This window comes from Rhinopithecus roxellana, chromosome 12 (genome assembly GCF_007565055.1).
Source record: "Rhinopithecus roxellana isolate Shanxi Qingling chromosome 12, ASM756505v1, whole genome shotgun sequence".
Classification (NCBI taxonomy): domain Eukaryota; kingdom Metazoa; phylum Chordata; class Mammalia; order Primates; family Cercopithecidae; genus Rhinopithecus; species Rhinopithecus roxellana.
Window position 1 is genome coordinate 1936491 of NC_044560.1, and position 111164 is coordinate 2047654.

Below are 111164 nucleotides of genomic sequence, written 5' to 3' on the forward strand. Positions count from 1 at the left end.
AAAACACAGGAAAACCTGGGCTTGACCTAGCTAGCACTCCTACACTCCCAGGAGAATCTCTTTGGGACTCCCATTTGGGACTGGCAGCACTCTCCTGGTTTACTAAAACTTAGGTAAACCTGAGCTTAAGCCACCACCTGAAGACAAGAAGAAAGCAGCAATCTAGTGGTGAAGATTCACCAAGGGAATGTATTCAGTCCAAATCAAAACAAGCCAGACAGAAAACTGGAGCAAATCATTCTTCCTTCAGTGCAAAAATATAGATCTGTATCTACAACAAACTAGAGCAAACAGGAAACCGTGACCTCCCCAAAATGACAAAGCCAAAATCTAGTCGGTGACTCTAAAGAGATGGTGATTTGTCAGCTCTCTAACCAATTACTGAAAATCACAGATTTTCACACTTGTATTTTAGTTTCAGAAAGACAGATGCAGGTTTGTTCTATAGATCATAGACAAATTATCAGATAATTTTGGTATTTGTTTGTTTGTTTGTTTGTTTTTTGTTTTTTGAGGCAGCATCTTACTCTGTCACCCAGGCTGGAGTGTAGTGCCTTTCTTGGCTTCCCAAAGTGCTGGGATTAGAGGCCTGAAATTGGTTTCTTTCTTTCTTTCTTGTTTGATTGCTTGCTTTTTCTTTCGTCCTTTTTTGAGACAGTGTCACGCTGTCACCCAGGGTGGAGGACAGTGGCGCCATCTCAGCTCACCGCAACTTCCACATCCCAGGTTCAAGCGATTCTCCTTTCTCAGCCTTCTGAGTAGCTGGGAGTGCCGGCACCTGCCACTATGCTCAGCGAATTTTTTGTATTTTTAGTAGAGATGGAGTTTCACCGTATTAGCCAGAATCATCTCTATCTCCTGACCTCGTGGTCCGCCTACCTTGGCGTCCCAAAGTGCTGACGTTACAGGCATGAGCCACTGTGCCTAGTCCTGAGTTTTCTGTGTAGGCCTAATGGTGACACCCTGATAAGAATCTCTATGTTCAATATTAGGGACAGGAAAGGACTCTAAGAAGGAGGAAACATGAATTATCAAATTAGACTAGAAAGGGTGTCGGTGAGATTAAGATTTGGATGCAGGTCCTGGAAAATGACTGGGGCTGACATTTCTCTGGGAAATGTTCCACTGTGGGAAGATTCCAGAGTCTAAAGGAAACGTTTCCAGATGACAGCGCCATGACAGGGACATACGAACCCTCATTCATTTCTCTCTCACATCCTGTAGAGCCCACAGTTTCTTCCTCCGTGGCTTCCAGCTTGGGAAAGTCTCCCTTCCCAGGTCTGGTTACACTGCTTCTCTCTGGCCTCTGCCCCAGCTCACATTCTCAGATTCCATCTTCACAAGCTGGTTTTCTGAGAGGAGCACATCATTTTTGTGAATAAACACACTTTACCTTCTAGTAGGGCCAAGACTGTGCCTGCCCCGTGTCCTCAAAGTCAATGTTATGGTTTAAGAGTCTCCACTGTCTCTTTTGATGATTCCCCTTTTAATTTCTGAACTCACTCTAGGCTGGGTGAGGTGGCTCAAGCCTGTAATCCCAGCACTTTGGAAGGCCGAGATGGGCAGATCACTTGAGGTCAAGAGGTCGAGACCAGCCGGGCCAACATGATGAAACCCCATCACGACTAAAATTACAAAATTAGTGGGCATGGTGGAGTGTGCCTGTAATCCCAGCTACTTGGGAGGCAGAGGTGGGAGAACTGCTTGAACCCGGAAGGTTGAGGCTGCAGTGGGCCAAAATCTTGCCACTGCACTGCAGCCTGGGTGACACACGAGGCCCTGTCTCAAAATCAATCAATCAGTCAATCAATGAATCAACTCAATCTAGACAAAAGACCTTCAGTCCTGACATCTAAATGCCCACAAGATAATCGCCATATTTTATATTGTCTTGGTTCCCTTCCAGGGTCCCATCAGAACACATCGACCCATTCTTCTCAGTCCCCACCTCACTTGGTCACCCCACAAGGTCGGGTTAGAAAGGTCCATAAAAGCTCCTGATTTCCTTCAGTGAAGCCTTGACTCAGTCTTGAGATGGATCACACCCTCAGTGGTTCCTTTCTTCTATTTGAACGTGCATATGATCTGCTATGTTAGACAGCATAAAACCCAGGCGACCATTGAATATACACAGCTTTTTATTCTGTTTTCTTGGGAATGACATCACTATCTTCTTCAAGCTGTTTTAACTCTGAAACGTTCTGATAATTTCTCTGCGGTCAAACATCCTCCAATAAGGACACCTTCAGTTTGTTTTGTTTGTTTTGTCTAATATCAGGAACAGATTAATCCCTTCCCTATATCACTATGAAAGTCACCTATTAGCCAAAATTCATCAGTGTTTGGAGAATAAATGAACGAATGACTTTTGGACTTTTACTCTATTATTGATTCTTTCACTTTCATAAATGTGTATCTAATTCAATTAGTTAGGCAGAAGAAAGCTGAAAACTCATTCCGGATTAACTGGGTGGAACTACAAGATCTAATCAGGTATCACTTTCTGATTGGAAGCTGGTGATTGAGAAGGGAAGGGTGGGGTTAGAAAGGTCCATAAAAGCTCCTGAGGGTGCACGGAAGAGACACACAGCCCTGGAGCTACTGCTTGCTTCTCTGAGAGGTCCCAGAACTCTGCAAAGTGAGTCCAGCTCTGGTAAGTCACCACCTTCGTAGGGTCATGCCCATCTGATCTGCAGCCAGCCAGTCAGGGATGGAGACACGCAGCCCAAGGTGGCACAGAGAATTTCCTGTCTGTTTCGTGAGATGAACAAATTTAGGCTTTGTTTTTCCTCTAAATGTAGTTTTGTCTTCATCACTCAAATTGTGATTTGTGCTTGGTTTTTGTCATTTTAAAATTCTTATCGAAGCAGTTTTTTAAAAAATATATTAAAATTTGCGGTTAACTGAATTTTTATTTCTTGACATTTGCAGTTATTTGTTTTTGTGCCTTTAGTAACAGTTCATAGACTTGGTGTTATTGTGATTCTCCAAGTGTGCTTTCATTTTCATAAAATCCTTAAAGGCATCCCATACACCAATCTCCAGAACGTAATTTTACTGAGATCACGGGATTTATCTTTGCCCCTAGGATCCATCCAAAAGTGGGTAATTGTGAATATGTGGAAGCGATGTGTATCGGAACCTTCATCTTAGAGTTAGAATGCTCTAGAATAGCATCATATCACTTTTACAGTTTCTGGTTATTTTTATTTTTATTTTTTGCGATGGAGTTTCCCTCTATTGCCCAGGCTGGAGTGCCATGGGGTGGGTGATCTCAGCTCACTGCAACCTCTGCCTCCCGGGTTCATGAGATTCTCCTGCCTCAGCCTCCTGAGTAGCTTGGATTACAGGCACTCACCACCAAGCCCAGCTCATTTTTGTATTTTTAGTTTCGCCATGTTGGCCATGCTGGTCTCAAACTCCTGACCTCAAGAGGTCTGCCCGCCTCAGACTCCCAAAGGGCTGGGATTACAGGAGTGAGCTACCACACCCAGCTACAGTTAGTATTTCTATACATACCTTCCAAATGCTGTAGAATACCATCACACCACTTTCACAGTTCCAGTGAAGTTTTTTCCTTTTTTCTGAGATGGAGTCTCACTCTTTCACCCAGGGTTGAGTGCAGGCCCTGAGCTGGGCTCACTGAAAACTCTGCCTCTGGGGTTCAAGTGATTCTCTTTCCTCTGTCTCCAGAGTAGCTAGGATTACAGTCATGCACCACCATGCCTGGCTAATATTTAAATTAATTAATTAATCAATTTGCTTCTCTTTGAGTCAGAGTCTAACTCTGTCACCCACGCTGGAGTACAGTGCTGCAATCTCAGCTCACTGCAACCTCTGCCTTCTGGAGTCATACGATGCTTAAATTTTTTTATATTTAGTAGAGACAGGGTTTCATGTAAGCCATGCTGTTCTCGAACTCCTGACCTCAAGTGATCTGCCTGCCTTGGCTTCCAGCAGTGTTGGGATTTCAGACATGAGCCACAGCACCCGTTCCCTTTCTGGTTGAAAATTTTCAAGATAAAAAATAATGGCATTGATTTTAGGGAGTCCCTTTAGCGTTCCCCTAGCATGTTCATGGTGTGAACTGAGAATGTAGGCTGTCTGGGGCCACAGGATACTGTCATTCTCATTGCTTAGGGTGGTAAGTGACAAGACATTTTTCCTCAAAGAGGTAGAACTTGGCTTTCAGGATCCTCAGTGACACTGTCCAGTGGTTCTGGGATTCAGCGGAGCAATGGATGAAAATTAATGGGCCAGTGGTCTCCTTCACCCCTCCCTCCTTGGTGTTTGGAAGACATTCTTCCTGGTACCAGCAGCAGCAGAAATATAGATTTGAGGCCACAAAGGGCAGAGTGGAATTGGGGTAAACTGGTAATTTTTCTACCTCTACCAGAGCAAGGATATGGTCCTAGGAGAAGACGAGGTGATTGTGTTTGCTCCGAGAGTGATGCGTTTTCCCTGGGTTTGTCTTCTAGAGTGTTTTCCTTGCAAATCCATCAGGATGAGCATCCAGGCCCCACCCAGACTCCTGGAGCTGGCGGGGCAGAGCGTGCTGAGAGACCAGGCCTTGACCGTCTCTGCTGTGGAGGAGCTGCCCAGGGTGCTGTATCTCCCACTCTTCATGGAGGCCTTCAGCAGGAGACACTTCGAGGCTCTGACGGTGATGGTGCAGGCCTGGCCCTTCACCCGCCTCCCTCTGGGATCGCTCATGAAGACGCTTCATCTGGAGACCTTAAAAGCATTGCTAGAAGGGCTTCATATGGTGCTTACACAGAAGGATCGCCCCAGGTGAGGTGGCCCAAGAGGGCTGGTAGATAGGGCTCAGGTGTCCGGGGAAAGAATAGCAGGGTCAGGTGGAGAAGTAGCCCAAGAGTGGCCCAGAGTCTTCTGATGGTGTTGGTGAGGAAGCTCAGGGAGGCTTTGGCCATTGGCCAGATCCTCAGAGAAAGGACTGCTCATCATACAGGGTCCACTGTGGGAACAGAAACCTGACTTTACCCAGTGGAAGGCAAAGGGACTGGAAGTGGGGACCAGTCAGAATCAAAAGGGAAAAGGAATCGGGAAAGACAGAGAGAGAACAGGGAGCACCGAGGACAGGAGCAGCTGATTAATGGGATGAGAAAGAAAGCAAAGGTCAGGGATGGGTCCTTCTAAATTCTGAGCCTCTCCCTTTACCCACAGGAGGTGGGAACTTGAAGTGCTGGATTTGCGGGATGTTGATGAGAATTTCTGGGCCGTATGGCCTGGAGCCTGGGCCCTGCCCTGCTCCCCAGAGGTCACGAGTAAGAGGGAGACAGCAGAGGACTGTCCAAGTACAGGAGAGCACCAGCCCTTAAAGGTGTTCATAGACGTCTGCCTCAAGGAAGTACCCCAGGATGAATGCCTGAGATACCTCTTTCGGTGGGTTTACCAAAGGAGAGGTTTAGTACACCTGTGCTGTAGTAAGCTGGTGAATTATCTAACGCCAATTAAATATCTCAGAAAGTCATTGAAAATAATCCACCTGAATAGTATTCAGGAGCTGGAAATCCGCAACATGTCTTGGCCGCATCTGATAAGAAAGCTTCGTTGTTACCTGAAGGAGATGAAGAATCTTCGCAAACTCATTTTCTCCAGGTGCCATCATTACACGTCAGACAATGACCTCGAGGGACGGTTAGTCACCAAATTCAGCTCTGTGTTCCTCAGGCTGGAACACCTCCAGTTGCTTAAAATAAAATTGGTCACCTTCTTCAGTGGGCACCTGGAACAGCTGATCAGGTGAGAAAGGATTGCGCACTTTCTCTGCAGTCCACAGCACAGCCTTGTTTTGTTACAGCAAACACTGGAAGGCATGTACTGTGTGCCAGTCAGTGGCAACGTCACAGTGAAGGGGACACCAGAAGGTGAATGCATGTCCCATTCAGTGCTGCATGTCCTGGAGTGGCTATCACAGTATCACTCCAATAAAGGCAGTGGGGTCACCTGGGGTAGAGGCTAGAGAGGGACATGATGTATAACCTAGTTAGTGGGGATTTCAGTTCTACTGAGGGTGAACATGTGAATTTCTTGTTACAAAGTGTGTTTCAAGTTGATATGATGTAAAAGAGGTAACAGAGGAGGGTATGAAAGGAGGGAAGGTGCATCAAACCTGAGCATGTCACAGTAGAAGCTTAGTGATGACAAATGATCCTGTCTCTAATTCCTTGCCTGTAAAATGTTGTTTTGAACCCCAGGAAAGGTAATTGACATGGGAAATGAGTGTTTCCAGGACGGAGGGTGAGGGAGTAGGCGTGAGTGGTAAAAAGTGATAGGTGGTTTACAGATGCAGGCATGTCTGGGAGCCCCTGCCGGCAGGTAACCCTAGCTGATGTCCCTAGACCTTGCCTAGTTGAGTTCTTTGTGCACATCTCCCACTGGGTACCTGTGGCTCAGATATGAAGTTTTCTGCTAAAAGAAACAAGGTTTTAGAGATTTTGCAACTTTGAACCAATCACACAAGCAATGGTGAAAGGGCTGAGCCTAAAATGGGACTATCCTGAATGATCAGAGTCCTCATCACACAGCAGCTTGCATGCGGTCCATCATCACGTGATGGGAATAAACTTGTGTTTGGGTGAAGCAGGCATTTCCCTTTAAGTTATTCCCCACCATCTTCATCTAACTGGTACCATTGCCCAGAACTAACTTCTTGATCTCCTCAGGTGCCTCCAGAACCCCTTGGAGAACTTGGAGTTAACTTGTGGCTACCTATTGGAAGAGGACGTGAAGTGTCTCTCCCAGTATCCAAGCCTCGGTTACCTAAAGCATCTGAATCTCAGCTACGTGCCGCTGTCCCGCATCAGTCTTGAGGCCCTCGGAGCTCTGCTAGAGAAAGTTGCTGCCACTCTCGAGACCCTCATCTTGGAGGGCTGTCAGATCCACTACTCCCAACTCAGTGACATCCTTCCCAGTCTGAGCCGCTGCTCCCAGCTCACCACCTTCTACTTTGGCAGAAATTTCATGTCTATGGACGCCCTGAAGGACCTGCTGGGCCACACCAGTGGGCTGAGCAAGTTAAGCCTGGAGACGTATCCCGCCCCTGACGAGAGTTTGAATTCCTTGGTTCATGTCGACTGGGAGATCTTCACCCCACTTCAGGCTGAGCTGATGCGGACACTGAGGGAAGTCAGGCAGCCCAGGAGGATCTTCATTGGCCCCGCCCCCTGCCCTTCCTGCGGCTCATCACCGTCTGAGGAACTGGATTTCCATCTTTGCTGCTAGGGAAGGCGTGCCTAGCGGGGTAGATCCATCCAAAGTTCTCTTCCGGGCACTTGGACACTAAAATCTAGTATGTACGTGCAAGTTATTTTTGTTTTTTCTTATTTCCTTTTTTAATAATTTAAAATTTTTTATTAAAGAATGTTTCAGACAGGGTTTCGCTATGTTGCCCCAGCTGGTCTCAAACTGCTGGGCGCATGGGATTCTCCTGCCTCGGCCTCCTAAAGTGCTGGGATTACTGGCATGAATGACTGTGACCAGGCCATATGCAACTTAAAGGAAGCACAGAACTCTTTGCTCCAGACAGGTGCTCAGTGCGATGGAAACAATGTAACAGCCAGGGCAAGACTGGAGGAAAATGTTGAGGTGGAGTCAATGGGACCTTCTGGGACCCGTGTCCTGCAGAGTCAGAAAGAGAAGCTAAAGTTCTACAGTGACGAGCATGTTATCCCTGCAAGGATGGTTACCCAGAAATATCAGAAATAAAGAACCTCAATGAAAACTTTCTGGTGTCGTCTGTATTTGATTGGCCTGTTTTAGCAATTTATACATCAGAAATCTCTAGTTATTGAGTTACTGATGGAAAAATAATGAAGTACTACATCGTCTGTGATTAAGGTTCAGCTACAAAACATCTAATTCCCACCCATTCTTGCTCTTTGCTTTTTTTTTTGAGACAAAATCTTGCCTTTTCACTCAGGCTGCAGTGCAGTGGTGCCATGTGGGCTCACTGCAAATCTTTCCTTTGGGGTCAAGTGCCACCAAGCACCAAGCCTGCTAATTTTTGTATTTGTAGTAGAGACAGGGTTTTTTCATGGTGACCAGGCTGGTCTTGAGCTCCTGGCTTCCAGTGATCCACCTGATCTTGGCCTCCCAAAGTGCTGGGATTATGGGTGTGTCAATGATCTCCACCCATTCTTTACTTCTCTTCAGTCATCTGTTTTTTCCTTATTTTTTCACCTGCAAGGAGCAACTCAGTTGGGCACAAAGGGATGGGCAAAGAGGGGCCCCGAGGAGACGATGGGCTTGAGGTGGTTGGCAGAGCTGGGGTCAAGCTACAGGGGTCTGGGTTGGGAAGCAGAAATGATGCCCAGTTCAGTGACCTGAACAGCTATGGGGCCACTGTGCCCACTCTACTAACAGTGCCAAGGTCCTGGGTCTCGAAGGGAGGTTCTGTGCTAATCCTCCTGAGGCTGCATTTCCAAGATCTGCCCCCCACAGGGGTGACCTGCAGAGCCTGATGTTCCTAATTGCTGGGTCTGAGGACCACGATCCACCCCTGGAGGCACCCCACCTTGGCAGAGTTTTGAGCCAGGCCTGTGTCCCATGTCCCTGAGGGAGCCAGCTGTGCCACCCACACCTTCTCATGGCTAAATGGGACCCGTTCCCAGGTCTGGACCCTCTACAAAGCCTCAACCTCACTCCTCACTGCCTGCGGTTAGCCTCCAGTATACTTAACTGGAGTTGAGGCTCATTAAACCAGACCCAGAAGCATGGGGTTTGTTTTTTCAGGGTTGACCAGAGCTGCTGTGAACCTGTATCTCACCTGTCACCTCTATGGGGAAACACAGAGAGAGGGCACCGCCGAGGCTGTGCACACTTTGCAGCTGATGGGAGCCTGGGACAAGAGGGAGTCCTGGCCCTCCTGAGTTGGCTGGACAGTAGCTCCAAAGACGCAACTGAAGCTGCTCGGGTCACAGTTCCAACCAAAGTCCCCCAGTACTCTTGAGGCCCCAGGAGGTCTCCCCTTCCCCTGCCGCAAGGGGGTGTCTGCTTCCGCTGTGTGATCCCTCCTGGCACCTGCTCTGATTTTGGAGTGGGGTTGGTGTCAAGCCTGTATGCTATCACAGCCCAGGCGAGTGTGTGCATACTCAGGTTAATGCTGATGCACTGTCCCCTGCTGTCATAACACTCTGGGCTTTGGGACCTGATGAGCATGGGAGGGAGGCTGAGAGGGGGCTGAGGACAGATCAGCGCTGGCCTTTGGATGCTCCTTGGTGCGAGTGACCTGGGCGCCACGGGTGGTGGTGGGAGGCAGACAGACTCCTGCATGGGAAGGCGAGGGTATCTGGTGAGGCTCTACTTTCTGACCAAGGAGGGCCTGAAGCCCATGGGTGGGCCACCAGTCCTACCAACCAGAGTGGGGACATGTGGTGCCTTTTCTGTGCCTGCCCATGGGTACCTATGACCCAAGCAGCACATACTTCCTCCTCCATGATGCCCAAAAAAGCCCCAGACTCAGGGAGAACATCAGGATGAGCAGCGGCAGAGAAACTACCCACTCTTGGGATGATTTTCCTGCAGAGAAGTAACCCCTCTGGGGCCTTTTCTCTCCTGAGAGCTGTGGAGATGATGAGATGACTTTCCTGGAGAGAGCAGCAGCCCACTTCAGGGCCTCCTCTCTACTGAGGACTGTGGTGATGATGGAACAACCTGCCAGGAGAGAGGAGCCACCCACCCTAGGGCCTCCTCTCTGCTCAGGGCTGAACACTCATCAGGACACCCTGGCTGCAGAAAGAAGCTACTCACTGTGGGTCTCTGAGTTGTTCTATTGCTCAATAAAGCTCCTTTTCGTCTTGCTCACCCTCCACTTGTCCGCATATTCATTCTTCCTGGTCATAGGACAAGAACTCGGGACCCACCTAATGGTAGGGCTAAAAGAGCAATAACACAAACAAAGCTGAACCATGCCCCTTGCTCACCAAGTTGTAGGTGAAGAGAGAAAGAGAAGAGCTACTACTGGAGCTCTTCCAGGAGCCCAGATTTGGGAGCTTCCTGAGCCAGGTCTGCGACCCCCTTTTTGGGGTTCTGCACTTTCTGGCATTTCCAAGTTTTCAGACCCCACCGTGTACTCCAGGGACAAACATGGAAGCTGCCTGTGTTGTGCCTGGTTCATTTGCAGCCTTGCAAAAATCTGGCACCTGTGCTGGCAGCTGGAGCTGCCTGTCCCACTGCTGCAGGAGCCACTGACTGTCCAAAGTGGCCAGATCCCCTGCTCACTCACACACCCCTCACCACTCCTGCCCTGACTCACCCTTAATAGGCATGTGATCCAGGCCTGAAGCATGAGTCAAGCGGAGTCTACCAGGCTGAGTGGGAAGAACAAGCCCAGTGAACCCCATCAAACCTCTGGCAAAGGTGCCCCCAGCTACAGAGGTTTCTGGCCAGAAAAGTCACATCCCAAAGATTCCATTAGAGAAAATGACTTAAACACAAAGAAAGACAATAAGAAAAGAAGGATGGAAGAGAGAAGTCTCTAAACAACCAGAAAACAAGAAATGAAATGGGAGTACTAAGCCTTTATCAATAATAACAATGAATACAATTTATCTCAATTCTGCAAGTGAAAGGCATAAAGTCCTTGAATGAGTAAAAGAGTAAGACCCGACTATATGCTGCTTTACAGAAACTCACCTCACCTATAAGAATTCATGTAGACTGAAAGTGAAGGGGTAGAAAAAGATATTCCATGCAACTGGAAACCAAAAAACAGCAAGAGTAGCTGTACTTACATCAGGTAAAATAGATGCCAAATGCAGAATGTACTCAGGTAAAATAGAAAACAAACTAAGTTTGTAAAATAATAGACTACGCTTACACAGACTATACAAAGAAAGAACATACATCAAAATAATAAAAGCCAAAAATGACAAATCCATATGCAACATCATATTGAATGAAGAAATGTTGAAAGTATTCCCAGTAAGAACTACAAGCAGACAAAGATGCTCATTTCACCCATTGTAATCAATGAAGGACTGAAAGTTCTTGTCAGAGCAATCTGGCAAGTGAAAGAAGTAAAGGACATTTAAATTGGAAAGAAAGAAGTGAAACTACCTGTGTTTGCCAGTGATATGATCATGTGTGCTTAGAAAACCCGAAAGATTCCACCTAAAGACTGGTAGATGAGATAAATGAATTCAGTTAAGTCTCAGGTACAAAATCTATATGTACAAATCAGTACCACTGTTTTAAACCAACAACAAGGAAGCTGAGATTCAGATCAAGAACAGAATCCCATTACAATGGTTGCAAAACAGCAACAACAAAAACAGTGACAACAGCAAAAACAACCTAGGAATACACTTAACTATTAGGTAAAGGATCTCTACAAGGACAATTAGAAGACACTGCTGACAAAAATCATAGATGACAAAAAAAAGGAAAAACATCCCATGCTCATGGATTGACAGGCACAATGTCGTGAAAATGACCACACTGCCCAAAGCAATCTAAAAACTGCAAACATCAAACATCAATCTAAAAACATCAATCTAAAAATTGCACACACCAAAATACAAACATCGCTTTTCACAAGATTACACAAAGAATCCTAAAATTCATATGAAGCTGAAAAAGAGGCTGAAGAACCAAAGCAATCCCAAGCAAGCAAAATGAACAAATATGGAGGCATCACATTACCTGACTTCAAATTATATGGTAAGGCAATAGTAAGCAAAACTGCATGGTGCAAGTATAAAGGTTGAGACATAGACCAATGGAACAGAAAACCCAGAAATAAAGCCACATACTTACAACCAAATGTTGTAATATGGGGCCAAAGTTGTTGGATTTTTCTGCCAAGAAAAACCAGAGAGTGAATTGTGATATCCTGTTTGATTTTTAGACTCTGCCTACTGCCACAGTGCTTAGGTCGTCTCCAGGTGCCCGAGAGACTCAATCACCAGCCGATGTCCACATTCTTGACACCGCTGCAAGAGAGAGTTTAGGAAGTGAGCAGAACGAGGCAAAACAGAAGTGTCTTTTGCAAAGCAAAGGTATACACTCAAGAGAGGGCGTACTCAGGAGAGTGAGTCATGTGCAAGGGAGTTTGGGTTTCTAATTTTATAGGATCTCTAAGGAGAGGATGGAATAATTATTAGGATTTCAAGAAAAAATGGTGAAGTTTTCTTAGAACTGAGGTGTCTGTCACCTATTTTTTATTTATTTTGAGATGGAGTTTTGCTCTCGTTGCACAGGCTGGAGTGCAATAGCGGGATCTTGGCTCACAGCAACCTCTGCCTCTCGGGTTCTAGCAATTCTTCTGTCTCAGCCTCCTGAGTTGCTGGGATTACAGCCATGCACCACCACACTCGGCTAATTTTGTATTTTTAGTAGAGATGGGGTTTCTCCATGTTGGTCAGGTTGGTCTCAAACTCCCGACCTCAGCTGATCCGCCTGCCTTGGGCTCCCAAAATGTTGGGATTACAGGCACGAGCCACTGTGCCTGGCTAGATGTCACCTATTTTTATACTAAATATGGACATGCTCAGAACTGTCCTGGCACTGGTGTGTGACTTAGTGTCATAACGAGTGTATAATTAGCTGTGGGGTAGGGCATAGGTCAAACCCAATGCCATGTTGGACCCAATCAGTGTCAGCCAGCTTAACCCTGTCCTGCTTCTTTGGGTCTTATTGGTCAAGGCTTATCCTTATTCTTGTAGCTAATTTTGCAAGCTCTTTACTTGCTACTATATGAAATTACTGCTTGATATGTTCATGCTTCTGTTGTGACCAGCCAACATTCCTATTATTTTATGGGTATTTCTTTTCTTTCTTTTTTTCTTTTTTTTTTTTTCATACTTGAAGTTCTGCAATACATGTGCAGAACGTGCAGTTTTGTTACATAGGTATACACATGCCACGGTGGTTTGCTGCACCCATCACATACATTAGATATTTTTCCTAATGCTATCTCTCCCTTAGCCCTCCACACCTCAAGAGGCCCCAATGTGTGATATTCCCCTACTTGTGTCCATGAGTTCTCACTGTTCTACTTCCACTTGTGAATGAGAACATGCGGTGCTTGGTTTTCTGTTTCTGTGTTAGTTTGTTGAGAATGACGATTTCTAGCTTCATCCATGTCCCTGCAAAGGATATGAACTAATTTTTTTATGGCTGCATAGTATTCCATGGCGTATATTTGTCACATTTTCTTTATCCAATCTATCACTGATGGGCATTTGGGTTGGTTCCAAGTCTTTGCTGTTGTGAATAGTGCTGCAATAAACATACGTGTGCATGTGTCTTTATAGAATGATTTATAATCCTTTGGATATATACCCAGTAATGGGATGGCTGGATCAAATGATATTTCTGGTTCTAGATCCTTGAGGAATCGCCACATTGTCTTTCACAGTGGTTGAACTAATTTATGCTCCCACAAACAGTATAAAAGCATTCCTATTTCTCCACATCCTTTCTAGCATCTGTTGTTTCCTGACTTTTTAATGATCACCATTCTAACTGGTGTGAGATAGCATCTCATTGTGGTTTTTGATTTGCATTTCTCTAATGCAAATCAAATGACCAGTGATGATGAGCTTTTTTTCATATGTTTGTTGGACAGAAAAGTGTCTTCTTTTGAGAATTGTCTGCTCATATCCTTCACCCACTTTTTGATGGGGTTATTTTATTCTTGTAAATTTGTTTAAGTTCCCTGTAGATTCTGGATATTAGCCATTTGTCTGATGGATAGATAGCAAAAGTTTTCTCCCATTCTGTAGGTTGCCTGTTGACTCTGATGATAGTTTCTTTGGCTGTGCAAAAGCTCTTTATTTTAATTAGATCCCATTTGTCAATTTTGGCTTTTGTTGCCACTGGTTTTGGTATTTTAGCCGTGAAGTATTTGCCCATGCCTACGTCCTGAATGGTATTGCCTAAGTTTTCTTCTAGGGTTTTTATGGTTTTAGGTCTTACATTTACGTCTTTAATCCATCTTAATTTTTGTATAAGGTATAAGGAAGGGGTCCAGTTTCAGTCTTTTACATATGGCTAGCCAGTTTTCCCAACACCATTTATTAAATAGGGAATCGTTTCCCAGTTGGTTGTTTTTGTCAGATTTGTCAAGGATCAGAAGGTTGTAGATGTGTGGCATTATTTCTGAGGCCTCTATTCTGTTCCATTGGTCTACATATCCATTTTGGTAACTGTACCATGCTGTTTTGGTTACTGTAGTCTTGTAGTATAGTTTGAAGTCAGGTAGCATGATGCCTCCAGCTTTGTTCTTTTTGCTTAGGATTGTCTTGTGTATACAGGTTCTTTTTCGTTTCCATATGAAATTTTAAGTAGTTTTTTCTCATTCCATGAAGAAACTCAATGGTAGCTTGATGGGGATAGCACTGAATCTACAAATTACTTTGGGCAGTATGGCCATTTTCATGATATGAACTCTTCCTACCCATGAGCATGGAATGTTTTTCCATTTGTTTGTGTCCTCTCTTATTTCCTTGAGCAGTGGTTTGTAGTTCTCCTTGAAGAGGTTCTTCACATCCCTTGTAAGCTGTATTCCTAGGTATTTTATTCTCTTTGTAGCAATTGTGAATGGGAGGTCACTCATGATTTGGCTCTCTGTTTGTCTATTGTTGGTATATAGGAATGCTTGTGATTTTTGCACATTGATTTTGTATCCTGAGACTTCGCTGAAGTTGCTTATCAGCTTGAGGAGATTTTGGGCTGAGACGATGGGGTTCTCTAAATATACAACCATGTCATCTGCAAACAGAGACAATTTGACTTCCTCTCTTCCTGCTTGAATACTCTTTATTTCTCTCTCTTGCCTGAGTGCCCTGGCCAGAACTTCCAATACTATGTCGAATAGGAGTGATGAGAGAGGGCATCCTTGCATTGTGCCGGTTTTCAAAGGGAATGCCTCTAGATTTGTCCATTCAGCATATTGGCTGTTGGTTTGTCATAAATAGCTCTTATTATTTTTGGATTCGTTCCATCAATACCTAGTTTATCTAGAGTTTTTAGCACGAAGGGGTGTTGAATTTTATTGAAGGTCTTTTCTGCACATATGGAAATAATCATGTGGTTTTTGTCATTGGTTCTGTTTATGTGATGGATTACATTTACTGATTTGCGTATGTGGAACCAGCCTTGCGTCCCAGGGATAAATTTTTTGATGTGCTGCTGGATTCAGTTTGCCAGTATTTTATTGAGGATTTTAACATCGACGTTCATTAGGGATATTGGCCTGAACTTTTCTTTATTGGTTGTGTCTCTGCCAGGTTTTGGTGTCAGGATGATGCTGGCCTCATAAAAATGAGTTAGGGAGGAATCCTTCTTTTTCTAATGTTTGGAATAGTTTCAGAGGAATGGTATCAGCTCCTCTTTGTCCCTCTGGTAGAATTTGGCTGTGAATTCATCTGGTCCTGGACTTTTTTGGTTGGTAGGCTATTAATTATGGCCTCAATTTGAGAACTTGTTATTGGTCTATTCAGGGATTTGACTTCTTCCTGGTTTAGTCTTGGGAGGGTTTATGTGTCCAGGAATTTATCCATTTCTTCTAGATTTTCTAATTTATTTGCATAGAAGTGTTTGTAGTATTCTCAGATGGTAGTTTGTATTTCTGTGGGATTAGTGGTGATATCCCTTTTACTATTTTGTATTGTGTCTATTTGAGTCTTCTCTCTTTTCTTCTTAATTCGTCTGGCTAGTGGTCTATCTATTTTGTTAATCTTTTCAAAAAACCAGCTCCTGGATTCATTGATTTTTTGAAGGGCTTTTCGTGTCTCTATCTCTTTCAGTTGTACTCCAATCTTAGTTATTTCTTGTCTTCTGCTAGCTTTTGAATTTGTTTGCTCTTGCTTCTCTAGCTTTTTTAATTGTGATGTTAGGATGTCAATTTTAGATCTTTCCCCCTTTCTCCCGTGGGCATTTAGTGCTCCAAATTTCCCTCTAAACACTGCTTTAGCTATGTCCTAGAGATTGTGGTATGTTGTGTCTTTGTTCTCATTGATTTCAAAGGACTCATTTATTTCTCTTATTTTATGATTTCCATTCTTTTGCATTTGCTGAGGAGTGTTTTGCTTCCAATTAGGTGGTCCATTTTAGAATAACTGTGATGTCGTGCTGAGAAGAATGTATATTCTGCTGATTTGGGGTGGAGAGTCCTATAGATGTCTATTAGGTCTGTTTGGTCCAGAGCTGAGTTCAAGTCCTGAATATCCTTGTTAATTTTCTGTCTCATTGATCTGTCTAATATTGATAGTGGTGTTTCTTTAATTAGCAGGTAGAATAGTCATTAGATATTCCAGGAAATGAGAGGATTTCAGAGACGGGAAATTCCCACCCCTTTCTTCCTTCTTTGGGTTTCTTTGGAAGAATCTTGGACATGTCACCCTGACTGAGACTTTCGCTATTTTCTGGCTCTTATATTGGGTTTTCTGTCATCTTGTGTTCCTTTGCTTAGTACTGATTTTATCTTTGCTTGCAGTTTTCCATCTTCCTGAGACCAATCACTGCTATTCCTATGTCATGCCCGTAAAGTTTTTTCTTCTCCATATTTTATAAACATTTTATTAATAAAAATTGTATCTGTTCATGCAGTACAGTAGGATGTTTTAATGTATTCATACTGTTCAATGTGGAATAGTGAAATCATGCTAATTGGCATTCCTACCATTTCACATTCTTACTTTTTTTGTGGGGGGATATTTCAAATTTACTGTCTCAGTATTTTCAATTATACAATATATTATTACTATTTATAGTCACCCTATTATGCTATAGATTTCCAACTTACTCCTCCTTTCTCACTGAAACTCTGACTATTTTTCAAAACTTGTGTCAACACATATCTGGACGTATTTGGCTTTTGGGATCCCAGCCTCTTCTCTGAGATGGGAGAACATTGCACCATTCCCTGTGGCCAGATCCAGAATGATCCTGATGGAATTAGAAAAGAAACTGTACCTCTTTTCTGTTCCAGATCTGAGGTTGACCTTAGTTAAAGGTCTGGGCTTTGAAAGCTGCTGGGACTGGAATCCTGACTCTCACCTTACTCCCACCTGCACCACCATGATATATAGTCCATGGGAGGCATCTGAGAACAGCTGTTGTGTGAGGCCTAAGAATGAATAAACTATATATACATTTACGATTTTTATTGAACAAAGTTATTCCATGCGTGTTATTCTGTGGTTGAGTTTTTTCCACTCAATAACATAAATGCCTTGAATTTAATATGTCCTACAAAGACCTTGAGTCATGGTCTTCATGCTGGCTCTTCACTTATTCTTCCCAACTTCACTGAGTCAAGATTAAGCTCTAGGAGGTGCCGTCAACCCATGGCTTTTCCTCAGGCCTCAGGTCCACTCCAGAAACCATAAGAGCAAGTCACATTGACACTATCTCCAGAATGTCCCCAGGCTATCTGCAACCACTCCAGGTGATGCCAAGACCTGCTGCCTGGGCATGCCAGTGGTCACCTTATGGTTGCTACTGCCTCCTGGTTACCTGTCTCAGGGATCAGAGACCTCCTGGCCACAACGGGGAACTGGAAAACAGACCTCAGGTAGCCTCACCACCCTAATCCAAAACTGCAAAAGACCTGAGCCACTCTTGCCTTTGGCTGCACCTCTCCAGCCTCATCTGTTTATGCCATTTCATGACATGCCACTTTCAACGCTGGTCTTCTCATTCTCTCTTTTCCCCCACAAGCCAATGAGGCTGTGTTCATTTAACTGGGCTCTGAGTTGGTTTCCACTCTAAGAAAAATGCTGGGTGAATGGGGCAGGGGGTGGCTGATGTCTCTAGGTCCCAGGTGAGTAGAAGTGAGGCTTTCATCAGCTGGGTTCTGTGAAATGACCCAAGGCCCAGGGGGCATCTCTGCAATGACCTCATGCTATGTACCTATAAGAGCTTGTGGTGGGAGCACTTAAAAAGTCACAACCCTCCAGAACAAAGCTGGCCTCACATAGATCAAGATGGTTTTGCACTTGGCAGAGAAAAGTGAAACATCTCATGTCCCTGGCTGGGCTTCCCCAGGAGTCCATCAAGAAGACATGGGATCTGTGGACAGGAGGCCACTGGGTGAAACCTCTCATTTGATGATCATGTTGAAAGTTGCATTTGAGACCCCGAGTGCCCTATGTCCTTCCCACTCACTAAAGATCCCTAGCTGAGCCAGCCCTGACCCCCTAACACAAGAGCCCAGGGAGGAGCTGGGAGAGAGGGAAACCCGCTGTGACCTCAGGGCACAGAAGGAGCTCTCACCCTTGTCTCGATGATGCCTTCCCCACTCCCAAGTGCCTGTGGCCCTGAAGCTTCCAGGGACCCCTGCTTTCCATCCGTGCCCTCCTCTGCGCCCAACAACCCAGCCTCTTCTAAAGCCCCATGCATTTGTCTCCATGTGAGTGCCCCAGTCTCAGGCTTTGGCAGTGGCTAAGAGGCTTGGGGACCCTGTACCTGTCTGGAGGCAGCCTCACTTTATATGGCCCCATGTAGGTTCTTGTAGTTTTTTCTACACAGGGTCACCTGCAGATGTGCAGTGGATGCATCACCTCAATAAGAGCCAGCGGTGATGGGTGAGGACCAGGAACCCTTTTAAGCAACCACATGGAAAGATAGAGAGGGGTCTCTGGAAACACAGGCCCGGGGGTGGGTCCTGGGCCCTTCTGCTCCAATAATCAAAGAGGCCAGTGAGTTAGGCCACGGAATACACCTCCACTTCCCATGGGTTCATACCCAGAGGACAAACTCCTTCAGACTCCCTGCTCCATGCACTCGAGATCCCCAGGGTACCTTGAGTTATGATACCAAAAGAAGACAGAAACCAGCTTTTCTCTCTCTGTTTTCAGATAAACAATACTAATACTAATACTAATACTAACAACTAATACTAATACTAATACTAACAACTAATACTAATACTAATACTAACAACTAATACTAATACTAATACTAATATAATACAAGTACGAACACTAACACTAGTCCTAATACTTATACGAATACCAAGAGGGATATTTTCTGCTTGCTGTTCCAGGGAATGTGCTGAGTTAACACCTTTTTTCTTTTTATTGGAGCCACTGTGCCAGGGAAGACAGTGGTGAGGGGCCTCCTTTGAGTAAAAACCAGGTAAATTCACCCCTGCTTGCTCCACTGTCTGCCCCTCCAGGGCCTCTGTGACCTGATGCAGAGTCCAGCCTGTTCTCCCCAGGCTCACATGCCTTATGCCCAGAGACCCACCAAAAAAGAAAATTCTGAGAAACAGGAAGGAATGCCACCAGCCAGAGACCTCACATTCACGGGCCTCAGAGATATTCATGGCCTGAGGAGCACAAAGGGGAGTGTGCAGGGAGTGGATCCCCACTCAGAAAGAAGCAGGTCAGTGCCCCAAGGCCTGGAAGATGCCGGCTGCCTCCTCTGTGCTGTGCTGTGGGGAAGGCCGTCACTGTTTTAACCCCTCTGGTGAGTTTTCCCAAGGGAATAAAGTACTTGAATTCTTAGTGTTTTGAATTATATTGCACTTAAGACATATTAAGTTTTTTTTTGTTTGTTTTGTGATGGAGTCTTGATCTGTTACCCAGGCTGGAGTGCAATGGCACAATCTCCGCACACTGCAACCTCTGGCTCCCTGGTTCAAGTGATTCTCCTGCCTCAGCCTTCTGAGTAGCTGGGATTATGGGCACCCGCCACCATGCCAGCCTAATTTTTCTATTTTTGTAGAGATGAGGTTTCAATATGTTGGCCAGGCTGGTATGAACTCCTGACCCCAGGTGATCTGACCTCCTTGGCCTCCCAAGTGCTGGGATTATGGGCTGAGCCACTGTGCCTGGACAATATTAACTTTTTTCTTTCATTTCCCTGTACGTTTCTAATGGGCAGTGAGAGAGGAGTTCATGTTCTGACAACGAGTGATTAAAGGATGTGGGATAACCATCATCTTCCACACGGATTATGAAGATGGCTTTGCAGGACACGGGGCTGCCACCTGTAATCTCAGCACTTTGGGAGCCTGAATTGGGAGGATCACTTGAGCACAGGAATTCAAGACCAGCCTGGGCAACAGTGAGACCTCGTCTCTACAAAAGATAAACAAAATGAGCCAGGCCTGGTGGCACCCACCTGTATTTCCAGCTAATTGGGAGGCTGACACGGGAGGATCGGTTCAGCCTGAGAGGCTGAGGCTGCAGTGAGCTGAGATTGCACCAGTGAACACCAGCCTGAGAAACAGAGGGAGGCCCTGTCTTTAAAAAGAAGAAAGAGAAAAACAGAAAAAAGACAGCCCTGCACGTTTTATCCTGCACAGGCATTTTTTTTTTCTCATCTGCACTGCGGTGTCAAGCAAGGTATATTCTGCTGAGCTCATTTTCCAGCTGCCTTGCTTCTTGCTAATCTTCCTCAGCAGCACCCAGAATAGCAGGCGGCGCATCCCAGGCACTCAGCGGAAGTTTTGTTGTTGTTGTTGTTGTTTTCTTGAGAGAGAGTTTCGCTCTTGTTGCCACCCAGGCTGGAGGGCAATGGCGTGAGCTCAGCTCCCCACAACCTCCGTCTCCCTGGTTGAAGAGATTCTCCTGCCACCGCGCCCGACTAATAGGAAAGGGAGGCACTGGGCGTTCAGTGTCAAATGTTCGAAAATCTTCTCTGTGGTTTTCCCCAGAGTCTCCCCCTCCAGGGCCACCTGACAATCCTCAGCCCTGGACAATGCAAGATGCTTTTGACTGAGGATCACTGTGCTCCTTCTGGATCCATGAGAAAGGGCCAGGCAGCCTGATAGGCCTGGGATTGACTTACATCTAGCAAGACCTTCCCCTGGTTTGCAGGAGTAGATAGGGGGTCACTTGGATGACAGGGACTCCAGTCCAGACCCCATTCTCCCTCATTCCCTCCTGCAAAGTTCAATTCTCACAGTCCTGTGAGGCTGTGACAAGTGCAGAGACAGAACTGCCCCATATCCAAAGTGCCTCCCTTCCCCTGGCCTCACACCAAGGCTCCCTCCCTCTGACCTGTCCCTTGTCTTTGCATCCAGGTGGGTGCTCGCCACCGACTCTCTCTCCCCAGGTCTCCCCGCTAGACTGACTCTCTGCCCCTGGGGTGGGGTCGGGCAGCCACTGGAACCTCATGTAGACCAGGGCAAAATCAAAGGGACTTGGAAACTCACAGCCCCACATCCAGGCTCAGGTCCTTTCAGGGTCTCTGACCCGAGTCCCCAGTTTATCAGGGACGTGGCTCTGTGAGAGTCAGAGAACCCGGCCCCCAACCCTGCCGCCATCTCTCTTGTCCTCACTTATTCTGGCCCCCTTCAGCTCCTCTGGGACACTCTCTTTCTGGATGCTGTTCTTGTCCTTAGTCCCCCTGACTCCATCCAGCCTGCAGGGAGTTCCCAGACCTCCCCCACCCCAGGCTGCTACAGGCAGCTCCCTCAGCATTCACTGTCTGCTCTCAGAGTGACCTTCTCCTCAGATCTTTATTGGAGGAAAAAAAAAAGGACCCGCCCCTGGTCTTGGGAAAGATAGTCATAAAAGCGATCTGGAATGAGACGCTCTTGAGGACTAGAGGAAGCCAGCAGGGCCTGATCAGAGATTTTTGACTATTAGAAATGTACAGAGGGCAAACACCACAGGCAAGGAAAAGCCCTGCCTCAGAAACAGGCACACTGCATTCCAGGGGCAGCCTCATCATGTCTAAGACTGGGCCAGGGGAGCCTGGGAGGGGATGACTCCTGCACCAGAACCTGTCCCAGGCTCTGCCAACAGCCTGGCACTTCCAGTAAAATCAGAGGAGTCAACTCTTCCTGTACAAGGTAGACAAGGTTCCCTCCATTGGTCCCAGGTGCCTCTTTAGGTCCAGAGTAGCAGCTGAGGAGCTCCCTGCTTTGTGCCTTCCTGGGTGCACCCAAATTGCTCTGTAGAATTTGTGGAGAATTTATTAGTCATTGCTGATTCCAGGGACAGTGTCTCAGCATTGTTTGTGTACATACTCCTGGGTGCAGGAGAGATGGACTGTCATTTGCAGGAAGCAGAGGACTCAGCTTCCCCGACAGCTCAGCCTGGGGGAGAACAACGGAAGTTCAGAAATATTTTAGAGACCCCGATCAAAAGCCTGGAGAAGCTTCGGAGTCCTAGTAGAAATTCTGTGAGTGGAAATGAGGTCAGACCGTCCCTTCAGATGGGCTCCAAAAGCTGCTCTGACCTGGATAGCAGAGGAGCACCTTCAGAAGCACAGGCAACCAGAACAGGGTAGAAAGATCCCGCAAAGTGCAGGATTCTCGCTGGTGTCCTGGGGATGGTGCAGGTTCCCCCAAGGAGCTCATTTCACTCCCATAGTACGCAGGGACACAGCTTCCACCATCCATGCTTCCAGATTGAAAAGTCTCCCTCCTTACGTCTGACCACACTGCTCCTCTCTGGGCTCTACCCCAGCTCACACACTCAGATTCACTCTTCCCAAGCTGGTATTCTGAGGGAAGCCCATCATGTTTGTGAGTGATGATGCTTCACCTTCCAGTAGGACCCAAGACCGTATCTGCCCTCTCTGCCCTCAAAGACAATATGATGTTTTAAGAGTCTGTATTATTTCTTTTGTAATTATGTTTTTTTAATTTTTAAACTCAATTTAGAAAAAAATCTTTCAATCCTTTTGTCTAGACGCCCTCAAAATACCTGCCATGTTTTATGTTGTCTTGGTTCCCTCCCAGGGTCCCGTTAGAACACTCAGTCCGGTCCGGCCCAGCCCCCACCTCACTTTGTAATGTAGGCCTGATGTCTTTTAGTGAAGTCTTGACCTTAACCTTGAGATAAATTACGCCCTCAGTAGTTCCTGTCTTCCACCCGAATGGGCATATGGTCTACCATGTTAGGTAGCACAAAACCCAGGTGACCAGTGGATACGCTGAGATTTTTATTGTGTTTTGTAGGGATGACATCACTGTCTTCTTAAAGCTGTTTTAACTCTGAAAAGTTTTGATACTTTTGATGTGGCCAAAGGTTCTCCAATAAAGATTATATATATATATATATATATATATACTAACATCAGAAACATATTAAATCCTTCCCTGTATCACTATGAATGTCACATATTAGTCAAACTTTACCAATGTTTGTGGAATAAGTGAATAAATGAATTTTAGACCTTCATCCTATTGTTAATTCTTTCACTTTCATAAATGCTTATCTAATTCAATCACTTTTTGAGAGGAAAATTGAAAACTCAATCAGGATTAACTGGGTGGAAGTTCCGGATCTAGTAGGATGTCATTTTCGGATTGGAAGTTGGTCATTGAGAAGGGGGTTGTGCGGAGAAAGGTCAATAAAAGCTCCTGAAGATGCACAGAAGAGCCCACAGCCCTGATGCCTGGAGCTACCGCTTGGTTCTCAGAGAGGTCCCAGCACCCTGCAAAGTGAGTCCAGATCTCACAAATCACCACCTTTTTAGGGACATGTCCATTTGATCTGATCTTCTGTGTAGCAAGTCACAGAAATGTCTGGAAGACACTAGCACATATATGCTGGAGAGAAGTCTGGGATAAGGGGAAGAATAGAGGAGATGTTTGCTGTGTGTTTTTGGAATGTTTTGCATTGAGAATTCTGTCCAGAGAAAGGCAAAAGGATGAAAAACAAATGAAGCCCGCCCACATGTGCCTCTATGTACCTCTTACCATGCTGGACTTCCTTTTGTTTTGTTTTGTTTTTCTTTTTTTTGTTATGGTGTCTCGCTCTGTTGCCCAGGCTGCAGTACAGTGGCACAATCTTCAATCACTGCAACCTCCACCTCCTGGGTCAAGCAATTTTCCTTCCTCAGCCTCCCCAGTAGCTTGGACTACAGGTACGTGCCACCACGCCCATTTAATTTTTGTATTTTGAATAGAGACAGTGTTTCAACCATGTTGGCCAGGCTGGTCTCAATCTCCCGACCTAAAGTGATCCACCTGCTTCAGCCTCCCAAAGTGTTGGGATTATAGACGCGAGCCACTGCGCCTGGCCAATTGCTGGACTTTCATGACACACATGGAGTAGCCACAGTATCACAAGGGCCATTTCTTCCATAATCCAATTTATTTTTATTATTGGTGGTAAGCTAATGTTGACATCCCCGAGTTACCAATTTAGTGGCTATACGGATGACAAACATTTCCATGCATCACGTGGTCAACAGTATTTGCTACCGAGTGCCAGGTTTCATGCTCAGCGGTGGGACCCCAGGATGATCGAGACAAAGTTCCTGACCTTGAGCAGCAATATCACTCGAACAAGTGAGATTGTCAGAAAGAAGAAATCCTTGTAAAATATACCATACCCCTACGATTCAGTAATCATGCTCCTGAGTATTTAATGAAATGAGTAAACCCACACCTGGATGTTTATAGCAGCTTTACTCATAATTGCCAAAACTTGGAAGCAAGCAAGTTGCCCTTCAGTCGGTGACGGGATAAACAAACTGATCCTCCAGTCAGTGAACTATCACGAAGCCATAAAAAGACATGAGAGATTCCTAAATGCACGTTATGGTACAAGTGAAAGAAGGTGATGTGAAAAGACTCATCCTGTTAGACATTCCAGAAAAGGCTTTTGCCTTTCTCTATGGAGACAGTAGAAAGCCCAGTGGTTGCAAGGGGTTGGAAGTACAATGGGATGAATGGGAAGAGGACAGAGGACTTTTAGGGAAACAAAACTACTCTGTATGATTCTCTAATGGTAGATACATGTCATTATCCCTTTGTTAAAATCTATAGAATGTACAAAACCAGCAATGATTCCTCATGTAAACTGTGGACATTGGGTGATAATGATATGTCCATGCGGCTCATTGACTGTGCCGAATGCTCTGCGCTGGTGTGGGTGTTGATCCTATAGGGGTGCTGTATATTGAAGCAGGGGAGGGGATAGATGAGAACTCTGGACTTTCTGCTTAGTTTTTCTGTGAATCTGAAACTGCTATAAACAAAAAAATAGGCCGGACATGGTGGCTCATGCCTGTAGTCCTAGCACTTTGGGAGGCCGAGGCGGGCAGATCACCTGAGGTCAAGGTCTGGAGACCAGCCTGGCTAACATGGTGAAACCCCGTCTTTACTACAAAATGATATTACTATACAAAAATTAGCCAGGTGTGGTGGTGCATGCCTGTAATCCCAGCTACTCAAGAGGCTGAAGCAGGAGAATTGCTTGAACCCTGGAAGGTGGAGGTTGCAGTAAGCTGAGATCATGGCACTGCGCTCCAGCCTGGGTGACAGAGTGAGACTCCATCTCCAAAATAAATAAATAAATAATAAATAAATAAATAAACTCAAGGCTGGGTGTGGTGGCTCACGCCTATAAGGGCTCAGTCTCAGCAGTTTGGGAGGCCGAGGCAGGTGGATCGCTTGAGTCCAGAAGTTCAAGAACAGCCTGGGCAACATGGTGAAGCCACTAAAAATACAAAAATAAGCCAGGCATGATGGTTCATGCCTGTTGTTCCAGCTGCTAGGCTGACCGAGGCAGGATGATCACCTGAGCCTGGGAGGTTGAGGCTGCAGTGAGCCATGATCACACCACTGCACTCCAACCTAGATGACAGAGTGAGACCTTGTCTTCAAATAAAATAAGATAAACTCAGTATTTTTAAAAACTGTAATGTTTCATTTCAAAGCTAAAATTGTGTTATTCTAAATATATTTTAAAGAATAAATGATTATTGTTCAAGGTCTTTAAATTTAGTTTTTAAAATCTCATTTGTTTTGAGATTCCAAACGAAGTTAAATATTCTTTTTCTGTCCCCACTTGAGACAGGATCTTGCTCTTTCACCCAGGCTGGAGTGCAGTGGTGTGATCTTGGTTGACAGCAACCTGTGCTTCCTGGGTTCAAGTGATTCTCTTTCTCTTGCCCCAGCCTCCTGAGTATCTGGAATTATAGGCCCCCATCACCACCTCCAGCTAATTTTTTGTATTTTTAGTAGAGATAGGGTATCACCATGTTGGCCAGGCTGGTCTTGAACTCCTGACCTCGTGATCTGCCTGCCTCAGCCTCCCAAAGTCCTGGGATTACAGGTGTGAGCCACCGCACCTTGCCATTAACCATTCTTAAAATATCACATTGCATTCTTTGAAAGTTCTATATCTTTCATATACATAAATTACAACACAAATCTTTGTACTCAAGTAGTATTTACATTATAGTAAATTATTTTTTTCTTGCTCTGTCACCCAGGCTGGAGTGCATGGTGGCATTCGCCTGTAATCCCAGCTATTCAAGAGGATGAGGCAGAACAATTGCTTGAAACCAGGAGGCAAAGGTTGCAGGGAGCTAAGGTCATGCCACTGCAATCTTCATCTCAGAGGGGTACCCAGCCGTGTGAGGTGTGAGGTGTCAGTCTGCTCCTATTTGGCTAGAGTGTCTCCCAGTTAGGCTACTCGGAGGTCAGGGACCCACTTGGGCAGGCAGTCTGCTCGTTCTCAGATCTCAAACTCTGTGCTGGGAGAACCACTACTCTCTTCAAAGCTGTCAGACAGGGACATTTAAATTTATAGAGGTTTCTGCTGTCTTTTGTTTGGCTATACCCCATCTCCAGAGGTGGAGTCTACAGAGGGAGGCAGGCCTCCTTGAGCTGCAGTGGGCTCCACCCAGTTCGAGCTTCCCAGCTGCTTTGTTTACCTACTCAAGCCTTAGCAATGGCAGGCACCCCTCCCCCAGCCTCGCTGCTGCCTTGCAGTTAGATCTCAGATTGCTGTGCTAGCAATGAGGGAGGCTCCGTGGGTGTGGGACCCTCCGAGCCAGGCATGGGATATAATCTCCTGGTGTGCCCTTTGCTAAGACCCTTGGTAAAGTGCAGTATTAGGGTGGGAGTGACCCGATGTCATGCTGTGTCATGTATCATGGTTTCCCTTGGCTAGGAAAGGGAATTCCCTTCCCCCTTGTGCTTCCTGGGTGAGGCCATGCCTCGCCTTGCTTCGGCTCACACTTGGTGGGCTGCACCCACTGTCCTGCACCCACTGTCTGACATGCCCCTGTGAGATGAACCCGGTACCTCAGTTGGAAATGCAGAAATCACCCGTCTTCTGTGTTGCTTTCCCTGGGAGCTGGAGGCTGGAGCTGTTTCTATTCGGCCATCTTGGACGGTTTGTTTGTTTTTTAAAGGTGTCACTCTGTCACCTGGGCTAGAGTGCAGTGGCACAATCATAGCTCACTACAGCCTCAATCTCCTGGGTTCAAGCGATCCTCCCACTTCAGCCTCCTGAGTAGTTAGTACCACAGGTGTGTGAGTCACCACGTCTGGACACTTTTTTTTAGCAGAGACAAGGTCTCGCTTTGTTGCCCAGGATGATCTGGAACTCCTGAGCTCAAGTGATTCTCCTGCGTTGGCCTCCCAAAGTGCAGGGATTATAAGTGTGAGCCACCACGCTTGGTCTCTTCCAGTTCTTCACTTCTCTTTAGACATCTGTTACCTCCTTGTTAGTTTCTGTGGCTGTTCAGTGGGTTAACACACACTAGGTGGACACCCAGGGTCTGGAACATTAGTGGGCAAGAACAGTGAGCCAACCCACATGGACAGCACCCTCTTCTCAGGGTCTTTCATTGCTAGTCAGATGCTGAGACCGTGGCCACTCCTTGTGAATCTCCACATGGTTCCAGAAGCCTTAGTTGGTGGACGTCAGCTTCACTGCACAAGGAGCCACTCTATTCCCGCTGCCCTGGAAAGGGATGTCCATATTGTGTGTTAGCTGGAACCACTGGGAGGCACCAACCCTTGCTTGTTCCCCTGATGACTAGCAGCCCTTCTTGAATTAAACTGGTTGTAGTCAGTAAAGACAGCCACATTCCCTTTAAATAAAATACTAAAACTATACAGGCATGTAATACTTTTTAAATATTTCAGTCTGACATTTAAAAAGTTACATCGTTTTGGGGAGGTAGGTCAGATCGAGGAGAGATTTTCTTATAACACGCACCACCCCTCCCATCAGGAAGAGACTAGAGAGAGCAGCGTGTTTTGGAATCGCACATCATCGAAGGGTGGAGAACGATCAAGTGCCTGTGGGTGATGAGTGACCTCCCTGTGCTAAGGAAGCCTGCATAACGGTATTTTTAATAGAGACGGGGTTTCACCATGTTGGCCAGGCTGGTCTCAACCTCCTGACTTGAAGTGATCCGCCTGCCTCGGCCTCCCAAAGTGCTGGGATTACAGGCGTGAGACACCATGCCTGGTCATAATAATAAATTTCATTTTATTTTACTATTCTTATTTTTTTTGAGAGGGAGTTTTGCTACTGTTGCCCAGGCTTGAGTGCAATGGCACAATCTGAGCTCCACCTCCCAGGTTCAAGCGATTCTCCTGCCTCAGCCTCCCGAGTAGCTGCAATTACAGACATGCGCCACTAAGCCTGGCTAATTTTTTATGTTTTAGGTTGAGAAGGGGTTTCTTCATGTTGGGCAGATTGGTCTCCAACTCCCGACCTCAGGTGATCCACTTGCCTTGGTCTTCCAAAGTGCTGGGATTATAGGCGTGAGCATACATGACAAATGGGATCTAATTAAATGAAAGAGCTTCTGCACAGCAAAAGAAACTACCATCAGAGTGAACAGGCAACATACAGAATGGGAGAAAATTTCTGCAATCTACTCATCTGACAAAGGGCTAATATCCAGAACCTACAAATAACTCAAACAAATTTACAAGAAAAAAACAAACAACCCCATCAAAAAGTGGGCAAAGGATATGAACAGACACTTCTCAAAAGAAGACATTTATGCAGGCAACAGACACATGAAAAAATGTTCATCATCACTAGCCATCAGAGAAATGCAAATCTAAACCACAATGAGATACCATCTCACACCAGTTAGAATGACGATCATTAAAAAGTCAGGAAACAACAGGTGCTGGAGAGGATGTGGAGAAATAGGAACACTTTTACACTGTTGGTGGGACTGTAAACTAGTTCAACCATTGTGGAAGACAGTGTGACAGTGTGGGGATTCCTCAGGGATCTAGAACTAGAAATACCATTTGACCCAGCCATCTCATTACTGGGTATATACCCAAAGGAATATAAATTACACTGCTATAAAGACACATGCACACATATGTTTATTGTGGCACTATTCACAATAGCAGAGACTTGGAACCAACCCAAATGTCCATCAGTGACAGACTGGATTAAGAAAATGTGGCACATATACACCATGGAATACTATGCAGTCATAAGAAAGATGAATTCATGTCCTTTGTAGGGACATGGATGCAACTGGAAACCATCATTCTCAGCAAACTATCACAACAACAGAAAACCAAACACTGCATGTTCTCACTCATAGGTGGGAACTGAACAATGAGATCACTTGGACACAGGAAGGGGAACATCTCACACCGGGGCCTGTTGTGGGGTGGTGGTAGGGGGTTGGGATGGCATTAGGAGAAATACCTAATGTAAATGACAAGTTAATGGGTGCAGCACACCAACATGGCACATGTATACATATGTAACAAACCTGCGCGTGGTGCACATGTACCCTAGAACATAAAGTATAATCAAACAATCAAACAAACAGAAAAGGAGCTGGACGCAGTGGCTCCCAACTGTTATCCCAGCACTTTGGGAGGCTGAGTTGGGTGGATTACCTGAGGTCAGGAGTTTGAGACCAGCCTGACCAACATAGTGATGAAACCCTGTCTGAAGTAAAAATGCAAAAATTAGCTGGGCATGGTGGCACATGCCTGTAATTCCAGCTACTTGGGAGGCTGAGGCTGGAGAATCTCTTAAACCCTGGAGGTGGAGGTTGCAGTGACCCAAGATGTCGATTGCACTCCACATTACAGCCTGGGCAACAAAAGTGAAACTCTGTCTCAAAAATAAAGAATGGGAGGAAATTGATTAAAATAACCACATTTCATTTAAATGCCTTGATTTTCTTGGGCTGCATCTTATTGATTGGACAACTCAGTGCCTTTTTAAAAATTTTTTTCATCAATAACTGAAGATTCCTGGGGCTTAAACTGGAAAGCAGGTTACTTGATAATAGAGGACACCAGTTTCCACTTAGTTTCCCTTTATTTCTGACTGTTTCTTTACAACCATCCATGGAAGAGGAACCCCCTCATGTATTCTCAAACCTGAATTCCACTCTAGACATTCACATTCCCATTTTTGACTCTACAGGACACAGGTCCCCAAAGTCCCATTGAATCCATGTCAACATTTCCCCCAAGTCCGGTCCTGCTTGATCACCTTTCCTTTCCCACTTTCAGAGCCGGTGTCTGAAACGGTGGTTTCTGTGCTCCCTTTAGGATGTACCCAAGACCTAGGTTTGAGTTTCCAAGTGTCCAGAAGAAAGTGTTTGATATATCCACCCAAATAGGCAGGTATTCAACAGCAGCATTGATCTATGTCCAGGCCATAAAATGTCCTGTTGCCACAGTCAGCGCAGTAGTCAGTACAGAACAAGATCCTCTTGGGGTGCCTTAAGTCCCTCACTCTCCCCATCAGCTCAGCCCTCAGTTGGGCAAATCTGCTCTGGCAGAGAGTACCATCAGCATCATAACTGTCCCGCGGGGCAGGATACAGCTCCAGGCATAAGTTGTTGAGTCTGATTGTGTGGCACAGAAGGTTCTCCAGGGTGGCCATGGAGATGGGATTTCCACAGAAGCTGAAGGTGGTGAGCTCAAAGCAGCGGCTCAGGGCAGGCAGGATGGTGCTGACTTGGGAGTCTACGATCCCACAGTCATCTAAGTCCAGGTACTCAAGGGTGCCTGCAACTTTTTCTAGCAGAACTTGAAGAGGCACAAGACAGAAATTGGCCAGTCTGATGCCCCTCAGGTCCAGGGTCTTTAGTTGACCGATGCTCGGGCACTGGGACAGATGCCGCAAGTCTGATTCCAAAAGCACACAGTTAGTTATTGCGAGGATCTTTAATGGAGTCTTCAGACAGCTGAAGAGACAGAACAAGAAGTTAGTTCTGGGGAATCATAGGAGTGAGTGGAGGGTGGTGGGGAATGTCAAGGTGAAGGGAAAAGACTATTTTGCCCAAGCCCAGGGTCATGCTGATTGTCTGGTCAACACTTAGGATGCTGCGTGATGAAGAGCTTTGCCACTGAGGTCAATTCCATTTTAGGCCCAGCACAGTAACTCACACTTGTAATCTCAGAACTTTGGGAGGCTGAGACTGGTGGATTACTTGAGGTCAGGAGTTTGAGACCAGCCTGGAGATCATGCCAAAACACTGTCTCTACTAAAAATGCAAAAATTAGCTATGTGTGGTCGTGGGCGCCTGCAATTCCAGCTACTTGGGAGGCTGAGGCAGGAGAATTGCTTGAACCCAGGAGATGGAGGTTACAGTGAGCAGAGATCCTGCCACTACACTCCAGCCTGGGTGACAGAGCGAGACTCTGTATCAAAAAAAATAAAAATAGAAAGATCCATTTGAGGCTGAGTCGTTTCACCATCATTTATAGGAATGGATCAAGTTCACAGAATCCCTAAAGCTTCCTTTCCTCATCTGTCAGGCAGAAAACCACACCTCTGGGCCACACGAGCTCAGTGGAGACACAGGCAGAAGGGACAAACCCAGACAGGATCCTGCAACATCAGCTGGGGTGGGCAGGCTGCAGGTGTCCCTGACATGCCTGTATCATCAGCAAACCATCTATCACTTTCACCACTCTTTGTGCCTGCTCCCTGACCTCTGTTTCAGAATCGTGCATTTCCTAGGTAATTAATTTACCTGGATCTCAAAACAGCCTATTACGACAGGGATAGAGATGGGATCACTCGTGTTCACCAAGCTGTGGGGCACAGAGCTGATGTTCTGAAATGTGCAGGTTTGCTGAGCATCCCCCTCTTCGGTGCCCACTTCGCTTCCTCACTTCCCATCATCTTCTTAACAATTATCTTGTTGGCTGGGCACGGTGGCTCACGCCTATAATCCCAGCACTTTGGGAGGCCAAGGCGGGTGGATCACCTGAGGTCAAGAGTTTGAGAATAGTCTGGCCAACATGGTGAAACCCTGTCTCTACTTAAAATATAAAAATTAGCCTGGTGTGGTGGCCCACGCTTGTAATCCCAGGTACTCGGGAGGCTGAGGCAGGAGAATCGCTTGAACCCGGGAGGCGGAGGTTGCAGGGAGCTGAGAGGCCACAGCTGCACTCTGGCCTGGACAATTAAAGTGAAACTCTTTCTCAAAGAAAAAAAATTATCTCGTTTGTTTTTATTTTTATTTATTCATTCCTGACAGGGGTCTTGATATGTTACCCAGACTGGTCTTAAACTCCTAGGCTGAAGTTATCCTCTTGCCTCGGACTCCCAAAGTGCTAGAATTACAGGCATGAGCCACCATCCCTGGCCTATTTTTCATCATCTTAACTTAGACACACATCCTCAGGAAGAATTCGGAAAGGCACCCTCACTAGATCTGAACCCTCCAGTAACTGGCTTCCTAGCATGGCAGCCTCTCTATAGCATCTACCCCAGCTGACACCTCTGCCTTTATTGGGAAGGTTGCATGATACCCATTTCAGGACAGAGCCACCAACGGGACAATACGTGGACATTCTAGTGTCCCCTTCACTGTTACATCCTCATGGGCTGGCTCACAGTAGATGCCCACTAGCGTTTATTGTAACATAGGCTCTGCTGTGGTCTGCAGAGAAAGTTCACCACCCTCTCTCACCTGAGCAGCTGGTCCAGGTGGCCTTTGAGGAAAGAAACAGAGTTCATATGAAGCTTTTGGAGGTAGCGCAGCTTGAGGAACTGAGAGGTGAACTGGGTAACAAACTCCTTCTGCTTTGTGGAAACGTAGCGAGAGACATCCACGTGGGAGAGATCGAGCTTCTGAAGATTCCCCATCTGGCCCAGGTATGGGGTAAACTGTGTCAGGATGGGCAGTATCCAACTGCAATTCACTTCCACCTCCTGGATACAGTCCAGGTTCACCATTTTCAGGATGTTTCTGATATTGTGGAAAGGCATTCCCAAAATTCTCAGCTTCTTACAGCACAGGTGTAGTAAACCTTCCCTCTGCTTGATCCACAGAAGGAGGCAGGTGAGGTATTCATCCAGAGTCCTGGTCTGGAGCCACAGGTCTATGAACACAGTGAAGGACTGCTGTCCTCTCATGCTTGGACAGTCCTGCAGTGGTTTTCTGTTCCTCATGGCATTGGGGAAGCACCCATGGGCCATGGAATCAGACCAAACCATCCAGAAGTTCTCACTGACATCCTGTAAATCCAGCACTTGAAGCTTCCACTGCCTGTGGGAAAATAGAGGCGAGGCTGAGAATGTAAGGACTCACTTCCGAACTTATACTCCACATCCCGGATAGCAGCTGCTCCCCTCCCTGCTTCTTCTCCCTCTCTCTGACTATTCTCCACCCTGTTTTCCCCTTGGATCCTGCCCAGTTCCACTTTTTTTTTTTTTAGACAACGTTTCCCTCTGTCACCCAGGCTGGAGTGCAGTGGTGTGATCTCAGCTGACTGCAGCCTCCATCTCCCAGGTTTAAATGATTCTGCTGCCTCAACGTGGCAAGTGTCTGGGATTACAGGCTCCTGTCACCATGCCCAGCTAATTTTTGTAGTTTTAGTAGAGTCAGTGTTTCACCATGTTGGGACAGGTTGGTCTCAAACTCCTGACCCTACGTGATCTGCCTGCCTTGGCCTCCCAAAGTGCTGGGATTACATTGTGAGCCACCGCGCCCGGCCCAGTTCTCACTTTTCGTGGTGCCTCTCAGTGCCACTAGAGGAGAGGTTCCCGTGACCTCCATGGACCCCGGGTGGTGAGCAGTCCTTCCTTGAGGAGCTGGGCAATGGCCAAGGCCTCTTTGAGTTTTCTCATCAGCACCATCCCCCCTTGGGCCTCCCCACTCCTCATGACCCAGCTGGTCCTTCTCTGGACACCTGGGCCCTCCCCACCAGCCCACCTGGGCCACCTCACCTGAGACGAACCCCCTGGGTAAGCAGGGCATCAAGCCCACCGAGCACAGCTTGGAAGGTCTCCAGACAGCCCATCTTTATCAGAGGCCTCAGAGGGAGGTGGCGGAAGGGCCAGGCCTGCACCATCAGCTTCAGGGCCTCACAGTGCCTCCTGCTGAAGGCCTCCATGAACAGGGGGGGAAAAAGTTCCGTGGGCAGCTCCTCCAGAGTGGACATGGTCAAGGCTTGGTTCCTCAGCAGGCTCCGCCCCGCCAGCTCCAGAAGTCTGGGTGGAGCCCGGATGTGCATCTTCACCAATCTGCAAGGAAAAGTTCCACAGGACAAGTCCAGAGAAAAGGCATCACTCTCAGGCCAAGCCCCTGCAATCTCATCTTCTCCCAGGGCCAAAGTCACTGCTCTGGTGAGGGTGAAAGAGTCCTCAGTTTACTCCAATTCTACTCTGTACTCAGCGGCCACAAAGCCAGCGTTCTGCCTCTGCTGCATCAGCATGAGCGTCTCCCAAGCAGTGAGGAGGCAGGACCCACACTAGCCCTTCCTCTCTATCCAGTGCTCCATCCAGTGAGTAGTGAGCATGGAGGAAGCTGAAACTTAATCCCTCCCACCTTTGGGGGAAATTTCAAATTACTCAAGATTCTAAAACATTGGGAATGGGAGGGTCACAAGCCTACATGCCTACATTCTCAGTGCCTACAAATAAGCTGGTTGGGAACATTCATGGGGCATCCCTAGAATGGGTTCTGTTTGTTTTCTTTACATTATGTATGCTTTCTTTCTCTTTCTCTCTTTCTTCTTTCCGTCTTTCCCTCTCTCCCTCCCTTCTTTGCTTTTTCCCTCTCCTTCCTTCCTTCCTTCCCTCCCTCCCTCCCTCCCTCCCTCCCTCCCTCCCTCCCTCCCTCCCTCCCTCCTTCCTCCTTCCTTCCTTCCTTCCTTCCTTCCTTCCTTCCTTCCTTCCTTCCTTCCTTCCTTCCTTCCTTCTTTCTCTCCATTCCTCCTTCCCTTCTTTCTTTCTCTTTCTCTCTGTCTCTGTCTCTTTCTCTCTCTCTCTCTTTCTTTCTGACCACATCTTGCTCTGTCACGGAGCCTGGAGTGCAGTGGTGCGATCTCCGCTCAGTGTAGCTTTGACCTCCCAGGCTCAAAGGATTCTTCCACCTCAGCCTCCCAAGTAGCTGGGACCACAGGCATGCATCACCATGACCAGCTAATCTTTTATTTTTTTGACTTTTTGTAAAGAGAGTGGGTTTCACTATGTTGTCCAGGCTGGTCTTGAACTCCTAGACTGAAACAATCCACCCACCTTGGCCTCCCAAAGTGCTGGGTCTGCAGGCGTAAGCCTCCACCTCAGCCTCGTTATTGAAAATTTCAGTGAGAAGATTTGAAAGCTATTTGACAGTGTTATGCATCATTCACAAGACAGATGTTTCTAATACAAACCTTTTACACATATTAAAAATGAAATACTTTGGCTATGCGTGGTGACTCACACCTGTAATCCTAGCACTTTCAGAGGCCAAGGAAGGTGGATCATCTGAGGTCAGGAGTTCGAGACCAGCTGACCAACATGGTAAAACCCTACCTCTACTAAAATTACAAATATTAGCCTGGTGCAGTGGTGTGCGCCTCTGGTCCAAGCTACTGCTATTAGGGAGGCTGAGGCAGGAGGATCACTTGAACCCAGGAGGCAGAGGTTGCAGTGAGATGACATTATACCATTGCACTCCAGCCTGGGAAATAGGCTAGATTCACACACACACACACACACACACACACACACACACACACACACACAAAAGAGAGAGAGAGAAAGCGAGAGAGAATACGTATGATTAGACTTCTTAAGCCCCACTCAGTTACTCCTTGTTGGATTTTTGGCTTTCTTCTAGGTTAACGGATTGAATTAGATATTCATCCACTGAAGTGAAAGATTTAGGGATAAGGTGAAAGTCCAGGACTCATTCACTGATTCACTCCACAAACTTGGAGCTTTACTAACATGTGTCCTTCATAGTCTTGAGTATGAGATAGGGAAGGGTTGAATCTCTTCCTGGCATTAGACAGAAAGAAAAAAACTTGAAAGCATCTTTGTTGAGGGACCTTGGCCACATCAAATTTATCAAAATATTTCAGAGTTAAAACAGTTTTACAAAGACAGACACGACAGTTCCTAAGAAAACACAGTAGAAATCTTCATGTATCCAATGATCACCTGGGTGGTATAATTTAATATTTGTTGGAGTAGGGGCAGCTGATGCCCAGGCTGGAGTGCAGTTGCACAATCTTGGCTCACTGTAACCTCCAACTTCCAGGTTCAAGCGATTCTCATGCTTCAGCCTTCCACATAGCTGGTATTACAAGCATGCACCCCCACACCCATGTGTCCATTCAGGTGGAAGAGTTACAATGAGGATGTGATTTGTTTAAAATTAAGGTCAAAGATCCTCTTTGGTTAAGTTTTTTTGTTTGTTTGTTTTTTTGTTTTTTTGACAGGATCTTACTCTGTTGCCCAGGCTGGAGTACAGCAGTGGTGTGAGCATGGTTCACTGCAGCCTCAATCTTCTGGGCTCAAGCAATTCTCCCACCTCAGTCACCCAAATAACTGGGAATACAGATGCATGCCACCATGCCCGGCTAATTTAAATTTTTTTTTTTTTTTTTTTGTAGAGGCCGACCACCATTGACTTATGGCTGTAATTCCACCAGTTTGGGCAGCCGAGGCAGGTGGATCACTTGAGGTCAGGAATTCAAGACCAAACTGGCCAGCATGGTAAAACCCCACCTCTACTAAAAATACAAAAATTAGCCAGGCATGGTGACAAATGGATGTAATATCAGCTACTCAGGAGACTGAGGCATGAGAATTGCTTGAGCCTGGGAGGCAGAGGTTGCAGTGAGTTGAGATCATGCCACTGCACTCCAGCCTTGGCAACAGAGTAAGACTCCATCCCCCTCCCTCAAAAGAAGAATATTTGGTAGAGATGCATTTTTGCCATGTTTCCCAGGTTGGTCTCAAACCCCTGGGCTCAAATGATCCTCCCACCTTGGCTTCCCAAAGAGTTGGGGTTACAGGCATGAGTCACTGCTCCCATCAAGAATTATGAAATGACATAAACCAAAGCACAATCCAATTTTTGGAAATAAAGACAAAACTGCATTTAGAGGGAAAAATTCAAACCTTCAAATTGTTCATATGAGAAAAAAAAAAAACCAGAATATAACTCTGTGCCATCTTAGGCTGCACTGTCACCATCCCAGACAGGCTGACTGTAGGTCAGATGAGAGTGTCCTCACAGAAATTAGGGACTTACCAGATCTGGACTGAGCTAGCAGGGTGCTCAGACCTCAGGAAGAACCAAGCAGTAACTCCAGGCTTGAAGACTTTGGTCTCTCCTGTGGGTCTTCAGAAGCTTTTATTGACCTTTCTAATCACAACTCCCACCCACGCCTCTCCACTTATCCACTGCTAGCTTCCAGTCAACAAGTGATATCTGACTGGATTTCTGAAGCTCCACCCAGTTAATCCTGATTGTGTCTTTGGCTCTCTTCAGATTAATGGATTGTGTCAGATATCTATTCATATCAGATATCCATACTAAATTCATGAATCATGAAATTAACAGTGTTAGGGATAGGGTGGAAGTCAAGAATTCATTCATTCAAGGCCGGGTGAGGTAGCTCATGCCTATAACCCCAGCACTTTGGGAGGACAAGTTGTGTGGATCACCTGAGGTCAGGTGTTCAAGACCAGCCAGGCCAACATGGTGAAACCCCATCTCTTCAAAAATATAAAAATTAGCCGGGAGTGATGGTGCGTGCCTGTAATCCAGCTACTCAGGAGGCTGAGGCAGGACAGTTGCTTGAACCCAAGAGGCAATGGTTGCAGGGAGCCAAGATTGCATCATTGCACTCCAGTCTGGGTGACAGAGGGAGACTCTGTTGAAAAAAAAAATTCATTCATTCATGAACTCCACCAACAATGATGGAATTTTACTAATATGTGTCCTGCATAGTCCTGAGTTGGAGGCAGGGAAGGGTTTGATCTGTTCTGGGCATTAGACAGAAAAAATAAAATCTGAAAGTAGTGTTGTCAGGAGTCTTTGGCCACATCAAAATTATAAAAATGACTTATAGTTAAAAATAGCTTTATAAAAGCAGAGGAGTCGTCCCTACAAAATCAGAAAAAAAACAACAAAACACTATGTATCGAATGGTCTTGTGGGTTTTATATCACCTAAGGTAGCAGTTTATTCGCTCGTGCTGGTGGAAGACAGGTGCCACTCAGGGTGTGAGTGGTCTCAGGGCTTAGGTTAAGGCTTCTCTGGAAGAAATTGAAATCATACCTATAAACTTTATAAACTTAATCAAAGAAGAAGGGAGGGGGAGAAACAAAAAATAAACCAAGCTTGCAGCACATTCAGCATTCATCATGAGGTCAGCTTGCTCTCTGACCTCTTCCTCATGGTTGCTGGAGCCTGCTGTCCCAAAATCATGTAGACCTTAGATTACAGTTCCCCTTAACTGCCCTGCAGACAACAATTTAAACATTGTAAAACATTAACTTTTTCATTTGATATATTCTTTCAGGTTCTGCATGTCAGTGAAACTACTGATGCCAGCTGATCTGAAGGGCCCTGCAAGGCACCAACTCACCAAAGAATGCAGTTTTGACATCCTGATGACTTCATACCTCTTACCGCCACCAAAATATACCAACTTTCCAGCCCCTTGCTATCCATGATCCCCTGAAAACCCCGAGTACTCCTTGGGGAGATGAATTTGAGGATCTCCTCCCAGCTTCTCATTCAGCCACCCTGTGATCATTAAACTCTTTGCTGCAAACCCTGCTGTCTCAGAATATGGGTAAGTTACTGTGCAGCAGGCATAGAAACCTGATAGTCCTGTAATAAAGTCATGTCAAAATTTCAAAGAGAAGTTAGGGTGGAGGCTGGGCAGGGTTGAGCTGGGTGTTTTAATGGGATCCTGGGAGAGAACGAAGACTTGGTAAACATGTTGGGGGTTATTGAGGGGGTGAAGGAGGAATCTATCCAACATTGCACTGATACTGCTTTGGTTTTGATCCTTATGACCAAGGATGAGTCTTTCAAAACAATTTATGTAATCCTCCTTATTTTTCCTTTCAAAATCTTTGTCTTCCTTTACCTCCTTGGGTAATCTCACATTTATTCCCATTGCTTTGCTCATTTCATAATAAAAATCCTTTTTTTTTTTTTTTTTTTTTTTACAGAGTCTCTTTCTCTGTTAAGCAGACCAAATATTTTGTTGCCACACAAGATGAGTAACTTGGTTTCTTGAGAGAAAGGGTCAAAAGGATCCCATTCCTAACCAGCTGGGGGTGATATGAAGGTTATGGTTATTCTTTGTCATATCTGCACCTGCATATTGCCGGTGAAAACCTGCAGGTCACACTGGGCAGGCTTCCCAATTAACCACCTGTGGAAGGTCTTAGGATTGGGTTACATCCTGTCCTTGAGTAAAGAATCTGATCGTGAGTTCAGGAGTGCCTCAAACTCTTCAAGTACTGATAAAAACTTCACCTACAGACAGTGAGAAGGACATTGATTTGATTCTGATCATGAAGGTTTGCTGGTTGTCTTGCAAGGAAAATGTTTTAGCGTGTTGTGTTGTCATCTAAAGCCAGTGATCATAGCCTCTGTATTATACCTTCCAATGGAAAAAGCAAATTCAAAAAACAACTCTATTTAGCCTTGCCAGGTCAATAAAACAAAAACCAAACAAAACACTGATATGAGGAGTCCCATTCCCATCTTTTAGCCTTTCTCACAAAAGCATTCCAACTTGTAACAGATTTTGGGACACACCCACTTTGTCAATGTGTGTCTTTCAGGTCGATCCTCACATTTAGCTTCCAATAAAGATTTATTAATTATTTCTGTCTCAACAGCCTCAACTTCCATTGACACCAGGTTGCATGGTAATGGTTTGGATTGGGGTGGGAAGAAAAAATATTTCTATGAATTTTATAAAGTGATCCTCGCATGCCATCTCCATCGAAGAATGAATAGGGGCCAGGCACGGTGGCTCATGCCTGTAATCCCAGCACTTTAGGAGGCCGAGGTGGGTGGATCATGAGGTCAGGAGATGGAGACCATACTGGCCAACATGGTGAAACCCCGTCTCTACTAAAAATACAAAAATTAGCTGGGTGTGGTGGTATGCTCCTGTAATCCCAGCTACTCAGGAGGCTGAGGCAGGAGAATTGCTTGAACCCGGGAGGCTGAGGTTGCTGTGAGCCAAGATTGGCCACTGCACTTTAGTCTGTGCAACAGAGTGAGACTCCATCTCAAGAGAAAAAAAAAAAAGAAAAAGAATCAATAGGTTCCTTTCCAAACATGCCCTGAGTATTGATGCATCCAATAAATGAAACGATTATTTATTTCATATAGTAGAGCTATACAGGCATTCTATTTGCTTCTAGTTTCCAATAAGCCAATATCTAGTTTCAGTAATGTCTCTGATTATATGGCAGAGGGTAACATGGTCATGTCCAGATTCTGTGTCTATGTCAATACCTACAGCATTTCAATCTTCATAATGTGTGAAACCAAAGAGTTTGATCCTAGGGGGAGTCTGGGACACTACCTAGATTAGATCCAGTTATGCTAATGCTTTCTATGCATACAGATAAAGTACCAGTAATGAAGTCGATAATAGCCATAGGCCACCCATTTGCGTCTATAGCTTCTTCTCAGTGCCAAGTCATTTAATTAAGCATCACTGAAAGCCTCTTTCACTTACTAGAAATAGTCTTTGAAATACTGCATCAAGATCTTGCAGTACTGAATCATATTGTTACTGAACAATAGGCTCACTCTCCTAAGTGCATGGAAGCCAATACAATGACACCATCTTTTGAGAAAGGGAAAAAAGTTTAGGCCAGGAGCGGTGGCTCCTGCCTATAATCCCAGCACATTGGGAGGCCGAGTCAGGTGGATCACAAGGTCAGAAGTTTGAGATCAGCCTGGCCAACGTGATGAAACCCTATCTCCACTAATAATACAAAAATTGGGCTGGGTGTGGTGGCCCACACCTGTAATCCCAGCACTTTGGGAGGCTGACGCAGGTTGGATCATAGGGTCAGGAGTTTGAGACCAGCCTGGCCAGTATGGTGAAAGCCCATCTCTACTAAAAATACAAAAATTAGCTGGGCGTGGTGTCGGGCACCTGTAGTCACAGCTATTTGGGAGGCCGAGGTAGGAGAATTGCTTGAACCCAGGGGGCAGAGGTTGCAGTGGACTGAAATTGCGCCACTGCACGACAGCCTGGGTGACAGAGCAAGACTCCATGTGGGGGGAAAAAAAAAAAAGATTCATTAAGAGTTAACCGGGCCAGGCGTGGTGGCCCACGCCTATAATCCCAGCACTTTGGGAGGGCTAGGTGGGTGGATCATGAGGTCAGGAGTTTCAGACCAGCCTGACTAATATAGTGAAACCCCCTCTGTACTAAAAATACAAAAGTGAGCCAAGCGTGGTGGCGTGAGCCTGTAATCACAGCTACTCAGGAGGCTGAGGTGGGAGAATCACTTGAATCCGGTAGGCAGAGGTTGCAGTGAGCCAAGATCACGCCACTGCATTTCAGCCTGGGTGAGAGGGAGAAAAAAAAAAAAAAAGGCCGGGCACGATGGCTCATGCCTGTGATCATAACACTTTGGGAGGCCGAGGCTGGTATATCACCTGAGGTCAGGAGTTCGAGATCAGCCTGACCAACATGGAGAAACCCCATCTCTACTAAAAACATGACATTAGCTGGGCGTAGTGGCACATATCTGTAATCCCAGTTACTGGGAGGGCTGGGGCAGGAGAATCACTTGAACCCAGGAGGCACAGGTGGCAGGGAGGTGAGATCACACCCTTGCCCTCCAGCCTGGTCAATAAGATTGAAACTCTGTCTCAAAAAATAAAATAAAACAAAATAAAATAAAATTAAATAAAAGAGTTAACTGACAAGGAGATTGGAGACAAGGTCCAAACCTGTCTCCCCAATCTGGGGATGGTGGAGTTAGCTCAAATGACCTTTCCAGCTGCTTTCAGGTGATGCCAATTCATACAGTCTGCCAGGCTGTGTTAACAGTTAAGAAGTTAAACCTTTTTCCCATCGGACATGCCTGAACAATTTGGGCTCTGCATCATCATCCATAACAACTTAAGCAATGGTTAATCCACTCAAGCTGATCCTCTAGTTACACGATCAGAGCTAAAAAGTGCAGAGGATACCGGGAGTTCTATATCAAAGGCATAGGTTCTCCAGTAAATACTTTATTATCAGTGCTTCTGATAGTAGTTGGTGAAAAAAATAACTTATAAGGGATCTGTGTTTTCCCACAGTGGTGGTAAAACTTTTGATTGAAGTGACCCAGTCTTGCTGGGCGTGGTGGTTCACACCTGTAATCACAGCACTTTGGGAGGCTGAGGCTGGCAGATCACTTGAGACCAGGAGTTGACCAGCCTGGCCAACATGGTGAAACCCTGTTTCTACTAAAAATACAAAAATTACCTGGGCGTGGTGGCAGGCACTTGTAATCCCAGCTACTTGGAAGGCCGAGGCATGAGAATCACTTGAACCCAGGACGCAGAGTTTTCAGTGAGCCGAGATGGCACCACTGTACTCCTGTCTGGGCAAGAGAGACTCTGTCTCTAACAAACAAACAAACAACAAAAAAAAAAAAACACAAAAAACAAACAAACAAAACAAAAAACAAACAAACAAAAAATTAGTAATCCAGTCTTCTTTGTTAGTTTAGCTAATTTTAGTTTCAAGATACCATTTGTTCACTCAACGTTTGTAGAATACCAAGGATAATGAAGTTAATGGTAGTGCCATTGCATCTGTAAAACCTTATCTGTGTGATAACTTGCCTAGTAAACTGAGTTCTCCTACCATTGGAGATTTCTCCAGAGATGCCCGAGAAAGGAAACATATTTTATACTCATTTATAAAAAAAAAAAAGAGAGAGAGAGAGAGAAAATAAATAGAATCATGACTGCGGCATCAGCCTTTCTAAAAAAGGAAGCTATAACCCATCCTGCAAATGGACACACAATCACAAGAATTGTAGCCTTTTTACATGACTTACTGGCATCATTGGTCCATGACAACCCCCTTTCTTGCAGCTATATGTGTGTCTATCTATTCATATCTATATCTGTATCTATTTCCTTTTGTTACCATGATTCACTTTCACTCTCCTTTCCATAGATAACCATACCACTCTTTGACCTAGCCTTCAATTTGCACGTGACCTCACAGAATATAAGTATGTGGAAAGTGTATAGAATATATACTTGTGTTTTTTATGTGCATTTCTTTTAATTACATATATGCTATAGTGTATGGTGCTACAGAAGAGGGCCTCACAATTAATTGTCCAGTACTGGACACTTTGGAGAGTGAACGGACATGCTGTTATAATTATTATTATTATTATTATTGTGGAGATGGAGTCTCACTCTGTCATCAGGCTGCTGGAGTGCAATGGTGCAATCTCCACTCACTGTAACCTCCAACTCCCGGGCTCAAGTGATTCTCCTGTCTTAGCCTCCCAAGCACCTGGGATTACAGGTGCCTGCCACCATGCCTGGTAACATTTTGTATTTTTGGTAGAGATGGTGTTTTGCTACGTTGGCCAGGCTGGTCTCGAACTCCTGACCTCAGGTGATATGCCCACCTTGGCCTCCCAAAGTGCTGGGATTACGGGCATGACCCACCTCACCCAGCCTTGTTATAATTAAGATTTTCAGAACAGCAGGGTGTATGAAGGCTTATAATCACCTTAATTATGGACCTTGGTTTCTTACCTAAGTTTTTAACTAATATATTTTTCAAATATAATAACAATAAAAATATTATTGCTTGCCCTATGTGAAATCCAGCTTGAAGTACTTAAGTAAATTAACTCATAGCACTCTGTGAAGTCAATATTGCGATTATCCCATTTTATGGGTGAGTGAGCTAAGACACAGAAAGGTAATGAAAGTTGGAGATCACACAGCCGTTGGCCACTGAACCAGTTTTGAACCTAAATTAATCAATCTGGATCTGGAGTCTTTACTACTGACCAAAATACCTATGTGCCTCTAAATCCTAAGTTGCTGAGGGTTTTACCTTCTTTCATATCTCAGTAGGAAGGAAGCTAATGTTTATCCATTACATCTGATGTTTAATGCAAGTTTTTTAACATACCACATTTCGTTTTCCAAAATATGTTGTTATAAATTTAATTTGATTTTTCTGCAATTCTTTTCTGCATTTTTTAGGAACCTTGCTTTTCCCCCTTTTAGTTGGCCAGTGTGGTGAATTACACTTAGATTTTTCTGTGATTGGCATTCCCTGAATGGCCATTATATATGACTTTCTAATGACCGTTGCATTTAGCTAGCTGATATTTTATTAAGAACTTTTGCTGGTCAGGCGCGGTAGCTCATGCCTATAATCCCCGCACTTAGGGAGGCTGAGGCCGGTGGATCACCTAAGGTCAGGAGTTGGAGACTAGCCTGGCCAACAGGGAGAAACTCCACCTCTACTAAAAATACAACAAGTAGCTGGGTGTGGTGGCATGTTCCTGTAATCCCAGCTACTCGGAGGCTGAGGCAGGAGAATGGCTTGAATCCTGGAGGCAGAGGTTGCAGTGAGTCAAGATCGTGTCACTGCACTCCAGCCTGGGTGACAAAGTGAAACTCTGTCTCAAAAAAAATAAAAAAAAAATAGAAAACTTTTTCCAAATAAGTTTTAAATTTACTTTCCTTCTAATATCCTTATTCACTTTTAAAATATAGGTTATAGCTCTCTCATGAAATGAATTAGACAGCTTTCCATATTTGCCTTTCTTTCTGGAATATCTTATGTAAGACAGAAAACAGCAGCTGGGTGCAGTGGCTCACATCTGTAATCCCAGCACTCTGAGAGGCCGAGGTGGGCAGATCACTTCAGGTCAGGAGTTTGAGACCAGCCTAGCCAACGAGGTGAAGCCCCGTCCCTGCTAAAAATGCAAAACTTAGCCGGGTGTGGTGGTGGGTGCCTGTAATCTCAGCTACTCAGGAGGCTGAGGCAGGAGAATCGCTTGAGTCTGGGAGGTGGAGGTTGCAGTGAGCAGAGATTGTGCCACTGCACTCTAACGTGGGTGACAGAGCAAGACTCCATCTCAAAACAAAAACAAAAACGAACAAACAAACAAATATAACTGACAGTGTGGAAAAAATCACATGGAAATTATCTGAGCCTAGAGACTTGAGGGAGTGAGCTCTCTGATTAGAATTTATTTATTTATTTTTTTGAGGCAGACTCACTTGGTTGCCTAGGTTGGTATGCAGTGGCGGGATCTCGGCTCATTGCAACCTCCACCTCCTGGATTCAAGTGATTCTCCTGTCTCAGTCTCCCAAGTAGCTAGGATTACAGGCATGTAATTTGATGTTTGTATTTTAGTAGGGATGTGGTTTCACCATGTTGGCCGGGCAGGTCTCAAACTCCTGACTTCAAGTGATCCTCTAGCCTTGGCCTCCCAAAGTGCTGGGATTACAAGCATGAGCCACTGAGCTCAGCCAATAGATAACAAATTCAAGAAAGTGGTTTTGTCTGGGCAGAAAGTAACAGACAAGACTCCAGCAATAAGGGAGGGTCACCCAGGAAGACTCATCTGGAAGGTGATTCATCTGGGGAAATCTGCAGCAAATGTGGCAAAATGTTAACAATAAAGCTGGGCGTGAGTAACTTTGTGTTTTATGTATTACTCAGTATACATTTCTGTGTATTTGGAATATAATGAAAATTATACTGACAATATATGAGAGACTAAGACATCATGATTGGAATGTGCAGAATTCTTTTTTTTTTTGAGACAGGGTCTCAGTTTGTCACCCAGACTGGAGTGTAGTGGCACTATCTCGCCTCACTACAGCCTTGACCTCCTGGGCTCAAGCCATCCTCCAGTCTTAGCTCCCTAAGTAGCTGGGACTACAAGTGTGCACCACCACACCTGGCGAATTTTCTGTAGAGACCAGGTTTCACCATGTTACCCAGGCTGGTCTTGAACTCCTGAGCTCAAGCAATGTGCCTGCCTTGGCCTCCCAAAGTACTAGTATTACAGGGGTGAGTCACTGTGCCCAGCCCAGAACACTAGAGAAATTCTGCTAGAAATGGGAAGAAATGAATGCTAGCTAGAGACTCCTATGGCAGCAAGCACAGTTTTTCTTTCTTTTCCTTTTGCTTCACTTTCAAAATGAAAGATTGTGAAGAGCCTGGTCATAAGCTGATGAAAATGATTTATCAGAGACAAGAAAATTGATCCAGAAGAGATGGGATAAATGGAGGGAAAGCTTTGAGAAGCCAAAGAGAAACTTTAGTGTGTGTACAAGGAATTTTAGTACCATATGGTCTGTAATAGTAAAATAAATGTACATCAACAGGCAAAGGTTAAACCGTGCACCATTCATTTTATAAACTACTCTATGCCAGCTAATTAGAAGGAGGACAAATCTTCAAGATTTACACTTAAGTGGAAAGAAGTGAGATGATCAATACCACAGTAAAACACTATTTCTATAAGGAAAGGTAAAATCAGACATCTTCCGGCCAGGGCCCAGTGGCTCTACTAAAAATATGAAATTAGCTGGGAGTGGTGGTGCACGCCTATAATCCCAGCTACTCGAGAGGCTGAGGCAGGAGAATTGTTTGAACCCTGGAGGTGGAGGTTGCAGTGAGCTGAGATCTCACCATTGCTCTCCAGCCAGGGTAACAAGAGCGAAACTCCATCTTAAAAACAAACAAACAAACAAACAAAAACAAGAAACAAAAAAGCCAGACATCTCTATGTGCACATAAGGATGTTTAAGAATTCACGGAAGAGTGTGGAAGAAGGCACACTGAACAGAACTATCTGGAGGCTGGTAGGGATGGAGGGAAAGTTCAGAGGAGACATTTGCTGTCTGTATTATTGGATTGTCTTACGTTGAGAACCCTGTCTGTATTAATTGCAGGAGTGGGGGATGTATGAGAAACAAATGAAGTTGCCCACAGGTACTTCTTCTGATTGCTGGACTTCACGATACACAGGGAGTTACCACAGCGTCACCAAGACCGTGGCAAGACCGCGGGCACAGCAGAAAGCCCAGTGGCTGCCAGGGATTGGGGTACAGTGGGATGAATAGGCAGAGCTGAGAGGCTTTTTAGGAAGTGAAACTACTCTGCATGACGCTATAATGGTGGAAACGTGTCATTATCCATTTGTCAAAACCCATAGAATGGGCCCAGCGTGGTGGCTCACGCCTATAATCTCAGCAGTCTGGGAGGCTGAGGCAGGAGGATCCTGAGGTCAGGAGTTCAAGACTAGCCTGGCCAGCATGGTAAAACCACATCTCTGCTAAAAATTAAACATTAGCCAGGCATGGTGGTGTGCGCCTGTAATCCCAGCTGAAACTCCACTAAAAAAAAAAAAGAAAAAAGAAAAAGAAATATTTTACAAGTGTTACTACATGCCTCTATGAGTTTCATAGTTAGATAAAAGGGAATATGATGTCTTTACTGGTGAGATCTAGCTTGATTCAGCAAGGGCCGCTCCCCACCATGAGGACAGGAATGGGTTGGTGGTGCCCTGAGGCTCCTGCTCATGCGCACTGCGGGCCTCCTCTTCCAGGGCAGGGGCCACACCTTTTTCAGTAAAGTCCTTTCCTGGCACAGGTAATGGTCAGAAGTTGAGGGTTCTGGATCCACCCATCAAGAGTGAGCAGGGTCTCAGCATCTGGATTGAAGTGAGGGTCCCCAAGAAGAAGGGGCTTAACCTCAGGGGCTCATGCCCACTGGTCACTTAGAATAATCCAGGCCCTGTGTGTCCACCTGGTATTGCGTGTTAACGGTCTGAACACTCACATACAGAAGCAAGGTGGTAACATACACCCAGAGGGAAGTAAAGAATAGGAGGAGCTGATCACCATGATTTCATTCTCATGCCATGAGTTCCTGGGGCCAAACCTCATTGATCAGACAATTCACTGCCTTTTTCTCTCCATAAAAGCAACTGTAGATTACTCAGGTTTACAGTGACGAAAAATTGAGGCTGGGTGCGGTGATACACAGCCTGTAATCCCAGCTACTGGTTGATGTGGGAGAATTGCTCTATCCCGGGAGGCGGAGGTTGCAGTGAGACGAGACGGTGCCACTGTACGCCAGCCTGGGCGACAGAGCGAGACACCGTCTCAAAAAAAAAAAAAAAAAGAAACAACAGCAAAAAAAAGAGTGGCTACATGGCTACGTTTTGAATAGAGGATCTTAGAGGATGTTTGATTTGAGAAGGAAAAATTCCTATGAAAATAGAAGTACAAATTGGAACCTTTTGTGTTAATGCAAGACAATAGCAAGTCTTCGTCCATGGAAGGAAGTCACGTGGAGTCTTATTCTGTCATCTTGGGAAAGCGATTTCCTAACACCGTCTACCTCTCGAAGAGGATTTCCTGTGGAAATCCTTAAATGTAACTCACGTGATAGAATCCCTTCAAATGAGACTCAAGGACAGTTTTCCTCTGGTTTTGTTTCTAAATGCCATTAGCTCCAGGTTCTGGGTCATGGAAGGTCTGACCATTATCAGTCGATAGTTGATGGAAAGTCTTCTTGCCTGGATGACAGAGTGAGACTCAGTCTCAAAAAAAAAGGAAGGAAAAAGAAATGTCCTCTAATGCGAACAGTGTCTGGGTCAAAAGGGTTCGGTCCAACAGAGACCTGGTGCGAGAGTGGACAATCTTCATTCCAAACAGCCTGACGGTTTCAAAGGTGGCAGGCAACTTGAGCAGAGTTTCTTTGTTTACAACAAAGTGAGTTTGAGTTTCAATAGTAAGGGGAGCTCCCCTTGCTCTTATCCTTTCAGCTGTTTTAGCTGCAAAGACTTTGTTATCCTTTGCATTCTTTTCTTTCAGCATTGGATATTTTCCATTCTAGAACTCTCTTAAAATGTTCACCTATGGTGACCAATTCAGTCATAAACTTTTTTTTTTTTTTTTTTTTTTGTGCGATGGAGTCTCCCTCTGTTGCCCAGGCTGGAGCGCAGCAGCGCAATCTTGGCTCACTGCAAACTCTGCCTCCTGAGTTCAAGGCTTCTCCTGCCTCAGCCTCCCGAGTAGCAGGGACCACAAGTGCGTGCCACCATGTCCGGGCAACTTTTGCATTTTTAGTAGAAATGCAAAATTGCCAGCCTGGTAATTTCTTATGTTTCACTATGTTGACCAGGCTGCTCTCAAACTCCTGACCTCGTGATCCACCCGCCTCGGCCTCCCAAAGTGCTGGGATTACAGACGTGAGCTGCCGTGTCCGGCCTTTTGTATTTTTAGTAGAGATGGGATTTCACCATGTTAGTCAGGCTGGTTTTGAACTCCTGACCTCAAATGAGCCACCCACCTCAGCCAACCAAAATGCTGGGATTACAGGTGTGACCCACAGCACCCAGCCTGGTAATTTCTTATGTGATTTTTTTTCTTTTCTTTTCTTTTCTTGAGACGGAGTGTCGCTCTATCGCCCAGGCTGGAGTGCAGTGGTGCGATCTCGGCTCACTGCAAGTTCCGCCTTCCGGGTTCACGCCATTCTCCTGCCTCAGCCTCCCAAGTAGCTGGGACTATAGGCTCCCGCCACCTCGCCCAGCTAGTTTTTTGTATTTTTTAGTAGAGACGGGGTTTCACTGTGTTAGCCAGGACGGTCTCGATCTCCTGACCTCGTGATCCACCGTCTCGGCCTCCTAAAGTGCTGGGATTACAGGCTTGAGCCACCGCGCCCGGCCTGTGATTTTTTTCTTTTCCTTTTTTTTTTTTTTTTTTTTTGAGATGGAGTCTCACTCTGTCACCCAGGCTGGAGTGCAGTGGCACGATCTCGGCTCACTGCAACCTCTGCCTCCCAGGCTCAAGCGATTCTGCTGCCTCAGCCTCTGCAATAGCTGGGACCACAGGCGCCCACAACCAGGCCCGGTTAATTTTTTGTATTATTAGTAGAGACAGGGTTTCACCTGTTAGCCAGGATGATCTCGATCACCTGACCTCGTGATCCGCCCGCCTTGGCCTCCCAAAGTGCTGAGATTACAGGCGTGAGCCACCGCGCCCGGCCTATGTTATGTTTTGCAATCAGGTCACCAAGCTGTGGTCGAAGTCCATTAATGAGTAAAGTTGTCCAAGCCCTTCACGTTCTAGCGGGAAATACTCCCTAGTTATTATTATAAGACCAGAATGTTTTACAAAGGAAATTACTGTTCTAGACTTGGAATCAAAAACTGACACATCTGTCTTCTGTTCACATGGTGCAGTCATCAACCACTTGGCTGAGCATGGCGACTCAAGAGTAATCTCAGCACTTTTGGAGGCCGAGGCAGGAGGATCACTTGAGACCAGGAGTTAGAGACCAGCCTAGCCAACAGAGGGAGTCCCCATCTCTATAAAAATGAAACAAATTAGCCAGCTGTGGTTTTGTGCATCTGTGGTCTCAGCTACTCAGGAGGCTGAGGTGGGAGGATTGCTTGAGCCCAGGAGGTTGAGGCTGCAGTGAACTATGATCCACCACAACACTCCAGCCCAGGTGACAGAGGGAGATCCTGTCTCAGAAAAAATAAATAAATCAACAAATAACAATGGACCAGTCCACCTTTCATGGGAAGGCAGTGGGGATTGTTGTATCTTTTGGGCCATCCCTGGAAGTAGATCTTGAGGGGATGATAATACTTTCCTCAGGCATTTTTCCACCCTGCTGTAGTTGTTCATTTTTAGGCTTTCCCAGGTCCTCATACGTGTGTGTCAACTGATACCAATCAGGTAACCCAGAGTCACAGCCTCCTGCGAGGATTCTAATTTACTCAGTAGATCGGGTGCAGTGACTCACTTCTGTAATCCCAGCACTTTGAGAGGCTGAGGTGGGAGGATCACTTGAGGCCAGAAGTTCAAAACCAACCTGGGCAACATTGCAAGACTCTGTCTCTGAAAAAATAAAAAACCAACAGAAAATAATGCTAAGTAGGCTATGGAGAAATGAGAACCCTGGCACACCATTGGTAGTTATGTAAATTAGTACAGCTGCTATGAAAAACAGTGTGGAGTTTTCTCCAAAAAATAAAAATAAAATTACTATATGAACCATAAATCCCACTGCTGGATATATATCCTTAAGAAAAAAGAAATATATCCAAGAGATATCTGCACTTCCATATTATTTTTATTTTTCTTTATTTCTTTTTATTTTTGTGAGACTGAGTTTTTACTCTTGTTGCACAGGCTGGAGTGCAGTGGTGTGATCTTAGCTCACTGCAACCTCTACCTTGGTTTGGGTGATTCTCCTGCCTCAACCTCCCAAGTGGCTGGGATTACAGGCGTGTGCCACCATGCCCAGCTAATTTTGTATTTTTAGTAGAAATGGAGTTTCACCATGTTGGTCAGGCTGGTCTCTAATCCTGACCTCAAGTGATCTACCCCCCTCAGCCTCCCAATGTTCTGGGATTACAGGTGTGAGCCACTGTACCCGGCCTGCACTCCCCTATTTATTGCAGCACTATCCACAGTAGCCAAAATATGGAATCAACCTAAGTGTCCATCAACAGATGAATGGATCAAGAAAATGTGGTCAATAGACACAATAGAATATCATTCAGTCATAAACATGAATGAAATCCTGTCATCTGCAGCAACATGGATGGAACTGGAGGGTGTTACGTTAAGTGAAGTAAGCCAGATACAGAAAGACAAACATGGCATATTCTCACTCATATTTAGGAACTAAAAAACATGAAACTTAAAAACAGAGAGTAGAATGACGGTTATCAGAAGCTAGGAAGGATAATGGGAAACAAAGGATAAGAAGGGTGCGGTGTCTCACATCTGTATTCCCAGCACTGTGGGAGGCCAAGGCGGGCGGATCATGAGGTCAGAATATTGGGACCATCCTGGCTAATATGGCTAACAAAAAAAAAATATTTAGCTGGGTGTGGTGGCACGTACCTGTAGTCCCAGCTACTCAGAGGCTGAGGCAGGAGAATGGCGTGAACCTGGGAATCCGAGCTTGCCATAAGCTGAGATTGCACCACTGCACTCCAGCCTGGGTGACAGAGCAAGACTCCATCTCAAGAAAAAAAAGGGGGGCGGGGGATGGTTCATGGGTACAAAAATGTAGTTAGGAAGGAATAAGATATAGTGTTCAGTAACACCTTAGGGCAGCTCATGTTGACAATAGTTCATAGTAAATTTCTACATAATTAAAACAATGGAATTGGAATGTTGCTTACACAAAGAAATGATAAATTCTTGAGATGGTGAAAACCCGTGTTACCCTGATTTGAACATTACACATTTTACGCTTGTATCAGAATATCAGGCCAGTTGTGGTGGCTCATGTCTGTAATCCCAGCACTTTGGGAGGCCAAGGCGGGTGGATTACCTGAGGTCAGGAGTTCGAGACCAGCCTGGCCAACCTGGTGAAACCCTGTCTCCACTAAAAATACAAAAATCAGCAGATGTGGTGATGGGCTCCTGTAGTCCCAGCTACTCAGGAAGCTGAGGCAGTAGAATTTCTTGAACCTGAGAGGCGGAGTTTGCAGTGAGCCGAGATTGTGTCTTTGCACTCCAGCAGCCTGGGTGAAAGAGGGAGACTCCACCTCAAAAAAAAAAAAAAAAAAAAAAAAAAAAAAAAAAAAAAAAAAAGAAAGAAAGAAGAAGGAAAAAAAAGAACATCAGATGTACCCTGTAAATATGCACAATATTTGTACATCCACAACAATTTTAAAATTAAAAAAAATAGTAAAACTAGGCACGGTGGCTCATGCTTGTAATCCCATGATTACTTGGGAGGCCAAGATAGGAGGAACACTTGAGTCTAGGAGTTTGAGATCAGTGAGGTCAACACAGTGAACTCAGGTTCACCTGAGTGAACCATCAGAGAGCTTCCTGGCCCACATGGGGCAAGTTCCAAAGAGATTCTCAAGGCAGTGCAGGAATGCTGCCTACAGGTCAGTGCCCTGGTCTCTCATGTTTCTTGATAAGGAGAGAAGGGAGACGTTATAGGAAGATATCTCATTGACATGAATTAGCTTTCCAAAAGATGTATTTTTGTATTAATGTGCACTAGAAATATTTAGAATATGTAATATGCATTTTTCTAAAAGGGAAATTGGACACAACCACCTTAATTCGGTGAAACCCACCAGCCACCGTGAGGACACGCAAGAGTTGGTGATGTCACGAGGCTCCTGCAATACACGCTATGGCCATTCCCTTCCAGGTCAGGGGGCAGCCCCTGGTGCAGTAAAGCCGTTTCCTGGCATGGCCAGTTTTCAGAAACGGATTCCTCTGGATCTGCCCATTAGGAGTGAGCAGGGTTTCGGTATCTGGGGAGCAGTGAGGGCCCCTGAGAAGAGGGTAGATTTCAGTGGCTCATCATCATTGCCCACACAGAATGTCCAGGCCCCAAGTGTGCATCTCTTGTGAATGAACCCAGTGAACAGGCATGGGAGAAAGCAAAGAAGAAACAGATGAGTGAAGAGGGTAAAAAATGGATGAGAATTAATCAAAATGATCACATTTCAGTTTGGATGCCTGGATTTGCTATAGCTGAACCTCAATCACAGAAAACTTAGTACCAGCTCATCAGTAACTAGAGATTTCTGATGTATAAATAGCTAAAACAGATTGATCAATCATGGAAGACACCAGAAAGTTTCCATTCAGGTTCCATTTATTTTTGACATTTTCAAATAACCATCCTTGCGGGGGTAACTCCTGCATCACTCTAGAACTTCAGGTTCCATTTCTGAGTCTAGGAAACAGGTCCCTGAAGGCCTCATCGATGCCAAGTCAGCGTTTTCACCCAGTCCTGCCCCAGCTAAGTTGCCTTTGTTTTTCCACTCACAGTCAGCACTTGCCTGAAACACACGGCTGTGTGCTTCCTTTAAGATGCACCTCACCGGGCCCGGCTGCTCATACCTGTAAACCCAGCACTGTGGAAGGCCAAGGTGGTCAGATCACTTGAGGTCAGGAGTTCGAGGCCAGCCTTTGCCAACATCATGAAACCCTGTCTCTACTAAAAATACAAAAATTAAATGGGCGTGATGGCACACGCCAGTAACACCAGCTACTAGGGAGACTTAGGCAGGAGAATCACTTGAACCTGGGAGGTGGAGGTTGCAGTGAGATGAGACTGTACCACTGCAATTCAGCCTGAGAGAGACAGCAAAATTCCATCAAAAAAAAAAAAAAGCACCTATGTCCTAGATTTCAGTGTCCAAGGGTCCAGAAGAAAGCTTATCCATTCCACTAACCAGCTCTTCCCTAGGAGCAAAGATGGAAGTCCACTTTCTCAGATGGCCATGAGCCACAGGAAGGGCAGGGAATGGGACCAAAAAAGATCCTCTTGGGCTGCCTGACTTCCCTGAGCGTCTGCATCAGCTCAGCCCGAATTGGGGCGAGGATCTCCCAGTTGACATGACCCCTATGGTCAAGACTCTCCAGAGGGGCAGAATACAACTCCAGGCCTAACTTGCTCAGCCCGCCTGTGTGACGCAGCAGGTCTTTCAGAGCATCCGTGGAGGTGTCATTTCCACCAAAGTAGAAGGTGGTGAGCTGGGAGCAGTGGCTCAGGGCAGGGAGGAGGACCCTGAGTTGGGAGTCCTGGATGTGACAGTCCTTTAAGGTGAGGATCTCGAGAGTAGCAGCAACTTTCTCTAGCAGAGCTCCAAGGGGCTCAAGATTGGTGGTCCACATTAGGATATGAATCAGATGCAGCTCCTTTAGCTGACTGAGGCTTGGGTACTGAGACAGACACTCCATGTCCCGATCAGCTAGGTAAGCATGACAGAATATAAAGGCCCGCAAGGGGTTCTTGAGGCACCTGGGGAGAGCAAGAAGTTAGTTATGGGCAACGGTGCCAGTTAGCGGAGGGGGGTGGGAAAAATGTCAATGATAAACTTGAAGTGGGCATTGAGCAATTCTGCACTTTCCTACAACACAGGTGCTATGGTAACCTGCAATGGGGAAGCCTGTTTCACCCAAATACAAGTTTGTTCCCATCATCAGATGATGGTCCGCATGCAAGGTGCTGCCTGATGAAAACTCAGATCATTCAGGGGCAGTTCCATTTTAGGCTCATTCCTTTCACCCTTGGTTGTGTGATTGGTTCAAGGCCACAAACTCTTTAAAGCCTCTTCACTTCATCTTTCAGCAGACAACCTCATCTCTGGGCCAGAGGAACCCAGTGAGAGATGTGCACAAAGAACTCGGCTGAGCAAGGTCTACGGATATCAGCTAGGGCTACCTGCCTGCAAAGGTTCCCTGACATGTCTGTGTCTGTAAACCACCTATCACTTTACACCACTCTCAAGCCTACTCCCTCACCTCTGTCCAAGAAGCACGCTTTTCCCATGTCAACTACTTTTCCTGGGGTTCAATAGAATCTTTTAAAGACAGGGAATTAGAGACAGGATCATTGGCATTTACTAAGCTGTGAGGACAGAGCTTCTACTGTGAAACGGACACGTTTGATGCACTTTCCCTTCTTTCACACTCTCCTCTATATGAAGAGTAAGTTTCAACATATTAACTTTAAACACACTTCCTAGAAAGGAATTCACATATGCACCCTCCTTAGATCTGAACCCCTGACTACTAGCTCCCTACATGTCTCTCTGTGTCGCAACTACCCCAGGCCATCCCTCTGCCCTTATTTGAGTGGTCTTGTGATACCCACTTCAGGTTATAGAGCACTGAACAGCATAATGTGTTGATATTCTAGCCTCCCATTCCCTGTGACGTCACCAGTGACTGGCACACAGTAGATGCCCACTAGCGTTTACTGTGAAAAAGAACAAAAGTCTGTGGTATGGTCTACAGAGAAAGCTCACCATCCTTTCCTACCTGAGCAGGTGCTCCAGGTGCTCTTTGACATTGCTGACCTTTCTTATATAAAGCATCTGGGGGTAGGACAGGCAGAGGAATGGAGAGTCCAAGTCAGGAATGAACTGCTGTAGGCCGCTCACGTATAACTCACGGTCATAACCGAAGGCTAAAAAGAGTTTGTGAAGATTGCTCATCCGGCTCAGGTAAGGGGCAAACTTTCCTGTTTGATTCAGAGAGCACTTTCTCCTGACTTCCAACTCCTGGATACTGTCTAAGTCTATCCTCTCCAATAGATTTCTGAAACTTGAAGTGGGCATTGAGTAATTCCGCACCTTACTACAACACAGGTGCACTAGACCTCTTCTGTAGTGGACCCACCCACAGAGGTAGCTCAGGCATTCGTCCAGCGTACTGTCCTTTAGGCAGACGTCTATGAACACCTTCAAGGGCTGGCGCTCTCCCGTCCTCGGACAGTCCTCCACTGTCTGCCTCTTACTCACGGCCTCTGGGGAGCAGGACAGGGCCCGGGCTCCAGACCATATGGTCCAGAAATTCTCATCAACGTCCCGCAAATCCAGCACTTGAAGTTTCCACCTCCTGTGAGTAACATGGGGGAAAAGCTCAGAATGAGCAAGGACCCACCCCTGACCTGGGCTTTCCCTCCACATCCAGGACGTCAGCCAGCTGCTGCTGTCCTCAGTTCCCCCACTTCTGTCTCTTCTCCATCCCGTTCCCCCTTTGATTCTGTCTGCACCCACTTCAAGTACCTTGACCTTCCACTGGGAGGAAGCAGGTTCCTGTTTCCTCGGTGGACCCTGTGTGGTGAGCCGTCCTTTCCCAGAGGAGCTGGGCCATGGCCAAGGCCTCTCATGGGCACCATCAGAAGCCTCTGAGCCACCCTAGCCCCCCAACTCCGCCACGTCTGAGCCAGCTGTCCCTTCCCTGGATGCCTGGGCCCTTCCCACCAGGCCACCTGAGTCACCTCACCTGGGCCGAACCTTCTGGCCCAGCAGTGTATCGAGTCCCTTCAGCACAGCTCGTAAGGTCTCCAGATGAGGTGTCTTCATCAGGGATCCCAGAGGGAGGCGGAGGAAGGGCCAGGACTGCACCATCAGCTTCAGGGCCTCATAGTATCTCATGCTGAAGGCCTCCGTGAACATCAGGGGGAAGACCTCCCGGGGCAGCTCATCCAGGGTGAAGATGGTCAGGGACTGGCTCCTCAGCAGGCTCTGCCCCGCCAGCTCCAGGAGTCTGGATGGGGACTGGAGGCTCATTCTGACAAATCTGCAAGGAAAAGCTCTAGAGGACAATCCAGCAAAAAGGCAAGTTTCTCAGGCCAATCCCCTGCAACCCCCACTTCTTCTAGGGCCAAAGTCATTTCCCCAGCATGTGTGAAAGAGCCCTCAGTTTACTCCAATTCCATTCTACAGTAAGTGGCCACAGAGACACAGTTCTACCCTTCTGGTACCAAGAAGAGTGTGTCCCAACCTCTAAAGAGCAAGCAAGATCTTTCCTAGTCCATGATTATTAGCCTCTGCTCCACTGAACTCATAGCACCGGGAAATGTTACCGAGGATCTCTGAAGTTCAGATCTCATGCCCAGCTAATCTATTATTTGTTGACTTTTTGTAAAGACAGTGGGTTTCACTATGTTGTCCATGCTAGTCTTGAACTCCTAGACTCAACAATCCACCCCTCCTTGGACTCCCAAAGTTCTGGGATTACAGGTCTGACCCTGTGCCCAGACTCCTTACTGAAAATTTCAGTGAGAAGCTTTGTGGTGTTATGCATCGTTCGCAAGACACAGATGTTTCCAATACACACCTCTTACACATATTCAAAATGAACCACTTTGGCTGGGTGCAGTGACTCACACCTGTAATCCCAGCACTTTGGGAGGCAGAGGCAGGTGGATCATCTGAGGTCGGGAGATCGAGACCAGCATGGCCAACATGGTAAAGCCCTACCTCTACTAAAATTACAAAAATTAGCCAGGCGCAGTGGTGTGCGCCTGTAGTCCAAGCTACTAGGGAGGCTGAGGCAGGAGGAACGCTTGAATCCAGAAGGCAGAGGTTGCAGTGAGCTGATATTATACCACTGCACTCCAGCCTGGGAAATAGGCTAGATTTAAAAAAAAGAGACAGATAGAGAGAACTACATTTGATTAAACTTCTTAAGCTCCACCCAGTTAATCCTGATTGGAATTTTGGCTTTCTTTCAGATTAACCGATGGAATTAGATATCCATCTGCCAAAGTGAAAGATTTAGGGATAAGGTGAAAGTCCAGGACTCATTCACTGATTCACTCCACAAACATGGAGTTTTACTAATCTATGTCCTTCATTGTCCTCAGTGTGAGATACAGAAGGGTCGAATCTCTTCCTGACATTAGACAGAAAGAAAGAAAGTTGAAAGTATCTTTTTTGAGAGATCCTTGGCCACATCAAATTTATCAAAATATTTCAGAGTTAAAGCAGTTTTACAAAGACAGACATGACAGTCCCTAAGGAAACACAGTAGAAATCTTCATGTATCCAATGATCACCTGGGTGGTATAATTTAGTTTTTTTGGTGTGGGAGAGCTGAGTCTCACTTTGTCACCCAAGCTGGAGTGCAGTGGCAGCATCTCGGCTCCCTGTAACCTCCGTCTCCCAGGTTCAAGCGATTCTCATGCTTCAGCCTTTCAAGTAGCTGGTACTACAGGCATGCACCCCCACACCCATGTCTCCATCCAGGTGGAAGAGTTACAGTGAGGATGTGATTGCTTTAAAATTAAGGCCAAAGATCCTCTTTTGTTGAGATTTTTTTGTTTTTTTTAAACAGGGTCTCAATCTGTTGCCTAAGCTAGAGTATAGCAGTGGTGTAAGCATGGCTCACTGCAGCTTCAATCTTCCGGGCTCAAGTGATTCTCCCACCTCAGCCACCCAAATAACTGGGAATACAGATGCATGCCACCATGCCTGGCTAATTAAAAAAAAAAAAATTGTAGAGGCAGAGCACCACTGACTCACAGCAGTAATAATTGTAGCACTTTGAGAGGCCGAGTCAGGTGGATCACTTGAGGTCAGGAGTTCGAGACCAACCTGGACAGCATGGTGAAACCCCCCCCTTCTAAAAATACAAAAATTAGCAAGGCATGGCGGCAGACAGATGTAATACCAGCTACTCAGGAAGCTGAGGCATGAGAATTGCTTGAGCCTGAGAGGTGGAGGTTGCAGTGAGTTGAGATCGTGCCATTACACTCCAGCCTTGGCAACAGAGTGAGACTCCATCTGTCCGCTCCAAAAAATAATATTTTGTAGAGATGGGTTTTTGCCATGTTGCCCAGTTACGTCGCAAACCCCTGGGCTCAAATGATCCTCTCACCTTGGCCTCCCAAATGTTGAGGTAACAGGCTTGAGTCACTGCTCCCATTGAGAATTATGAAATGACATAAACCAAAGCACAATCACAGTTTTTGAAATAAAGACAAAACTGCATTTAGAAGAAAAAATTCAAAGTTTCGAATTGTTCATATGAAAAAACAAAAGATAGATATTGCTCTATGCCATCGTAGGCTGCACTGTCACCATCCCAGATGGGCTGACTGTAGGTCAGATGGGAGTGTTCTTACAGAAATTAGGGACTTACCAAATGTGGACTGAGTTTGCAGGGTGCTCAGACCTCAGGAAGAACCAAGCAGTAACTCCAGGCTTGAAGACTTTGGGTCTCTCCTGTGGGTCTTTAGAAGCTTTTATTGACCTTTCTAATCACAACTCCCACCCACGCCCCTCCACGTATCCACTGCTAGCTTCCAATCAAAAAGTGATACCTGATTACATTTCTGAAGCTCCACCCAGTTAATCCTGATTGGGTTTTTGGCTCTCCCCAGATTAATGAATTGAATCAGATATCCATTCATATCAGATATCCATATTCATTTCATGAATCAAGAAATTGACAGTGTTAGGGATAAGGTGGAAGTCAAGAATTCATTCATTCAAGGCTGGGCGAGGTGGCTCACGCCTGTAATCCCAACTCTTTGGAAGGACAAAGCGGGTAGATCACCTGAGTTCAGGTGTTCAAGACCAGCCAGGCCAACAACGTGAAACCCTGTACCTACAAAACTTCAAAAATTAGCCGGGCATGATGGCAGGTGCCTGTAACCCAGCTACTTGGGAGGCTGAAGCAGGATAATCACTTGAATCCAGTAGGCAATAGTTTCAGTGAGCCAAAATTGTGCCATTGCACTCTAGTCTTGGTGACAGAGGGAGACTCTGTCAAAAAACAAAACAAAACAAACAAACAAAATAAACATGAACTCATTCATTCATGAACTCCACAAACACTGATGGACTTTTACTAATATGTCACCTTCATAGTCCTGAGTGTGAGGCAGGGAAGGGTTTGAGCTGTTCTGGACATTAGACAGAAAAATAAAATCTGAAAGTAGTGTTGTTGGGAGATCTTTGGCCACATCAAAATTATAAAAATGCTGTATACTTACAAAAAGCTTTATAAAAACAGAGGAGTCATCCCCTGCAAAATAAAAATAAAAATCTCCATGTATTGAATGGTCTTGTAGGTTTTAGATCACCTAAGATAGCAGATTATACTGTCGTTCTCATGGAAGAGAGGTGCCATTTCTTCTCTGGAAGAAACTGAAAGCATACCTATAAACTTGATAAATTTGATCGATGAAGAAGGGAGGGGGAGAAACAAAAATAAACCAAGCTTGCTGCGTATTCAGCATTCATCATGAGGTCAGCTTGCTCTCTGACCTGCTTCCTTATGGTTGTTGGCAGCCTGCTGTCCCAAGATCATGTAGACCTTAGAATACAGTTCCCCTTACCTGCCCTGCAGACAACAATTTAAGCATCGTAAAACATTAACTTTTTCATCTGAGATATTCCTTCAGGTTCTGCTGTCAGTGAAACTACTGATGCCAGCTGATCTGAAGGGCCCTGCAAGGCACCAACTCACCAAAGAATGCAGTTTCTACATCCTGATGACTTCATCCCTCTTACCACTACACCAACTTTCCAGCCCCTTGCTATCCAGGATCCACTGGAAACCCTCAGTACTTCTAGGGGAGATGAATTTGAGGATCTCCTCCTAGCTTCTCATTCAGACACCCTGTGATCATTAAACTCTGTGCTGCAAACCCTGCTGTCTCAGAATATTGGTAAGCTACTGTGCTGCAGGCATAGGAACCTGACGGTCCTGCAGTAAAGTCTTGTCAAAATTACAAATGGAAGTGAGGGTCGAGGCTAGTCAGGGTTGAGCTGGGTTTTTAATGGGATCCTGGGAGTGAACCAGGACTTGGTAAACATGTTGGGGGTTACTGAGTGGGTGGAGGAGGAATCGATCCAACATTGCACTGATGCCCCTTTGGTTTTGATCCTTATGACTAAGGATGAGTCTTTCAAAACAATATATAGAATCCTCTTTATTTTTCATTTCAAAACTTTCCATCTTCCTTTATCTCCCCGAATAATCTCACATCTATTCCCATCCCTTTGCTTATTTCATAATAAGCATCTTTTTTTTTTTTTCCAGAGTCTCCTTCTCTGTAAAGTAGACCATTTATTTTGTTGCCACAGAAGGTGAGTAACCTGGTTTTATGGAGAGAATGGGTCAAAAGGATCCCATTCCTCAATGGCTGGGGTGATATGAAGGTCATGATTAATCTTTGTCATATCTGCGCCTGCATATTGCCAGTGAAAACTTGCATGTCACATTGGGCAGGCTTCCAAATTAACCACCTGTGGAAGGTCTTATGATTGCCTTACATCCTGTCCCTGAGTAAAGAATTTGACTGGGAGTTCATGAGTGCCTCAAACTCTGCAAGTATTGATGAAGGCTTCACCCACTGACAGTGAGAAGTACACTGATTTGATTCTGATCATGAAGTTTTGCTGGTTTTCTTGCAAGGAAAATGTTTTAGCCTGTTATGTTGTCATCTAAAGCCAATGACTGTAACCTCTGTATTGTACCTTCCAATGGAAAAAAAACAAAACAAAACCTCAACTCTATTTGAGCCTTGCCAGGTTAATAAAACAAAAGAAAATTACAAAACAAACTGATAGGAAGCTTGTTATACAAAAAATACAAAAATTAGCTGGGCATGGTGGCGCCCACCCATAGTCCTAGCTATTTGAGAGGCTGAGGCAGGAGAATCGCTTGAACCCAGGGGGAGGAGGTTGCAGTGAGCCAAGATCGTGCCATTGCACTCCAACTTTGTGACAGAGCGAGACTCCATCTCAAAACAAACAAACAAACACAAACAAACAAGCAAGAAACAAAAACAAAGGCGGAAAAATAAATTCTCAATTTCCATCTCTATGAATTCATCTTCAGAAGTGATAGCATTTCCTGCCTGGCATTTTTCTCCTACATTTTTGGCATAAGATCTATCAACAAAAAGTATGAATCCAGGTTTGTGTAATGGATATCTTAAGCATCAATAGGAGGAGTCAGTAGTTCTGATGCCACACATACAAGTATGGTCTTCTCCATTATCAGTAAACAGCAACAAAGTGGTAGAGTTATGCAGAGTGTAGCATTTGAAATGGAGATTTGAAGGTGACAAGAAAAGGATTTTGTAAGATGTTAGTCTACAAGTTGAAAAATGTTGGTTCACGTTACAATAGATTTATTTACTTTATTTATTTATTTATTTATTTATTTATTTATTTATTTATTTATTTTTTGAGATGGAGTCTCACTCTGTCACCTGGCTGGAGTGCAGTGGCACGATCTCGGCTCACTGCAACCTCTGCCTCCCCAGTTCAAGAGATTTTCCTGCCTTAGCTTCCTGAAAAGCTGGGACTACAGGTGCATGCCACTACATCCGGCTATTTTTTAATATTTTTAGTAAAGACAGGGTTTCACCGTGTTAGCTGGGATGATATCCACCTCCTGACCTCGTGATCTGCCTGCCTCGGCCTCCCAAAGTGCTGGGATTACAGGCGTGAGCCACCACGCCTGGCCTGTTTGCATCAAAATTTAATAGGCATTCAATTGCCTATGAAACTTGTAGGTAAAGTTTATTTCTTTTTTCTTTAAAGCATTTATTTATTTATTTATTTCTAATATATTTATTTATTTATTTATTTATTTTGAGATAGAGTTTCACTCTTGTTTTCCAGGCTGGAGGGCAATGGCACGATCTTGGCTCACTGCAACCTCCACCTTCCGGTTCAAGCGTTTCTCCTGTCTCAGTCTCCCGGTTAGCTGGAATTACAGGCGCAGGCCACCACACACAGCTAATTTTTGTTTTTTCAGTAGAGAGAGAGTTTCACCATGTTGCCTAGGCTTGTCTGGAACTCCTGACCACAGGTGATTCACCCACCTCGGCCTCTGAAATTGCTGGGATTACAGGCATGAACCATAGTGCCCAGCCTAAACTCATCACTTTTAATACCTTCTACATCACATAAAGAAGAAGAGCAGAAACACTTGAGTGCTTCATGATGGTCAAGGTTGGTATAAGTTTGGGTTCCAGTATGATCAATTTCTGCTTCTAGGGAACCAAGCAGTTCAGGTTAAGGAAGGTCAGGAAACTCCAGGGTTTTCTCTCCCTCCAAAGAAAGCTTTACGCATCACTTTAACTTAGAAAGCAAATCTCATCCCCGTGTTGTCACTTAGTAAAAAGGCATACTTTCCTAAAAATGGTCCAAATGTCATTTGGCCTGCTTCAAACACAGGAATTTTCTGAACTTCATGTGAAACCCCTCCTCAGAAATATTTTCCTTCCTCCCAGGGGTTTGCTGATATATCGGGTTGGGGTGTCAACTGGATATGGCAGCCCTGGTATCCACCAACTCTGTAAGTCTGCATTGATCTGGATCTCAGCTTCTCCGTTTTTATTTAAGGGTATTATAGAAAATAATTTACCAGAGAGTTATTTGAAATTGCATCAATATGGAGCCATCAGAAATGTCCTCTAGCCAGGTGTGGTGGCTGAAGCCTGTAATCCCATCACTTTGGGAGACCCAGGCAGGATGATAACCTGAGGTTGGGAGTACCAGACCAGACTGACCAACATGGAGAAACTCTGTCTCTACTAAAAACACAAAATTAGCCAGCCGTGGGGCACATGCCTGTAATCCCAGCTATTTGGGAGGCTGAAGCAGGAGAATCACTTGAATCCGGGAGGTGGAGGTTGCAGGGAGTCGAGATCGCACCATTGCACTCCAGCCTGGGCAACAAGAATGAAACTCCACCCAAAAAAAAAAAAAAAAAAGAAATGTCCTCTAATGTGAACAATGTCTGAGAGAAAAAGGTTAGGTCCAAAATAGACCTGGTGCAAAGGTGGAGAAGTTTCATTCCAATGGCCTGACTGTTTCAAAGGTGGCAGGCAACTCAAGCAGGGTTTGCCTGTTTAAAACGAACTGAATTTGAGTTTTAATACTAAGGGGAGCTCCCCTTGCTCTTGTCCCTCCAGCTGTTTTAGTTGCAAAGACTTTATTATCCTTTGCGTTCTTTTCTTTCAGCATTGGATGCTTTTATGATCTAGAACTCTTAAAATATTCACCTATGGTGACGAATTCAGCCATATCAGTAACTGTTCTTTTTTTTTTTTTTTAGACAGAGTCTCCCTCTGTCGCCCTGGCTGGAGTACAGTATAGCGATCGAGGCTCACTGCAACCTCCGCCTCCTGTGTTCAAACGATTCTCCTGCCTCAACTTCCCAAGTAGCTGGAATTACAGGCGTGTGCCACCACATCCCGGGAATTATTGTATTTTTAGTAAAGATGGGGTTTCACTATATTGACCAGGCTGCTCTTGAACTCCTGACCTCACGATCCACCCGCCTCGGCCTCCCAAAGTGCTGGGATTACAAGCGTGAGCCACCATGCCCGGCCTTTTGTACTTTTAGTAGAGATGGGATTTCACCATGTTAGTCAGGCTGGTCTCGAACTCCTGACCTCAAATGAGCCACCCACCTTGGCCTACCAAAGTGCCTGGCCTAGTAACTTATCATGTTATGTTTTGCAATCAGGTCACCAAGCTGTGGTTGAAGTCCATTAATGAGTAAAGTTGTCTGAGCCCTTCAAGTTCTAGCAGGAGATACTCCCTAGGTGTTATTATAAGACCAGAATGTTTTACAAAGGAAATTACCATTCTAGACTTGGAATAAAAAACTGACACATCTGTCTTTGGTTCACGTGATTCAATAATAAACCAGTTGGCCAAAGGTGGTGACTCAAGTCTAATCCCAGCACTTTTGGAGGCCGAGACAGGAGGATCACTTGGGCCAGGTGTTAGAGACCAGCCTAGCCAACAGAGTGAGGCTCTATCTCTATAAAAATACAAAAATTCAGCCAGCTGTGGTTTTGTGCATCTGTGGTCTCAGCTACTCAGGAGGCTGAGTGGGAAGATTGCTTGAGCCCAGGAGGTTGAGGCTGCAGTGAACTATGATCACACCACAACACTCCAGCCCAGGTGACAGAGAGAGATCCTGTCTCAGAAAAAACAAATAAGTAAATAACAATGGACCAGTCAATCTTTCATGGGAAGGCAGTGGGAATTCCTGCACCTTTTGGGTCATCTCTAGAAGTAGCCTCTTAGGGGATGATGTAGTCATTCATTTTTAGGCTTTCCCAGATCCTAATACATGTGTGTCAGCTGATACAAATCAGGTAACCCAGAGTCACAGCCTCCTGCGAGGATTCTAATTTACTCAGTAGATCGGGTGCAGTGAATCACCTATAATCCCAGCACTTCGAGCGGCTAAGGTGGGAGGATCTCTTGAGGCCAGAAGTTCAAAACCAACCTGGGCAACATTGCAAAACCCTGTCTCGGGAAAAATAAAAATAAAAAACCAACAGAAAATTGTGGATGCTAGGGAGGATACGGAGAAATGAGAACCCTGGTACACCATTGGTAGTTGTGCAAATTAGTACAGGTAGTATGGAAAACAGTATGGAGTTTACTCCAAAAAATGAAAATAGGATTACCGTATGAACCATAAATCACACTGCTGGATATATATCAAAAAAGAAAGAAAGAAGGAAAGAAAGAAAGAAAGAAAGAAAGAAAGAAAGAAAGAAAGAAAGAAAGAAAGAAAGAAAGAAAGAAAGAAAGAAAGAAAGAAAGAAAGAAAGAAAGAAATATATCCAGGAGATATCTACACTACCATGTTGGTCAGGCTGTTCTCAAACTCCTAACCTCAAGTTATCCACCTGCCTCAGCCTCCCAAAGTTCTGGGATTAAATGTGTGAGCCACTGCACCCGGCCTGCACTCCCCTATTTATTGCAGCACTATCCACAATAGCCAAAATATGGAATCAACCTAAGTGTCCATCAACAGATGAATGGATCAAGAAAATGTGGTGAATAGACACAATAGAATATCATTCAGCCATAAACCTGAATGAAATCCTGTCATCTGCAGCAACATGTGTGGAACTGGAGGGTGTTAAGTGAAGTAAACCAGATACAGAAAGACAAACATGGCATGTTCTCACTCATATTTGGGAATTAAAAAACACGAAACTTAAAAATAGTAAAATGATGGTTATCAGAAGCTAGGAAGGGTGCTGGGGAAATGGAGAATAAGGGCATGGTTAATGGGAACAAAAACACAGATAGGAATAAGATCTAGGGTTCAGTAGCACCATAGGGCAACTCAAGTTAACAATAGTTCATAATAAATTTCTACAGATTTAAAACAGTGGAATTGGAATGTTGCTAACACAAAGAAATGGGAACATGTGGTGCCTTATCTGTGCCTGCCCATAGCTACCTATGACCCAAGCAGCACATACTTCCTCCCCCATGATGCCCAAGAAAAGCCCCAGACTCAGGGAGAACATCAGGATGAGCAGCGGCAGAGAAACTACCCACTCTTGGGATGATTTTCCTGCAGAGAAGTAACCCCTCTGGGGCCTTTTCTCTCCTGAGAGCTGTGGAGATGATGAAATGACTTTCCTGGAGAGAGCAGCAGCCCACCCCAGGGCCTCCTCTCTACTGAGGGCTGTGGTGATGATGGAACAACCTGCCCGGAGAGAGGAGCCACCCACCCCAGGACCTCCTCTCTGCTCAGGGCTGAACACTCCTCCGGACGCCCTGGCTGCAGAAAGAGGCTACGCACTGTGGGTATCCCAGACACTCAGTCAAAGTTTTTTTTGTTTGTTTGTTTCATGTTTTTTTGTTCATTTGTTTTGTTTTTTGAGAGAGTTTCGCTCTTGTTGCCCACCCAGGCTGGAGCGCAGTGGCGCGATCTCAGCTCACCGCAACCTCCACCTCCCGGGTTCAAGCAATTCTCCTACCACCATGCCTGACTGATAAGAAGGGGAGGCACTCGGTGTCAAGAGTTTCAAATGTGCCAAAATCTTCTCTGTGGTTTTTCCCCACAGTCTCCCCCTCCAGGGCCACCTGAAAATCCTCAGTCCTGGACAGTGCAAGATAGTTTTGACCAAGGATCACTGTGCTCCTTCTAGATTCACCGGAAAGTGCCAGGCAGCCTGATAGACCCTGGTTTGACTTACATCTAGGAAGACCTTCACCTGGTTTGCAGGAGTAGATACGGGGTCACTTGGATGACAGAGACTCCAGTCCAGACCCCATTCTACCTCACTCCCTCCTGCAAAGTTCAATTCTCACAGTCCTGTGAGGCTGTGGCAAGTGTAGAGACAGAATTGCACCATATCCAACGTACCTCCCTTCCCCTGGCCTCACACCAAGGCCAGGTCCCTTGTGTTTGCATCTGGGGTGGATGCTTGCTACTGACTCTCTCTCCCCAGATCTCCCTGATAGCCTGACTCTCTGACCCTGGGGTGAGACAGGGCAGCCACTGGAACCTCATGTAGACCAGGGCAAAATCAAAGGGCCTTGGAAACTCACAGCCCCACATCCAGGCTCAGGTCCTTTGAGACACAAGTCCGCAGCTTATCAGAGATGCTGTTCTGTGAAATCCAGAGAATCTGGCCCCCAACCCTGCTGCCATCTCTCTCCTCTGCACTTACTCTGGCCCCCATCAGCTCCTCCCTTCCTGGGAGGCCACTCCCTTCCTGGACCCTGTTCTTTTCCTTATTCCCCCTGGCTCCATCCAGCCTGCAACGAGTTCCCAGACTTCCCCTACCCCGGGCTGCTACAAGCACCTTCCTAGGCATCCACTGTCTGCTCTCAGAGTGACCTTCTCCTCAGATCTTTATTGGAGAAAAAATGAGGGGCCACTCCGGGTCTCGGAAAAGACAGTCACAAATGCAATCTGGAATGTGACCCTCTTGAGGACTAGAGGAGTCCAGCATGGCCTGAACAGTGATTTCTACTGTTAGAAACGTGGTGAGGGCAAACACCACAGGCAAAGAAATCCCTGACTCAGAAACAGACTTACTGCATTCCAGGTGCAGCCTCCTCAGCTGTAAGGCTGGGCAAGGTGATCCTGGAAGGGATGGCCCCTGCACCAGGACCTGTCCCAGGCTCTACCAACAGCCTGGCACTTCTAGGAAAACCAGAGGAGTGAGCTGTTCCTGTGCAAGGTAGACAAGGTTCCCCTCCATTGGTTCCTGGTGCCTCTTTAGGACCAGAATAGCATCTGGGGAGCTCCCTGCTTTGTGCCTTGCTGTGTGCACCCAAATAGCTCAGTAGAATTTGGGGAGAATAGATGAGTCACTGCTGATTCCAGGGAGAGTGTGTCTTAGCACTGTTTGTGACCATACTCTTGGGTGCAGGAGAGATCTGCTGACATTTCCAGGAAGCAGCGGACTCAGCTTCCCCAACAGCTCAGGCTGAGGGAGGAAAACAGAAGTTTAGAAATATTTTAGAGATCCCGATCAAAAGCCTGGAGAAGATTTGGAGTCTCAGTAGAAATTCTGTGAGTGGAATTGAGGTCAGGCCGTCCCTTCAGGTGGGCTCCGAAGGCTGCTCTGACCTGGACAGCAGAGCAGTACCTTCAGAAGCACAGGCAACCAGAACACGATAGAAAGATCCCCCAAAGTGCAGGATTCTCACTGGGGTCCTGGGGATGGTGCAGGATTCCCCCAAGGAGTTCATTTCTTCCTGAATTCTGCAGATACAGAGCTTCCACCATCCATGCTTCCAGATTGAAAAGTCTCCCTCTTTACGTCTGACCACACTGCTCCTCTCTGGGCTCTGCCCCAGCTCACACACTCAGATTCAGTCTCCTGGTATTCTGAGGGAAGCCCATCATGTTTGTGAGTGATGATGCTTCACCTTCCAGTAGGAGCTAAGACTGTCTCTGCCCTCTCTGTCCTCAGAGACAATATGATGTTTTAAGACTCTGTGTTATCTCTTTTGTAATTATGATCTTTAAATTTTTTTTTTTTTTTTTTTTTTTTGAGACGGAGTCTCGCTCTGTCGCCCAGGCTGGAGTGCAGTGGCCGGATCTCAGCTCACTGCAAGCTCCGCCTCCCGGGTTCCCGCCATTCTCCTGCCTCAGCCTCCCGAGTAGCTGGGACTACAGGCACCCGCCACCTCGCCCGGCTAATTTTTTGTATTTTTACAAAATTTGTATTTGTAGAGATGGGGTTTCACCGTGTTAGCCAGGATGGTCTCGATCTCCTGACCTCGTGATCCGCCCGTCTCGGCCTCCCAAAGTGCTGGGATTACAGGCTTGAGCCACCGTGCCTGGCTGATCTTTAAATTTTTAAACTTAATCTAGAAAAAAGCCTTTCAATCCTTTTGTCTAGACGCCCTCAAAATACCTGCCATGTTTTATGTTGTCTTGATTCCCTCCCAGGGTCCCGTTAGAACACTCAGTCCGGTCCGGCCCAGCCCCCACCTCACTTTGTAATGTAGGCCTGATGTCTTTTAGTGAAGTCTTGACCTTAACCTTGAGATAAATTACGCCCTCAGTAGTTCCTGTCTTCCACCTGGATGGGCATATGATCTACCATGTTAGGTAGCACAAAACCCAGGTGACCAGTGGATACACTGAGATTTTTATTGTGTTTTGTAGGGCTGACATCACTGTATTCGTAAAGCTTTTTATCTCTGAAGTGTTTTAATACTTTTGATATGGCCAAAAGTTTTCCAATAAAGATACCATGTATATATATATATATATATATATTTTTTTTTTTCTAAGGTCAGAAACAGATTAAAGCCTTCCCTGTGTCACTATGAAGGTCACATATTAGTCAAACTTTACCAGTATTTATGGAAGAAGTGAATAAATGAGTTTTAGACCTTCATCCTATTATTAATTCCTTCCCTTTCATAAATCCATATCTAATTTAATCACTTAATATCAAGCAGGGTTAACTGGGTGGCAGTTCCGGATCTAGTAGGATGTCATTTTCGGATTGGAAGTTGGTCATTGAGAAGGGGGTTGTGCTGAGAAAAGTCAATAAAAGCTCCTGAAGATGCACAGAAGAGCCCGCAGCCCTGGCGCCTGGAGCTACCGCTTGGTTCTCGGAGAGGTCCCAGCACCCTGCAAAGTGAGTCCAGATCTGGCAAGTCACCACTTTTTAGGGACGTGCCCATTTGATCTGATCTTCTGTACAGCAAGTCATACAAAAGCCTGGAAGACACTAGCACATACACCGTGAAGAGGAGTCTCAGATAAGGGGAAGATTATAGGAGAGACGTTTGCTCTGTGTTTTTGGAATGTTTTGCATTGGGAATTCTGTCCAGAGAAGGGCAAAAGGATGAAAAACAAATGAAGCCCGCCCACATGTGCCTCTATGTACCTCTTACCATGCTGGACTTCCTTTTGTTTTGTTTTGTTTTGTTTCTTTTCTTTATTTTTATTTTTGATATGGCACCTCACTCCGCTGCCCAAACTGGAGTGCAGTGGCACGATCTTAGATCACTGCATCCTCCACCTCCTGGGTTCAAGCAATTCTCCTCTCTCAGTCTCCCCAATAGTTTGGACTACAGGTAAGCACTACCATGCCCAGTAAATTTTTGTATTTTTAATAGAGAAAGGGTTTCACCATGTAGGTCAGACTGGTCTTGAACTCCTGAGCTGAAGTGATCCACCTGCCTCAGTCTCCCAAAGTGCTCGGATTACAAATGTGAGCCACCGCACCCGGCCAATTGCTGGACTGTCATGACACACATGGAGTAGTCACAGTGTCACAAAGGCCAATTTTTTCCATAATCCAATTTATTTATATTATTGGTAGCGAGCTAATGTTGACATCCCCAAATTAGCAATTTAGTGGCTATACGGATGACAAACATTTCCATGCATCACGTGGTTAACAGCATTTGCTACCAAGTTTCAGGTTCCATGCTCAGCAGTGGGACCCCAGGATGATCGAGACAAAGTTCCTGACCTTGAGCAGCAATATCGAACAAGTGAGATTGTCAGAAAGAAGAAATCCTTGTAAAATATACCATACCCCTACAATTCAGTAATCATGCTCCTGAGTATTTAATGAAGTGAGTAAACCCACACCTGGATGTTTATAGCAGCTTTATTCATAATCACCAAAACTTGGAAGTAAGCAAGTTGCCCTTCAGTCGGTGACGGGATAAACAAACTGATCCTCCAGTCAGTGAACTATCACGAAGCCATAAAAAGACATGAGAGATTTCTAAATGCACGTTATGGTACAAGTGAAAGAAGGCGATGTGAAAAGACTCATCCTGCTAGACATTCTGGAAAAGGCTTTTGCCTTTTTCTATGGAGACAGTAGAAAGCCCAGTGGTTGCCAGGGATTGGGAGTACAATGGGATGAATGGGAAGAGGACAGAGGACTTTCAGGGAAACAAAACTACTCTGCATGATGCTCTAATGGTGGATACATGTCATTATCCCTTTGTTAAAATCCATAGAATGTAAAAACCAGCAATGATCCGTCATGTAAACTGTGGACACTGGGTGATAATGATGTGTCCATGCGGCTAATTGACTGTGCCAAATGCTCTGCGCTGGTGTGGGTGTTGATCCTGTGGGGATGCTGCATATTGAAGGTGGAAGAGAGTGGATGAGAACTCTGGACTTTCTGCTTAGTTTTTCTGCGAATCTAAAACTGCTATAAAGAAAAAAAAATAGACTGGGTATGGTGGCTCACTTCTGTAGTCCTAGCTTTTGGGAAGCTGAGGTGGGCGGATCACCTGAGGTCAAGGGTTTGAGACCAGCCTGGCTAAAATGACAAAACACTGCCTCTACTAAAAAAATAATAATAATACCAAAATTAGCCAGGTGTGGTGGTGCATGCCTGTAATCCCAGCTACTCGGGAGGCTGAGACAGAGGAATTGCTTGAACCCTGAAGGCAGAGGATGCAGTGAGCCGAGATCGTACCACTGCACTCCAGCCTGGGCAACAGAGTGAGACTCCCTCTCCAAAATAAGTAAATAAATAAATAAACTGAAGGTTGGGCGCGGTGTCTCATGCCTATAAGAGCTCACTCCCAGCACTTTTAGGAGGCCGAGGCAGGTGGATCGCTTGAGCCCAGAAGTTCAAGATCAGCCTGGGCAACATGATGAAACCTGGTCTCGATCTCCTGACCTTGTGATCTGCCCACCTCAGCCTCCCAAAGTGCTGGGATTACAGGCATAAGCCACCGCGCCTGGCCATTAACCATTCTTAAAATATCACATTGCATTCTTTAAAAGCTCTATATCTTTCACATATGTAAATTACAACACAAATATTTGTACTCAAATAGTATTTATATTATAGTAAATATTTTGTTCTTGCTCTGTCACCCAGGCTGGAGTGCAGTGGCGCGATCTCGGCTCACCGCAACATTCGCCTCCCGGGTTCAAACGATTGTCCTGCCTCAGCCTCCTGAACACCTGGGATTACAGGCGAATGCCAACACGCCCAGCTAATTTTTGCTATTTTTAGTAGAGATGGGGTTTCACCATGTTGGCATGGCTGGTCTCAAAATCCTGACCTGAAGTGTTCGGCCTGCCTTGGCCTCCCAAAGTACTGGGATTACAGGCATAAGCCACCATGCTCGGCCATAATAATAAATTTTATTTTATTTTTATTTATTTATTTATGTATGTATTTTGAGACAGAGTTTCACTACTGTTGCCCAGGCTGGAGTGCAATGGCACAATCTGAGCTCACCGCAACCTCCACCTCCCAGGTTCAAGCGATTCTCCTGCCTCAGCCTCTGGAGTAGCTAGAATTACAGACATACACTACCAGGCTGGGCAATTTTTTGTATTTTAAGTAGAGAAAGGGTTTCTTCATGTTGATCAGACTGGTCTCAAACCCCTGACCTCAGGTGATCCGCCTGCCTCAGCCTCCCAAAGTCCTGGGATTATAGGCATGAGCCACCGCACCTGGCTCATAGTAGTAAAATTTAAAAAATACCATAAAATATAATCCTTGCAACACTAAATCACACCGTCTAGTCTGATCTACCAACACGTGGCACCTGAGACCTATGGACTGGAAATTTTGATCTTATTAGGAATGAATCAGTCCTGAACTGCCCACCCTGCCCCCTTCTGGCTCCTGTGGCTCTGCTGTTTGGGGGAATCATGATGGAATTGTGGTAGAGAGTAGAAGCTGAGCCCCATTGCATGCCCTGGGTGCTTTTTGCCTCCCTGTTATCAGGAATAGGAGGTGAGATTGAAAGATGGAAAATGCTGGGACTTCTGCTGAGAAGAGAAAAAAGAAGAAAATGTATTGATCTTACTGTATGCCAAGCCCTGTATGCTTACTGTATGCCATGCCAAGCCCTAAACATGAACCATCTTTTAGATCCTACCAGGGTCTCATAAGGTGGTGCACATCATCATCCTCATTTTACAGGGAACCTGAGGCTCTTGGCTAAGATCCCTGACAGCAACACCAGCCCCTGAATCCTCAGCAGGAACCTTCACTTGGGTGCCCGTTATGCGGGCTTCCGCAGCACAGGGAAGGTCACTCATCACCCCCAGGCACTTGATCGTTCTCCACCCTTCGATGATGTGAGATTCCAAAACACGCTGTACTAGTCTCTTCCTTGATAGTGAGAGAGGGGAGGTGTTATGAGAAAATCTCTCCTCGATCTGACCTAGCTCCCCAGAAAAATGTAACTTTTTAAATGTCAGATGGAAATATTTAAAAAGTGTCACATGCCTGTATAGTTTTAGTATTTCACTTAAAGAGAATGTGGCTGTCTTTACTGGCTACAACCAGTTTAATTCAAGAAGGGTTGCTAGTCATCAGGGGAACAAGCAAGGGTTGGTCCCGCCCAGAAGCCCCAGCTAATACACAATATAAACATCCCCTTCCAGGTCAGCAGGAATAGAGTGGCTCCTTGTGCAGTGAAGCTGACCTTGATCAACTAAGGCTTCTGGAACCATGTGGAGACTCACAAGGAGTGGCCAGGGTCTCAGCATCTGGCTAGCAGTGAAAGACCCTGAGAAGAAGATGCTTTCCTTGTGGGTTGGCTCACTGTTCTTGCCCACTAATGTTCCAGGCCCTGAGTGTCCACCAGTATGAACCCACTGAATAGCCACAGAAACTAACAAGGAGGTAACAGACCTAGTTATTTACTAAAGAAGTAAATAACTGGAGGAGGCCAAGCATCGTGGCCCACACCTATACTCCCTGCACTTTGGGAGGCCAAAGCAGGAGAATCATAAGCTTAGGAGTTCCAGATCAGCCCGGGCAAGATAGCAAGACCTTGTCTCTACTAAAAAAAATTATCCAGACATGGTGGCTCACACACCTGTAGTCCTAGCTACTCAGGAGGCTGAGGGGGGAGGATCACTTGAACCCAGGAGATTGAGGCTGCAGTGAGCTATGATTGTGCCACTGCAATCTAGCCTGGGTGACAGAGCGACACCTTTAAAAAACAAACAAAAAAGAGCCAGATGCAGTGGCTCACACATGTAATCCTAGCACTTTGGGAGGCCAAGTTGGGTGGATCACCTGAAGTCAGGAGTTTGAGACCAGCCTGACCAACATAGCGATGAAACCCTGTCTCTACTAAAAATGCAAAAATTAGCTGGGAATGGTGGCACATGCCTGTAATCCCAGCTACTTGGAAGGCTGAGGCAGGAGGATCATTTAAACCCAAGGTGGCAGTTGCAGTGAGCTGAGATGGCACCATTGCACTCCATACTCCAGCCTGGGCAACAAGAGTGAGACAGTCTCAAATAAAAGAATGGGGGGAAACTGATTAAAATAACCAAATTTCACTTAAATGCCTTGATTTTCTGGGGCTGCATCTTATTGATTGGACAATTCAGTGCCTTTTTATTTTCCATCATTAACTGAAGATTCCTGAGGCTTAAACTGGAAAACAGGCTACTTGATAATAGAGGGCACCAGACAGTTTCCACTCAGTTTCCCTTTATTTGTGATTGTTTCTTTACAACCATCCATGCAAGAGTAACTCCCTTATGTATTCTCAAGCCTGAATTCCACTCTAGACATTCAGATTCCCATTTTCAACTCTACAGGACACAGGTCTCCAAAGTCCTATCAAAGCCAAGTCAACATTTCCCCAAAGTCCGGGCCCTGCTTGATCACCTTTCCTTTCCCATTTTCAGAGCCGGTGCCTGAAACGATGGGTTCTGGGCTCTCTTTAGGATGTACCTAAGACTTAGGTTTTCGTTTCCAAGTGTCCAGAAGAAAGTGTTCAACTTAGCGAACCAAATCGGCAGGTATTCAACAGCAGCATTGATCTGCCTCCAGGTCATAAAATGACCTGTCGCCACAGTCAGGGTAGCAGTCAGTACAGAACAAGATTCTCTTGGGGTGCCTCATGTCCCTCACTCTCCCCATCAGCTCTGCCCTAAGTTGGTCAAATCTGCTCCGGCAGAGAGTACCATCAGCATCATAACTCTCCCGCGGGGCAGGATACAGCTCCAGACATAAGTTGTTGAGTCTGATTGTGTGGCACAGCAGGTTCTCCAGGGTGGCCATGGAGACGGGATTTCTACGGAAGTTGAAGGTGGTGAGCTCAAAGCAGCGGCTCAGGGCAGGCAGGATGGTGCTGACTTGGGAGTCTACGATGCCACAGTTATCTAAATCCAGGTACTCAAGGGTGCCTGCAACTTTTTCTAGCAGAACTTGGAGAGGCACAAGGCTGACATTGGCCAGTCTGATGCCCCTCAGGTCCAGGGTCTTCAGTTGACTGACACTCGGGCACTGGGACAGATGCCGCAAGTCTGATTCCAAAAGCGCACAGTTAGTTATTGCGAGGATCTTTAATGAGGTCCTCAGACAGCTGGGGAGAGAGAGCAAGAAGTTAGTTCTGGGGAATTGTAGGGGTGAGTGGAGGGTGGTGGGGAATGACATCAAGGTGATGGACGGAGACCATTTTGCCCAAGCCTAGGGTCTTTCTGATTGTCTGATGGTCAACACTTAGGATGCTGCGTGATGAAGAGCTTTGCCACTGAGATCAATTTCACTTTAGGCCCAGCGCAGTAACTCACACCTGTAATCCCAGAACTTTGGGAGGCTGAGACTGGTGGATGACTTGAGATTAGGAGTTTGAGACCAGCCTGGTGATCATGGCAAAACCCTTTCTCTACTAAAAATGCAAAAATGAGCCAGGTGTGATGGTGGGCACCTGTAATTCTAGCTACTTGGGAGGCTGAGGCAGGAGAATCGCTTGAACCCAGGAGGTGGAGGTTGCAGTGATCAGAGATCATGCCATTGTACTCCAGCCTGGGTGACAGAGCAAGACTCTGTATCAAAAAAAAAAAAAAAAAAAAAAAAAAAAAAAAAAGAGAGAGAGAGAGAAAAAAAAAAGATTCCATTTGAGGCTGAGTCTTTTCACCATCATTTATAGGAATGGATCAAGTTCACAGAATCCCTAAAGCCTCCTTTCCTCATCTGCCAGGCAGAAAAACCACATCTCTGGGCCATATGAGCTCAGTGGAGACACAGGCAGAAGGGACAAACCCAGACAGGATCCTGCAACATCAGCTGGGGTGGGCAGGCTGCAGGCGTCCCTGACATGCCTGTATCATCAGCAAACCATCTATCACTTTCACCACTCTTTGTGCCTGCTCCCTGACCTCTGTTTCAGAGTCATGCATTTCCTAGGTAATTAATTTACCTGGATCTCAAAACAACCTATTACAACAGGGATAGAGATGGGATCACTTGTGTTCACCAAGCGGTGGGGCACAGAGCTGATGTTCTGAAATGTGCAGGTTTGCTGAGCATCCCCCTCTTTGGTGCCCACTTCGCTTCCTCACTTCCCATCATCTTCTTAACAATTATCTTGTTGGCTGGGCGCGGTGGCTCACGCCTATAATCCCAGCACTTTGGGAGGCCGAGGCAGATGGATCACCTGAGGTCAGGAGTTTGAGAATAGCCTGGTCAACATGGTGAAACCCTGTCTCTACTTAAAATATAAAAATTAGCCAGGTGCGGTGGCTCACGCCTATAATCTCAGGTACTCAGGAGGCTGAGGCAGGAGAATCACTTGAACCCGGGAAGCGGGGGTTGCAGGGAGCTGAGATGTCACAAATGCACTCTAGCCTGGACGATCAAAGTCGAACTCCATCTCGAAAAAAAAATTATCTTGTTTGGTTTTATTTTTATTCATTTCTGACAAGGGTCTTGCTACGTTATACAGACTGGTCTTAAACTCCTAGGCTGAAGTTATCCTCTTGCCTCGGACTCCCAACGTGCTAGGATTACAGGCATGAGCCACCATCCCTGGCCTATTTTTCATCATCTTAACTTAGACACACATCCTCAGGAAGAATTCGGAAAGGCATCCTCACTAGATCTGAACCCTCCAGCAGTTAGCTTCCTAGCATGGCAGCCTCTCTATAACATCTCCCCTAGCTGATACCTCTGCCACTATTGGGATGGTTGTGTAATACCCATTTCAGAACAGAGCCGGCAAGAGGACAATACATGGACATTCTAGTGTCCCCTTCACTGTTACATCCTCAAAGGCTGGCTCACAGTAGACGCCCACTAGCGTTTATTGTAACATAGGCTCTGCTGTGGTCTGCAGAGAAAGCTCACCACCCTCCCTCACCTGAGCAGCTGGTCCAGGTGGCCTTCGAGGAAAGAAACAGAGTTCATATGAAGCTTTTGGAGGCAGCGCAGCTTGAGGAACTGAGAGGTGAACTGGGCAACAATCTGCTTCTTCTGCTCTGCTGAAACGTAGCGAGAGACATCCATGTGGCAGAGAATGAGCTTGCGAAGATTCCTCATCCGGCCCAGGTATGGGGTAAACTGTGTCAGGATGGGCAGTATCCATGTGCAATTCACTTCCACCTCCTGGATACAGTCCAGGTTCACCATTTTCAGGATGTTTCTGATATTGTGGAAGGGCATTCCCAAAATTCTCAGCTTCTTACAGCACAGGTGTAGTAAACCTTCCCTCTGCTTGACCCACAGAAGGAGGCAGGTGAGGTATTCATCCAGAGTCCTGGTCTGGAGCCACAGGTCTATGAACACAGTGAAGGGCTGCTGTCCTCTCATGCTTGGACAGTCCTGCACTGGTTTTCTGTTCCTCATGGCATTGGGGAAGCACCCATGGGCCATGGAATCAGACCAAACCATCCAGAAGTTCTCACTGATATCCTGTAAATCCAGCACTTGAAGCTTCCACTGCCTGTGGGAAAATAGAGGCGAGGCTGAGAATGTAAGGACTCACTTCCGAACTTATACTCCACATCCCGGATAGCAGCTGCTCCCCTCCCTGCTTCTTCTCCCTCTCTCTGACTCTTTTCCATCCTGTTTTCCCCCAGAACCTGCCCACTTCCACATTTTTTTTTTTTTTTTTTTTTTAGGTGAAGTCTTCCTCTTTTGCCCAGGCTGGAGTGCAGTGGTGCGATCTTGGCTCACTGCAACCTCCACTTTCCCAGTTCAAACAGTTCTCCTGCCTCAACCTCGCAAGTAGCTGGGATTACAGGAACCTGCCACCATGCCCAGCTAATTTTTGCATTTTTAGTAGAGTCGGGGTTTTTACCATGTTGGACAGGCTGGTCTCAAACTCTTGACCTCAGCCTTCCAATGTGCTGGGATTATGTTATGAGCCACTGTGCCCAGCCTAGTCCTCACTTTTCGTGGTGACTTTCAGTGCCACTAGAGGAGAGGTTCCTGTGACCTCCATGGACCCTGGGTGGTGAGCAGTCCTTTCCCTGAGGAGCTGGGCAATGGCCAAGGCCTCTCAGCTTCCTCATCAGCACCATCCCCCCTTGGGCATCCCCACTCCTCATGACCCAGCTGTTCCTTCTCTGGACACCTGGGCCCTCCACACCAGCCCACCTGGGCCACCTCACCTGAGACGAACTCCCTGGGTAAGCAGTGCATCAAGCCCACCGAGCACAGCTTGGAAGGTCTCCAGACAACCCATCTTTATCAGAGGCCTCAGGGGGAGGCGGCGGAAGGGCCAGGCCTGCACCATCAGTTTCAGGGCCTCACAGTGCCTCCTGCTGAAGGCCTCCATGAACAGGCGGGGAAAAAGTTCCATGGGCAGCTCCTCCAGGGCGGAGATGGCCAAGGCCTGGTTCCTCAGCAGGCTCCGCCCCGCCAGCTCCAGAAGTCTGGGTGGAGCCCGGATGCTCATCTTCACCAATCTGCAAGGAAAAGTTCCACAGGACAAGTCCAGAGAAAAGGCATCACTCTCAGGCTAAGCCCCTGCAATCTCATCTTCTCTCAGGGCCAAAGACACTGCTTTGGCAATAGTGAAAGAGTCCTCAGTTTACTCATGCTTCAACCTTCCACATAGCTGGGATTAAAGGTATGCACCCCCACACCCATGTCTCCATTTGGGTGGAAGAGGATGTGATTGGTTTAGAATTAAAGTCAAAGATCCTGTTTGGTTAAAGATTTTCTTTCTGTTTTTGCTTTTGTTTTTTGGACAGGATCTCACTCTGTTGCCCAGGCTGGAGTACAGTAGTGGTGTGAGCATGGCTCACTGCAACCTCAACCTTCTGGGCTCAAGTGATTCTCCCACACCAGCCACCCAAATGCCTGGGACTACAGATGCATGCCACCATGCCTGGCTAATTAAAAAAAAAAAATTGTAGAGGCTGAGCACCAGTGGCTCACGGCTGTAATCCCAGCACTTTGGGAGGCCGAGGCAGGTGGATTACTTGAGGTCAGGAGTTCGAGACCAACCTGGCCAGCATGGTGAAACCCCACCTCTACTAAAAATACAAAAATTAGCCAGGTATGGTGACAGATGGCTGTAATACCAGCTTCTCAGGGTGGAGGCTGGAGGCATGAGAGTTGCTCGAACCTGGGAAGTAGAGGTTGCAGTGAGTTGAGATCCTGCCACTGCACTCCAGTCTGGGCAACACAGCGAGACTCCATCCCCCCACCCTCAAAAAAAAATTGTGTAGAGAGTTTTTGCCATGTTGCCCAGGTTGGTCTCAAACCCCTGGGCTAAAATGATCCTCCCACCTTGGCCTCCCAACTGTTGGGAGTCAGGAGTCAATGCTCCCTTCAAGAATTTTGAAATGACATGAACCAAAGCACAAATTTTTTGAAATAAAGACAAAACTGCATTTAGAGGAAAAGATACAAAGCTTCAAATTGTTCATAAGAAAAAAAAAAGAGAGGATATAGCTCTGTGCCATCGTAGGCTGCACTGGCACCATCCCAGCCCGCCTGACTGTAGGTCAGATGGGATTGTCCTTACAAAAATTAGGGACTTACCAGATGTGGACTGAGTTTGCAGGGTGCTCAGACCTCAGGAAGAACCGAGCAGTAACTCCAGGCTTGAAGACTTTGGGTCTCTCCTGTGGGTCTTTAGAAGCTTTTATTGACCTTTCCAATCACAACTCCCACCCACGCCCCTCCACGTATCCACTGCTAGCTTCCAGTCAAAAAGTGATATCTGATTGCATTTCTGAAGCTCCACCCAGTTAATCCTGATTGGGTTTTTGGCTTTCCCCAGATTAATGGATTGAATCAGATATCCGTTCATATCAGATATCCATATTCATTTCATGAACCAAAAAATTGACAGTGTTAGGGATAAGGTGGAAGTCAAGAATTCATTCATTCCAGGCCAGGCAAGGTGGCTCACACCTGTAATCCCAGCACTTTGGAAGGACAAGGCAGGTAGAACACCCGAGGTCAGAAGTTCAAGACCAGCCAGGTCAAAAAGGTGAAACCCCATCTCTACAAAAATACAAAAATTAGCCGGGCATGGTGGCAGATGCCTGAAACCCAGTTACTCGGGAGGCTGAGGTGAGAGGATCACTTGTACCCAGAAAGCAATGGTTGCAAAATTGTGCCACTGCACTCCAGTCTGGGAGACCGAGGGAGATTCTGTCAAAAAAAAAAAAAAATAATTCATTCATGAACTCCACAAACACTGATGGAATTTTCCTAATATGTGACCTTCATAGTCCTGAGTGTGAGGCAGGGAAGGGCTTCATCTGCTCCCAACATTAGACAGAAAAATAAAATCTGAAATTAGTGTTGTTGGGAGATCTTTGGCCACATCAAAATTATAAAAACGCTTTATACTTAAAAAAGCTTTATAAAAACAGAGGAGTCCTCCCTACAAAATCAGAATAAAAATTTCCATGTATCAAATGGTCTTGTGGGTTTTATATCACCTAAGGTAGCAGATCATATGCTCATTCTGGTGGAAGAGAGGTGCCACTGAGGGTGTGAGTGATCTCAGGGCTTAGGTTAAGGCTTCTCTGGAAGAAATGGAAACCACACCTATAAACTTTATAAATGTAATCAGTGAAGAAGGGAGGGGGAGAAACCAAAATAAACCAAGCTTGCAGAGCATTCAGCATTCATCAGGAGGTCAGCTTGCTCTCTGACCTGCTTCCTCACGGTTGCTGGCAGCCTAGTGTCCCAAAATCATGTAGACCTTAGATTATAGTTTCCCCTGACTACCACATAAGGCTCACTGCAACTTCCGCCTCCTCAGTTCAAGCGATCCTCTTGCCTCAGCCTCCTGAGGAGCTGGGATTACAGGCACATGCCACCATGCTGGGCTAATTTTTGTATTTTTAGTAGAAATGGGGTTTCACCATGTTGGTCAGGCTGGTCTCGAACTCCTGACCTCAGGATACACAGAGATTTTTATTCTGTTTTTTAGGGCTGACATCACTGTCTTCTTAAAACTGTTTTAACTCAGAAACATTTTGAGACTTTTGAGGTGGCCAAAGATCCTCTGATAAAGATACTATATATTTTTTTTCTAAGGTCAGGAACAGATTAAACCCTTCCCTGTATCACTATGGCAGTCACATATTAGTCAAACTTTACAGTGTTTGTGGAATAAATGAATAAGTTTTAGACTTTCACCCTATTATTAATTATTTCCCTTTCATAAATGTCTATCTAACTTAATCACTCAATAAGAAGAAAGTAGAAAACTCAATCAGGATTAACTGAGTGGAACTTCAGGATCTAGTGGGATGTCATTTTGGGATTGGAAGTTGGTCATTGAGAAGGGGGTTGTGGTGAGAAAGATCAATGAAAGCTCCAGAAAATGCACAAAAGAACCCCATGCTCCGGCACCTGGAGCTACTGCTTGGTTCTCGGAGAGGTTCCCAGCACCCTGCAAAGTGAGTCCAGATCTGGTAAGCCACCCCCTTCTTAGGGGCATGCCCGTCTGATCTCCAGCCAGCCACTCTGGGGAGGGAGTGACATGCCACCCAAGCTGACCCAGAGAAACTTCTTGTCTGTTCTTTGAGATGAACAGTTGTAGGCTTTTATTTTTCTTCTAAATGCAGTTTTGTCTTCATCCCTTGAATTTTGATTTTTGCTTGGCTTTTATCCTTTCAAAATTCTCAAGAAAGCAGTTAAAAAAAATGCTTTTAAAAACTTACAATTGGTTAAATGTTTATTGCTTGATATTTGAAATTATGGGTTTCTGTGTCCTTACATCAGAGTTCAAAGATTGGTGGAATTGCAATGTACAAGTTAGACTTTTGTTTTTACTAAAACCTTAAAGATATTCCAGGCCGGGCGCGGTGGCTCACGCCTGTAATCCCAGCACTTTGGGAGGCCGAGGCAGGCGGATCACAGGGTCAGGAGATTGAGACCATCCTGGCTAACATGGTGAAACCCCGTCTCTACTAAAAATACAAAAAAAAATTAGCGGGGCGTGGTGGCGGGCGCCTGTAATCCCAGCTACTAGGGAGGCTTAGGCAGGAAAATGGCGTAAACCCAGGAGGCGGAGCTTGCAGTGAGCCGAGATAGCGCCACCGCACTCCGGCCTGGGCGACAGAGTGAGATTCCGTCTCAAAAAAGAAAAAAAAAAAAAAAAAGGGATATGCCATAGACCATTCTCAAGCATGGAGTCTTTGTTCTGAACATGGGATCCGTTTCTTTCCTGAGATTCCATCCCAAAGTGGGTAATTGTGAGTCTGTGTAAGAGATCTGCACTGCAATCTTCATTTGTGTTTTTATCCCTAACTTCCAAAAGCTCTAGAAGACTGTCATAGAGCTTTTGCAATTTCTTGTTAAAATTTTTCAAAATTAAAAATAATGGCATCAATGTTGTGAAATCCCTAAAGTCTACTGAAGCATTGTAATTGTGGGAACTGAGAATGTAGGCTTTGTGGGGCCACATGACAGTCTCATTCTTATTGTTTCAGGGTTTTCAGTGACAAGAAATGTTCCCTCAAGAAAGTGCAGCATAGCTTTCAGGACCCTTAGTGACACTTCCCAGTGGTACTGAGATTTTGTGTAGCAAGAGATGAAAATTAATGAGCCAGTGGTCACCTTGCCCCCTCCTCAGTGTTTGAAAGACATTCTGGTAAGAGCAGGAGCAGAATAATGGATTCGTGTCCACCAAGTGCAGAGTGGAATTGGGGCGAGGTGAGGACTTTTCCACCTCTACCAGAGCATTGCCATTGGCCCTAGGAGCTGATGAAGTGATGTGATTGCCATCTCTCTGGGTTCGTCCTCCAGATTTTTTTTTTTGCATGTCCATCAGGATGAGCCTCTGGGCCTACCAAGACACCTGGAGCTGGCAGGGCAGACCTTGGCCATCTCAGCCCTGCAGTAGCTGCCCAGGGAGCTCTTCCCCCTATTGATCATGGAGGTCTTCACCAGGAGACGCTGCGAGACCCTGAACATGATGGTGCAGGCCTGGCCATTAATCTGCCTTCCTCTGGGATTGCTGATGAAGACAATTCACCTGAAGACATTGTGAGCGATGCTGGATGGGCTGGATGCACTGCTAGCTGGGAAGGTTCACTCCAGATGAGGTGACCCAGGTGGAGGGCATAGGTGTCAAAGAAAGTGACAGCTGGGTGAGGAGGAGAGGGGGGCCTATGGGTGGCCCAGAGGCTACTGATGGGGCTGAAGAGAAAGCTCAGGGATGCCTTGGGCGTTACCCGGCACCTCAGGGAAAGGACTACTCATTATGCAGGGTCCACTGAGGCAACAGGACCTTCTCTTCTAGTGGCACTGAGTACCAGGCAGAATCCAAGGGGTAAGGAGGATGAAGTAAAGTCAGAGAGAGGGAGAAGCAGAAAGGAGGGTAGAACCTAATGTCTGGAATGTAGATAAAACCTCAGATCTGATGGGTGTGGTGGCTCACGCCTGTAATCCCAGCACTTTGGGAGGCTGAGGTGGGTGGATCGCTTGAGGTCAAGAGTTCGAGACCAGCCTGGCCAACATGGTGAAACCCCATGTCTACCAAAAATACAAAAATCAGTCAGGCATGGTAGTGAGCGCCTGTAATCCCAGCAACTCAGGAGGCAGAGGTGGGAGAATCACTTGAACCTGGGAGGTTGATGCTCCAGTAAGCCAAAATCATGCCACTGCATTCCAGACTGAGTGACAGTTCAAAGCCCTATCTCAAATAAATAAATAAACAAACAAACAAACTCAATCTAGACAAAAGACTTTCAGTCCTGACATCTAGATACCCACAAAATAACCACCATGTTTTCCATTGTCTTGGTTCCTTTCCAGGGCCCCTTTAGAACACCTAGTCCCATTCTGCTCAGTCCCCACCTCACTTTGTCATTTTGTCCTGATTTCCTTCACTGAAGCCTTGACTTAGTCTTGAGATTGATCACACCCTCAGCGGTTCTTTTTTTCTACCTGAATGCCCATATGATCTGCTATGTCAGATAGCATAAAGCCCGGGTGACCATTCAATTTATACAGCTTTTTATTAGGCTTTCTTAGGAATGACATCACTGTCTTCTTCAAGCTGTTTTCATTCTGAAACATTTTGATAATTTTTGATAATCCAGAGTGGAATAAAGAAGAAGGAATTCATATTCGGATAAACTATGTGAAATTTCGGACAATGACCCCCCCCCCCAAAAAAAAAAAGTCTTAAGTGTGCCAGATAGAACAAGCAAATGTCCTATGATGGAACAACCTTATGACTGACAGTTGACTTCTCAACCTCAGCAATGGAAGTCCCAATCACATGAAATCATAATGTCAAATTTACAACCATATTTTTGAAATTCTTCAATTCCAAATTTAGCAAAAGTCCTTCAAGAATGAGGTAGAATAAAAGACTTTCATGATAATGATTGAGAGAGTTCATAAATTTTAGTGCCATTAAAAAAGTCACATGATCAAAAAGATCTGAGATTTCAAAACGAACAGTAAGTAAAGAAATTAGAAATATGTTGCTAATGTAACCAATCTTCAACTGTATAAAAGAGAAATAATAATGACACACTGGGCACGGTGGCTCATGTCTCTAATCTCAGCACTTTGTGAGGCTGAGTTGGGTGGGTGTCTTGAGGTCAGAAGTTCGAAACTAGCCTGGCCAACGTAGTGAAACCCCGTCTCTACTAAACATAAAAAAATTAGCTGGGTGTGGTGGCATGTGCCTGTAATCCTAGCTACTTGGGAGGCTGAGGCAAGAGAAGTGCTTGAACCCAGGAGGCAGAGGTTGCCATGAGCTGAGACCGCACTGCCGCACTAGAGTGGCACACACCTGTAGTCCCAGCTATTTGGGAGGCTGAGGTGGGAGGATCACTTGAGCCCAGGAGGCGGAGGTTGCAGTGAGCTACACATGGCCTCATTTTTAAATCTAAATAAATCAACATACAGAAATCTCAAAAATAAAATCGTATCCCAAGGAAACATTGAAGAAGATTATGTAAAGAATGTCATTTAGGTAAAATTTACTAACATCCAATATAGTATCTGTCAATTAGGGACACATGTATGAAGACTATCATTAAAATATGCTTGGTAAAGTTATCTAATTAATTCAAGAAAGTGGTTACCCATGAGCAAGAGGGAGGATGAAGGCTTCAGCAATGGGAAGAGGGTTGGTTACCCTGAGGAATCAAGTGTATCTATAAAGTTGTAATAGGTTTAAAAATATCCAAAAATAAAATGGAAAATGTTACTATTGTATATGTAATGCCATGTGTGAGTACCTGTGTATTTTTGCTGTCACTCAGTAGAGTGCGGTTGATACATTGTAACAAATGTGCCAGGTTCCTGTGAGATGTTGCTCCTGGGGGAGACGGTGTGTGGGGTCAGGAAGAAAGTGGAAACTGTCTACTTTCTGCTCAATTTTACTATGAATTTAACACTGCTGTAACAAAATAAATCATATTTTATTTAAAAACCTGTACTACTTCCTCTCAGCTCTAAAAGTTTATTAATTTAAATTTAATTATTTTTATTTTTATTTGTTTCATAGACCATACATGAGACTTAGTTTAAATATTTTTAAAATAAAAACAATTATTAAGCTGGGAGCAGCGGCTCATGCCTGTAATCCCGATACTTTGGAAGGCCAGGATGAGAGGATCGCTTGCGCCTGGGAGTTTGAGATTAGCCTGGGCAACACAGTGAAACCACAAATCTACATGACATTTTTAAAAACTAGCCAGATAATAGCTGGGTGTGGTGGTGTGCTCCTGTAGTTAAAGCTACTTGGGAGGCTGAGGCAGGAGAATGGCTTGAACCCCAGAGGCAGAGGTTGCAGTTAGCCGAGGTCGCGCCACTGCACTCCATCCTGGGAGAAAGAGACTCTGACTCAAAATAAATAAATAAATACATACATAAATAAATAAATAAATAAATAAATAAATAAAATTAGCTGGGCATTGTGTCACATGCCTGAGATCTCGCCTATTTAGGAGGCTGATTTGGAAGGATCACTTGAGCCCAAGAGGTTGAGGCTGCAGTGAAGTGTAATCATACAACCGCATTCCACCTAGGCAACAGAGCGAGACGCTTTCTCAATAAAAACAAAAACAACAACAAAACAACAACAATAACAAAAACAAAACCCAAAACAATACAACAAACGATAACAATTCTTATTTATTTGTATTTAGAATTAGTTTTGAAAGTATCATTTATTTTGAGACTTCAAACCACATTAGATATTTTTAAAATGTTACATTGCGTACTTTAAATACTAAATTCCCTTAATAACTTAAAATTTCAATTTATATCTTGAAATGTGTATAAATTACAATTGAATATTTGTACATTAAAAGAATAGATTTTCTTAAATACCGTTACAATATAGTCCTGTTTACAACACTAAATGATGCCACATGGTCTGATCTACCAGAAGGTGGCACCCGAGGCCCATGGGTTGGGAATTTTCTCTGCTACAAGGAGAGATGAACTCAGGCTTTTACTTCCCATTGCGCCTCCTGCTGGCTGCCGAGGGTCCACCGTCTGGGGGAATCCTGATGAAATGGTGGCAGCCTGTAGAAGCTGAGTCCTATTGCGTGCCCTGGGTTCCTGCTTCCTCCCTGTTATCAGGAATGGAAGGTGAAATTAAAGGATGAAGAATTCCTGGGACTTAGTCTAGAAGGGAAATAGAAAAAGATGCAGTTATTAAACTTTTACTGTATGCTAAGGGAAATGAAAGATAAAAAGTTAATATTTATGTCAGGCGCGATGGCTCAGGCCTGTAATCCCAGCACTTTGGGAGGCCGAGGCAGGCGGATCACCAGGTCAGGAGATCGAGACCACCCTGGCTAACATGGTGAAACCCCGTCTCTACTAAAAATACAAAAAAACTAGCCGGGCGTGGTGGCCGGCGCCTGTAGTCCCAGCTACTCGGGAGGCTGAGGCAGGAGAATGGCGTGAACCCGGGAGGCGGGGCTTGCAGTGAGCTCAGATCGCGCCACTGCACTCCAGCCTGGGTGACAGAGCAAGACTCTGTCTCAAAAAAAAAGAAAAGCCAGGTGCGGTGGCTCACGTCTGTAATCCCAGAACTTTGGGAGGCCGAGGTGGGCGGATCACGAGGTCAGGAGATCGAGACCATCCTGGCTAAAACTGTGAATCCCCGTCTCTACTAAAAATACAAAAAATTAGCCGGGCGTGGTGGCGGGCACCTGTAGTCCCAGTTACTCGGGAGGCTGAGGCAGGAGAATGGCATGAACCTGGGAGGTGGAGCTTGCAGTGAGCCGAGATCGCGCCACTGCACTCCAGTCTGGGCAACAGAGCGAGACTCTGTCTCAAAAAAAAAAAAAAAAAAAAAAAAGAAAAGAAAAGTTAGTATTTATTAAGTGCACCATCTTTCAAAACACTGAGAATCCAACTGCTTTATTTCTTTTGAAAAACTCATCAAGAGTGGCTTAAACAGTGACCGTCTTCCCCACAGCACAGCACAGCACAGAAGAGGTAACCCACATCTTCCAGGCCTTGGGGCACTGTCCTGTATTTTTTATTTTTTATTTTTTTTGAGATGGAGTCTAGCTCATTCGCCTTGGCTGAAGTGCGGTGCTGCGATCTCGGCTCACTGCAAGCTCCGCCTCCCGGGTTCACGCCATTCTCCTGCCTCAGCCTCCTGAGTAGCTGGGACTACAGGTGCCCGCCACCACGCCTGGCTAATTTTTTTGTATTTTTGGTAGAGATGGGGTTTCACCTTGCTAACCAGGATGGTCTGGATCTCCTGCCCCGGTGATCCGCCTGTCTCGGCCTCCCAAAGTGCTGGGATTACAGGCATGAGCCACCGCCCCAGGCCTTTTTTTTTTTTTTTTTTTTTTTTTTTTGAGACTGAGTCTTGCTCTGTCACCCAGGCTGGAGTGCAGTGGTGCAGTCTCGGCTCACTGCAACCTCTGCCTCCTGGGTTCAAGCAATTCTTCTGCCTCAGCCTCCCACGTAGCTGGGACTACAGGCACACGCCACCACACCCAGCTAATTTTTGTATTTTTACTAAAGATGGGGTTTCACCATATTGGCCAGGCTGGTCTCAAACTCCTAACCTTGTGATCCACCAACCTCGGCCTCCCAAAGTCCTGGGATTACAGGTGTGAGCCACCGAGCCCAGCCATCCTGCTTCTTTCTAAGTGGGGATCCTGTCCCTACACATTCTCCTTTGTGCTCCTCAGGCCATGAATATCTCTGAGGTCCATGAGTGTGAGGTCTCTTGCTGGTGGCGTTCCTTCCTGTCTCTCAGGACTTTTTTTTTTCTTATTGGTGCACCTCTGGGACATAAGGAATGTGAGCCTGTGAAGAACGGTCTGGACTCTGCATCTGGACACAGAGGTCCTGGAGGTGCAGACAGTGGACCAAGCAAGGGCTGAATTTACCTGGTTTTTACCCAAAGGAGGCCCCTTACCACTGTCTCCATTGACACAGTGGCTCCAATAAAAACAAAATAGGTGATGACTCCACACATTTCCTGGAGCAGCTAGAAAAGAAATCTGTTGGTATTCGTATTAGTACAGTACTTTTGTTAGTGTTAGTACTTGTATTGGCAGTAGTACAAGTACCGGTGTTAGTACGCGCGTTAGTGTCGGTAGTGGTGGTGTTTACCTGATGAACGCTTGTTTCTCTCTCCTTCTGGGATAAAAACTCAAGACACCCTGGGGATCTCAAGCACACGAGCCAGGAAGTCTGAAGGCGTTTGTTCTTTGGATGTGAATCCATGGGAAGTGGGTGTGTATTCTGTGGCCAAACTCACTGGCCTCTTTGATTAGAGGAGACAGAGGGGGCCAGGACCAACCCCCCGGCCTGTGCTTCCAGGAACACTTCTCTCTCTTTCCATGTGCGTGCCTGAGAGGGTTCCTGGTCCTCACCCATCTCCATTGGCTCTTCTTTTTTTTTGAGACAGAGTCTTGCTCTGTCGCCCGGGCTGGAGTGCAGTGGCCGGATCTCAGCTCACTGCAAGCTCCGCCTCCCAGGTTTACGCCATTCTCCTGCCTCAGCCTCCCGAGTAGCTGGGACTACAGGCGCCCGCCACCTTGCCCGGCTAGTTTTTTGTATTTTTTAGTAGAGACGGGGTTTCACTGTCTTAGCCAGGATGATCTCGATCTCCTGACCTTGTGATACGTCCATCTTGGCCTTCCAAAGTGCTGGGATTACAGGCTTGAGCCACCGCGCCCGGCCTCCATTGGCTCTTCTACAGATGATGCATCTACTGTACACCTACAGGTCACCCAGTGTGGAAAGAAATTCAAGAACCCACATGGGGCCACAGAGAGTGAGGCTGCCTCCAGACAGGCACAGGAACCCCAAGCTTCTTAGCCACTGCCAGAGCCTGAGACTGGGGCAGTCACATGGAGACAAATGCATGGGGCATTAGAAGAGGCTGGGTTGGAGGGAGTAGAGGAGGGCACGGATGGAAAGCAGAAGTCCCTGGAAGCTTCAGGGCCACAGGCACTTGGGAGTGGGGAAGGCATCATGGAGAGAAAGGTCAGGGCTCCTTCCATGCCCTGAGGTCACAGCGGGCTTCCCTCTCTCCCAGCTCCTCCCTGGGCTCTTGTGTCGGGGAGTCAGGGCTGGCTCAGCTGGAGATCTTTGGTGAGTGGGAAGGACATAGGGCACTCAAGGTCTCAAGTTCAACTTTTTAACATGATCCTCAAATGAGGGGTTTCACCCAGTGGCCTCCTGTCCACAGACCCCATGTCTTCTTGCTGGACTCCTGGGGGAGTTGCCCAGCCAGGGACATGAGATGTTTTACTTTTCAATGCCAAATGAAAAACCATCTTAATCTATGTGAGGCCAGCTCTGTCCTGGAGAGTTGTGACTTTCTAAGTGCTCCCACCACACACACATATATGTACATACCATGAGGTCATTGCAGTGATGCCCCCTGGGCCTGGGGTCCTCTCATAGAACCCAGCTGATAAAAGCCTCCCTTCTACTCACCTCAGACCTAGAGACATCAGTTGCCCCCTGCCCCATTCACCCAGCATTTTTGCTAGAGTGGAAACCAACTGAGAACCCAAATAAATGAACACAGTCTCTAACTCATGGGCTTAGGGGGAAACACAGAGAGAATGAGAAGACGAGTGTTGAAAGTGGCATGTCATGAAGTGGCACAGGCAGATGAGGCTGGAGAGGTGCAGCCAGAGGCAGGGGTGGCCCAGGGGTCATTTGCAGTTTTGGACTAGGGTGGTGAGGCTGCCTGAGGCCTGTTTTCCAGTTCCCCGTGTTGGCCATGAGGACTGTGATCCTTGGGGGAGTTAACCAGGAGGCAGGTGCACCTATCAGATGACCATTGCAGTGCCTAGGCAGGGGGGTCTTGACATCACCTGGAGTGGCGGTAGACAGCTTGGGGACATCCTGGAAGTAGAGTCAACGTGACTTGCTCTTATGGTTTCCGGAGTGGACATGAGGCCTGAGGAAAAACGATGACTTGATGGCACCTTCTAGAGTTTGGTCTTGACTCAGTGAAGTTGAAAACAACAAGTGAAGAGTCAGCATGAAGACAACCACTCAAGCTCTTTGTAGGACATTTTAAATTCAAGATGTTTACGTTATTCAGTGAAAAACCTCAAGAACAGAATAACACTCATGAAATAACCCTGTCCAATAAAATCATAAATGTGTATACAATTTATTCATTCTTAGGACTCACACGATAGCTGTTCTCAGATGCTTCCCATGGGCTATATATTCTGGCGGTGCAGGTGGGAGTGAAGTAAGAGCCAGGATTCCAGTCCCAGCAACTTTCAAAGCCCAGATCTTTAACTCAGGTCTGGAAGAGAAAAGAGGAGCAGTTTCTTTTCTAATTCCATCAGGGATCATTCTGGGTGTGGCCACAGGGCACGCTGCACTGTTCTCTCATCACAGAGGAGAGGGTGGCAGTCCCAAAAGCCAAATGTGTCTAGATATGTGTTGGCACAATGTTTTAAGAAAGAGTCAGAGTTAATGCTTAAGAAAGAGTCAGAGTTATTACTGGGTATATACCCAAAGGAATATAAATCATGCTGCTATAAAGACACATGCACACATATGTTTATTGCGGCACTATTCACAATAGCAAAGACTTGGAACCAACCCAAATGTCCATCAATAATAGACTGGATTAAGAAAATGTGGCACATATACACCATGGAATACTGTGCAGTCATAAAAAAGGATGAGTTCATGTCCTTTGTAGGGACATGAATGAAGCTGGAAACCATCATTCTGAGCAAACCATCAAAAGGACAGAAAACCAAACACTGCATGTTGTCACTCATGGGTTGGAACTGAACAATGAGAACACTTGAACACAGGGTGGGGAACATCACACACTGGGACATGGCGTGGGGTGGGGCAGAGGGGAGGGATAGCATTAGGAGATATACCTAATGTAAAGACGAGTTAATGGGTGCAGCACACTAACATGGCACATGTATACATATGTGCCCTAGAATCCTGCACATTGTGCACATGTACCCTAGAACTTAAAGTATAATAATAAAAAAAAAGAGTACAGTGTCTATCTATGGAAAGGAGAGTGGAAGTGAATCATGGTAAGAAAAGGAAATATATATAGATATAGACATGAAAAGATAGATATACACACATCTAGCTGCAAGAAAGAGGACTGTCATGAGCCAATGATGACAGTGAGCCATGTAAAAAGGCTACAATTCTTGTGATTGTGTGTCCGTTTTCAGGATGGGTTGTAGGTTGCCTTTTTAGAAAGGCTGATGTTACAGTCATAGCAAATAAGTGATTATAAAATGTGTTTCCTTTCTGGGGCATCTCTGGAGAAATCTCCAATGGTACAGGAACTCAGTTAACTAGGCAGGTGATCACATAGGTAAAATTTTACAGATCCAATGGCACTACCATTAACTTCATTATCCTTGGTATTCTACAAAGGTTGAGGGAACAAATGGTATCTTGAAACTAAAATTAGCTAAACTAACAAAGAAAATTGGATTATTATTATTAATTTTTTTTTTTGAGACAGAGTCTCTGTTGCTCAGGCTGGAGTACATTGGTGCTATGACAGCTCACAACAACATCCGCCTCCCAGGTTCAAGAGATTCTCCTGCCTCAGCCTCCTGAGTAGCTGGGATTACAGGCGTATGCCACCCCACCCAGCCAATTTTTGTATTTTCAGCAGAAACGGGGTTTTACCGTGTTGGCCAGGTTGGTCTCAAACCCCGGATCTCGTGATCTGCCCACCTCAGCCTCCTAAAATGCTAGGATTACAGGCGTGAGCCACAATGACTGGCCTAATTATTTTTCTTTTCTCAAAAGATGGCGTCGTAGTATTGGGTTCTATGCACTTAGGAGAGTGAGCCCATCGTTCAGTAACAATATGACTCAGTACTGCAAGAATTTGATGCAGTATTTCAAAGACTATTTCCAGTAGATGAAGGAGGTTTTCAGTGATGTTTAGACCTTCGGGCCCTAGTATTTGGAGACTGCATCCTTTAAAATGACACCAAGGGAAATCTGCCCATGAGCAGCATTGGATGGGACCGTACCAGGTGACTTAAAATTAAGGATATCCAAGGAAAAGCCTTTCCTAGAAGCAGACATCATCACGTGGTAGACAGCTTTTCCAAGACAAGGGAACAAGACTTCATTTGGTCTTCTTCCATTGATTGAGTCTTGGTTTTGTTTTGTGTTAACACAAAATGCTCAAACCTATATTTTATGTTGTTAGATAGTTTCACCACTCAAAGCAAACACTTTCTAAAGTCTCCTGTTCAAAATGTAGTCATTCTCACTAACCAATGCAACTGCTGGCTATGGAGTCATTTAGATGAAAGGGGAGGATCACAACTAAATAGTAGAACCTGCTCTCATACACAGTTGGGTAGCAACCGAGGATGCTAACTTCATAATAAGGTTTGTCATCTTTCCTTTGGAAGGTTGGTTAATATTTATAATTAAATGATTTGGCACTGAGAAGAAGCTATAGATGCAAATGGGTGGCCTATGACTATTATTGATTTCATTACTGGCAACTGATCTCTATGCCTAGAAAACATTAGTGCAACTGGCTCTGGTCTAGATAGCATCCCAGACTCCCCCTAGAATCAATCTCTTTGGTTTGACATGCATTATGAAGACTGGAAGGCTATAGGCATCAACATAGACATAGAATCAGAACATGACCATGTTACCCTCTGCCATATAATCAGACAACTCACTGAAATTTAATGTTGGTTCACTGGAAACTCTATAGACAAATAGAAAGCATCTATACCTCTACTATATGAAATAAATAATAGTTTCATTTATTGGATGCATCAGTACTCAGGACATATTAGGAAAGGAACCTATTCATTCTTCAATGGAGATGGCATGCAAGGATTACTTTATAAAACTCATAGAAATAGTATTTCTACCTGCCCGAATTCAAACCATTACTATGCAACCTGGTGTCAGTGGAAGGTAAGGCTCTTGAGGTAGAAATAATTAAAGAAAGCTTCATTGGAATGTAAATGTCAGGATCGACCTGGAAGACACATGCTGACAAAGTGGGTGTTTTCCAAAGTCTGTTACCAGTTGGAATACTTTTCTAAGAAAGGTTAAAAGAAGGGAATGGGACTCTTCCTATCAGTTTATTTTGTAATTTTCTTTTGTTTTATTAACCTGGCAAGGCTCAAATAGAGTTGAGGTTTGGTTTTGTTTTTTTTCCATTGGAAGGTACAATACAGAGGTTACAATCATTGGCTTTAGATGACAACTTAACAGGCTAAAACATTTTCCTTGCAAGAAAACCAGCAAAACTTCATGATCAGAATCAAATCAGTGTACTTCTCACTGTCAGTGGGTGAAGCCTTCATCAATACTTGTAGAGTTTGAGGCACTCATGAACTCCCAGTCAAATTCTTTACTCAGGGACAGGATGTAAGGCAATCATAAGACCTTCCACAGGTGGTTAATTTGGAAGCCTGCCCAATGTGACATGCAAATTTTCACTGGCAATATGCAGGCACAGATATGACAAAGAATAATCATGACCTTCATATCACCCCAGCCATTGAGGAATGGGATCCTTTTGACCCATTCTCTCCATAAAACCAGGTTACTCACCTTCTGTGGCAACAAAATAAATGGTCTGCTTTACAGAGAAGGAGACTCTGGAAAAAAAAAAAAAAAAGATGCTTATTATGAAATAAGCAAAGGGATGGGAATAGATGTGAGATTATTCGGGGAGATAAAGGAAGATGGAAAGTTTTGAAATGAAAAATAAAGAGGATTCTATATATTGATTTGAAAGACTCATCCTTAGTCATAAGGATCAAAACCAAAGGGGCATCAGTGCAATGTTGGATCGATTCCTCCTCCACCCACTCAGTAACCCCCAACATGTTTACCAAGTCTTGGTTCACTCCCAGGATCCCATTAAAAACCCAGCTCAACCCTGACTAGCCTCGACCCTCACTTCCATTTGTAATTTTGACAAGACTTTATTACAGGACCATCAGGTTCCTATGCTTGCAGCACAGTAGCTTACCAATATTCTGAGACAGCAGGGTTTGCAGCACAGAGTTTAATGATCACAGGGTGTCTGAATGAGAAGCTAGGAGGAGATCCTCAAATTCATCTCCCCTAGAAGTACTGAGGGTTTCCAGTGGATCCTGGATAGCAAGGGGCTGGAAAGTTGGTGTAGTGGTAAGAGGGATGAAGTCATCAGGATGTAGAAACTGCATTCTTTGGTGAGTTGGTGCCTTGCAGGGCCCTTCAGATCAGCTGGCATCAGTAGTTTCACTGACAGCAGAACCTGAAGGAATATCTCAGATGAAAAAGTTAATGTTTTACGATGCTTAAATTGTTGTCTGCAGGGCAGTTAAGGGGAACTGTATTCTAAGGTCTACATGATCTTGGGACAGCAGGCTGCCAACAACCATAAGGAAGCAGGTCAGAGAGCAAGCTGACCTCATGATGAATGCTGAATACGCAGCAAGCTTGGTTTATTTTTGTTTCTCCCCCTCCCTTCTTCATCGATCAAATTTATCAAGTTTATAGGTATGCTTTCAGTTTCTTCCAGAGAAGAAATGGCACCTCTCTTCCATGAGAACGACAGTATAATCTGCTACCTTAGGTGATCTAAAACCTACAAGACCATTCGATACATGGAGATTTTTATTTTGATTTTGCAGGGGATGACTCCTCTGTTTTTATAAAGCTTTTTGTAAGTATACAGCATTTTTATAATTTTGATGTGGCCAAAGATCTCCCAACAACACTACTTTCAGATTTTATTTTTCTGTCTAATGTCCGGAACAGCTCAAACCCTTCCCTGCCTCACACTCAGGACTATGAAGGTGACATATTAGTAAAAGTCCATCAGTGTTTGTGGGGTTCATGAATGAATGAGTTCATGTTTATTTTGTTTGTTTGTTTTGTTTTGTTTTTTGACAGAGTCTCCCTCTGTCACCAAGACTAGAGTGCAATGGCACAATTTTGGCTCACTGAAACTATTGCCTACTGGGTTCAAGTGATTATCCTGCTTCAGCCTCCCAAGTAGCTGGGTTACAGGCACCTGCCATCATGCCCGGCTAATTTTTGAAGTTTCGTAGGTACAGGGTTTCACGTTGTTGGCCTGGCTGGTCTTGAACACCTGAACTCAGGTCATCTACCCGCTTTGTCCTTCCAAAGAGTTGGGATTACAGGCGTGAGCCACCTTGCCCGGCCTGGAATGAATGACTTCTTGACTTCCACCTTATCCCTAACACTGTCAATTTCTTGATTCATGAAATGAATATGGATATCTGATATGAATGGATATCTGATTCAATTCATTAATTTGGGGAGAGCCAAAAACCCAATCAGGATTAACTGGGTGGAGCTTCAGAAATGCAATCAGGTATCACTTTTTGACTGGAAGCTAGCAGTGGATTCGTGGAGAGGCGTGGGTGGGAGTTGTGATTGGAAAGGTCAATAAAAGCTTCTAAAGACCCACAGGAGAGACCAAAGTCTTCAAGCCTGGAGTTACTGCTTGGTTCTTCCTGAGGTCTGAGCACCCTGCAAACTCAGTCCAGATCTGGTAAGTGCCTAATTTCTGTAATGACACTCCCATCTGACCTACAGTCAGGCGGACTGGGATGGTGACAGTGCAGCCTATGATGGCACAGAGATATATCCTGTCTTCTTCTTCTTCTTTTTTTTTTTTTTCATATGAACAACTAGAAGCTTTGGGTTTTTTCCTCCAAATGCAGTTGTGTCTTTATTTAAAAAAATTGGATGGTGCTTTGCATTATGTCATTTCAAACTTCTTAATGGGAGCAATGAATCATGCCTATAATCCCAACAATTTGGGAGGCCAAGGTGGGAGGATCATTTCAGCCCAGGGGTTTGAGATCAGCCTGAGAAAAATGGCAAAAACCCATCTCTACAAAATGTTCTTTTTTGAGAGGGGGGATGGAGTCTGGCTCTGTTGCCCAGACGGGAGAGCAGTGGCATCATCTCAACTCACTGCAACCTCTGTCTCCCAGGTTCAAGCAATTCTCATGCCTCAGCCTTCCTCCTGAGTAGCTGGTATTACAGCCATCTGCCACCATGCTCAGAAAAGTTTTGTATTTTTAGTAGAGGTGGGGTTTCACCTTGTTGGCCAGGTTGGTCTCGAACTCCTGACCTCAAGTGATCCACCTGCCTCGGCCTCCCAAAGTGCTGGGATTACAGCGGTGAGCCACTAGCGCTCGGCCTCCACAAAATATCTGTATATTTTTTAATTAGCCAGACATGGTGGCATGCATCTGTAGTCTCAGCTATTTAAGTGGCTTACGTGGGAGAATCACTCGAAGGCCGAAGACTGAGGCTGCAGTGAGCCATGCTCACATCACTACTGTACTCCAACCTGGGCAACAGAGTGAGACCCTGTCCAAAACAAACAAAAAAACCCCAGAATCTTAACCAAAGAGGATCTTTGACCCTAATTTTAAATCAATCAGAACCTCATTGTAACTCTTCCACCCAAATGGCGACATGGGTGTGGGGGTGCATACCTTTAATCCCAGCTATGTGGAAGGCTGAAGCATGAGAACTGCTTGAATCTCTAAGGCAGAGGTTACAGTGAGTCAAGCTGGTGCCACTGCACTCCAGCCTGGGTGACAAAGTGAGACTCAGCACCCCCCACACCAAAAAATATTAAACTATACCACCCAGGTGATCATTGGATACATGAAGATTTCTATTGTGTTTTCTTAGGGACTGTCATCTCTGTCTTTGTAAAACTGTTTTAACTATGAAATATTTTGATACATTTGATGTGGCCAAGGATCTGTCAACAAAGATACTTTCTTTTTTTTTTTTTTTTTTTTTGAGAAGGAGTCTCGCTCTGCTGCCCAGGCTGGAGTGCAGTGGCCGGATCTCAGCTCACTGCAAGCTCCGCCTCCTGGGTTCACGCCATTCTCCTGCCTCAGCCTCCCGAGTAGCTGGGACTACAGGCGCCCGCCACCTCGCCCGGCTAATTTTTTGTATTTTTTAGTAGAGACGTGGTTTCACCGTGTCAGCCAGGATGGTCTCGATCTCCTGACCTCATGATCCGCCCGTCTCGGCCTCCCAAAGTGCTGGGATTACAGGCTTGAGCCACCCCGCCCGGCCGAACAAAGATACTTTCAAGCTTTTTTCTTTCTGTCTAATGTCAGGAAGGGATTCAACCCTTCCCTATCTCACACTCAGGACTATGAAGGACACATTGGTAAAACTCCATGTTTGTAGAGTGAATCAGTGAATGAGTCCTGGACTTGCACCTTATCCCTAATTCTTTCACTTTCATGGATGAATATTTAAGTTCATCAGTTAATCTGGAAGAAAGCCAAAAATCCAATCAGGATTAACTGGGTGGATCTTAAGAAGTCTAATCAAACGTAGTTCTCTCCCTCTCTCTCTTTTCTTTGAATCTAGCCTGTTTCCCAGACTGGAGTGCAGTGGTATAATCTCAGCTCACTGCAACTTCTGCCTCCTGGGTTCAAGCGATCCTACTGCCTCAGCCTCCCTAGTAGCTTGGACAATAGACACAGGCCACTGCCCCAGGCTTATTTTTGTAATTTTAGTAGAGGCAGGGTTTTACCATGTTGGCCAGGCTAGTCTCGAGCTCCTGACCTCAGATGATCCACCTTCCTCTGCCTCCCAAAGGGCTGGATTACAAGTGTGAGTCACTGCACCCAGCCAAAGTGGTTCATTTTTAAGATGTGTAAGAGGTGTGTATTGGAAACATCTGTGTCTTGTGAATGATGCATAACACTGTCACATAGCTTTCAAAGCTTCTCACTGAAATTTTCAATAATGAGGCTGAGGCGGAGGCTAACACCTGTAATCCCAGCACTTTGGGAGGCCAAGGCAAGTGGATTGCTTGAGTCTAGGAGTTCAAGACCAGCCTGGACAACATAGCAAAACCCACTGTCTTTACAAAAAGTCAAAAAATAAAATTTAACCTGGGCACGAGATCTGAGCTTCAGAGATCCTTCGTAACATTTCCCAGTGCTATGAGTTTAGTGGAGCAGTGGCTAATAATTCATGGACTAAGAGTGATCTTGCCTACTCTTTAGAGGTTGGGACACACTCCTCATAGTGACAGAAGGGTAGAACTATGTCTCTGTGGTCACTTATTGCAGAATGGAATTGGAGTAAACTGAGGGCTCTTTCGCACATGCTGGAAAAAAGACTTTGGCCCTAGGAGAAGTGGAGTTTGCAGGGGATTGGCCTGAGAAACTTGCCTTTTTGCTGGATTGTCCTCTAGAGCTTTGCCTTGCAGATTTGTCAGAATGCAGACTTAGGTACAGAGTTGGTGGATACCAGGGCTGCCATATCCAGTTAACGCCCCAACCCAAGATATCAGCAAATCCCTGGGAGGAAGGAAAATATTTCTGAGGAGGGGTTTCACATGAAGTTCAGAAAATTCCTGTGTTTGAAGCAGGCCAAATGACATTTGGACCATTTTTAGGAAAGTATGCCTTTTTACTAAGTGAAAACAAGAATGAAACTCCATCTCAAAAAAAAAAAAATTAATAAATAAATACATTATAAATAAATAAATAAATAAAGGCTTTCAAGAAAAAAGAAATAAACTTTACCTACAAGTTTCATATGAAATTGAATACCTATTAAATTTTGATGCCAACAGGCCAGGCGTGGTGGCTCACGCCTGTAATCCCAGCACTTTGGGAGGCCAAGGTGGGCAGATCATGAGGTCAGGGGATTGAGATCATCCTAGCTAACACGGTGAAATCCTGTCTTTACTAAAAATACAAAAAAATAGCCGGGTGTAGTGGCATGCACCTGTAGTCCCAGCTATTCAGGAGGCTAAGGCAGGAAAATTGCTTGAACCGGGGAGACAGAGGTTGCAGTGAGCCGAGATTGTGCCACTGCACTCCAGCCTGGTGACAGAGTGAGACTCGGTCTCAATAAATAAATAAATAAATAAATAAATAAATAAATAAAATGAATGAATAAATAACATTATTGTGACGTGAACCAACATTTTTCAACTTGTAGACTGATGTCTTACAAAATCCTTTTCTTGTCACCTTCAAATCTCCATTTCAAATGCTACACTCTGCATAACTCTACCACTTTGTGGCCGTTTACCGATAATGGAGAAGACCACATGTGTGTGTGTGGCATCAGAACTACTGACTCCTCCTATTGATATTTAAGATATTCCATTACACAAATCTGGGTTCATACTTTTTGTTGATAGATCTTATGTCAAAAATGTAGGAGAAAAATGCCAAGCAGGAAATGCTATCACTTCTGAAGATGAATTCATATAGATGGAAATTGAGAATTTATTTTTCCACCTTTTTTTTGTTTGTTTCTTGTTTGTTTGTTTGTTTGTTTGTTTGTTTTGAGACGGAGTCTCGCTCTGTCACCAGGTTGGAGTGCAGCAACGCGATCTTGGCTCACTGCAACCTCCTCCTCCTGGGTTCAAGCGATTCTGCCTCAGCCTCTTGAGTAGCTAGGACTATGGGTGGGTGCCACCATTACCAGCTAATTTTTGTATTCTTAGTAGAGACGGGATTTCACCATGTTGGCTAGGATGGTCTCGATTTTTTGACGTTGTGACCTGCTTGCCTTGGCCTCCCAAGGAGTGCTGGGATTACAGGAGTGAGCCACCACTGCACCTGGCCTGTTTTTTTTTGAGGCAGAGTCTCACTCTATTGCCTCGGCTGCAGTGCAGTGAGGAGATCTCAGCTCACTGCAACTTCCGATCCCCTAGTTCAAGTGATTCTCCTGTCTCAGCCTCCTGAGTAGCTGGGATTACAGCTACTACAGTGCCACCATGCCTGGCTAATTTTTATATTTTTAGTAGAGATGGGGTTTCACTATGTTGGTCAAGATGTTCTCCGTCTTCTGACTTCGTGATCTGCCCGCCTTGGCCTCCCAGAGTGCAGGATTGCAGACATGAGCCACCGTACCCGACCTATTTTTCCTGTTTTAAAAGTTGGTTAATACTTTTGTGTTTATTTTAGAATTTATATCGGAACAATTTACAGTAATATACACCCCTACTAGAGCTTGTCACAGAGTCAAAGTAGTTAATACTTTTACAAATAGTAGATATGCCTTTGGAGTGATTGATAATTTTAAAATATTATGCAAACCATGAGAATTTCAAACGTCTAGTGGAAGCACATTAAATATAGACCATGAGTGAACAAGGTTTTGTCCTCAAAGGTTTTTTGTTTTGTGTGTGTGTGTGTGTGTGTGTGTGTGTGTGTGGAGACAGGGTTTCACCATGTGGGCCAGGCTGGTCTTGAACTCCTGACCTCAGATGATGCACCCGACCTGGCCTCCCCAAGTGCTGGGGTTACAGGTGTGAGCCACTTTGCCTGGCCTTGAAGGAATGAATTCTCGACTTCCACTCTATCCATAACACTGTCAATTTCTTGATTCATGAAATGAATATGGATACCTGATAAGAATGGATATCTGGTTCAATCCATTAATCTGCGAGAGCCAAAAACCCAATCAGGATTAACTGGGTGGAACTTCAGAAATGCAATCAGATATCACTTTTTGACTGGAAGCTAGCAGTGGATACGTGGAGAGGGTGTGGGTGGGAGTTGTGATTAGAAAGGTCAATAAAAGCTTCTAAAGACCCACAGGAGAGACCCAAAGTCTTCAAGCCTGGAGTTACTGCTTGGTTCTTCCTGAGGTCTGAGCACCTTCTAAACTACATCCGGATCTGGTAAGTTCCTAACTTCTGTAAGGACACTCTCATCTGACCTACAGTTAGCCGATCTGGGATGGTGACAGTGTAGCCTGTGATGGCACAGAGCTATCTATACCCTTTTTTCTTTTGTTCATATGAACAGTTTGAAGCTTTGATTTTTTTTTTCTCTAAATGCAATTTTGTCTTTATTTCAAACATTTTGTTTGTGCCTTTTTTTATGTCATTTCAGAATTCTTGTTGGGGGCCGTTTTGTGAAGAGACGAAGACTGAGCCGTTGTGGCCGCATTTCCGACGTCGAGCCGCAGTTGGCTTCTCCACGTAGAACCCGGGAGTAGGAGACTTAGCATCGCAGCTCTTCTCCCTCTTGCCTCCTGTTTTGGCTTTTTGAGAAACCTTCTCATCAAACACAATGGCCAGCAACGTTACCAACAAGACAGATCCTCACTCCATGAACTCCCGTGTGTTCATTGGGAATCTCAACACTCTTGTCGTCAAGAAATCTGATGTGGAGGCAATCTTTTCGAAGTATGGCAAAGTTGCGGGCTGCTCTGTTCATAAGGGCTTTGCCTTCGTTCAATATGCTAAGGAGAAAAATGCCCGCGCTGCTGTGGCGGGAGAGGATGGCAGAAGCATTGCTGGCCAGGTTGTGGATATTAACCTGGCTGCGGAGCCAAAAGCGAACCAGCGAAAAGCAGGCGTGAAACGATCAGCAGCGGAGATGTTCGGCTCCTCTTTTGACTCGGACTATGACTTTCAATGGGATTATTATGGTCGGATGTACCGTTTCCCAGCACGGATCCCTCCTCCTCCTCCTATTGCTCTGGCTGGAGGGCCCTCGAAACGTCAGCGCGTGTCAGGAAACACCTCAGGAAGGCGCACAAGTGGCTTCAATTCCAAGAGTGGACAGAGGGGATCTCACAAGTCTGGAAAGGCGAAAGGAGATGACCTTCAGGCCATCAAGCAGGAGTTGACCCAGATAAAACAGAAAGTGGATTCTCTCCTGGAAAACATTGAAAAGGAACAGAGCAAAGAAGGAGTAGAGGTGAAGAGCGCTACGTTAGAAGAGGAGCAGAGCAGCAGCTGCGTGAAGAAAGGTGAGGCTCACGTGAAGCTGGAGTCTGAGGGGAGCGCAGATGGCTCTGCTGACGAGCGGCCCCTACTGGACGATGCTGATAATGAAGATCGGGCGGATGAGCTGCTGGAGTTGATCAAGGGTGATGAAAAAGAGGCTGAGCAAGGAGAGGATAACAGAGACGGCGCCAATGGCCAGGATGACTCTGAAGCACATAGCGGGGTTTAGAAATCTTATCCCATTATTTGTTTACCTGTATCTTCAGCACATGCTTACTGTTCTCCTCATCCTTGTCCTTCCCATATTCATTAATTCATATTGCCCTGCACCTAGTCCCATTTTCACTTCCCTTGATGCTCCTAGTAGTTATCTTAAGTCTTGTCCTGCAATATTTTCTTGTAATTTAGATGCCTCTTTATGACTTAACAGTAAAAAGGATGTATGGTTATCAACTGTCTCCAAAATAATCTCTTGTTTTGCAGGGAATACAATTCTTTTCATTCATACGTAAGTTCAGTAGTTGCTTCCCTAACTGCAAAAGCAATCTCATTGAGTTGAGCAGCTCCTGAAAGCAGCTTGGAGTTAGAATTATGTGTGTTACACCCCCGTGTTAGTGTGCTGTGTGGGGCAGTTCAACAAAAATCTAACAGTGTATTTTTGTGAATGAGAGTTGGCATGTCAAATGCATCCTCAGGAAAATAATTAGTGTATAGTCTTAAAACTTGTTTTCTAAAGTTGATACTGTGGGTTATTTCTGTGAACACCTTGATGTTTGGGATCTTTTTTTCCTCAAAATAAACAAGTTCTTATTAAACCAGCAATTTAAAGAAAGAAAATTCTTGGTGGGAGCAGTGACTCCTGCCTGTAACTCCAATACTATGGGAGGCCAAGGAGGGAGGATTATTTCAGCCCAGGGGTTCGAGACCAACCTGGACAACATGGCAAAACCCTATCTCTACAAAACATTTGGCCCCTGCCCTGGAAGGGGAGGCCCGCAGTGCGCATGAGCAGGAGCCTCAGGGCATCGCCAGCCCGTGCCTGTCCTCATGGTGGGCAGCGGCCCTTGCTGAATTAAGCTAGCTCTCACCAGTACAGACATCATATTCCCTTTTATCTAACTATGAAACTCATAGAGGCATATAACACTTGTAAATTTTTTTTTTTTTTTTTTTTTTTTTTAGTGGAGTTTCAGCTGGGATTATAGGCACACACCACCATGCCTGGCTAATGTTTTATTTTTAGCAGAGACTTGGTTTCATCATGTTGGCTGGGCTGGTCTTGAACTCCTGACCTCAGGTGATCCTCCTGCCTCAGCCTCCCAAAGTGCTGAGATTATAGGCGTGAGCCACCACGCTGGGCCCATTCTATGGGTTTTGACAAATAGATAATGACACGTTTCCACCGTTGTAGCATCATGCAGAGTAGTTTCACTTCCTAAAAAGCCTCTCAGCTCTGCCTATTCATCCCACTGTACCCCAGTCCCTGGCATCCACTGGGCTTTCTGCTGTGCCCACGGTCTTGCCTTTTCCAAAATGTCTCACAGGATGTCGTCTCTTCACATTGGCTTCCTTTAGCTTGTACCATAACATGCATTTAGGGATCCTCCATGTCACTTCAGAGCTTGATAATCTTCTATTGATTAGATGAATCACTGTTTTTATCCATTCACTATTGAAGGGCATCTTGGTTGCTTCCAAGGCAATTATGAATAAAGCTGGTAAAAACATCTGCGGGCAGGTTTACTCATTTAGGTAAATATCGGCTAGGATGATGACTGGATAGTGCACTGTGGGTATTTTATAATTTTTTTTCCTGGACAATCTCATCTGCTAGACAGACATTGCCTCTTAAAGGTTAGGGACTAAGCTGGGAGCAGTGGCTCAAGTCTGTAATCCCAGCACTTTGGGAGACCAAGGTGGGAGAATCACCTGAGGTCAGGAGTTCGAGACCAGCCTGGCCAACATGTTGAAGCCCCGTTTCTTTTTTTCTTTTTCTTTTCTTTTCTTTTTTTTTTTTTTTTTTTAGACGGAGTCTTGCTCTCACCCAGGCTGGAGTGCAGTGGTGTGATCTTAGCTCACTGCAACCTCTGCCTCCTGGGTTCAAGTGATTCTTCTGCCTCAGCCTCCTGAGTAGCTGAGGTTACAGGCACGTACCAACACACCCGGCTAATTTTTGTGTTTTTAGTAGAGATGGGGTTTCACCATCTTGACCAGGCTGGTCTTGAACTCCTGATCTCATTACCATCCGCCTTGGTCTCCCAAAGTACTGGGAGTACAGGCGTGAGAAACCTCGACTGGCCTAGCGAAACCTCATTTCTACTAAAAATACAAAAATTAGCCAAATGTGGTGGTATGCTCCTGTAATCCCTATTTCTCGGGAGGCTGAGGCAGGAGAATCACTTGAACCTGGGAGGTGGAGGTTGCAGTGAGCCAAGATCGTGCCATTGCAATCCAGCCTGAGCGACAAAAGGAAAACTCCATCTCAAAAAAGAAAAAAAAAGGGTAGGGACTCTGTCTCTGTCACCCTGTGGTCCTACAGGTGAGCATGGAGCCTGACATGTGCTAGCGAATGCTGTTGACCACATGGCACATAGAACACTATCAGTTCACAGCCACTAATTTGTCAATTTGGGGAGGTCAACATTAGTGGGCTACCAATTATGTAAATAAGTTGGATATGAGAGACAAACCCATGGTGACACTGGGCTACCAATTATGTAAATAAGTTGGATATGAGAGACAAAGCCATGGTGACGCTGTGGTCACTCCCTGTGTATTGTGAAGTCCAGCAATCAGAAGAAGTACATGCAGGCAAATTCATTTGTTTCTCATACATCCCTCATTCCTGCAATTAATACAGACAGGGTTCTCAACATAAGACAATCCAATAATGCAGACAACAAATGTCTCTTCTGAACTTTCCCTCTATCCCTACCCCCTCTCCAGATAGTTCAGTTTAGTATGACTTCCTAAACATCCTTATGTGTGCATAGAGATGTCTGGGTTTTTTAGTATCTTGGTTTTTTTGTATGTTTTGGGTTTTTTTGAGATGGAGTTTCACTCTTGTTGCCCTGGCTGGAGCGCAATGGTGAGATCTCAGCTCACTGCAACCTCCACCTCCAGGGTTCAAGCAATTCTCCTGCCTCAGCCTCCAGAGCACCTGGGATTATAGGCGTGCACCAACACTTCCAGCTAATTTCATATTTTTAGTAGAGCCACTGTGCCCGGCCGGACAATGTCTGGTTTTACCTTTCCTTATAGAAATAGTGTTTTACTGTGGTATTGATCATCTCACTTTTTTCCACTTAAGTGTAAATCTTGAAGATTTGTCCTCATTCTAATTAGCTGGCATAGAGTAGTTTATAAAATGAATGGTGCACGGTTTAACCTTTGCCTGTTGATGTACATTTATTTTACTATTACAGACCATATGGTACTAAAATTCCTTGTACACACACTAAAGTTTCTCTTTGGCTTCTCAAAGCTTTCCCTCCATTTATCCCATCTCTTCTAGATCAATTTTCTTGTCTCTGATAAATCATTTTCATCAGCTTATGACCAGGCTCTTCACAATCTTTCATTTTGAAAGTGAAGCTAAAGGAAAAGAAAGAAAAACTGTGCTTGCTGCCATAGGAGTCTCTAGCTAGCATTCATTTCTTCCCATTTCTAGCAGAATTTCTCTAAAGTGTTCTGGGCTGGGCACAGTGACTCACCCCTGTAATACTAGTACTTTGGGAGGCCAAGGTAGGCACATTGCTTGAGCTCAGGAGTTCAAGACCAGCCTGGGCAACATGGTGAAACCCAGTCTCTAGAAAACATTAGCCAGGTGTGGTGGTGCATACCTGTAGTCCCAGCTACTTAGGGAGCTGAGACTGGAGGATGGCAGTGAGGCGAGATAGTACCACTGCACTCCAGTCTGGATGACAAACTGAGACCCTGTCTCAAAAAAAAAAAAAAAAAAAAAAAAAAGAATTCTGCACATTCCAATCACGATGTCTTAGTCTCTCATATATTCTCAGTATAATTTTCATTATATTCCAAATACACAGAAACGTATACTGAGTAATACATAAAACACAAAGTTACTCACACCCAGCTTTATTGTTAACATTTTGCCACATTTGCTGCAGATTTCCCCAGATGAATCACCTTTCAGATGAGTCTTCCTGGGTGACCCTCCCTTATTGCTGGAGTCTTGTCTGTTACTTTCTGCCCAGACAAAACCACTTTCTTGAATTTGTTATCTATTGGCTGAGCGCAGTGGCTCATGCTTGTAATCCCAGCACTTTGGGAGGCTGAGGCTAGAGGATCACTTGAAGTCTGGAGTTTGAGACCTGCCCAGCTAACACGGTGAAACCACGTCTCTACTAAAAATACAAAAATCAAATTACATGCCTGTAATCCCAGCTACTCAGGAGACTGAGACAGGAGAATCGCTTGAATCCAGGAGGCAGAGGTTGCAATGAGCCGAGATCCCGCCTCTGCATACCAGCCTAGGCAACCAAGTGAGATTCTGTCTCAAAAAAAAAAAAAAAAAAATAAGTTCTAATCAGAGACCTCACTCGCTCAAGATTACAGGCACCCACCACCACACCTGGCTAATTTTTGCATTTTTAGTAGAGACGGGGCTTCACCATGTTGACTAGGTTGGTCTCAAACTCCTGACCTGAAGTGATCTGCCCGCCTCGGCCTCTCAAAGTGTTGGTATTAGAGGCGTGAGCCACTGTGCCCAGTCGGTATTTTCTGTCTTATATAAGATGTTCCAGAAAGAAAGGCAAATATGGAAAGCTGTCTAATTCATTTCATGAGGAGCTGTAACCTGTATTTTAGAAGTGAATAAGGATATTAGAAGGAAAGTAAATTTGAAACTTATTTGGAAAAAGTTTTCTATTTCTTTCTACTTTAGTTATTTTTTATTTTTATTTTTTGAGACAGAGTCTCATTCTGTCACCCAGGCTGAAGTGCAGTGGCACCATCTCAGCTAACTGCAACCTTCACCTCCTGGGTTCAAGCGATTCTCCTGCCTCAGCCTCCTGAGTAGCTGGGATTACAGGCATCTGCCATCATTCCTGGCTAATTTTTGTGTTTTTGAAGAGACGAGGTGTCACCATGTTGGCCTGGCTGGTCTTGAACACCTGACCTCAGGTGATCCACCCAACTTGTCCTCCCAAAGTGATGGGATTACAGGCATGAGCTACCTCGCCCAGCCTTGAATGGATGAACTCTTGACTTCCACCCTATGCCTAACACTGTCAATTTCATGATTCAAGAATTTAGTATGGATATCTGATATGAATGGATATCTGACACACTCCATTCATCTGGGGAGAGCCAAAAACTCAATCAGGATTAGCTGGGTGCAGCTTCAGGAATCCAATCAGATATCACTGGTTGATTGGAAGCTAGCAGTAGATATGTGGAGGGGTGTGGGCGACAGTTGTGATTAGAAAGGTCAATAAAAGCTTCTAAAGACCCACAGGAGAGACCCAAAGTCTTCAAGCCTGGAGTTACTGCTTGGTTCTTCCTGAGGTCTGAGCACCCTGCAAACTCAGTCCAGATCTGGTAAGTGCCTAATTTCTGTAAGGACACTCCCATCTGACCTATAGTCAGCCGGTCTCAGATGGTGACACTGCAGCCTAAGATGGCACAGAGTTATATCCTGTTTTTTTTTTCTCATATGAACAATTTGGATGTTTGAATTTTTTCCTCTAAGTGCAGTTTTGTCTTCATTTCAAAAAATTGGATTGTGCTTTGGTTTATGTCATTTCATAATTGTTAATGGGAGCAGTAACTCATGCCTGTAACCCCATCACTTTGGGAGGGCAAGGTGGGAGGATCTTTTGAGCCCAGGGGTTTGAGAAAACCTGGGCAACATGGCAAAAATGCATCTCTACCAAATATTCTCTTTGAGGGGGGATGGAGTCTCACTCTGTTGCCAAGGATGGAGTACAGTGGCATGATCTTGACTCACTGCAACCTCCGCCTCCCAGGCTCAAGCAAAGCTCAAGCCTCAGCCTCCTGAGTAGCTGGTATTACATCCGTCTGCCACCATGCTGGCTGATTTTTGTATTTTTAGCAGAAGTGGGGTTTCACCATGCTGGCCAGGTTGGTCTTGAACTCCTGACCTCATGTGATCCACCTGCCTTGGCCTCCCAAAGTGCTGGGATTACATCCGTGAGCCAATGGTGGTTGGCCTCTGCAAAAAAATTTTAAAAATCCCATCTCCATGGCCACCCTGGAGAACCTGCTGTGCTACACAATCAGACTCAACAACTTATGCCTGGAGCTGTGTCCTGCCCGGCGGGACAGTTATGATGCTGATGGTACTCTCTGCTGGAGTAGATTTGCCCAACTTCGGGCTGAGCTGATGGGGAGAGCGAAGGACTTAAGGCCCCCCAAGAGGATCTTGTTCTGTACTGACTACTGCCCTGACTGTGGCAACAGGACATTTTACGGCCTGGAGGTAGATCAATGCTGCTATTGAATACCTGCCTATTTGGGTGGATATATCAAATGCTTTCTTCTGGACACTTGGAAACTAAAACCTAGATCTTACATACATCCTAAAGGGAGCACAGAAACCACCGTTTCAGACACCGGCTCTGAAAGTGGGAAAGGAAAGGTGATCAAGCAGGGCCGGACTTGGGGGAAATGTTGACATGGATTCAATGGGACTTTGGGGACCCGTGTCCTATAGAGTCAAAAATGGGAATGTGTGGCCGGGTGCGGTGGCTTAAGCCTGTAATCCCAGCACTTTGGGAGGCTGAGACGGGTGGATCACGAGGTCAGGAGATCGAAACCATCCTGGCTAACACGGTGAAACCCCGTCTCTACTAAAAAAATACAAAAAACTAGCCGGGCAAGGTGGCGGGCGCCTATAGTCCCAGCTACTCGGGAGGCTGAGGCAAGAGAATGGCGGGAACCTGGGAGGCGGAGCTTGCAGTGAGCTGAGACTCAGCCACTGCACTCCAGCCTGGGTGACAGAGCCAGACTCCGTCTCAAAAAATAAATAAATAAAAATAAAAAATAAAAAATAAAGAAAATGGGAATGTGAATGTCTAGAGTGGAATTCAGGTTTGAGAATACATGAGGGGATTCCTCTTCCATGGATGGTTGTAAAGAAACAGTCAGAAATAAAGGGAAACTAAGTGGAAACTGTCTGGTGCCCTCTATTGTCAAGTAACCTGCTTTCCAGTTTAAGCCCCAGAAATCTTCAGTTATTGATGAAAAAAAAAAAAAAGGGCACTGAGTTGTCCAATCAATAAGATGCAGCCCCAGAAAATCAAGGCATTAAATGAAATGTGGTTATTTTAATCAATTTCCTCCCTTTTTTTCTGAGACAGAGTTTCACTTTTGTTGCCCAGGCTGTAACGTGGAGTGCAATTGACATTTCGGGTCACTGCAACCTCCACCTCCAGGGTTTAAGAGATTCTCCGGCCTCAGCCTCCCAAGTAGCTGGAATTACAGGCATGTGCCACCATGCCCAATTCATTTTTGTATTTTTAGTAGAGACAGAGTTTCATCACTATGTTGGTCAGGCTGGTCTCAAACTCCTGACCCTAAGGTGATCCACCCAACTCAGCCTAATAAGATAAAAATTTCCAATCTGTGGGTCTCGGGTGCCATCTGCTCTTAGATCAGACCATATGGTGTAATTTAGTGTTGCAAGGACTGTATTTTATGGTATTTTAAAAAATTTACTATTATGAGCTAGGTGCAGTGGCTCACGCCTGTAATCCCAACACTTTGGGAAGCCGAGGCAGATCACTTCAGATCAGGAGTTTGAGACCAGCCTGGCCAAAATGGTGAAACCCCGTCTCTACTAAAAATACAAAAAATTAGCTGGGCATGGTGGCATTCGCCTGTGAATCCCAGCGACTGGGGAGGCTGAGGCAGGACAATTGTTTGAACCCTGGAGGTGAAGGTTGCAGGGAGCCGGGATCATGCCACTGCACTCCAGCCTGGGTGACAGAGCAAGAAAAAAATAATTTACTATAATGTAAATACTATTTGAGTATAAAGATTTGTGTTGTAATTTATGTATATGAACGATATAGAACTTTCAAAGAATGCAATGTGATATTTTAAGAATGGTTAATGGCCAGGTGCGGTGACTCACGCTTGTAATCCCAGCACTTTGGGAGGCTGAGGCGGGCAGATCACGAGGTCAAGAGATCGAGACTAGCCTGGCAAGCATAGTGAAACCCCGTCTCTACTAAAAATACAAAAAATTAGCTGGGCGTGGTGACGGGCACCTGTAATCCCAGATACTGAGGAGGCTG

The 111164-nt window shown here is 45.4% G+C and overlaps 5 protein-coding genes across 6 annotated transcripts; 2 read left to right on the forward strand and 3 right to left on the reverse strand.

Moving 5' to 3' along the window:
• Window positions 1–2588: 2588 nt before the first annotated feature.
• On the forward strand, window positions 2589–7369 carry LOC104668917 (PRAME family member 1). 2 transcript variants are annotated; one of them, XM_030913036.1, is made up of 5 exons: window positions 2604–2653; window positions 4479–4791; window positions 5185–5403; window positions 5620–5763; window positions 6687–7369. In XM_030913036.1, the coding sequence occupies exons 2-5, from the start codon at window positions 4505–4507 to the stop codon at window positions 7243–7245; spliced, it is 1209 nt and encodes a 402-aa protein (XP_030768896.1). In that variant the 5' UTR covers window positions 2604–2653; window positions 4479–4504; the 3' UTR covers window positions 7246–7369. The 2 variants fall into 2 exon arrangements, with proteins under 2 accessions (XP_010370019.2, XP_030768896.1); XM_010371717.2 differs by having other exon boundaries at window positions 2589–2653; window positions 5185–5763.
• Window positions 7370–29983: 22614 nt separating this feature from the next.
• LOC104668936 (PRAME family member 5-like) lies at window positions 29984–37214 on the reverse strand. Its single transcript, XM_030913212.1, has 4 exons — window positions 37171–37214; window positions 33870–34178; window positions 32611–33189; window positions 29984–30873 (listed from the first exon to the last, which is right to left on the reverse strand). Exons 2-4 carry the CDS (start codon window positions 34154–34156, stop codon window positions 30312–30314), a joined length of 1428 nt encoding a protein of 475 aa, XP_030769072.1. The 5' UTR covers window positions 34157–34178; window positions 37171–37214; the 3' UTR covers window positions 29984–30311.
• Window positions 37215–54055: 16841 nt separating this feature from the next.
• LOC104668918 (PRAME family member 17) lies at window positions 54056–59417 on the reverse strand. Its single transcript, XM_010371718.2, has 4 exons — window positions 59363–59417; window positions 56720–57031; window positions 55751–56329; window positions 54056–54728 (listed from the first exon to the last, which is right to left on the reverse strand). Exons 2-4 carry the CDS (start codon window positions 57004–57006, stop codon window positions 54170–54172), a joined length of 1425 nt encoding a protein of 474 aa, XP_010370020.1. The 5' UTR covers window positions 57007–57031; window positions 59363–59417; the 3' UTR covers window positions 54056–54169.
• A 15356-nt stretch (window positions 59418–74773) lies between these two features.
• LOC104668919 (PRAME family member 5-like) lies at window positions 74774–80263 on the reverse strand. The gene is made up of 4 exons (XM_010371719.2): window positions 80226–80263; window positions 78845–79153; window positions 77593–78174; window positions 74774–75816 (listed from the first exon to the last, which is right to left on the reverse strand). Exons 2-4 carry the CDS (start codon window positions 79129–79131, stop codon window positions 75255–75257), a joined length of 1431 nt encoding a protein of 476 aa, XP_010370021.2. The 5' UTR covers window positions 79132–79153; window positions 80226–80263; the 3' UTR covers window positions 74774–75254.
• A 21542-nt stretch (window positions 80264–101805) lies between these two features.
• On the forward strand, window positions 101806–103111 carry HNRNPCL1 (heterogeneous nuclear ribonucleoprotein C like 1). Its single transcript, XM_010371720.2, has 2 exons — window positions 101806–101826; window positions 102041–103111. Exon 2 carries the CDS (start codon window positions 102221–102223, stop codon window positions 103109–103111), a length of 891 nt encoding a protein of 296 aa, XP_010370022.2. The 5' UTR covers window positions 101806–101826; window positions 102041–102220.
• Window positions 103112–111164: the final 8053 nt, after the last annotated feature.

What these genes read in the sequence shown, in the direction of transcription:
- LOC104668936 (XM_030913212.1), bottom strand. Translation starts at nt 34,156, where the DNA reads ATGCACATCCGGGCTCCACCCAGACTTCTGGAGCTGGCGGGGCGGAGC. An exon ending in ACCCAGGGGGTTCGTCTCAG is followed by an intron (nt 33,190 to 33,869) that starts GTGAGGTGGCCC and finishes ATTTTCCCACAG; the next exon opens with GCAGTGGAAGCTTCAAGTGC. An exon ending in CACCTGGACCAGCTGCTCAG is followed by an intron (nt 30,874 to 32,610) that starts GTGAGAGAGGGT and finishes CTGTCTCTTCAG; the next exon opens with CTGTCTGAAGACTCCATTAA.
- LOC104668918 (XM_010371718.2), bottom strand. Translation starts at nt 57,006, where the DNA reads ATGAGCCTCCAGTCCCCATCCAGACTCCTGGAGCTGGCGGGGCAGAGC. An exon ending in GGCCAGAAGGTTCGGCCCAG is followed by an intron (nt 56,330 to 56,719) that starts GTGAGGTGACTC and finishes TGTTACTCACAG; the next exon opens with GAGGTGGAAACTTCAAGTGC. An exon ending in CACCTGGAGCACCTGCTCAG is followed by an intron (nt 54,729 to 55,750) that starts GTAGGAAAGGAT and finishes TGCTCTCCCCAG; the next exon opens with GTGCCTCAAGAACCCCTTGC.
- HNRNPCL1 (XM_010371720.2), top strand. Translation starts at nt 102,221, where the DNA reads ATGGCCAGCAACGTTACCAACAAGACAGATCCTCACTCCATGAACTCC.
- LOC104668917 (XM_010371717.2), top strand. Translation starts at nt 4,505, where the DNA reads ATGAGCATCCAGGCCCCACCCAGACTCCTGGAGCTGGCGGGGCAGAGC. An exon ending in ACACAGAAGGATCGCCCCAG is followed by an intron (nt 4,792 to 5,184) that starts GTGAGGTGGCCC and finishes CTTTACCCACAG; the next exon opens with GAGGTGGGAACTTGAAGTGC. An exon ending in CACCTGGAACAGCTGATCAG is followed by an intron (nt 5,764 to 6,686) that starts GTGAGAAAGGAT and finishes TGATCTCCTCAG; the next exon opens with GTGCCTCCAGAACCCCTTGG.
- LOC104668919 (XM_010371719.2), bottom strand. Translation starts at nt 79,131, where the DNA reads ATGAGCATCCGGGCTCCACCCAGACTTCTGGAGCTGGCGGGGCGGAGC. An exon ending in ACCCAGGGAGTTCGTCTCAG is followed by an intron (nt 78,175 to 78,844) that starts GTGAGGTGGCCC and finishes ATTTTCCCACAG; the next exon opens with GCAGTGGAAGCTTCAAGTGC. An exon ending in CACCTGGACCAGCTGCTCAG is followed by an intron (nt 75,817 to 77,592) that starts GTGAGGGAGGGT and finishes CTCTCTCCCCAG; the next exon opens with CTGTCTGAGGACCTCATTAA.